Genomic DNA, 121896 nt, shown 5'->3' on the forward strand with positions numbered 1-121896 from the left:
AGCGATGTTGTCTGGACCAGTTGCTCTGTAATGTTTTGCTTTATTTATGGCTCCTTGAATTTCTAATTTTAGAATGCTAGGTCCTTCAAGATTCTTCTTTATAGTTATATTAGGTGATTTTAATTTTCCACATATTGACTGGGAATCTCAAACTGTAAAAGGACTAGATGGAATAGAGTTTTGTCACGGGTGTTCAGGGAAGTTTCCTTAATATGTACGTAGAAGTCCCAATGAGAAAGTGTGCAATACTTCATCTGCTGTTAGGGAATGAGACAGGGCTGGTGGCAGAAGTTTGTGTAGGTGAACATTTGCATCTAGTGATCAAAATGACATTAGTTTCAAAGTAAATATGCAAAAGGATAGGTCTAGTCCACGAGTTGAGATTCTAAATTGAAGAATGGCTAATTTTAATGGTATCAGAAAGGAACTGACAAGTGAAAGCAGGCTGCTTTCTGGCAAAGGTGCATTTGGTAAATGGGGGGCCCTCAAAAGTGAAATTTTGAGAGTACAAAGCCTGTATGGCCCTGTCAGAATAAAGGGTAAAGATAACAGGTTTAGGGAACCTTGGTTTTCAAGAGATATTGAGGTCCTGGTTATGAAAAAAAAAGGAGATGCATAGCAGGTAGGAACAGATGAGGTGCTTATGGAGTATAAGAAATGTAAGACAACACATAAGAAAGAACACAGGAAGGCTAAAAGAAGGCATGAGGTTGCCCTAGCAGACAAGGTTAAGGAGAACCCTAAGGAATTCCACAGATAGGTTAAGAGCAAAAGATTGCAAGGGACAATATTTGTCCTCAGGAAGATCAGAATGGTAATCCATGCATGGAGCCAAAAGAGATGGGGAGATCTTACACGTATTTTTTTGCCGCTGTACTTACTCGGGAGTCTATAGAAGTGAGGCAAAGCAGCATTGAATTCATGGACCATATACAGATTACAGAGGAGGAGATGCTTGCTATCCTGAGGCAAATTAGGATGGATAAGTTCTCATGGCCTGACAAGGTGTTCCCTCTGACCTTGTGGGAGGCAAGTGCAGAAATTGCAGGGGCCCTAGAAGAGATTTTTAAGTCATTCTTTGTGATTTCTTGGAGGATAACCAATTTTGTCCCACTGTTCAAGAAAGTCTCCAAACATAAACCAGGAAATTATAGACAGGTGAGCCTGACATCAGTAGTGGGAGAGTTCTTAGGAGTCATTCTAAGGGACTGGATATATTAGTATTTGGATAAACATGCATTGTTTGGGATAGTCAGCATGGCTTCAGGCGTGTAGGTCATGTCTGAACAATCTTATAAAGATTTTTGAAGAAGTTGCCAGGAAAATTGATGAAAGCAAACAGTGGATATTGTCTACATGGATTTTCGCAAGGCCTCTGTCAAGGTCCCATGCGGGAGGTTGGTTAAGAAGGTTCAGTTGCTTGGCATTCAAGATGAGGTAGTAAATTGAATTAGACATTGGCTTTGTGGGAGAAACCAGAAAGTGCAAGACGTACAAAATTACTACAAGTTACAAATAAATAAATAATAAGCAAATAAATAAATAAATAATGCAAAAGAGGAATAGCAATGTTGTGTGCATGGTTTCAAGGACCATTCAGAAATCCGATAGTGAGGGGAAAAAACTGTTCCTAAATCATTAAGTTTGGGTCTTCAGATTCCTGTACCTCCTCCCTGATAGTAGTAATGGATAGTCATTCTGACACCTCCTCTCCAGTCCTGAAGAAGGGCCCTGGGCTGAACCGTCGACTCTTTCCATTTCCACAGATGGTGCCTGACCTGCGGAGTTCCTCCAGCATTTTGAGTGTGTTGCTATGGATACTGAGAGTCCTTGATGATATATGCTGCCTTCTTGAAGTACCATCTTTAGGTGATGTCTTCAATGGTGGGGAGACTTGTGCCCATGGTGCAGCTGGTTAAGTTTACAACCCTTTGCAACTTCCTTTGATCTTCTGCTTTGGAATCTCCACAACAAGCAGTGATGTAACCAGTCAGAATGTTCTCCACCGTATACTGTAGGTGTATAAATTTGTGAGAGTCTTCGGTGACATACGAAATCTCCTCAAATTCCGAATTAAGTCAAATGGCTGGTGTGCCTTCTTCAGATTGCATCAATGTGTTGAGACCAGGATAGTTTCTCTGAGATGTAGACCCCCAACAACACGGAGCTACTCATGTCTTCCACCGCTGACCACCCGGTGTGGACTGGTATGTGTTGTTGCCGACTTCCCCTTACTGAAGGACACAATCAGTTCCTTGGTCTTACTGACATTGAACGCAAGGCCGTTGCTACAACACCTCTCAACCAGACAAGCTATCTGACTCTTGTACACCTCCTCCTCGCCATCTTAAAGGATTTAACCTCTGAGCATGCAGGTAAGACAGCTGAGGCTAGTTCTAAAAATACATTAAGAACTTTGGCCGGTGTAAGACATCAGCATTAATGGATTGCATAATCACACAGTAACAGTAAGGCAAGAATTCTGACATTAAGCCTAAATCATTTGGCATGAACAGTATTTTAGATGGGAAATGCAGCAAATAATAAGTCGAAGTTCAGAGTAAATTCATTATCAAAGTATATAATATACATCACCATATACAACACTGAGACTCATTTTCTTGCAGGCATACTCAATAAATCCATAGTAGAATAATAACCAGAATAGGATCAATGAAAGACCGCACCAACTTGGACATTCATCTGGTAGCAAAGTACAATAAACTGTACAAATACAAAATGAACAAAAGAAAGAAAGAAATAGATAGATAGATAAATAAATAATAAATAAATAAATAAACAAGCAATAAATATCAAGAACATGAGATGAAGAATGCTTCGAAGTGAGTCCATAGATTGTGCAAACATTTCAATGAAGAGGCAAGTGAATTTGAGTGAAGTTATCCCCTTTGGTTCAAGAGTCTGATAACTGAGGGATGATAACTGTTCCTGAACGTGGTGGTGTGAGTCCTGAGGCTCCTCTACCTTCTTCCTGATGGCGGCAGCAAGAAGAGAGCATGACCTGGGTGGTGGGTGTCCCTGATGATGGCTGCTGCTTTCCTGCAACAACGCTCCATGTCGATGTGCTCAAAGGTGGGAAGTGTTTTAGCCATGATGGACTGGGCAGTATCCACTACTTCAGAATCAGAATCAGAAACAGGTTTAAGTTACCAGCCTGTGCTGTGAAATTTGTTGTTAGCCCCCCGCCCCCCCCCGATCTGGGTCACATGAACCCATGGAGCAGGTGATGAATGGTTATATGAGCAGCTGGTGCATATCACAAGTCCTGGTTATGCGTACTATAATACATAACAATAAAAAACTGTAAATTACAGAAAAATATATATTATATATTTTAAAAGTTAAATTAAATAATAGTGCAAAAAGAGAAAACAAAAGTAATGAGATAGTGTTTATGGGTTCAATATCCATTCAGAAATCAGATGGCAGAGGGGAAGAAGTTATTCCTGAATCATTGAGTGTGTGACTTCAGGCTTCTGTCCCTCCTTCCTGATGGTAGCAATGAGAATAGGGCACGTCCTGTGTGGTGGGGGTCCTTAATGTTGGGTGCCACTGTCTAGAAGCATCACACCTTAACGATGTCCTGGATGTTGGGGAGTCTAGTGCCCATGATAGAGCTGACAGAGTTTACAACTCTCTGCAGCATATTTTGATCCTATGCAGTGCCCCCAACACCTTCCCCCCCATACCAGACCATGATGCAGCCAGTTAGAATGCTTGAATTCATAGCATTCATAAGAAAAACATAAATTAAACATAACTATATATATAGTACTGTGCAAAATTCTTAGGCACATATATATAGTTAGTGTGCCTAAAATTTTTTCACAGTACTGTAGTAATTTTATGTATTTCACGGCACTGCTGCTGCTAATATAAAACAAATTTCATGACATATGTGAGTGATGATAAATCTGATTCTGATATGGGTCTCTATTGTGGACTGGGAATGGGACGGGGGCAGGGAGAGGGGAGACAGCAGGAAGCACCAGAGAGACATTCTGTAATGGTCAATAAACCAATTGTTTGGAATCAAATGACTTTGCCTGGCATCTCAGGGCAGGGTGTGTCTGCACCTGTGCCAACCCCTGCCCCTGGCACTCCTTCTCTGCCACCTGCCCTATATCCCTTCCGCGGTGCTCCACCAACACCCTTTGATATTCCCAACACCGTTTGCACCCGCCAGATTTACAAACTCGCTCTCTGCTTCAAGTTGACAAAAATAATGCTGTGCAAAAGTTTTAGGCGCCCTAGCTATATATTTGTGCCGAAGACTTTTGCACAGTACTGTAATTTTTAAGAGAAAGACTCAATTACAACAGTACACATCAAAGTTGCTGGTGAACGCAGCAGGCCAGGCGGCATCTCTAGGAAGTACCTCTTCCTAGAGATGCTGCCTGGCCTGCTGCGTTCACCAGCAACTTTGATGTGCATTGCTTGAATTTCCAGTATCTGCAGAATTCCTCGTGCTTGCATCAATTACAACGGTCCTTTTTAGTGTAAAGTGATCAAAGTTGTCATAGTGTTGTTAAACTGTACTGATTACGGTTGTGCTGGTTGATTCAACAACCAAATGGCTGAAGGGAAGTGACCTGATAAAATTATGAGAGCCATAAATAGGGTAGATTGTCAAAATCTTTTTCCCGTGGGTAATGGTATAAAAAACAAGAGGGCGTAGGTTTAAGGTGAGACGAAGAAGTTCCATAGGATCTGATCGGTAAGCTTTCTACACAAAGAGTGGCCGCACCCTCATGATAAGAGGCACAGACTGAGTGGATATCCAGAGACTATTTCCCAGGGTGGAAATAGTTAATACAAAGGGCATCATTTGTGATTGGAGGTATTTAAGGTATTGGGGGGATGTCAGAGGTAAGTTCTTTAGAGGGAGACTGGTGGGATGGTGCTAAGGGCATTTAAGAAACTCTTACATAGGCAGATGGATTATAAAAACGTGAAGGGGTATGTGGCTGGGAATGGTTAAATTGATCTTGGAGTAGGGTGAAGTGTTGGCACAACATTGCAGGCCAAAAGGCCTGTACTGTGCTGAGTTGTTCTGTGTTCTAAAGGAAGTCGGGTAAACAATCACTACATTTAAGACTCATTTAGATAGACGTTTGCACAGGAAAAGTGTCCTAATGTGGGCAAATGGGGTTAGTATGGATGGACAGAAAGGTCAGAATGGACATGGTGGGATGTAAGGCCTGCTTCTGGGCTGTAAGACTCCATCACTGAAGCAGATGAATGACCCAAAGAGCAAATTTTAATCAGAACGTATGTCAAACTTCAACAGCCCAGCACGCTTTGGTGATGCTAGACAGGAGGATTTTCTGGACAATTGGATGTTACTCCCATTAATACACCAGCACATTTAATCGTGTAGATAGCCAGAGGCTTTTTCCCAGGGCTGAAATGGCTAACATGAGGAGACATAGTTTTAAGGTGCTTGGAAGTAGGTACAGAGATGTCAGGGTAAGTTTTTCACACAGAGTAGTGAGTGCATGGAATGCACTGCCAGCAACAGTGGTGGAGGCGGGTACAACAGGGTCTTTTAAGAGCCTCTTAGGTAGGAACATGGAGCTTAGAAAAATAGGGGGCTATGTGGTAGGGAAATTCTAGGCTGTTTCTAGAGTAGGTTACATGGTCGGTACAACATTATGGACCAAAGGGTCTGTAATGTGCTGTAGGTTTCTATGTTCTGTGTTCAATGTCTCTTTTTAGATGTTAAACACCTGTGTAATAAATTTCACAGTGAGCGAGACTGCGTGTGAAGGCAGAGCAGGAAACCAAACCCATGGACTTTAAAAAGACTGCAGAAAACAGAGTCCTGGTAAGTTTAAAAGGGGCACAGGAAACAGAGCATGTGAACATGATTAAGATTAAAAGTTGAGCTTTATTTGTACATAAAACATCAAAACATACAGTGAAAGGCATCATTTGCATCAAAGGCCAACACAGTCCAAGGATTGCACTGGGGACGGCCCACAAGTGCCCCCATACTTCCAGTGCCAACATAGCTTGCCCACAATTTACTAACCCTAATTGGTACATCTTTGGAATACGGGAGGAAATCAGAGCACCTGGAGGAAACCCATGCAGTCACGAGGAGAACATATAAATTCCTTACAGACAGCAGCGGGAATTCAATCCCAATTGCAATTGTTAGCACTGTAAAGGTGAAAAGGATTGCGGTGTTGATATGAGATTCCTTAGTCAGAGGAAGAGAGACAAGGTTCTACGGATGCGATAGGGACACCCGGATGGTATGTTGCCTTCTTGGTGCCAGGATCGGGGATATCTCGGATCATGTCCATGGCATTTTTAAGGGTGAGGGTGAGCAGCCAGAAATCTTGTACATATTGGCACCAATGACATAGATAGACAAGGCGAGGAGGTCCTGAAGAGAGATTTTAGGGAGTTGGGAAGAAAGCTGAGAAACAGGACTTCCAGGGTAGTAACCTCTGGATTGCTGCCATGCCACATACCAGTGAGGGTAAGAATAGGATGATTTGGCAGGTGCAAACACGAGTAAATCTGCAGATGCTGGAATTTCAAGAAACACACATCAAAGTTGCTGGTGAACGCAGCAGGCCAGGCAGCATCTCTAGGAAGAGGTACAGTCGACGTTTTGGGCCGAGACCCTTCGTCAGGACTAACTGAAAGAAGGGCTAGTAAGAGATTTGAAAGTGGGAGCTCTTCCTAGAGATGCTGCCTGGCCTGCTGCATTCACCAGCAACTTTTATGTGTGATTTGGCAGGGGAATGCTTGGCTCAGGAACTGGTGCAGGGATCAGGGGTTCAGATTTATGGATCATTGAGATCTCTTCTGAGGAAGGTATGACCTGTACTAAAGGGACAGGTTACGTCTGAACCCGAGGGCGTCCAATATCCTTGCAGAATGGCTGGCTAGAGCTGTTCGGGTGGGTTTAAAATAATTTGGTGGGTATGGGAACAGTGTAAATAGAAGCAGTGTATAGTGAGATTACTAGCAAGGAGAGGCTGATAGGGAAAAATTGCAGTCAACAGGAAGAGTTGCAATGTAAAAGCAAGACAAAATCGAAAAGGGTGAATATAGGACTGAAAGTGTTATAATTGAATGTGGCAGTATACGAAATAAGGTCGATGAACTTGTAGCACAGTTACAGATTATCATATATGATGTTTTAGGCATCACTGAATCATGGCTGAAAGAAGCTTATAGCTGGGAGCTTAATGTCCAAAGACATATGTTGTATCAAAAGGACAGGCAGGAATGCAGAGGGCGTGGCATTGCTCTGTTGGTAAAAAATGAAATCAAATCATGAGAAAGAGGTGACATAGGGTCAGAAATCTTTCTGGATAGAGCTAAGGAACTGCAAGGGAACAAGGACTCCGAATGGAGTTATATACAGACCCCCAAACAGTAGTAAGGATGTGGTCTACAAGTTACAATGGGAGATAGAAAATGCATACCAAAAGGGCAATGTTACAATAGTCATTGGGGATTTCAATATGCAGAAAGATTGGGAAAATCAGGTTGGTGCTGGATTCCCAGAGGGGGAGTTTCTAGAATGACTACAAGATGACATTTTAGAGCAGCTCGTGGTTGAGCCTGCTCAGGGATCAGATTTTTGGGATTGGTTATTGTGCAATGAACCAGAATTGATTAGAGACCTTAAGGTAAAAAAAAACCCTTAGGGGAAAAGTAATCATAATATGATCCAATTCACACTGAAATTTGAGAAGGGGAAGCTAAAGTCAGATGTATCAGTATTACAGAGGAGTAAAGGGAATTACAGGGCTATGAGAGAGAAGTTGGCCAGAGTTGATTGGAAAAGAACATTGGCAGGGATGACGGCAGAGCAGCAATGGCTGAAATTTCTAGAAGCAATTTGGAAGACACAGGATATACATATACATCTCAAAGAGGAAGAAGTATTCTAAAGACAAGATGACACAACCGTGGCTAACAAGAGAAGTCAAAGCCAACATAAAAGCCAAACAGAAAGCATATAATAGAGAAATAATTGTGGGAAGTTGGAGGATTGGGAAGCTTTCAAACACCAACGGAAGGCAACTAAAAAACTCATTAAGAAAGTAAGGATGGAATACGAAGGTAAGCTAGCCAGTAATATTAAAGAGAATACCAAACGTTTCTTCGGACACATAGAGTTTTAAAGAGAGGTGAGAGTGGATTTTGAATGGCTCTAAAATGATGCTGGAGTGGTAGTAATGGGGGACAAGGAAATGACGGATGAACTGAATAAGTATTTTGCATCGGTCTTCACTGTGGAAGACACTAGCAGTATGGCGCAAGTTCCAGGTGTCAGTGGTCATGAAGTGTGTGAAGTTGCCATTACTAGGGAGAAGGTTCTTCAGAAACAGAAAGGTCTGAATATAGATAAGTCAACTGGACCAGAGTGTGTATACACCGGCGTTCTGAAAGAGGTGGCTGAAGCGATTGTGGAGGCATTAGTAATGGTTTTTCGTGAATCACCAGATTCTGGAATGGTTCTGGATGACTGAAAAGTTGCAAGTGTCAATCCACTCCTCAAGAATGGAGAGAGGTAGAAGAAAGGAAATTATAGGCCAGTTAATATGACCTCAGTGGTTGGGAAAATGTTGGAGTCAATTGCTAATGACATAGTTTCAGGGTACTTGGAGGCACACGATAAAATAGGATATAGTCAGCATAGTTTCCTCAAGGGAAAATCTTGTCTGACAAATCTGTTAGAATTCTTTGAAGGAATAACAAGCAGGAGAGACAAAGGAGAATAGGTTGATGTTGTGTACCTGAAATTTCAGAAGGCCTTTGACGAGATGCCACATACAAGTACCTATAAAAAGTATTCAACTTCTTGGAAGTTTTCATGTTTTATTGTTTTACAACAATGAATCACAGTGGATTTAATTTGGCTTTTTGACACTGATCAACAGAAAACCTTGTATCAAAGTGAAAACAGATCTCTACAAAGTGATCTAAATTAATTACAGATATAAAACACAAAATAATTGATTGCATAAGCATTCACTCCCTTTAATATGACACACCAAATCTTCACTGGTGCAACCAACTGATTTTAGAAGTGATATAGTTAGTTAAAGTGTCCTAGCCATATATAAACCTGTGGGCAGTCAAGGTGTTTCAACTGATTGTAGAAAAAATATACCTGTATCTGAAAGGTGCAACTGCTGGTGAGTCAGTATCCTGGTAAAAACTACAACATGAAAACAAAAGAACACTCCAAGCAACTCTCTGAAGAGGTTATTGAAAAGCACAGGTCAGATGATGGAAACGAGAAAATATCCCTTGGAGTACAGTTAAGTCAATCATCTAGAAATGGAAAGAATATAGCACAGCTGTAAATCTGCCTAGAGCAGACTGTCCTCAAAAACTGAGTGACTGTGCAAGAAGGGGACTAATAAGAAGGACCACCAGGGGACCTATGATAACTCTGGAGGAGTTACAAGCTTCAGTGGCTGAGGTGGGAGAAACTGCACATACAGCAGCTGTTGCCCGGGTGCTTTACCAGTCGCAGCTTTATAGGAGAATGGCAAAGTGAAAGCCACTGTTGAGAACAACTCACAAGAAATCTCAGCTGGAGTTTGCCAGAAGGCATGCAGGAGACTCTGAAGTCAGATGGAAGTAGGTTCTATGGTCTGATCAAACCAAAATTGAGCTTTTTGGCCATCAAGCTAAATGCTATGTTTGGCATAAGCCAAAACACCACACATCATCAAAAACACACCATCCCTACCTACCGTGAAGCATAGTGGTGGCTGCATCATGCTGAGGGGATGTTTCACTGGAAGACTTGTGAAGGTAGAGAGAAAAATGAATGCAGCAAAATACAGAGAAATCGAGAAGGCAAACCTTATGCAGCCTGCAAGAGAACTGCAACTTGGGAGAAGATTTTGTTTTCCAGCAAAACAATGACCCCAAGCTTGAAGCCAAAGCTACACAGGAATGTCATGAAAACAACAAAGTTAATGTTCTGGAGTGGCTAAGTCAGAGTCAAGACCTCAATTTAATTGAGAATTTGTGGCTGGACTTGAAAAGGACTGTTCACTCACAATCTCCATGCAATCTGACAGAGCTTGAACAGTTTTGTAAAGAAGAATGGGGGAAAAATTGGAGTGTCCAGATGTGCAAAGCTGATACAGGCCTATCCACACAGACTCAAGGCTGTAATTGCTGCCAAAGGCACACCTACTAAATATTGACTTGAAAGGGGTGAATGCTTACACTATCAATTATTTTGTGTTTAATAATTGCAATAAATTTGGACTAATCTGTATTCACTTTGACACGAAAGAATCTTTTCTTTTAACCAGAGTCAAAAAAGCCAAATTAAATCCACTGTGCTTCAATGTTGCAAAGCAATAAAATATAAAAACTTCCCGGGGGGTGAATACTTTTTATAGGCACTGTATGAAGCATGCTTAACAAGCTATGAACCCATGGTATTTGAGGAAAGATTCTAGCGTGGATAAAGCGGTGGCTGATTGGCAGGAGGAAAAGAGTGGGAATAAAGGGAGCCCTTTCTGGTTGGCTACTGGTGACTAGTAGTATTCCACAGGGGTCTGTGTTGGGACAGATTCTTTTTTGTTATTTGTCAATGATTTGGATGGTGGAATTGATAGCTTTGTTGTGAAGTTTGCAGATGATATGCAGATAGGTGGAGGGGAAGGTAGTTTTCAGGAGGTAGAGAGGCTACAGAAGGACTTAAGACAGATGAGGAGAATGGGCAAAGAAGTGGCAGATGGAATACAGTGTTGGGAAGAATATGGTCATACACTTTGATAGGAAAAATGGAAGAGTTGGCTATTTTCTAAACGAAGAAAAAATACAAAAGTCTGAGGTGCAAAGGGATTTGGGAGTCCTTGTGCAGGATTCTCTAAATGTTAATTTGCAGGTTGAGTCTATGGTGAGGAAGGCAAATGTAATGTTAGCATTCATTTCAAGAGGACTAGGATGTAAAAGTAAGGATGCAATGTTGAGACTTCATAAAGCCCTGGTGAGGCCTCACTTAGAGTATTGTGAGCAGTTTTGGGCCCTTATCTCAGAAATGATGTGATGAAACTGCAGAGGGTTCAAAGGAGCTTGACAAAAATGATTCCAGGGTTGAACAGCTTGTCATATGATGTTTGATGGCTCTGGGCCTGTATTCACTGGAATTCAGAAAAATGAAGGGTGATCTAGCTGAAACCTATTGAATGGTGAAAGGCCTTGATAGAGTGGATGTGGAGAAGATGTTTCCAATGGTGGGAATGCCTAAGACCAAAGGGCATAGCCTCAGAATAAATCCTTTTAGAATGGAGATGAGGAGGAATTTCTTTAGCCAGCGAGTGGTGAATATGTGGAATTCTTTACCACAGGCAGCTGTGGGCATGTCTTTATGCATATTTAAGGAAGGGGTTGATAGATTCTTGATTGGTCAGGGCATGAAGGGGTACAGAGGGAAAGAAGGCGATTGGGGCTGAGAGGAAGAATGCTCTCTGCATTGAGTTTATAGGTTCCTCCCATGACTGTGTAGGTTTCCTCTAGGTGCCCCGGTTTCCTCCCAAATTCCGTAGACAAGGTTCAAAGTACTGTACATTTATTCTCAAAGTATGTATACAGTATACAACCTTGAGATTTGTCTCCTAACAGGCAGCCATAAAACAAAACAATAAGTGTGCAGAGGGGAAAAAAAACACAAATCAGGCAAACAATAAACACAAGCAAATAGCGTTCTGAACTGAAGTTCACAGACCCTTAGTTCTGCGCAGAGCCAAGCAGCGAGATGATCCTGCTGACCCTCACCTTAGGCCCTGACACCCCGACTATTTCAGTCTGGCCCAGCACCTAGTTCATCGAACAAACATCGGGTTCAGTTGCTTCAGTGTGCGCTGGGCCTGGACCCTGTCACCTCGATTCGGCCTGCACCCAACCTTTCCGATTCAGCCTGCCACTTAAATCAATCGAACCTCGGGTCTTCCTCGCTCTTGGCGAAGGGCCCATTGCCTCACCTCGGTTTTGCCACTTTGCGTTGTCTCCAAGTTCAAGGGAGGTTACAGACTATTGTTTGCAATGGTCGTTTGCCAGAAAAATAGTCAGTAACAAAGTATTTAGTTGTTTCCCTGTTTCGTAAGCCACCAGCCAGAAGTCGCTGAGATTCACCAGCGCCATCTTACACCAAAAGATGCTGATCATGCTGATAGAGCATGAGAAAATAGGTCACTGGGAAATAAAGTGGGTGAAGGGATTGATCTGAGATCTAGCAGAAACTCATTGAGGCAAATGGCCTCATTCAATGTCATAAGAGAATATGAAAGAAACGTTTGCTTCAAAACTCTGAAATTACAGGTTAAATGACTCACTGCCTGCTTGTACTTTATCAAGAGATGACTTCTTTAAATGTACACTCAGTGGCCACTTTATTAGGTGCACTTGTACTCCTGCTCGTTAATGCAAATATTGAATCAGCCAATCATCTGGCAGAGACTCAATGCATAAAAGCATGCAGACCTGGCCAAGAGGTTCAGTTGTTGTTCAAATCAAACATCAGAATAGGGAAGAAATGTTAGTTAAGTGACCTTGACTGTGGAATGATTGTTGGTGCCAGACAGGGAGGTTTGAGTATCTCAGAAACTGCTGATCTCCTGGGATTTTCCTGAACAACAGAGTTTATAGAGAATGGTGCGAGAAACAAAGAAACATCCAGTTCTGTGGGCGAAAACACTTTGTTAATGAGAAAGTTATGGGAGAATGGCCAGACTGCTTTAAACTAGTGTTAACTCAAATAACCACACATTACAACAGTGGTGTGCAGAAGAGCATCTCTGAATGCACAACATGTCAAACCTTGAAGTGGATGGGCTACAGCAGCAGAAGACCACAAACATATAATCAGTGGCCACTTTATTAGGTACAAGAGGTACCTGATAAGAGTGGCCACAAAGTGCAAGTCGAGCAAGGGATTGATCTTAGAACTAGTAGAAAAACATTGGGCCATCTTTGTCATAAGAGAATAGGAGATAAACATTTGCTTCAAAGTTCTGAATTTGCAGGTTATATGACTCACTGCCTACTTGTACTTTATTAAGAGATGATTGCTTCAGAAATGCAGCATGACACGGTGTAGTTCTTAGTGTTTGTAGCAAGATCACATTGTCAGCAATTGCATGCTTTTAAACTCTCCCAATTTTGTTAGTGGGTGATAAACTACAATAATAAATGAATATTTCCCTGTACCTGTGTCCAGTGGAGGAATATGAATCTCAAAGCAATAATCTCTGCACTTCACTATCATTCATTGTCCAAGACACATTTACAGGATTTTCTGACTGATAATCCATTGCCAAAGTCCAAGTGTTAAACATAAGAAAGTCTGAAAGCTAAGCACTAGGTCTAAATAGATCATCATCCCTACTTAATCTATTAGGATACTAAAAAAGCATGCACACAATCAAATCAGTGCTGATTAAATCAACATGAGTGAACAAGTGGGCATGTGAAAGTATTTTGGTCCAAAGTTTATTGTGTTTTCTAATGTGATAAACCATGAAAGGTTTGGCCAGCAAATTGCATGACATCACATTAACCGCCTGGGCGCTTAATGAGACACCCAGGTTCCAATATAAACATGTCTCAGGCTACGCGTACTCTGTCACAGACTGGCAGCACATTGATGTCAATCAATGGTGCAATTTCATGACACCGGACCATAACTGATCCATTTACCACTGGGTTAAGTTCTCTTTTCCTTTTGAATAAAGTTAGCAAGCCTCTTCTCAAACTTATCAAACCCCAGTTCCTCTAATGATGTGCAGTGAGCTAAAGGACTTCTTTGTCACAAATGTTAAGAGCATTGTCTGCCTCTTCCCTTCACCCCAGGCCATTAGGCCAACATTTTACTGTTGTTCCTCCCACCTCCCCAACACCTGTCCTGAACTCATTCAGCTCCCCTTTTCCAGGAGACCCTCCCATTCACTCAACATTATTCCCACTACATACCTTTCACTTGACTTCATTCCTGTCCAAAGTTCAAAGTTCAAAGTAAATTTATTATCAAAGTATATATATGTCACTTTATACAGCTCTGAGATTCATTTTTTGAAGGCATACTCAATAAATCCAATAACCACAATGTAAAACTGTACCAACAGGGTTGACAAAAGGTAACAAACTGTGCAAATACAAAAAGAAAGAAAATAAGTAATAATAAAAATAATAATAATAATAATAAGCAATACATATTAAGAACATGAGAGAAGAGTCCTTGAAAGTGAGTCCATAGTTTGTAGAAACATTTCAATGATGGGGCGAGTGAAGTTATCCCCTCTGGTTCAAGAGCCTGATGGTTGAGGGGTAATAACTGTTCCTGAACCTGGTGGTGTGAGTCCTGAGGCTCTTGTACCTTCCTCATTGTAGCAATAAGCAGAGAGCATGACCTGGATAATGGGGGTCTCTGACATAGATGCTCTCTTCCCACTACAGTGCTCTGTGTATTTGTGCTCACTGGTGGGGAAGGCTTTACCCATGAGGGACTGGGCTGGTATCCACTACTTTCTGTAGGATTCTCCCCTGAGTTAACTGAAATTGCTGTGTAACCTCATTGTTAAGTATTATTGTAGAACACTGTCCATTTTCCCTTAAAAAAACAGTGACTAGTTTGTACCATGTGCAGATCTTTCGTGCATATGTTGAGGCTGAGGTGAGTAAATAAGGTCACAGTCTTGTCTCCATTTTGCTGAGTAGCAGTGTGAGCTTCTGATCTCTAAATTGCCTAACTTTACAGTGACTTCCTCAGACAGTGTCCCACTCTCCTTCAAAATTATCATCATCACTGTTTGATTTGAAAATCCCCTCAGTCCTTGCAAACAATTACCTCTTCTGTTAGGGTCGACGGTCGAAGCCCTGAGTCTGCAAGTCTGTGAGGTTGGAGGCCCGGAGGTGGCCTGTCGTAGAGCTGGAGGACTGTCTGTATGTCTGAGTGGGTGGGTAGGGAGGATGTGAAGGTGTGATTACATTTTTGTAATGTGTGAATACTGAGGCAAGAATGGACTTCCTTAGTTTTAGACACGTCATTTGTTATTTTGGTAAGGGTCACTTTAGTAGTGTGGTGGGACCAAAACCTGGTTGGAGAGGATCAGACACATAGTTCCACAAAATATTTGACTAAAAATATTTAAGCCTTATTTAAGTTATGATTACCCCCAATAAAAAAACAATAAAATTCAATACTTTATTAAAATCTTACTCAAAGACAAAGTTTTTATTCCAGATACTAACTATCTGAAAAATAGGACATGAAGTATAGTTTTGACTTTAGAATTTATTTCTATTCAGTGCAGCCAGAACCAGCCAGACCCAGCCAGACCACCTGAACAAATTGGATGGCTCTTTGAAAAAGCCAATACAGCACAATAGGCCAAATGACCTCCTTCTAAGAAGCATCTATTTGAGAACAGAACAGGCAAGAAGAGACTACAGTAAATAGTTCTATATTAGTGAATTCTACAACTTGTAAAGATGAACATATCTTATTTACAGCAAATTGATTTTCGCATTTTTATGCATGTAGGATATCTAAGCAAATAACTAAGGTGGAAATACAGCATTGAACAGAATACTATATTTTCATCCAAGATAATCCTCCATCGTACTCCAGGGACTCTTCGGTTATACTCTGGCTGCATCATACGCCAAGCATTTCCATGTACTCCCGTTCCTCCTGCAAATCTACAAGAAAAGGAAAGTATTAAAATTACATGATGCAATGGTTTAATGATTTTAACATGACTTTTTTTTGATTGATGGGAAGAAAGTGCTTCCACTAGTAGAAATCAGTAACCTGAGAACTTAGGTTTAAGTTAATTGCCAAAATAAAAACCAGAGCTGAGATACTGTATGGAGATTTTTTATTTGTTATATAACATTTAGAATCATAGAGCACAACTGCACAGAAACAGGCCTTTTGGCCCATCCAGTCCATGCTGAAATATTATTGTGCCTTGTGCCATCGATCCACACCTGGACTGAAGCCCTCCATATACTTGGCATATATGTACTTATCCAAAGTTCTCTTGTGTTGCAATCAAACATGAATCCACCACTTCCACTGGCAGCTTGATCCACATTCACTCCACCCTCCAAGTGAAGAAGCTCTCCCTCAGGTTCTTCTTAAATATTTCACCATTCAGCCTTAAGACATGACCTGTGGTACTCGTCTCACCCAAACTCAGTGGGAAAATATCTGCCTGCATTTACCCTATCTATACCCCTCATAATTTTGTGTACCTCTATCAAATCTCCTATGGCTCAGGGAATAAACATTTAACTCAGGTCCTCAAGTCCAGGTAACATTGTTGTACATTTTTACTGTATTCCTTCAATCTTATTTACATTTTTCCTGAAGGTAGGAGACCAGGATTCCACACATTACTCCAAATTTGGCCTCACCAACATTTTATACAACTTCAACAAAACATGCCAACTCCTACACTTAATGGTCTGAATTATCAAGGCCAATGTGCCAAAAGCTCTCTTGTTTGGAATTCTCTCAGGAATTGGACATCAATTGAAAAGGGAAAAGATGCAGAGCTCTGTGGAAAGAGCCGGAACATGGGGTAAACTGTATCGCACTCTTAAGATGAAAGACCAAGTAGGTTTTTAGTGTGCTAGAGAAGATCACAACATTCAGCACAACCACGAGTCTACTATTCACACTTCTGAATTTAAAAGCCATTCCTCGGAATCAGGCCGGAAATTTGTTAACCTTGCAGCAGCAGTACAATGATAGTATAAAGAAAAAAAACTGTGAATCACTGTCTATATATAGAAGCTGTTCCTGAATCATTGAGTGTGTGCCTTCAGCCTTCTGTACCTCCTTTCTGAAGGTAACAACCAGAAGAGGGCTTGTCCTGGGCACTGGGGGTTTACACTGTCACAATCCTGAGATCACAACCCTAGAGGTCCCATTCCTTAACTTAGCACCTAATTCCCTGAACTCACTTTGCAGGACCTCATCATCCCTCCTACCCATGTCATTGGTACTGATGTGGGCCACGACCTCTGGCTGCTCATCCTTCCAATTTAGAACGCTGTTTTCTCGATCCGAGATGTCCCTGACCCTACTGCCTGTGAGGCAACAAAGCATGTGGGAATCTCATTCTGATCTACAGAACCTCCTTTCTGTTCCCCTAACCAATGAATCCCCTATCCCTACTGCTCGCCTCTCCACCCCCTTTCCCTTCTGAGCCACAGAGCCAGACTCAGTACCAGAAACCTGACCACTGTGGCTTTCCTCTGCTAGGTCATCCCCTCAACAGTATCCAAAGTGGCATACCTGTTGTTGAGGGGAACAGCAACAAGGGTACTCTGCACTGGATGCCTATCCCCTTTCCTCCTCCTGACGGTCACCCAGTTATCCGTGTCCTGCACCTTGGGTGTAACTACCTCCGTATAAATCCTTTCTATCAACCCCTCAGCCTCCCAAATGACCCAGAGTTCATCCAGTTCCAGCTCCAACTCCTTACCACAGTCTGCTAGAAGCTGCTGCTGGATGCACTTCTTGCAGCTGTGGTGGTCAGGGACACTGGAGGCCTCCCTACCTTCCCACATCCTGCAAGATGAGCATTCCGGTTTCCTGTCTGGCATCCCCACTGCTCTAAGCATGCAATAAGGAAGAATAAATAATGAGAAAAATCTACGTACGGCCTCCAGCTCTCCCCCATAGAAGCCTCGCCTCAGCCTCAACTCCCCATTCCAACACTGGCCCACCCACACAATGGTTACTCCCACAATGGCTTCTGCACTTAAACCTAAATAATTTTTATTGGGCCTTGCAGGTGCCTAATTATGCATGATTAAATGTCTCCACAGAAACTGTGGTGTGCAAATTGTATTGACTGTCCATGCACACTTCTTTTAAACTCCTAACATGTTAGGTATGTGCCTGCAGGCTCCTGTATCTCCTCCTTGAATGTAGCAATGAGTAGAGGACATGTCCTGGGTGATGGGCATCCTTAATGATGGATGCTGCCTTTTGAAGATGTCCTCGGCATTGGGGAAGCTGGCGCCCATGATGGAGATGGTTGAGTATACAACTTTGTACAGCTTTTTCCTGTCCTGTGCAGTGGCCCATCCATACCAGACAGTGGTGCAACCACTCTGCATGGTACATATGTAGAAATTTACAAGAGTCATTCATGACATACTGAGTCTCCTCAAGCTCCTAATGAAATATAGCCACAATACTTTGGGTCCGAGATAGATTTTCAGAGATGTTGACACCCAAAATTTTCCACTGCTGGTCCCTCAATGTGTGTTCCCTCAAATCCCCTTCCCGAAGTCCACAATCAATTCCTTAGAATTACTGGCATTGAATGCAAAAGGTTGTTTTTGTAATGCCACTCAACCAGCCAATCAACCTCACTCCTGTCCTTTGAATGTTTTTACAAATGGCAAATACATTTCAGGACTGGCTGTACAGGAAGCAAGGTGTGAGGATGTAGAAGGTTCAGTTAATGATAAACTCAGTAAATTCTTTGAGTTTTATTTCTTCCTTTGCTGGGTTTTATTTCCTAGAATGAAATTGAAATAAGAGCTTTGTTCAGGAAAGTTTAACGCTAATGCATTTAAGATGAAAATCACACCCATTGCCTTTGACTGGGAATCTAATAAAGTGTCCAGTGAACACAAGCGAAATGCTGGAGGAAATCAGCAGGCCAGGCAGCATCTATGGAAAAGAGTAAACAGTCGACAATTCAGGCCTAGACCCTTGTCCAACGAAGTTAATTTGCTGCTTTGTGATTGGGGGTTGTTGAAAAAACATCTAAAGAACAGGAAGATTCATTAAGGAGCAATTCAGTAAGACAAAAGAATTGATTCTGGACTTCAGAAAGAGTAAAACGAGGGAAAACACACCAGTCTTCATCGAGATAGCAGAAGTGGAAAGGGTGACTAATTTCAAGTTCCTGAGTGCAAACACCTCTGAGGATATAAGCCCAACATATTGATACAGTTACAAAAAAGGCACAACAGTGGCTATATTTCATCTGGACTTTGAGGAGATTTGGTATGTCACAAAAGACACTCAAGTTTCTGCAGATGTACCATGGAATGCATGCTAACTGTCTGGTATGGGGGTGGGGGGGGCGGCGCTGCACAGGATTAAAATAAGCCGCGGAAAGTTGTAAGCTCAGTCAGCTCCATCATGGGCACTAGTCTCCCCAGCATGCAGGACATCATTAAGAAACCCCATCACTCAAGACATGCCCTCTTCTCGTTGCTACCATCGGGTAGGAGATACAGGAGCCAGAAGGCACATACTAAATGATTCAGGAATAGTTCTTTCCCCTCTGCCATCAGATTTCCACTAGCCATTGAACTCATGAACACTCCCTTACTTTTTTTCTGTTTTTACACTACTTATTTAACATTTTTCATATATTTTACTGCAATTTACAGTTTTTATTATTATGTATTGCTATCTACCGCTGCCGCGTAATGACGAATTTCACGATATATGCCAGTGATATTAAACCTGATTCTGATTCTGCATGGCCTGTTTGCATTTCACCACATCCATTAGGATCCTTACTGAACACAAGGATCGCTCCTGTGAAATGTTCTTTTTTCTCAATGCTTTCTTCCAGCAATGACGTGTTCTGCTGCTGTTAGAGAATATACTTCTGCTCGCTGTCACTTATTGAGAGTTGGCAGTCAAAATCAAAGTAAGATTTATTATCTATTCACATACTGTATATATTACCATACACTACCTTGAGATTCATTTTCTTGCAGACTTTTGCAGGAAAATAAAGACAATAGAATTCAAGAAAAACTATACATTACTAAAGACTGACAACAACCCATGAGCAAAGAAGACAAATTGTGCAAATAAAAAAGGGAATATAAGTTGTAAAGAGTTGTTGAAAGTGAGTCAGTTCAGGGTTGTGGTAAGTGAAGTTACCTACACTGGTTTAGGAGCTGGTTTTGATGTTTGCAGGGTAATTACTGTTCCTGAAACTGGTATAGTTTGTTGTAAAACGTAGATATCATTGTGTAAGTGAAGATTCCACTATCATTTTCTGGATGTGCCATCCAGGGAGACCAGAAACAAAACCACTGCCCCGTTCATTTCTAAGTCACCCTCTATCGTGTCTCACAATATTGAAAACTGTGTTGAAGAAGGCTTTTGGTACACTGCAACATACACAAACTGCTGGAGGAACTCAGCAGGTCAGGCAGGATCTTTGGAAATGAACAAACAGTCGACATTTTGGGCCGAGCCCCTTCTTCGAGACTGGAAAGGAAGGGGAAATTGCCATGATAAGGTAGGAGGAGGGGAAGGAAGATAGCTAGAAGGTGGATAGGAAAGGCCTGGAGAGGAAGGAATCTGACAGGAGAGGAAAGTGTACTATACGAGAAAGGGAGGGAGGAGGGGCACCAGGGGAGATGATAGGCAAACAAAAAGAGGTAAGGGGCCAGAGTTGGGAAACAAAGGGGGGAGGGGGACTTTTTTTTAACCATAAGGAGAAATCGATATTCATGCCATTAGGTTGAAGGCTACCCAGACAGAATATAAGGTGTTGCTCCTCTGCCCTGAGGATGGCCTCATTGTGCACAAAAGGAGGCCATGTCAGCATGGAAATGGCAATCAGAATTAAAATGTTTTGGCCACCAGGAAGTTTTGCTTTTAGTAGGTGAAACGGGTGCGCTCAGAGAGGCGGTCCCCAATTTACCAATGTAGAGAAGGCCGCACCTGGTGCACCGGACACAATTATCATCCTCACCAGATTCACTGGTGAAGTGTTGCCTCACCTAGAAAGACTGTTTGGGTCCCTGAGTGGCAGTGAAGGAAGAGATGAATGTGCAGTTGGAGCACTTTGGCCGGCCTTCATCAGTCAGGGCATCAAGTTCAGGAGTTGCGACAGTATATTGAATTGTACAAGATGTTGGTGAGAACGCATTTGGGAGTTTTGTATGCAGTTTGTCCAGCCTGTTGTAGAAAAGAGTCGTTTAGCTGGAAAGAATGCAAAACAGATTTAGGACTTAAGGGCCTGAGTCGTAGGGAGAAGTTGAGCAGGTGGAGACTTAATATATAAAATCATGAGATTTTATGCATACAGTATTTTTCAGGGAAAGGGTACTATAAACTAGAAGGCATAGGCTTAAAGTGAGAGGATACAGTACTGCTGTACTACTCTGGGACAATATTCTATCTTAGTTGCTGGAATCTTGTAACAAGATCATACCGAGGAAATACTTCCACAAATAATTACCAGCAGTTCGAAAAGCAGCTGTCACCACCTCTACAGTACTATTAAGGATGAGCAGTTAATACTGGACTCAGTAATGATGCTTATCTCTGTTGAAGGAACTTTCAGACAAGCTGTGAGCCACTTTTGCCCAATTGCCTCTTTGTCTGACCTGCTGTGCATTTTCAGGTTTTTTTTCTGCAAGGAATATTATCCTTTCTTTTAAGAGGCAATATTGGAAAAACATTATATGTATAAAAGGTGGTTAGAAGCTGGAAATAACACTTGGATCACAGCATTACTGGGAGCTCCCATACTGATACAATTCATTATAACAATGAATATTGACATGCTTTGTGCACTAAGGCAGACACAGTCAAGGTGAGGAAATTGAAGTCAACTACTATTGTAGCTCTATTGTTCTTACAGCTGCCTGTGATCTCCCTATATATTTGCTCCTGTAATTCCTGTAAACTATTGGGGAGGGGTGGGGGGGGCGTAAAATACAATTCCATCAGAGTGATCACCCCTTTCTTATTTCTGAATTCCACAAATGTAGCTCCAGCGGACGATTCCCCAAGTACGTCAAAGTTCAAAGTAAATGTATTATCCAAATACATATATGTCACCATATACTACCCTGAGATTTTTTTTCAGGCATTCACAGTAGACAAAGAAATATAATAGAATCAATGAAAGACACACATAAATAAAGACAGACAAACAACCAATGTACTAAAGAAAACAATCTGTGCAAATACAAAAATAAAGAAAGAAAGAAAACAAGAAGGAAAGAAAGAATGAGGATATGAGATGAAGAGTCCTTGAAAGTGAGTCCATGGGTTGTGGAATCAGTCCAGTGTTGAGATGAGTGAAGTTATCCATACTCAATAAGGAGCCTGATCACTGAGGGTAATAACTGTTTCTGAACCTGGTGGTGTGGAACCTAAGGCTTCTGTACCTCCTTCTCAATGATAGCAGTGAGAAGAGAACATGGTCTGGATGGTGGGAGATCCCTGATGATGGACGCTGCTTTCTTGTGGCAGAGGTCCCTGTAGATGTGCTCAAAGGCGGGGAGGGTTTTGCCTCTGATGAACTGAGCTGCATCCATCACTTTTTGTAGCCTTTCCCATTCCTGGGCACTGGTGTCTCCATACCAGGTTGTGATGCAACCACTCAGGATACTCTCCACTGTGCATCTATAGAAAGTTTTAAATGACATGCCAAATTTGTGCAAACTTCTAAGAACGTTAGAGGTGCTGCTGCGCCTTCTGTGTAATGGCACTTACTAGGCTTCTCCCTAACTTTGCCTAATCAAAAACACAACTCTCCTTCTCTCTAAGCCCATCTCTATCATGCCTGTACTCAGTACTGATTCCCTATTAGTTTACTAAAAAAGCGAGATTTAAAAATTCTTAGCTTTGTTTTTGGAGCCCTTCTGAATTGGCCCTCCTTATCTCTATAATATCTTCCAACCCATAATGCTTCGATAATGCTCGTGATCAACTCTGAACTTGTAAGAAGCAATATTGGAAAAACTACATGTAGAAAGAGGGTTGGAAGATGTTAGTAACTCAGCTACCAGCTCTCCATTGCTGGGAGTTCTCATACTGATACAATTCATAATAAAACATAAAAATCGATGATTGAAAAATTAAATTTATTGGCCCAACACTGGCTGGTGTGCAGTGTAGGCATCCTAACAAAAACAAATTAAATATAATCTGATTGATCCTCTGAACAAAAACATGAAATTTGTAAGTTATCGGGCAATTACAAACAGAAAAACAAGGCAAGCAAGCAACAAAGTGCCTTGATATGTGAACTTAAAATTGAGGCCCAATTGAATTTATTTTATTTATTTTTAGGAGCCAGGGCTTGAATCTTGGAGTAATAAAGACAACAGCTTCTGGGCTAAATTAATCAGATGTGTTAGTAACTGATGATCAGGTTTAAGGAATAAACTGAAGGACTTTTTTCTGGATGAGCCCAATCAATCAGAGAATCAGTCCATGCACCAAAGGCACATGGATTTCTGAATGATCTCAAGGAGCATTTGCACATTATAGAAGGGAAAGTACTCGCAGGTAGAATCAATTTAATCAAAGAAATTTGTGAATTGAAAATGTTTAGTTCATTCATAGAACCTGTTTTCTCTGTTTATTTATTTATTTATCTATTTAGAAATACAGCACGGTTACAGGTCTCTCTAGCCCAATGAGCCAATGCCTCCCTTTTACACCCATGTCATCAAATGACTTTTGGAATATGGGAGGAAACCAGAGCATCTGGAGGAGAATGGGGAGAATGTACAAACTCCTTAGAGACAGCGGCAACAATTGAACTCAGGTCACTTTTGGTGAATTGGAGAACTTCCATCACTTTTTTGGAAAGCTATAGTGTTGAATCCCATGCCAGGGGTTTAAGCTCATTATCACATGTAGTGTCAGAAACTTTCCGATAGAATCTGGTAAAGAGATAATGGCACAGAATTTCCACGTATTCTGGCCCATGTTCCTCCCATCCAACATAGATAATCTGCCCATGCATCTTCTTTCCAAATTTTGTAAACAAAATTATGAGGGGTTTAGATAGGGTTAATGCAAGCAGGGTTACAGGATTTTTCCACTGAGGTTGGGTGAGACGAGAGCTAGAGGTTATAGGTTAAGGCTGAAAGGTGAAACATTTAAGGGAAACCTGAGGGAGAACTTCTTCACTTAGAGGGTGGTGACAGTGTGGAACAAGCTGCCAGCAGAAGTAGTGGGTGCGGGTCGATTGCAACGTTTAAGTGAAGGTTGGATAAGTACGTGGATGGGACGGATATGGAGGGCAATGATCCAGGGCTATGAGTAGACAGAATAATAGTTCGGCATGGACTTGATGGGCTGAAGGGCCTGTTTTTGTACTGTAGTGCCCTGTGAATCTATGAATCTATGACTCTACTTGCATACTCCCCAAAGGTCACCTGCTGGATAACCAGTTACTCTGTTCTCAACGTAGCCAGGTTTCAATATAACATGACTAGGACCAAAACCTGATGATGCCAAATTGTTCACTGCAGTAAAATACAAATAAAATGTTTACGGCATCTAGTAGACAGGTGGAATTTCGTTTCAGAAAGGATAGTAAAGTTAGAAAATTGGACATCAGAGAATGAGTCTGAAAATTGAGAAATTTGGATAAGGAGGGAAAGGATTGAGAGGAATGGTGAGAACAAAACAGTTAATCAAAAAGAGGAAAACCCCAAACACTTTGATGCTCGGGTCTGCACTCTATCAAACAGTCCAATAAAAGCCATTAACTAAGATGTACATTTATTTCAACAATCAAATGCAACATTATATATTGTTTATTTGGCTCTTAGAAAATAGAACAGCACAACACAGTATAGGCAATTCAGCCCACTTTGTTATGCTGATCTTTACACCTTCTCTAAGATCAATCCAACTCTTCCTCTATATAGCCCTCCATTTTACTATTGTCTATGTGCTTATCTAAGAGCTACTTAAATGTCCCTAATTATCTGTCTCTACCACCACCACTGGCAGCACATTCCACACATCTTACCTCTGATCTCCCTGCTAAGCTTTCCTCTAATCACCTTTAAATTATGCCCCCTCATATTAGTCATTTCTGCCCTGGAAAAAAGTCTCTGGCAGTCCACTCGATCTATGCCTCTTATCATCTTGTACACCTCTATCAAGTCACATCCCTCTCATCCTCTTTTGCTCCAAAGAGAAAAGTCCCATCTCGCTCAACCTACCTTCATAGGATATGCTTTCTAATTCAGGCAGATTCCTGGTAAAACTTCTCTGCCCCTTCCACATCCTTCCTATAATGAGGTGACCAAAATTGAACACAATACTTCAAGTGTGATCTAACCATGGTTTTATAGAGCTGCAACATTACCTCGAGGCTGGTGAACTCAATCCTCTAACTAGTGAAGACAACTTTGAAGGCTGACTTACAAATACGATGCCAAAACTGAGAAAGTATCTTCGTTGCTTTGGAGGGGCAAGTGAAAGGGGTATAATTTATACACAAACACATAAATTGTTAACGTGATTAATTAATTTCTAATTATATTGGCCCAGGATATTCAGCCTATCAGGTCATTTACAGCGCCGGGCAAGCAATCCCATTAGTCCCATTCCTTCTTTGTATTTCCTTGCTGGACTGCAATTTATTCCTTCCCACAAATATCCACCAACTCTCCTTTCATTCTCTTATTGCCATTAGTTTACATGAGAGCTATCTTACAATCAACCTAACAACTGGTTTCTGAGATGCCGTGGGGAACTGGAGCACCTGGAGGAAGACCTCCATAGTCACAGAGAGACTGTACCCGAGATCAGGATCAAATCCAGGACCTGGAGCTGATTGGAGGGAGAGGGGACTGTATTCCTTTGTACTTAAGGAAGAAAGGAATAGGAATGAGTGAGGTACTGATGGTGAAAGTGGGTGAGAAGCATTAGACACTAGCACAGGCCAGCAAGCAGAATGTCTGGGTCAGTGTTAGACATTCCATGTGATCCTCTACCACAAGGATCATACAACTTCCTTCATGGAAAACTGTCCCTTATGTCCGTTCGCTGTTTGTGATTGAGAGAAAGCAACAAGAGAAAAAAAAGGAAGATTACCTTATGTTATGAACATTTAAATCAGAATCAGGTGTAATATTACTGACATATTTTGTGAAATTTGCTGCTTACATAGAAAACATAGAAAATAGGTGCAAGAGTAGGCCATTCGGCCCTTCGAGACTGCACCTCCATTCAGTATGATAATGGCTGATCATCCAACTCAGAACCCTGTACCTGCCTTCTCTCTATACCACCTGATCCCTTTAGCCACAAGGGCCATATCTAACTCCCTCTTAAATATAGCCAATGAACTGGCCTCAACTGTTTCCTGTGGCAGAGAATTCCACAGATTCACCACTCTCTGTGTGAAGAAGTTTTTCCTCATCTCGGTCCTAAAAGGCTTCCCCTTTATCCTCAAACCGTGACCCCTCATTCTGGACTTCCCCAACATCAGGAACAATCTTCCTACATCTAGCCTGTCCAATCCCTTTAGAATTTTATACGTTTCAATACGATCCTCCCTCAGTCTTCTAAATTCCAGAGAGTATAAGCCTAGTCGATCCAGTCTTTCATCATATGAAAGTCCTGCCATCCCAGGAATCAATCTGGTGAATCTTCTTTGTACTCCCTCTATGGCAAGAATGTCTTTCTTCAGATTAGGGAACCAAAACTGCACAAAATACTCCAGGTGTGGCCTCACAACTGCAGTAGTACCTCCCTGCTCCTGTACTCAAATCCTCTTGCTATGAATGCCAGCATACCATTCGCCTTTTTCACCGCCTGCTGTACCTGCATGCCCACTTTCAATGACTGGTGTATAATGACACCCAGGTCTCGTTGCACTCCCCTTTTCCTAATCGGCCACCATTCAGATAATAATCTGTTTTCCTGTTCTTGCCACCAAAGTGGATAATCTCACATTTATCCACATTAATCCACATTTTTATAGCAGCAGTACAATGCAAAACATAAAAATACTATCCATTACATAAGAAATATATATTTAAGCAATTAAATTAATTAAAAGTGCAAAAAGAGAGCAAAAATAATGAGGTCATCATGTTCATGGGTTGGTTCATTGTTTACTCAGAAATCTGATAGCAGAGGAGAAGAAATGGCTTCGAAAACATTGAGTGCGTGTCTTCAGGCTCCCGTACCTCCTCTCTGAGAGCATGTTCTGGTGTTGGGATCATTAGTGATGGAAGTCACCTTTCAGAGTCATCACGTTTTGATGACGTCCTCGATGGAGGCAATGCTAGTGCCCATGATGGCGTTGGCTGAGTTTGCAACCGTCTGCCGCTTTTTTCCAATCCGGTACAGTGACCCCACCATACCAGAACGGTGATGCAACCTGTGAGAATGTTCTCTATGGCACATCTGCAGAAATTTGTTGGAGACATCAAATCTCCTCAAACTCCTGATGAAATATAGCCACTGATGTGCCTTCTTTGTAATTGCATCAATATTAAAGTACAATCTGCCACAAAATCCTTTATATTTATGTGAGAGGGCAGTTTCGACGTCAATTAAACAGTTCTTCCCAAAATCAGCACATCCATCACTGAGTGGGTGCAGATTTATGTACTCGAGTTTTTGGAGTGGTTCCCAGCTAAATCTACTGGCTTTGGAAGCCGAAGCAACATGATGCATGAAGGTGGGAAAGGGAACAAGCGTCTTACTGGAAATTTTAATAGTGTTGTTTCTACAAGGCTACTGTTTTTATTTCAGATGATGAGATAAGGTGAATGCACACAGATTATCTTGGTGGTTACACAGCATACGTCAATTCACTTGTATTATTCTTAGAATGAGGGAGTAATACTATGAAGGGAGATTGGTTCAGACGGGCCTACACTTACTGATGTTTCCAAAGATTCAAAGTACACTTATTATCAAAGTACATATGCAGTATACAATGCCAAGATTCATCTTCCCAAAGACAGCCACAAAACAAAGAAACTCCATGGAACCTGTTCAAAGAAAAACATCATACACCCGTCACATTATGAAAAGAACAAACAGCAAAACGTGTGCGAGAAACACAGAATATAAAGCATCAAACCACAGAGTCATTGAAACAGCACAGGAATGTCACTTTAGCTCAGTTCAATTTGGTGCAATGTCCTTCATTGACTGCAGGCTGCAGAGCTAGTCTGCCTCAATCAAAATTACAATTAAAAACAAGAAGTAACCAGATGCTGGAAACACGTCACAGCATAAACTGCAGAGGCCAATCCACAAACCGTGATGAATAAAATTTGCCCAAGACCCAAGACTCTGGAACCATCCTTCGGCAGTATCAAGTGAAAAGGGGAGAAAGAGAGCAGTGATATGCAAGCAAGGTAGGGTTAATACCTGATTTTCAAGAGCACTTGTGAGTTATGTTCCGGCTGGACTTAGTCCTTAAGCTGCTAGAGAACAGTGCGGAAAGAACAGGTGTGGTTTTCTCCCGGTAGGGATTAGTTTTTAGTTCCAGGTGCTCCTGCCATGTTTTGTCACCCTGCAACTTTATCCTTCAATCTCTTTGAATTATGGAGGACAGCATGCGTATAAATGTCTCTCTCCAGCAGACTTCATTATGATCATCATGACTCCAGTATTTCTACTATTTTTTACTTGTACATATGATTTTTTTATGTCCCATCGCTGAGCAGCAGCGAACCATCTGATTGGCCTATCAGAGTTCTCTTTGGGAACTAGTTGACTTGATCAGCATTTCTGATCTGGCTATTGTTCACGATTGCATTTAATAAAAAAAAGCACCTTCCACTGGCAGCAGTGAACAAGAAGGAGGGAGACCTGTTTTATAAGAATGAGAGGCTGTGTTATTGAAACATAAACCTTATTAGGAAGATTATCAGAAAAAACAAAGAGAGGGTGGTTCCCTCAGAGTGAAGAATCTCTAGATCACCTTGTAATCTCAGATAACCCTCTTAACTGTCCACTACACCTCTAATTTTGGTATCCACCATAATTTTTTGAATCATGTTAACAACACTGTAACACAGACAATCCCATAGTATGATAAGAATAGACTCTTGACTTCACAATCTGGAGATTTCCTGGTGGTGGCTGATGGAGTAACAGTAATCTGCTGTTGCTCCAACTTTTAATTATCTTACTATTTCCAACCTGTCTTGAAACTTCTTTTATAAGTGTGATATTCTTTCATTATGGCTGGAAGGAGTGCCAGAGGTACCAAAAAGGATGATTTTCCTGCCTCTTTGGATTCTATTATGGAATTGCTGCAAAGTCATACACGAGAAGCTTCTGAGAAGTTTCAACAATTCAGCACTGAATTTAAACAAATAGATGGTAAATCGGACTCTGTTCAACAATCTCTTAATGAACACGATAAACGTATTAAAAATAATGAGGAAAATTTGTTGGCTCTGGAAACAGAAGTGGATGAATTGCAGAAGCTTTGTGAAAAGCAATCGAAGTCCAATGAAAAGTTAAGGCAGAAGATTATCAACCTAGGAAATAGAAGTAAAAGGAACAACCTACAGGTTCTGAGTCTCAAAGAATTAATCGAAGGTAACCATCCTATGGAGTTTTTCGCAAACTTTTTGCAAGAATTATTTCAGGAGATTTTGACGTCTGTGCCTATGATCGATCGAGTTCACAGATCTCCTGTGTTTAGACCTCCTAACACTCAGAGACCAAAATCAGTAATAATCTGTTTTCAGGAATTTAAAACAAAGGAACTCTTAATTCACGAATCTCGTCGAAGAGGCACGATTGACTATAATGGTCGCAAGATTAGAATTGTTGAAGATTATTCGCCTGTGGTTATGCAGGAACATGTTAAGTTCAAAGAAGTTATGTCCAAGCTTTTTTATATGGGTTTCAATCCTACCCAGTCCAACTCAGAATCACACTTAAAAACGATTCTTTCGAATGGCTCAACTGTTGAAGCACAAAAGTTTTTAAAATCCGAATGTTAATTCCGAAGGCTAACTGTTTAATTTCTCCTTACATGAAGACACAAGATTAAATGAGAAACTTTTAATTCGCAAATCCCATCGAAGGGGCATGATTGGTTATAGGGTGGAATATTAAGATTCTCGAAGATTATTCGCTTGAGGTTATTCAGGAATGTGCTAAGTTTAAACAAGCTCTGTTGGAATTTTTTTAACAAGGGTTTTAACCCATCCCTTGGCTACCGAGTTTGACTGAGAATCTCATTAAAGATGGATCCTTCAGATGGTTTCGTTTGAATGCTGAAGCACAAAGATTTTTTAAATTTGAAGGCTAATTGCGTAGTCTGTTTTTCCATGAAGATATGAGATTAATGTTCAACATCTATCTGTATGAATAATTGTATCTTTTACTTTTGGTAAACCTTTGTAAGCAATTTCCTTTTGTATTTTTGATACTGTATTTTTGATATACGAGAATTGTTTGGGTATTGTTTAGTCTAGATTGGAATATAAATAACCTTGAAACTAATTGGAGTGATCAACAGGTTTTTTGGGGGGCTGTCCATAGTTTGTAGATGCCGACTTTCTACTGGGCGGTTTTTTTTCTTTGGGAGGTGGGCGGGGTTATGATTTTTTCTCCCCCAGAAGCTCTTTTCGAACCTTTAGCCAACTTGTTGCTTGGTTACCATTTCTCAAGGTTTATGGCTTAGTTTTTAACTTACATTTTAACCCTTCCTTTAAATAATATTAAAAATGGACGAAACTATTAATTTACTCAGTTTTAACGTGAAAGGATTAAATCACCCTGTTAAACGTAATAAGATTTTTGCTTATATTAAGAAATTTAAGGTCCCTATTTTTTTTACAAGAAATTCACATATACAAATGTAATAATCTACATTTTTTTAGCCGTTGGATGGACTTTCTTTTCACTCTTCTTTTCAGGCCAAATCTGGAGGAGTATCGATTCTTATAGATAATACTTTCCTTTGTCCAACATAAACATAGAAACATAGAAAATAGGTGCAGGAGTAGGCCATTCGGCCCTTCCAGCCTGCACCGCCATTTATTATGATTATGGCTGATCATCCAACTCAGAACCCCGCCCCAGCCTTCCCTCCATACCCCCTGACCCCCGTAGCCACAAGGGCCGTATCTAACTCCCTCTTAAATATAGCCAATGAACTGGCCTCAACTGTTTCCTGTGGCAGAGAATTCCACAGATTCACCACTCTCTGTGTGAAGAAGTTTTTCCTCATCTCGGTCCTAAAAGGCTTCCCCTCTATCCTCAAACTGTGGCCCCTCGTTCTGGACTTCCCCAACATCGGGAACAATCTTCCTGCATCTAGCCTGTCCAATCCCTTTAGGATTTTATATGTTTCAATCAGATCCCCCCTCAATCTTCTAAATTCCAGAGAGTATAAGCCTAGTCGATCCAGTCTTTCATCATATGGAAGTCCTGCCATCCCAGGAATCAATCTGGTGAACCTTCTTCGTACTCCCTCTATGGCAAGGATGTCTTTCCTCAGATTAGGGGACCAAAACTGCACACAATACTCCAGGTGTGGTCTCACCAAGGCCTTGTACAACTGCAGTAGTACCTCCCTGCTCCTATGCTCGAATCCTTTCGCTATAAATGCCAGCATACCATTCGCCTTTTTCACCGCCTGCTGTACCTGCATGCCCACTTTCAATGACTGGTGTATAATGACACCCAGGTCTCATTGCATCTCCCCTTTTCCTAATCGGCCACCATTCAGATAATAATCTGTTTTCCTATTTTTGCCACCAAAGTGGATAACTTCACATTTATCCACATTAAATTGCATCTGCCATGAATTTGCCCACTCACCCAACCTATCCAAGTCACCCTGCATCCTCTTAGCATCCTCCCGCCCAGCTTCGTGTCATCTGCAAACTTGGAGATGCTGCATTTAATTCCCTCATCCAAGTCATTAATATATATTGAAAACAACTGGGGTCCCAGCACTGAGCCTTGCGGTACCCCACTAGTCACTGCCTGCCATTCTGAAAAGGTCCCGTTTATTCCCACTCTTTGCTTCCTGTCTGCTAACCAATTCTCTATCCACATCAATACCTTACCCCCAATACCGTGTGCTTTAAGTTTGCACACTAATCTCCTGTGTGGGACCTTGTCAAAAAGCCTTTTGAAAATCCAAATATACCACATCCACTGGTTCTCCCCTATCCCCTATAAAGTAGTGTTTGATACTAATAGACATTTTGTTATAGTTTCAGGAAAACTAGATAATAAATTAATAGTATTTGCCAATGTGTATGCCCCAAATGTAGATGACCCAGGATTCCTTGAACGCTTTTTTTCATTTTTACCAAATCTGAATCTTTATTCTTTGGTGATGGGAGGAGATTTTAACTGTTGGCTAGACCCAATTTTTAACCGATCATCTTCTAAACCAGTGTCTCTTAATGAATCAGCTTTGTTTATTCAATCCTCTTTACTGGAGTGTGGTATAATTGATATTTGACATTTTTTACATCCTTTAGATAGAAAGTATTCATTTTTTTCCCCATGTTCATCACACATATTCCAGGATTGATTTTTTTTATTGATAGGCAAATGATTTTATTAGTTCATTTGTGAATATAAAGTGATTGCTGTTTCAGATCATGCCCCTATATTTTTATCTTTAAAACTCCCTGGTCTTCTTCAAACCAACAGATTTTGGCGTTTTAATACAACTTTAAGACATGTTGAAGTTAAAACTAAATATGATCTTCTGTTAACATATCCAATTGAAACTCAGCATCTCAAAGATAAAACTCAATTTTACACTTACAGGGATAAATCAGGCAAAGTATTGGCCAACCAATTAAAAACTTCTGTAGTTAAATGACAAATTAAAGAAATCTGCAAAACTAATGGTGATAGGACAACTGACTACTCTAAAATAAATAATACCTCTAGGGAATTCTATTCTAAACTTGATAGTTCTGATTCCCCCAAAGATAATACTGTAATGAATAATTTTCTAGATCAACTAAATATCCCTGCACTTTCTGCAGATAATTGCAAACAGATGGATCAACCCCTTTCTTATGAGGAAATCGCCAAGGCTATACGTTCATTACACTTGAGGAAGGCTCCGGGTCCAGATGGATTTTCTGGAGAATTTTATAAGGCTTTTTCTTCATTATTTATACCGCAGTTACACTTAGTCTTTTTGGATTCTTTCAAATTGGGTAGTTTGCCTCAAACTTTTTATGAAGCTTCTATTTTGCCTATCCTAAAAAAAAACAAGGATCCAACTGAATGCTCTTCATATAGGCCAATTTCATTATTTAATGTAGATACTAAAATTCTCTCTACAGTTTTGGCTTGTAGGATTGAAAATAGTTTACCTTCTATTATTTCTGATGATCAGACTGGATTTATTAAAAACCGACATTCCCATTTTAATATACGCCATGTATTAAATGTTATTTACTCTCCTTCTCAGGAGATATCAGAATGTGTGATATCCTTAGATGCTGAGAAGGCCTTCAATCGGGTTGAATGGAATTATTTATTTAAAACCTCAGAAAAATTTAATCTTGGACCAGATTTTATTCAATGGATTAAATTACTTTATTTATCTCCTTCTGCTCGGGTTCTTACTAATTGTCAAAATTCCAAACCATTTAAACTTCACCACGGAACTAGACAAGGCTGTCCGTTGAGTCCTTTGCTCTTTGATTTAGCTTTAGAACCTCTTGCCATTGTTTTTCGAGAATCTAATGATATCTGTGGTATTTTAAGGAGAGGTATCACCCACAAAATCTCGCTTTATGCTGATGATATATTGCTTTTTATCTCTAATTTTGAGACCTCGTTACCTTGCGTACTTTCTTTACTCTCCTATTCTAGCCAGTTTTCAGGATATAAATTGAACCTACATAAGAGTGAATTACTTCCTTTAAATAATTTGGTATCAGTTAATACTAATCTCCCTTTTAAAATTGTAAGGAATCAATTTACTTGTTTGGGTGTAACAATCACTAAGAATTACAAACACATGTTTAAAGAAAATTTTCTTACTTTATTGAACCATATAAAAAAGATATTATTAAATTGGTCAGCTCTTTCAATATCGTTGATTGGACAAATTAATTCTATTAAAATGAATATTCTACCTAAATTTATATATCTTTTTCAGGCTTTACCTGTTTTTATTCCTAATTCCTTTTTTGACTCTCTTGAATCTATCTTATCCTCCTATATATGGAAAAATAAACGTCCTTGTTTAAATAAAGTTCATCTTCAAAAACCTAAAAAGTCTGGAAGTTTAGCCTTACATAATTTTAGGTTGTATTACTGGGCAGTTAATATACGATATCTTACGTTTTGGCTATATTATATTAATCGTGTAGGGTGTCCGGTATGGGTTTCTTTAGAAGCTAATTCTGTTAATAAATTTTCTATTATTTCTCTTCTTAGATCCTCACTTCCTTTATTTGTAAGTAAACTAACTGACAATTTAATAGTTAAACATACTCTGAGGGCCTGGATACAAGTTAGAAAACATATTGGTTATTGAGATTTTCCCTTTCTAGTCCCATTTATTCTAATTTTTTAAAACCCTCCATGACTGATTTAGTTTTTACAAAAGGGAACAGGTTGGGTATTAAATGTTTTTGGGATCTGTTTGTTGGAGGATATCTTTTTTCATCTGAGCAATTGTCAGCTAAATATAGCCTACCCAAAACTCACCTTTTTAGATATCTACAATCAGACACTTTTTAAGATCTCAATTATGCACATTTCCTATAAGCTCAGATAAGAAATTACTAGTTGAATTTTTAATTTGACAGTTTTTTATAGTGGTTCAATATCTAATATTTATGGTATGTTACTGGAGACGAGGTATGTCCCTTTAGACAAAATTAAGAGTCTCTGGGAACAAGATTTACAGACATCAATATCTGAGGAAACTTGGAATTAAATTTTTAAACTGGTTAATACTTCATCACTATGTGCTCGCCATTCCTTCATACAATTTAAGGTGGTACATAGAGTCCATATGACTAAAGATAAGCTATCTCGTTTTTATTCGGATATAGCTCCCTACTGTGACAGATGCAATAATGGGGAAGCTTCATTAATTCATATGTTTTGGACTTGTCCAGGTCTTGAAAAATATTGGAAGGGTTTTTCAAACTTTTTCTTTACTTTTCAAAGTCAATTTTAAGCCTAATCCTCTGACGGCCCTATTCGGTATTGTTGCAGGGCAAGATATCAAGTTGAAGACATCTGATTTACATAGTCTTTAGCTCTCTTATAGCTAGGAGGGCGCTTTTGTTTAAATGGAAAGATGTTTCTCCTCCTACTCATGCACAATGGTTATGCAATGTTATGTCATGCTTAGATTTAGAGAAGCTTCATTGTTCAATTTCAGAATCTCGTCAAGACTTTCAAACATTGTGGGGACCCTTTCTGAATTATTTTCAAAACTTTCAAACCCCTCAATTCGTTGTTTAAATTTAGATGTTGGCTATTATTAATTTTTATTATACAAGAAGGTATTTTATCTTTTTTTCTCCTTAATAAACAGCTTCGGTCTTGGTAGGGGTTAGACTTTTTTGTAATAAATTAGTATATTTCAATATAACTTTGACTAACCTACATGAATAGATAGATAGACAGATAGATATACTTTATTGATCCCGAGGGAAACTGGGTTTCATTACAGCTGCACCAACCAAGAATTGAGCATAAATATAGCAACACAGAAACCACAAACAATCAAACAACAAAATGCAAACTATGCCAGATGGAAAATAAGTCCAGGACCAGTCTATTGGCTCAGGGTGTCTGACCCTCCATGGGAGGAGCTGCAAGCTCGATGGCCACAGGCAGGAACGACCTCCCGTGCCGCCCAGTGTTGTATCTCGGTGGAATACAGGATAATGAGATTGTTATTATGAATAGATATAATGTAATTGGTAGTTTTTTTTCGACGTTTATATATACTTCCGTGTACTCTGTATTCTTCTATGTCAAAGTCAAAGTCTATCCCGAGCCTTTATGGCCCATCAGGCCGGTGCTTATGCTGGTTTCTGTGGCGTGAAGCGACTGAGAGTACAAGACTCCCCCCCCCCCCCCCACCGGATAGGACGCCAGTCTGCCGCGAGGTTAGCTCCCAGCATTTTCCGGTACCCATTTTCATTTTCAGCTGGGTGGACTGGAGCATTGTGTGGTTAAGTGCCTTGCTCAAAGACACAACACACTGCATTGGCCGAGACTCGAACCCACGACCTTCAGATCGTGAGCCCAACACCCTAACCACTTGGCCACGCACCACACCATTCTTCTATGTAGAAACCAATAAAAATATTGAAAGAGACTTCGCAATCTGCATCATTATGGTCTTGCACCTCACTACCTACACTGCACTTTCTCTGTATTTGTAATATTCTATCCAGCGTTCTGCTATTGTTTTGCCTTGTAGTAGCTCAATGCTCATGATGAAATGATTTGTAAGAATAGCATGTGAAACAAAGCCTTTTTTCACTGCACCTCAGTACATGGGACAAAAATAAACCAAATTACCAACTTACCAAATTAATAATATAGGTGACAATCAGTGAATCCAGCACTGATCCAGGAGGCACACCACTGGTCATAGGTCTCCAATCCACAAACACCGACTGCTCTCTCCTACATAAGAACTTAAGAATAGGGGCAGGAGTAGGCCATCTGGCCCATCAGTCCTTAAACCTAACCCATTTAGTAAGATCGTGCCTTGGACTTACCTGCATTTTCATCTTAATCCTTCATTCTCCTGCTATACATAAATCTATCTAACTGTGCTGGCGCGTGCGCAGCCCTCCAGTGAAAAATGATATTGTATCTGTTAAATAGGGGCCGTGGATAATTCTGATTTGATGGAGAATGGACATGAAAGCACAGAGGAACATCTGGAAAATTTCTGAAACGCCCGTTCGCTGCTGTCGTTACTGTGCGGTCGGGAATCTTTCGGAGGGTAGGCCTCAAAATCCCCGGCCTTGCCTGCTTTTGGCGACCAAGAAGGAGGTCAAATCGTTCAGACAGAGATGGCGCTCAGTACTCAGTGTTGGAGAGCTGATCAGAGCTCGAAGTTTTTGGGTGACTCAGAGTCGGATTGTGGTTGGACATGGCAGGGAGAGTTTTTCTTCCTTCTTCCATCTGCGTGAGATGTGGGACATTTGAGGAACTTTGAACTTTACTGTGCTCATGGACTTCTTCATCAAGTTATGGTATTGTGCACTGTTGTAACTATATGTTATAATTATGCGGTTTTGTCAGTTTTTTCAGTCTTGGTCTGTCCCGTGTTTTGTGATATCACACCGGAGGAAATAATGTATCATTTCTTAATACATGCATTACTAAACGACAATAAAAGAGGACTATGTGTCTTCATAATCCAAATATATTTATTAATACTGTATACCTATCAGATCAATTCTGTATCCAGTTGCCTAGCTCACTCTGTATTCCACGTAACCTAACTTTGCAGACTAGCCTATCAGCTGGGCTTTTGTCAAAAACTTTACTAAAGTCCCTGTAGGCCACATCCACCGCTCTGCCAAGGTTGTGAGTTTTTCATGTTCTCTACTGCCATGTGTTATAGATGCTTAGCCTCTATACTAAGGCCTGAAAGTAATACATGTTTGACACAAGGCGATGAGGGGTCACTGTTATATGAATACTGAATGGCAGAGCTACACCTAGGAGCCAGATAGATTAATCCAAGTTCTGATTTATGTCCTTGCATATCAAAGGAATAAGAATGGTTTTCTAACAAAATAATTGGTGATAACTGTTGGCAAGTGGATTGCAAAAAAAAATACCTTCTAAAATTAAATAAAAGTTGGTTTCTTTCAAACAAGCTATTGCATGGAGCATTGAGCAATGAATTTTTTAAAAGCTTATAAATTAAGAGTAACTGCAAGTGCAAAAGCATAGGGTTAGCCTAGAAGCTTCACACAGGCAAGGAATTGCATTTCACCCTGATGTATATGATAACAAACTAATTTGATCTAAATTAACCTAAGGAAAACTATGGAAACTACAAAGGTGATTTAACAGGACATATTCAGTCCTCAGGGCATTGCAAACATGCAGGAATGCTAAGAATTGAACCAATAAAGTGACGAAGAATAGCAATACACAAAACAAGCAAAGCTACTGTAAGCTGAATGGCCATGCTGAAAACACCATTGTAGCAGTGACCCCAGATAATGAACCTCAACAAAGAAAGTACCAATCTCAGGTAGAACAGAGGCAATATAGGAAGCGTAATAGCAACCAACCAATTCCACAGAAGATACTATAAGCCTCAAGGGGGATACTTCCTGTCTCAAAAAGATACTTCCTGTTGAGGAGAATGGGGATGTTTTTGTTGTTGTAGTAGTTCCTTTCCGTGTCGTGTAGCGCATCGGGCAGCAACCTTGCCATTTCTTCTGTGTTTTATCTGTTTTTTTTTATGAGGCTGAGATGCCAGCTCAATGCTCAACCCAGCACATAAAGGAACCGGCCGGATTTGAACCTGGGACCACTCGCCTCGAAGTCTGGTGCAGATGCCACTACAACATCGGCCTGCTAGAATTTGGTGAATGGGGATAAAAGAAATCATGCTGGAATGGCAGAGCAGACTTGATGGACCAAATGGCCTAAATGTGCTCCTTTGTCTCATGTCTGAGTATGAGTATGACCAAACTGCAGATGAAGATTGCTAGTCAAATGCTGTAACCAATTTGGTTTCATTTCAGAGCAGGATGCTTTGGGGTTTTTCGCATGCAGTAACTTCAAGCCATTCTTCTCTCTGGTCTGTAGCTGTTTTGATCTCCACTTCTGCACATGGTTGATCAATGAAACAGACAACCCCTTTTAAGTCTTTGTTAACATCAAAAGGTACTCCTTGCAGGTGGTATCTAAAAGCACGTAGACCGCACATGACTGATATAAAGATGCACCCATAATCTTTGCAATAAACATCTCCTCAGGGGGTTTATCACTGCATCATTGTTGAATCAACAAGACTGTGAGTGTGCCCTCAAAGAATAAACTGCAGAGGATAGGAACGTGCACTGCCACGGTCCTCCCAAGGGCTTTGATTAATGCCCAAACCCTTAGTATTTGCTACCAAGCAGTTCCACATATGTAAATGTTCCTTCTTGGCACTCCAAGGTTCCACTAGAAGGTACAGAAGAAAGTGAAAAAAATAAACAGAAACACACAAAAAAAAATGCTGGTGAACGCAGCAGGAAAGGCAGCATCTATAGGAAGAGGTACAGTCGAAGTTTTGGGCCAGGCCCTTCATCAGGACTAACTGAAAGAAGAGGTAGTAAGAGATTTGAAAGTGAAAGTGGGAGAAGGAGGTCCAAAATGATAGGAGAAGACAGGAGGGGGAGGGATGGAGCTAAGAGCTGGAAAGTTGATTGGCAAAAGGGATATGAGGCTGGAGAAGAGAGATGAATGGGCAAGGAGATATAGTGAGAGGGACAGAGGAAGAAAGAAAGAGAGAGAGAAAAAGGACGTTTTTTAATAATAAATAAATAAATAAGGGATGGGGTACGAAGGGGAAGTGGGGCATTAACAGAAGTTAGAGAAGTCAATGTTCATGCCTTGTCCATCCTCTGGGCTCCCCCCCCCTTTCTTTCTCCATAGGCCTCCCGTCCCATGATCTTTTCCCTTCTCCAGCCTTATATCCCTTTTGCCAATCAACTTTCCAGCTCTCAGCTCCATCCCTCCCCCTCCTGTCTTCTCCTATCATTTCAGATCTCCCCCTCCCCCTCCCACTTTCAAATCTCTTACTATCTCTTCTTTCAGTTAGTCCTGACGAAGGGACTAGGCCCGAAATGTCGACTGTACCTCTTCCTACAGATGCTGCCTGGCCTGCTGCATTCACCAACACATTTTTGCGCATGTTGCTTGAAATTCCAGCAACTGCAGATTTCCTCGTGTTTACGAAAATAAACAGCATACCACTAATAAACTACAAGTGTCAATCAAGGCTGAATTCATAGCATTAATTCATCAGTTTGTGAATTTTCATCCTACACCTTGAAATCTAATATCAAGGCTGGCATTATAGTGCATAACCAAAGAGCATAAGTGCCATCTTTTGGATTAAGCTGATGTTTTGTTTGCTTCCTCAGCTGGGTAAACATCCCACAACACTATTTCAAGGAAGAACAGGAGGACTTAATCCATGATGGTCAGGATTTCTTCATAAAAACATGATAGGCAACAGATGATTTTGTTTGTTAGAGTTTAGAGTGTACGTATTTGCTGCCTTCAGTCCATGATGTTATGCTCAACTAACTAAACTAGCCCTTAGCTCATCCTTTCCCACCACTGAAAATATCAACAGGATGCCTCTATAATGGATATTCACTGTTCAGGACTATAATTATAATATACTACCACTATAAATTGCTCCTAGAATACTGCTGAGTTTCAGAATTTGAAGGGAGCTGGGGGAATGCAGAGGAAAATATAATGAGATTAGAGATTGTGATCTTTTTGATTAATTGGAGAACCTTTATACTCCCTCAGGAGAATGTTAACAAAAAAATACTATAACACTACTCAAGGAAGAACCTGTAATTCAGGAGACTGTGGGTTGTTCAAATCCCAATCCAGAGACTTGAAGAAAAAGATCCATGCCGGCCTTTCGAAAGGACAAGATGCTAAACTGTGGCCCAGTGTTTCCTTCCACATAAAAACATTCCACTTCATCATTTCCGATAAGCAATGTAAATTTGTTCCCACACTTCCTGCCTGGTTTTGATAATCATCATCAAAATAGGTCATCTGGTCATCATTCCTAGGCCATTTGAAAGAGCTCACTATATTTGAAGTACCATCTACTGTGTTTCCATCGCACAGCAGTGACAGACTCCATTGGCTGCGAAGTCTAGAATATTTTGAAAGGTCCTATTTCTATCCTATAGGAACTGTTGAAGTACAGAAGGATAACTAAATCAAGGTAATCTTCTAGTACAATCTCATCAATCTACTCTCCTGCTCCAAAAATCCTGCAAATTATTTTCCCTCAAGAGTCTGTCCAATTGCCTTTTGGAAGCCTTGAATGATTCTGCTCTCACCACCCTTACAGAGTGTGAGTACCAGACTGTAACCACATTCTGCATAAAGATAAGTCTGTTTTAACCAGTTGATTGCCAGCATCCACTATATTGAGATCCAAACACTTAAGACCAAGAAATAGCCTTGATTACTTCTCATTTCACTTTCTAACCAGATTATTCGATATTTAATGCATCCCCATCATAATTAAAGACTTTTTTCCCCTTGTTTCCTTCCAATGTAGCAGCCACAGTAACACACAGTCTGAAGGTAATGGATGTATGAGCAAGTCTTTTGTTTGTCAGTCTTTGTTTACATTTAGCTTTTTAAAAATTATATTGTATAGCGTTATTTTCCTGTAAATGCCTGCAAGAAAATGAATCTTAAAGTAGCATTTGGGCATTTGGTAACATATGCATACTTTGATAATAAATTGACTTTGACTGTAACATTCAGTGGCCACTTTATTAGGTACACCCGTCTACCTGCTCATTAGTGCAAAAATCTGATCATCCAATCATGTGGTAGCAATTCAATGCTGAAATGTCTGCTGACATGATCAAAAGGTTCAGATGTTGTTCAGACTAAATGTCAGAATGGGGAACAAATGTGATCTAAGTGTCTTTGACCATTGAATGATTGGGTGGTTTGAGTATCTCAGAAACTGCTGATTCCTGGGATTTTCACTCAAAACAGTCTCTAGAGCTTGCAGAGAATGGTGCAAGAAATGAAAAACAAATCTAGTTCTGTGGGGGAAAATGCCGTGCTAATAAGAGAAGTCACAGATGAATGGCCAGACTTGTTGAAGCTGACAGGAACTACAACAGTGATTGGTATGCAAAAGAGCATCTCTGAATGCACAACTTGTTGAAGCTTGAAGTGGATGGGCTACAGGTGCTGAAGACCACATACGTACACTCAGAGACCACTTTATTAGATACAGGAAGTACCTAATAAAGTGGCTACTGAATGTATTGTCCAGCTCTGCACATGTTTGTTTGGCTTTGATGCTTGAGGGATTTTGGTATCTCTGGAAAACAGTCCTTACTTAGTTTGAACAATCATGATGACACTGGTGTCACAAAACATAAACCCACTTGATAGTGTGAGAGATAAGCTGGTGGAGACAGTGTGCAGACATAGCGCTGTCACCCAGGCTGAACGTGGTCCTTGAAAGTCTAACTTATGTACAGACACTGTTCAAGCTTGTGAACCAAGGTCATCGAGCAAACCAAGACAAGATTAAGCTGCAAACAAAGGATTGGACAATTATTTTACTACTTTCCAAGTGTTACTGGCCTTTAACAAGTATGTTTGTAAATTTAATTGGTTAATAACACCTGAAATATGTACTATGATTGGTACATAACTATGCAAATGGTGGGATTCAGAAGTACATCAACTTTCTATTTGGGAATAATATTTGTAGACAACTAGTCATTTCTTTGTATATAAATATCATTTCTTTATTCAGACTTCAGAGCAGTGTGGTGACAGGAGCCATGCTGTGCTCCTTGTGCACAGGTAAGTAAAGTGTGATTGACGAACGACTGCAAGTTGTCAGAGTCAGTTGTTCAGCAACAACACTACCACCGCATCACACACACTTCCGGGCCCTGCCAAAACCACCAAGTCAGTAAATTTAGACTGATTTTTACAACAGGCGATCCATATAAGATGAATATGCACAAGCAAATCAGTTGACAATGGGACGTGACTCCCACCATACGGCCACAAAGTGTATCATCCTTTTCAATAACTATCGCTTGCAGGGCTTCTGACTCTTTCACTTCTCCACTCAAATAGATTTATCAGAAACTAGCAACTTCGTTAAGGGAATAACTCTAAATATTAGAAGCCGCTTCCCCAGGGAGAGTGTATCGCAAAGAATTACAATTGATTTACAGGAACCAGCCAGTCAGCATTTCTACTCTGTGTTGATGTTTAATGCTCCACAAGAGCTGCTAGCCTTCACCCCACTGGCATTTCCCTTTCATTAAATTCTTGCTGTTCTACGTGGCCAGTTCCTTTTTCAATGTAAACCTAATCCACCTCAGTAAATCCTTGCAGTAGAGAACTACATTAAAAGAAAGAGAAGTAAGGCGCATTTTTCTCCTTAGCAGCAAACTGCTGGAAGAGTGCATCAGGTTGAGCAATATCTGCGGGAGGAAAGGAATTGTGGATGCTTTGGGACGAAATCCTGTATCAGGACATCTTTTCACTCTTGCAGTGTGGTTATATACAGGTGGGAATCCGGAGCCAGTTACATTACAAACATAAGACCATAAGATATCAATGCAGAATTAGGCTATTCAGCCCATGAAATCTGCTGCACCATTCAATCATGGCTGATTTTCTTTTTCTCAATCCCATTCACTCACCTTTCTACTGTAAACCATAACCTCCATTACCAATCAAAATTTGGACAGTGTTGTGATATTTGCATATTATCTCCAGCAAATCGTTAGGTTGTGTTAGTTGTAATGCAAATGACGTAAGACGCTGTACATATTGATATTGATGTATATGTGATAAATCAATTAATCTGAATCTGAATCGAAATCAATATCAGAACCTTAATCAGAATCTGAATCAATCTTTGCCTTGAGTACCCCCAGTGGCTTGGCCTCCAACTACTGCAAGAACAAATTCCACAAATTCCCCACCTTCTGGCAGAAGAAATTTCTCTTTATCACAGTTTTAATAGGATATCACTTTATTCTGAATCTGTGTGTTTGGATGCTAGACTCGCCTACTAATGGAAACACCTCTCCAAGTCCACTCTATCCAGGTCTTTCAATATTCAATGGTTCCAATCAGATCTCCCCACATTGCCTTATAAACTCCATCCAGTACAGACCCAGAGACTTCAAATGCTCCTCATAAGTTAAGTCTGTTGCTCCTGGGGTCATTTTTGTAAACATACTGAGACTTTCAGGATTCAAAGTTTAAAGTTCAAAGTAATATATGTCACCATGTACAACACTGACATTTGTTTTCTTGCTGGGATACTCAATAAATCCAAGAACCATAATAGAATCGATAAAAGACTGCAACCAACACAGCAAACAACAAACTGTGCAAATCCAAAAGAGGAAAAATAAATAACCACTAATAATAAATAGATAAGCAACAACATGAGACGAAGAGTCCTTAGAAGTGAATCCATAGGTTGAGGGATCCTTTCAGTGATGGGGCGAGTGAAGGCCTGCCATTGCCCGTAAGGAGTTTGTATGTTCTCCCCATGACCACATGGGCATCCTCCCAGTGCTCCAGTTTCCTCCCACAGTCCAAAGTTGTACCAGTTGGTAGAGTAATTTATCATTGTAATTTTCCCATGATTAAGCTAGGGTTAAGTTGGGGGAGATTGCTGGGTGGCATGACTTGAAGGGCCAGAAAGGTCTACTCCATGCTGCATTTCAATCAATCAATCAATCAATCAATAAATAAATAAAGTAGGGTGTAGTTATCCCCACTGATTCAAGAGCCTGATGGTTGAGGGGTACTATGGTAGTTCAATGGACCTTCAACGGATACTCCTCAGTTCTGAAGTTAGGCGAGTGAAATGTCCTCAGATCACAGTAGAGGATTTCTGTGCCGTGATTTGGAATGCTCTCAGGACATATGGAGAACCATTAAAATGAGACTGCACAGCAGACTAACCCACCCCCCTCAGAATTTGAGTGGAAAGATGATTTTTTACACAAGTAGTGAGTAATAACTGGAACTTGCTGCCAGAGGAGGTGAAGGAATCTGATAATGATCAAAAGGACTTCATAAACAGAATGACGAGCTCTGAAGATCTTTACCACCTTATCTACCTCATTGTGGCCCCTGCCCTTTTCTACTTGCACTGCTCATTCTCTGTAACTGCAATACTATATTCTGCACTCTATTTTTTTTCTGGTACATTCACATAATTATTATGTCCAGATGGCACACAAACAAAAGCTTTTCACTGTATCTTTTAACAGAACCAATGCCAAAATGTTTGAGACATTTAGACTGTCACATAAATAGGCAAAGTACGGACAGATATGGACTTAAAGCAGGCAAAAAGGAATTAGTTGTGATGAGGAGAAATGGTCAGCATGGAGGTGTGGGCCGAAGGGCCCATTTCTGTGACACTGTTACTCTACTAAATTATGTATTTTTATTGTTGGATGGTAGCAATCTCACATTAATATGCTGGCGTGTCTGCTTAAGTATGTGACATTGGAATGCACAATCAAATTTCTACTAACATGCACCGTGAGATGCAAATCCACAATAATACTGCGGACAGAGAAGACATAAAAGACCGCAGACGTTGGAACGTAAGACAAGAACAGAATATCAGAAGCACTCTGTAGGTCAACCAGCATCTGTGGAGCCAAAAGATATAAGTCAACATCTCAGATTGAGACTCTGCTTCAGAGCTGAGGGGGAAAAGGAAAGACTGCCAGGGTCTAGCAGTATGTAGAGGGATGCGATAAAGGCTGGTAGGTGAGGAGATGATGGGCAGATAGAACCTGTGGGAAAGGGAATGATATTTGCTGCTTGTGTTGTGAATGGTGTTGGAATGCTCTCAAGAGATATAAAGAACTATTCAAACAACCAGCCTCCAGCCCTCAGAATTTCTGTGTTATGTGCTAATGTTGTTATGTGTTGAACCTTGCGGGCATGGTTTGTTGGCGCTGGAATGTATGACGATATTTGCAGGCTGCCTACAGCACACCCTTGGGTGTGTTGGTTATAAACACAAATGATGCATTTTACTGTATGTTTTGATGTACAAATTTATTTCAATAAATAAAATTAAATTGAAATCCTTAGACACAAAAGAAATTGAATAGGCTTGAACCAGAGACTGAAACTACCCACCCTTTCAATTGCCACAATGTGAGGAAGGATAAAATGATCCCTAGTTCATCATAAGATGGCAATATTTCCCCAATTACTTCACTCACTAATGTGAAGTACAAAACACTTCACTATACATACCATTTTATTTATAACCAATATAGGTGTCCAATACATCTGTCAATGAGCCAGAGATGGGCTGTGGTTTACAAATTAAACGAAACGGACTGCAGTGAGCATCAGGAAAAGTTTGACCAACTGGGCTAAAGACCTCCAGAAGTTTCTTTTAAGATTATCATAGGATTTGATAGGTTTTATATGCAAGGAAGATGCTTCCACTTGGAGATAAGACTGAAACCAAGTGTCCGTAACTGTGTCTACTCTAACTAATGAAAGAAGTTGTAAATTCATGAGAAGCTTTTTTACCCAGAGAGAAATAAAATCATAAAAATTAACTAGCATTCAGCCCCAAGATCTGCTCCCCCATTCAGTGCAGATTAGTCTCAGTTCTGGTTGTCCCATTATGGAAAGGATGTGAAGGATTTGGAGAGGGTGCAGAAGAGGTTTACCAGGAATGCTGCCTAGATTAGAGGGTATGAACTATAAGGAGACATTGGACAAACTTGGTTTGTTTTCTCTGAAACAGCAAGGCTGAGGAAAGATCTGATAGGCATAGACCTTAAGACCAGAAGACCATAAGGCATAGGAGCAAAATTAGACCATTCAGCCAATCAAGTCTGCTCCTTTGATCGTGTCTGATTTATTATTCCTTTCAACCCCATTCTCCTACCACCTCACCATATCCTTTGACGCTCTTACTAATGAAGAGCCTGTCAACCTCCACTTTAAATATACCCAGTGACTTGACCTCCACAGTCATCTGTGGTAATGAATTCCACAGATTCACAATGTTCTTTTTAAAGAGGTTCCTCCATCTCAGTTCTAAAGATCTCTCATGTATTCTGTAGCTGTTGCCTTTAGTCCTAGACTCCCCTACTATAGGAAACATTCTCCTCATGCCCATCTATCAAGAGCTTTAGCTAGACAGCCAGTATCTTTTTCCTAGGGTTGAAATGGATCATACAAGATTTTTTTAACCAGGGTTGAAATATGTAATACAAAATTTTCTTTGTTATTTATTCTTTATTGTTGCTCATTTAGAGCAGTGGACATGCCAAGCAGGATTCTTTAATGCTCCTCTTGCACAATGTAGGAAGGTAGAGAGACCTCCAGTGTCCCTGATAATTAACCTGCAAGGACTGCATCCAGTTGCAGCTTCTAACAGACCGTGTTAAAGAGTTGGAGCTGGAACTGGATGAACTCCAGATCATTCAGGAGGCTGAGGGGTTGATGGACAGGACATACCAACAAGTGAATGGGTGACTGTCAGGAAGGGTAAATGGATAGGCACCCAGTGCAAAGTGCCCCTGTGGCTGTCCCCATCAACAATAGGCATACTGCTTTGGATTCTGTTAGGGGGTTAACCTAGCAAAGGAAAGCCACAGTGGTCGGATCTCTGGCACTGAGTCTAGCTCTGTGGCTCACAAGGGAAAGGAGGAGGAGAAGCAAGCTACAGCAACAGGAGATACATTGTTTAAGGGAACAGAAAGGAGATTTTGTGGGTCAGAACCATATTCCCAAATGTTTTGAAGCCTCCCGGGTGCCAGGGTCGGAGACATCTTGGATTGAGTCCGGAGCAAGGGTGAGCGGCTGGTCAGTACCAATTACATGGGTAGGAGGGGTAACAAGGTCCTGCAAAGAGAACGCAGGGAGTTAGTTAAAGGGCGGGACCTCCAGAATTGTGATCTCAAGATTGTTCCTCGTGCCCTGTACAAGTGAGGCCAGAAGTAGAAAGATCATACAGTTTAACACATGGCTGAGGAGATGGTGCAAGAGGGAGGTCTTCAGATCTTTGGATCATTGGGCTCTCTTCCAGGGAAGGTGGGCCCTGTGCAGAAGGAACAGTTTGCACCTGAACCTGAATATCCTAGTAGTAAGGTTTGCTAGTACTGCACGGGGTGGGGTTAAACTAGAATTTTAGGGATGGGAACCAGAGCACCAGACCAGGTAGTGGAGTGGCTGTGCAGAAAGATGATGTTAAGCCTACATACGAAGTCAGGACTCAAAAGGTTCAACATGGTAGGACTAATGTTCTGAGCTGCATATATTTCAATGCAAGGAGTAATGTAGAAAAGGCAGATGAGCTTAGGACTGATCAATATCATCAGGAATTATAGCATTATAGCTATATTTTCCTGCAGGAGGAGCAGGACTAGCAGCTCAATATTCCAAAATTCCCTTGCTTTAGAAGTGATAGAGCAGGAATTGAATTGAATTGACTTTATTCCTTACATCCTTGATATACATGAGAAGTAAAAATCTTTATGTTACATCTCTGTCTAAATGTGCAATGTGCAATTTCTGGTAATTTTTAATAAATATTATGTACAACAGGACAGTCAATATAACATAGAAATACAATTGTATTAGCATGAATTAATCAGTCTGTTGCCTGGTGGAAGAAGCTATCCCAGAGCCTGTTGGTCCTGGCTTTTATGCTGCAGTACCGTTTTCCAATGGTGGCAGCTGGAACAGTTTGTGTAGTGCTGGAACAGTTCAGTGTAGTCTCGTCAGCAAATTTAATTAGCAGATTGGAGCTGTGGGTGGTGACAGTCATGAGTATACAGAGAGTAAAGGAGGGGGTTTAGGACACAGCCCTGAGGGGTTAAAGGGAAGGAGTGGGATTACTGGTCAGGGAAAATGGCACGGCGGTGCTCAGACAGGACAGTCTGGAGACCTCATCTATTGAGACTTTATGGGTAAAACTGAGGAATAAGAGAGGTACGACCACATTAATGAGATTATATTATAGACCACCGAACAGTTCATGGGATTTAGAGGAGCAAATTTATAGAGAGATTGCAGACTGTTGCAAGAAATATAAGGTTGTGATAGTAGGTGATCTTAACTTTCCACATATTGGCTGGGACTCTCATATTGTAAAAATGTTTGATGGGGAAGAGTTTGTCAAATGTGTTCAGGAAAATTTCCTTAATCAGTACATAGAATTCCCAACTACAGAGAATATGATACTATATCTCCAATTAGAGAATGAGACAGGACAGGTGACCCAAGTTTGTGTATGGGAACACTTTGTATCCAGTGATGGTAATGCCATTAGCTTCGAGGCAATTATGGAAAAGGATAGGTCTGGTTGCCAGGTTGAGATTCTAAATTGGAGAAAGGCCAATTTTGATGGTACCAGAAAGGATCTGGCCAAGTGCGGACTGGGACAGGTTATTTTCTGGCAAATCTGTACCTGGTAAGTGGGAGGCCTTCAAAAGTGATATGTTGAGAGTATAGAGTTGTAAGTTCCTGTCAGAATAAAAGGCAAGGATAACAAGTTTAGGGAACTTCGGTTTTTGACAGATATTGAAGACCTAGTTCAGAAAAAGAAGAAGGTACATAGTTGTTATAGGCAGATAGGAACAAATGAGGTATTGAGGAGTATAAGAAATGCAAGAGGCCATAAGACCATTAGACATAGGAGCAGAATTAGGCCATTCAGCCCATCAAGAATGCTCCACCATTCCATTATGGCTGATTCCAGATCCCATTCAACCCCATACATCTGCCTTCTCGCCATAGCCTTTGATGCCCTGACCAATCAAGAAACTATCAACTTCCTCCTTAAATATACCCATAGATTTGGCAGAGAATTGCACAGATTCCTTCTTACCTTTGTTCTAAAGGGTTGATCTTAATTTTGAGGCTGTGCCCTCCAGTTCTGGATTACCTTCACCATAAGAAACATCCTTTCCACATCCACCCCATCTAGTCCTTTCAACATTTGGTAGGTTTCAATGAGATACCCCTGCATTCGTCTAAATTCAAAGCTGCAAAACGCTCCTCATATGTTAACCCCTTCATTCCCAGAATCATCCTTGTGAATCTGCTCTGGACTTTCTCAAGTGTCAACACATCCTTTCTGAGATAAGGGCCCAAAACTATTGGCAATACTCCAAGTGTGGCCTGACTAGTTAGGCATACTAGATGCACCAAAGCACCTGTTTCTGTGCTGTAGTATCCTATGACTCAAAAATGGACTGCATTTTATGTTAGAGGGGGTAAGTTCAAACAAGACATGGGGGCAAGTGTTTTACACAGAGAAGGCACTGCCTGGGGTGGTGATGGATGTAAATCGGTTGAGGACATTTAAGAGTTTTTTGGATAGGCACATGGATATGGAAAAAACGAAAAGACATGGACTTTGTGTAGGCAGAATGCAATCATTTAGTTGGGCTTTTGAGTAATTCAAGATAATAGTCTGCACAGCCTGTATTATACTCTTTTACATTCTATCTATAGCCGTCTGGTGGTGTAGTGGCACTTGCATAGGACTTTGAGGTGAGTGGCTTCTTGCATGCTTCCCATCCATGCTGGGTTAAGCATCAAGCTAGCAACTCAGCCTCAAAAGAAAGCAGACAAACAATGCTAAAGGAACGGCAAGGTTCCGCCTGATGTGCTACAAGGCGTGGAAAGGAACGTCAACAACAATATTCTATCTATAATCTTTTACTGCAACGTCACTTTCCTGCATTAACCACATGTCCCTTGATTCCCTTGATGTGTATAAGTTAATCAGTTTCTATCTCAAACAACTATTGTAGATTGTCAACAGTTAGCACAGATCCCTGTGCACCCCACTGGTCACAGCTTCTTGACTGTCAAATCATACAGCATGGAAACATGCCCCTCAGTCCAACTTGTCCATGCTATCCAATTTGCCTAACTGAGCTGGTCCCATTTGCCTGCATTTGGCCCATATCTCTCTGAACTTTTCTGTCTTTTAAATGTCAGAATTGTATTTGCCTCTACCACTTCCTCTGGCAGCTTGTTCCATATACTGTAAGTATCTACCTACATGTGAAAAAGTTGTCCCTCAGGTCCCTTTTAAATCTTTCCCCTCTCACTTTAAATCTGTACTCTCTAGTTTTGGTCTCTCCTCCCTTGGGAAAAAGCCTGTGTCTATTCACCTTATCTAGGCACCTCATAGATTTTATAAATTTCTGCAATGTCACCCCTAAGCCTCCTATGCTCCAGAGAAACAAGTCCCAGTCGCTCTAGCTCTCCCTCTTACTCAACCCTTCAAAGCTGGTAGAATCCTAGTATATCGCTTTTTGCACTCATTCTTATCTTAATCTTCTCTCCATCATCTCATTGTAAGTCCAACCAATACACATGCTCTAGTTTTCTTTATTAACCTCTTGCTAGTTTTGTTGAATAATCTCTTGCATGTGATACCTAATCAAAGGTCTTCTGAAGGTTTAAATGCACCATATCAATTCATTTGCCATTTTCTACTCTGCTGGTAACAACCTCAGAAAATTTCAAAGGACTTCTCAAGCCTGATTTTCCTTTTATAGATTTATGTTGACTGCCCGGTCCTACTTTAAAATTTTATTTTGAACTTCAAAATGCCTGGTTAATAATCTTGGAGTTGGTTAAATGGCCGGAACAACATAATGGGCCGAAGGGCTTGTAATGTTCTATATTCCATTTTCTATGTTCTAATAATAGAATCCAGCATTTTGCTTCCACCTCTGTCAGGATTAGCTGGTTCTTAGTTCCTTTTTTCCCCCCTCTCCTTCTCCCTTAAAGACTGGGGTTACATTTACATTGTACATTAAGAACTTGCTCACACAAGAAATAGCAGGGGCACATAGCACAGATACCTTTAAGAGGAAGTTAAAGGCGTGAAAGAGAAGAAACAAAAGGATGGGAGATACAGTCAGAAAATTCGGATGGGGATGGAGAGGGAGGCTTCTCCCTGTACTGTAGAGCTGATGGCCTGGGTCTATTGGAAACAGCTGTGGGAAAAGGATCACAGACACTTACAGCCCAACAGTATCCAGGCACATTCAACCAGTAGACATTCCCTCTTCTCATTGCTGCCATCAGAGAAGAGGTACAGGAGCCTATAGAGACACAATCAACTTTTTCAGAACAGCTTCAACCACCACCATCAGATTTCTGAATGGACAATGAAACAACCCATGAACACTAATTCACTATTCTTGCTTTCACTTTGCACTACTTACTTAATTTAATATACAATTACATATAATTACTTAATTATATATAATTATATATTATAATATCTTTATGTACTGCACTGTAGTGGTGTTGTAAAATAACAAATTTCACAATATATGTCAGTGATAACAAACCTGATTCTGATTCTGGAATTACCCAATCATCCTGTTTCTGCCCTAGAATAAGGCCTTTCTATTTATCAAATTTATTATCATCTGCAGAAAGTAATGCAAACACTCTTTCACTTGCACCACCCTGTCTTACCCTAGTTACTGCAGACACACGCTGTTGTCACCAAACAGACATATGTCAGTACATTTATCTTTCATCTATTTCATGTGGGCACCATTGCAGACATACAATGGAACCTAAGACTTCAATCACCATGCACTTTAACCGCCTGATGTTAAGCAGTGAACAGCCTTCCTTCTAGTTCCAAATGAGTAGGGTGAACTTGGAAATTACAAACAAAGGATCTCATGTAAACTTTATAGCCTTTCAAACCCGTTCTGACATTCAAAAAGGGCTATGAATCTTCTCTCTTTATTCAGTACACCTTTAACAGCAGGGGGTACAAGAGATGGCCCATTAAAAAGAAGAACAGCCAAAAGGCTGGCAAATACTTTCCTAACTCCAAGCAATAAACAGACTGGATAAGTCAGAGATGATCTGCACAGCACTGTTGTAATGCATGGTTATTTGGGTTACTGTCACCTTCCTGTCAGCTTGAACCAGTTTGGCCATTCCCCTCTTCTCATTAACAAGGTGTGTTTGCCCACAGAACACCCACTCTTCAGATTTTTAAAAAATTTTTTACACAATTGTCACATAAACTTTAGAGACTGTATATTGTGAAAATTCTACGAGATCACCAGAATACTCCAACCATCCTGTCTGGTATCAACAGTCATTCCATGGTCAAAGTCGCTTAGATCTCATTTATTCTGATGTTTGGTCTGGACAACAACTGGACCTCTTGACCATGTCTGCATGCTTTCATGCATTGAGTTGCCGCCACATGATTGGCCAACTAGATATTTTCATTAATGAGCAGATGTAAGGATGTACCTAATAAAGTGGCCACTGACTCTGTGTGTGTGTGTGTGTGTGTGTGTGTGTGTGTGTGTGTGTGTAAAACCATATACAACCTTGAAATGTACTTTCTTGTAGGCATTCACAGTAGTACAAAGAAATAAAATAGAATCAGTGAAAAACTACACACAAAGTCTGACAAGCAACCAATATGCAAAAGAAGACAAACAGCATATTCAATATAATAATAATAATAAATAAATTAGTTAATAAATAATACTGATAACATGAGTTGTAGCATCCTTGAAAGGTAGTCCCTAGGTTGTGGAAGCACGTTTTTGATTTCAGTTATGCTTTTCAGATTCAGCAGGCACTCCAAATGAAAATAATTTGCAACATTATTCATCAAAAATTTCCCTACTGATGTGGATTTTCACAATAATCAACAGCCAAAAAAACAAAGAAACAACTGAGAGCAATAATAGCAATGATATTATCTCAATATATCACCATCAATTGAAGAAATGTGCAGGACAGCTCTTCAGAGACTGAGAACAAAACTTGAACAATATTAGAAATACTCAAATTAAATGCACATTTCCAGCTTCCACTGAGCACTTCAAACTCCTGTGCAGCACATGGGTAAGTATGTCCCTAATGTTCAATCCTGTGCATAGCAACATCGAAACTAGAAATGACCTGTTGATGGAGTCATCTACTGTATCAGGTGTTCCCAGTGCATCTACATCATTGATATCCAATGAAGATTAGGGGACCACTTTGTTGAACAGCTTCCCTCTATCTGCTGCAAAAGAAAGGATCTCCTGATGGCCACCCATTTCAATGTGATTCCCATTCACAATCTCACGTCAGCCTATGGCAGGGGTTCCCAAACTTTTTTATGCCATGGACCCTTCCCATTAACTGAGGGGTCTGTGGATCCCAGTTTGGGAACCCCTGGTCTATGGCCTCCTCTACCACCGTGATGAGGCCAAACTCGGGGTGGAGAAGCAACACCTCCTGTTCTGTTTGGCTAGTCTCCTGACTGATGGACTGAGCACTGATTCCTCCAACTTCTGGCAATTTCTCATTCCCCTTCATCTCTCTTTTTCTATTCCCCCTTCTCTTCTCCACACATGCGCTTCACCTCCCCCTGGTTCCCTTCCTCCTTCGCTTACTTACGTGGACCATTGTCTGCTCCTATCAGACTCATTCTCCTACATCCCTTTATCTCTTCCACCTATCATCTCTCAGCTTCTTACTTCACCCTTCTGTCCCCCACCCACCCATCTTTCCAGTCATCTGGTTTTACTTATCACCTGCCAGCTAGTATTCCGTCCCCTCCTCCCACCTTCTTGTTCTGGCTTCTGTCCCCTTCCTTTCCAGACCTGATGGAAGGTCTTGGTGGAGAGTGTACTTTGCATCCAGCCTCTCAGCTTTATATCAGGGATTAGATTCCAATGTTTAATGCAGCTCCATTCTTTCGATTGGGTCGCCAAATTGGGCTAATCTTTTTTTTCTTTATTTACTTAATCTTTCTGTTTTTAAGTGATTCCCAGCACTTTTTCATGTTTTGAAGTCCATTGTGTTCACTCGTTATATGTTGTGTTGTATGATATGGGCAATCAGGGTCTTTCCATGACCATGATTGTTCTTGACAAATTTTTCTACAGAAGTGGTTTGCCTTTGCCTTCTGGGCACTGTCTTTACAGGATGGGTGACCACATTAACAAAACTCTACAGAGACTGTCTGCCTGATGTAAGTGATCGCACAACCAGGACTTGTGATGTGCACCAGCTGCTCATACGACCATCCACCACCTGCTTCCATGGTTTCACATGACCTTGATTGGGGGGCGGGGGGTGGTCCTAAGTAGGTACTACCTCTTGCTCAAGGGTGACCTGCAGGCTAGCAGAGGGAAGGAGCGCCTTACACCTCCTTAGGTAGAGATGTATCTCCACCCTGTCAGCCAGTAAGTCCATTTTTTATGTTGTTATTTTTTGATGATGTTTTATTATTTAAGTTGATTATTAAACAGGCTATAATTTAATCGTCTCTGACTAAAGGCATTTGACAGCAGTGAGTTTCAGAAGGCCTTTAGGGTGGTGTGGTGAGGGTAGGGGGTGTTTGGAGGTGAGCTTCACTGTCGCCCACCTGAGACTTAGTCACCGTTCCACTGCATCAGCCAGATCTGAAACTCACAGGACGAAAACAGCAACTGCGGGCAATGGAATAGGAATGGAATTAAATGCGGCTAAGTATTCTAGGTGAGAAAGCACAGTCCATCAAGATCAAGGACATCTTCTATCCCACTGCTATATGAAACAGTTCCCAAGTACAACAAGATGGACTCTTGGCATCACAGTCTACCTCAATGTTGTCTTGCACTTTGTTGCCCGCACTGCATTTTCTCTGTACATTTAACACTTCGTTCTGCATTCAATTTTTGCTTTTCCTTTTGCTACCTCAATGCACTGGTGAAATGCAATTATCTGTATGGATGGCAGGCAAAACAAAGTTTTCAATGTACAGATGACAATAATAAATCATTTACCAAAAATTTTCCAATGCCTAGTATAGCTTCCTTCATTTTTTGCTCAACTACTTTATTTATTAATCTTAGGATTTATTTACCAAATTGAAGTAGGAGACTTGAGGCTTTGGTTGCCTGATACATGGTAGCATAGTGGTTCTCACAATGCTTTACAGTACAGGTGACCTGGGGTTCAATTCCTGACACTGTCTGTAAGGAGTTTGTACATTTTCCTCATGACCACGAGGGTTTCCTCCAGGTGCTCCGGTTTCCTCCCACAGTCCAAAGACCTACCAGTTGGAAGCTTAATTGGTTATTGTAAGTTGTCTTGTGATTAGGCTTGGGTTAAATTGGGGGTTGCTGGGTGACATGGTTTGAAGAGCTGGAAGGGCCTATTCAATGCTATATCTTAATGCATAAAATGAATAAATGAATACTTGAATTAAGTCAGGATTCAAGGTATAGATGTTGATTGAAAACCAATATTGCCCATTAAGGGGTTAAGTCAGTTTCAGCAGGGAAATGGAGAAAGCTACACCTAAGATTGGGATTCTTCTTCGACTCAATAATCCTGCAAACCAATAACATACAGGATTCTGTATACAGCTTTTTCTACTTCTCTGATCTGTTCCATGATTTATGCATGTGAATATTGAGGGCTTTCTGCATCCCTTTGTGATTTTACTCTGGTCAAAAGTCACCAAACTAAACTGTACAATTATATTAATGAGCATGTGGCAAAGAGAGTGAGCGACTGCCAACCACCCTATCACAACATTACCGACTCATTTATATCCTAAAGGCATATATCAAATGAAAGGGAAATACAATGTGTCCTTACACAGTCTGACATTTGATTTCTTTGGCGGCCATTATTTTGCTTTTGCTACCTTTTGAACGTTTTATTCTTGTGTTCATCAAAGTGAAAAAAGTAGCAATGATCAGAGTAAACTTCTTATCTCCTTTCAATAGCTAACCTCAGAATCAAGAGCAATTAAACCAAACATCACCAGGATATAAAAAAAAAGTGAAGAGGCAAAGAGATAAATCAAGGATGACTTCAAACAAACTTAACTTTTAGCTCCCTATGAATTTTGGAAAATTAAATCAGATAAGTTACGTGATACCCCGATCCCTCATCTGACCAATATCAAAGAGAGGGGCCAGTGTTTTATAACAGAATGGCGGGTGCCTGGAATATGCTGCTTGGGGTGGTGGTAGAGGCAGATACATTAGAGAAATTTAAGAGAATATTAGAATGTGAGGAAAATGGAGGGATATGGACATTGTGTAGACAGAGGGGACTGGTTTATTTGCCTATCCCATTTGATTACATTGTGGACCGAAAGGCCTGTACATGTGCTGTTCTGTTCTATGTTCTATCCCGTATGTGCAGTCAAAGCATTTTACCTTGCTTTAGAGTTCCTTGGATTGTAAGAGCGTCCTTAGAGAGGATCAAGACCAAATTACATGCATATTTGTGGCTAACAGTGGAAGATGGCTTCACTATATTTCAGAGATCAGTTACCATGGGCACAGCTCCTGTACCTTTATACCTGGATTAATCAGCTGGCAATACAAAGCCTGATGTGCCTCACCAAACTCTTGCAGCTAGTACACTAGGATGGCATCTCTAATTTCTTTTAAATTTAGACATACAGCATGCTAACAGGCCTTTCTGACCCAGTGAGCTCCCATGCCAGCCATTTACATCAGTGTGACCAATTAACTTACTAACCTGTACCCAGATATGTCAGCCCAGATCCCGAGGTGAGGCGAGGGTCAATTCTGCTCGCTCTTCCGCAATGTCTACTCCTCTCTCCATGGCACTGAGGCTGTGCAACCACTCCAGCTGCTCCAGGCTGTGTGTCTGCACGCTTCGTGGTGATTTGCCTCACTGTGTGATGAACTGAGACTATCGCTATGGGCCTTTTCAGCTCCAGGTCTATGGACTCAGTTCCGCTCTGAATGCTGTCTCTTGCTTTTATTGTTTGCATGGTTTGTGGTTTGTTTTTTTTCCCTCTCTGCGCATTAGGTTTTGATCTTTTTTTAACTGGGTTCTTTCAGGTTCCTTCTTTCATGGCTGTCTGTGAGCAGACAAATCTCAAGGTTGTATAATTTATACATACTTTGAAAATGAATGTACTTTGAACTTTTAACATCTTTGGACTGTGGGAGGAAACTGGAGCACTGGGAGGAAGCCCATGCAGGCACTGGGAGAACAAACACACTCCTTACAGACAGCGGCAGGAAATGAACACAGGTCACTGACACTGTAATAGTGATACATGAACCACTATGCTTTCATGCCATCCCTTACTACCATGACGCCAACTGCCTTGATAGAGACTGATGTCCATTTGTTGAGAGAACTAAGGTCAAGAGAATGAGAACTTGTACCGAAACATCCCAAGGTGCAATGGTGCTGCTGAACCCACACACCACCCAACAATGGGCCAAATGTTGGAAACAAATTGGAGGGTAGAGGCAACATGGTGACATAACTGAAATTCAGTTTTATGGCCTTCAGAATTAGAATCCGGTTTATTATCATTGACATACTATATGTCATGAAATTTGTTATTTTGAGGCTGTGGCCAAGTGGTTAAGGCATTGGACTAGCGACCTGAAGGTTGTGAGTTCAAGCCCCAGCCGAGGCAACATGTTGTGTTCTTGAGCAAGGCGATGACACCGGTGCCAAGCTGTATGGGTCCTAATGCCCTTCCCTTGGACAACATTGGTGTCGTGGAGAGGGGAGACTTGCAGCATGGGCAACTGCTGGTCTTCCATACAACCTTGCCCAGGCCTGCGCCCTGAAGAGTGAAGACTTTCCAGGCGCAGATCCATGGTCTCGCAAGACTAACGGATGCCTTTACCTTAGAACATGAAAAATTACTAAGTTACATTAAGAAATATGTAAAAGAAATACTGCAAAAAGAGAATAAAATAATAAGGTCATGTTCATGAGTTCACGGACTGTTCAGAAATCTAATGACAGAGGAGAAGAAGCCTTTCCCAAACATTGAGTGTGCATCTTCAGGATCCTGTGCATCTTCCCTAATGGTAGTAATGAGAAGAGGGCAAGTCCTGGATGCTGAGGGTCCCCAGTGAAGATGTACTTGACAGTGCATGACAGATTCAGATTATTTATCACATGTACAGTGAAACATTCAGTGAAACTTGCTGTTTGTGTTAACAAGCAACACAGTCTCGGGATGCATCGGAGGCAGCCTGCGTAAGTGTTGTAACACATTCTGGTGCTAACACAGCATGCCGCACTGTTCAACAGAACAACACAGAACACACATAAGCCCTTTTCCTCCCACTCACAGACATTGATACCAAAGACATAACAAAAACTGCACCATGAAAGAGATTGATTAAATGTGAATCTTGCAATGGTGTGAAGAGCTGTCTGCTAGAAAGTCATATCTTTAGATAGAGGAATGGTTTGATGATAACAATTGTAGATAATTGTTATAGATTATTTACAATTAATAGATTGTAATTATAGGTAAGAGAAATTTACTATGATAATCGTTGACAGAATTTGCTATCTTTCCCACTTGTACAATTGCATGCTATCCTGAAATTGGACAATGACCATACCCCACCCCCACCCTTGCAAACTACACTGCATACTATTCCATCCTATTGCTTTCAAATTATATATATAATGCATAATTTTTGACAAAACAATAGATGATATAGTTTGTTTTGAATCATAATTCTATCGAAAACTAAACAAGTCATCGGAGCATAATGAAAGAGTTCTGATTTTACCTATGTCTATAACTTGATTTTTTCCATAAGTTACAAGATACATGGTGACCATATCTCCATACACACAGTGGCCACTTTATTAAGTACTTCATATACCTTAAAAAGTGGCCACTGAGTATATGTTCCTGCTCTTCTGCTGATGTAGCCCATCTACTTCAAGGCTCGGCATTCAAAGGCACTCTTCTGCACACCAATGTTGTATTGTGCGGTTATTTGTGCTACTGTCACCTTCCTGTCAGCTTGAAATAGTCTGGCCATTGTCCTCTGATGTCTCTGATAAACAAGGCATTGTCACTCACAGGACTGCTGCTCACCGAATGTTTTTTCTTGTTTTTCACACCATTCTCTGTAAACGTTAGAGATCGTTGTGCATGAAAATCACAACAGATCAGAAGTTTCTGAGATACTCAAGCCACTCAGACTGGCACCAATAATCATTCCACCGTCAAAGCCTCTTTTCTTCCCCATTCTGACGTTAGGTCCAACATTTTCTCTTTTGTTTCAATCACTCTGAAGAATCCTTCAACACACTTAGAAGTTGCTGGTGAACGCAGCAGGCCAGGCGGCATCTATAGGAAGAGGTACAGTCGACGTTTTGGGCCGAGACCCTTCATCAGGACTAACTGAAAGAAGAGATAGTAAGAGATTTGAAAGTGGGAGGGGGAGGGGGAGATCCAAAATGATAGAAGAAGACAGGAGGAGGATGAAGGGTCTCGACCCGAAACGTCGACTGTACCTCTTCCTAGAGATGCTGCCTGGCCTGCTGCGTTCACCAGCAACTTTTAAGTGTGTTGCTTGAAATTCCAGCATCTGCAGATTTCCTTGTGTTTGAGTGAAGATTCCTTCCTTTTGTTCCTCCCCATATGTTATTGGCTAAAGGAGTTAATCATGTTCTTCTCTTTGAAAGCATGGTAAAAGGCCCTACCTGCCCTATGAGCCCACACCGCCCAATTACACCGATGTAACTAATTAACCCACTCACTCATGTGTATTTGGAATGTAGGGGAAAACCAAAGGAAGCTCCCATGGCCAAGGGGAGACTGTACAAACTCCTTACAGTCAGCAATGGGAATTGAAGCAACACTCACAACATGCTGGAGGTACTCAGCAGGCGATGGCAGCATCCATGGAAACGATCAGTCAACGTTTCCGGCCAGAACCCTTCATCAGGACTGAAGAGGGAGGGGACAGGGGCCCTATAAAGAAGATGGGGGGAGCGTGGGAAGGAGAAGGCTGGTAGGTTCCAGGTGAAAAACCAGTAAGGGGGAAGATAAAGGGGTGGGGGAGGGGATAGGCATTCTACAATGGGTAGTAGAAGGAGGCGGAACCATGAGGGAGGTAATAGGCAGCTGGGGGAGGGGGCAGAGTGAAATAGGGATAGGGGAAGGGAGGGGGAGGGAATTCCCGGAAGTTGGAGAATTCTATGTTCATACCAAGGGGCTGGAAACTACCTAGACGGTATATGAGGTGTTGGACCCAGCTCGCTGGTACTGAAAAGCATTTGGCTAACCACTACACTACCACGTAACAGGCAACCAAAGTCTCAAGTCACCAGCAATATAATAGCATTATGCTAACCACTTCAATACTGTGCCACCCAACCGTTCATTCAGATCAAATGCTTACACAGCACATTGAGATAGAACAAGTTAAAATGATTGCCACAGAGAAAGTGCAGTTTGGGCAAACAAAAGGTTACAGAATAAACTCTTCTTGGCCTTCCAGCGAGATACAGGTATTGATTTTAACTGATGTTTCGATGACAAATTCTGCCATCTTTATCAGGGATGATGCCTGGGTATGGCTAATCCGGTGGTATTTACATCCCCGTAGTCCATCCCTCCTGGAAGCCCAAGAAGAGTTTATTCTTCAACCTTTTGTTTACCTGAACTACACTTTCTCTGTGGCAATTACATTGTCATTGTTTTAACTTTTTCTATCTCAATGCAATGTACAATCATTGTCTCTCGACTGGTTAATCCTCATCCAATCAGGTTTCCGCTGCCCCACCTTGTTTACAATCAAAGATCATAATATGGTCAATTGTGATGTCAAGAGTCCAATTTATCATACCAGGCAACTGCTTAAAAGTCTTATAACAGTGAGGTAAAAGCTCCCCTTGAGCCTGATAGGACATGCGTTCAGCCTTTTGTGCCTTCTGCCCAATACAGTACTGCAGTATCAGTGTGTTCAATAAAGCAGAACACATCCAGCGTTAGATTATCCCTCAGGATACCAGTTTTACACACCTCTTCTCAGTGCTAACATAAACTTTCAGATTTTACTTACAATCATTGAATCTCAGAACATTTATGAGACAGAAGGAGTATTTTGCAGCTCATTGTGTCAGTGTCAAATGAGAAAATACCTGGAGAGACAGGAGACCGCAGATGCTGGAATGGAGCAAATTTCTTTAACCAGGGAGTGGTGAACCTGTGGAATTCAGTGCCAATGAATGCTGTGGAGGTGAAGTCATTGGTTATATTTAAGGCAGAGGTTGATAGATTCTGGATTAGTCAGGGCATGAAGTGTTGTGAGGAGAAGGAAGGTGCTTGGGGCTGAGAGGGAAATGGATCAGCCATGATGAAATGGTGGAACAGACTCAATGGGCAAATGGCCTAATTCTGCTCCTAAATCTTATAGTCTTATAGTCAAATAACCTAACTGCTGGAGGTACTCAGCAGGTCAGTCAGCACCTGCAGAGGAAAATGGACAGTCGACATTTTAGGTCGAGAACCTTCACCTGGACTGAAAGAGTGGAAGGAAGATATTCAGTTTAAAGAGGTGACAGGTGGGTGGGGCAAGAGCTTGCTAGCAATAGATGGATCCAGGTGAGGAAGGGTGCTGGAGGGAAAAGTGGAAATAGTGACAGAGGCTGGGAGGTGATTAATGTTGGTGACAAAATCTGATGGGAAAGGAAGGTGGAGCATGGAATCAAATAGAGGGTGGAGAGGGTAGTTGGAAACAGCAGGCATCAGGGACTCAGTGGAAGGAGTGTGTGGGTGATAAGCAGAAGGAGTAGTTGGAAGAAGGGATAGAAACAAAGTGATGGGAAGCTGGGCTGGGTGTATGAGGAACTGGATAGACCAGAGGACAGAGAAAATGGACAGAGGGAGAGCAATTAGCTGATAATGGAAAATTCAATATTCATGTCATTGTGTTATTTCATTTATTTCATTAAGATATACCACGTAGAATAGATCCTTCTAGCCCAACAAGTTGTCCTGTCCAGCAACCCACTTATTTAACATTAGCCTAATCACAGGGCAATTTATAATGACCAATTAACCTACTAACCAGTATGTCTTTGGACTGTGGGAGGAAACTGGAGCACCTGGAGGAAACCCACGCAGTCATGGGGAGGATGTACAAACTCCTTACAGACTCAGCCAGAATTCAACTCTGAATTCCAACACCCTGAGCTGTAGTAGCATCACATTAACCACTACGCTACTGTGGTGACCCCAGTTCCAGTTGTAGACTACGAAGGCAGAATATGAGATCCTCCAGTTTGTGTTTGGCCTCAAGGCTGAGGATAGACAGGCTGGTGTGGGAATGTGAAGAGGAATTAAAATGGCCTGTAAACAGGAACTCCAAAGGGTCATGGTTGATGATGCACGGGTTCTCGGCAAAGTATTCTGTACTTGGTCTCACTGCCCTAAAGGAGGCCACAAGCAGAACACCAGATGCAACAGGCAAGATTGGAGGAGGTGCACTTGAATCTCCAAATCAGCTGAAAGGATTGAAGGGATTTAGGTCCCTGGATGGTAGTGAGGGAGGAAGTGATGGGACAGGTGTTACACATCTTATGGTTGCAAGGAGAGGTGCTGAGAAACGGGATGGGATGGATGAAGACGAGTGAGGGAACCAGAGTCAAGGAGAGAGTAATCCCTGTGGAAAGAAGGAAAGGTCGGGAAAGGGGCACGTGACTGGTGATGGGATCACAGTGTAGCAGGCAGAAATGTCAACAAATCTACTCTGCCCAATCCCACTGTTCCATTGAAATTAAGCCTTCTACCTCTGCTTATTATGGTGCTCAAACTCATTTCAAGGAAGATTTATCTTAAATATACAATTTAGTAATTGATCTCCTTCATGGAAAATGGTTAAAAATTTCTTAAGTGCATCAGTACCACGTAAATATGAGCTTTCCAGTGATGTTCTTATTTCCCTGTTCACCTATATATAAACAGATTCATGTTATTTTAGAATCACATGAGATCTCACCTTTGTTCTGGTCTTGGATTTTTTGTGCTTTGCATTCCACTGGATGTAACAGAGGTACAACAAGTCCTTGGCCTGGTTTCTTGTACATTACAAGGAGATTTTCTATGCTACTGAAATAACGAGGAGGAATGCCTTTCAATGTCTGTTGCAGGAAAGAACAAAATGAAAAGAAATTAGATTCCTACATCGGATGGTTCAGCTTGAGACAGAGTTCATCATGCTAGCTGGTAACCACACGAAGCCTAATGCATCCTGAACCAATCAACATTGCCAACCCCTCCCCGTCACTGAGTTGCTTCCCTCCCCCAGCCCCAAACCCATATACTTCTTTCCTTTATGATGTAAATTGAAACCTACCTTTATGAATCATAGTCCCACAAGGGCCCAAGCTGATCATTAAGCAGCAATTTACAGTACATCAGTGCTATTTTTATTCTCTTCTGATCCACACCAACTGCCCCAGATCCTGCCTCTGTCCCACACATTAAGTGCAACTTACAGTAGCCAGCACTTTCATGATCTTCAAATCTGGAAAGAAACTGGAGCGCACAGAGATAGATCGAGTGGGTAGCCAGTGATTTTTTCCCAGGGCAGAAATGGCTAATACTACGGGGTATAACTCTAAGATGATTGGAGGGAAGTACAGAAAGATGTCAGAGGTAAGTTTTTTACACTAAGAGTGGTGAGTCCGTGGAATGCACTGCCAAGTGTAGACGTAGAGGCAGATACATTAGCGACATTAAAAAGAATCTTAGATAGGCACATAGATGATCAAAAAGTGGAGGGAATGTTTAGATTGATCTTAGAATAGGTTAAAAAGTCACCACAACATTGTGTGGCAAAGGACCTGTACTGTGCTGCAATGTTTTATGTTCTTTGTCCTATGAAAATGTATCACAAGAGTGTACACACCACACAGACAGCTCCCTACATTGGGACACTGGAGGCCTCTATCAGCATGCTCCACCGTGATGCCCTTTACACTCAGCTTCAGAACACCACGACTAAACCCTTCACTTCTGGTTTGGCCAGACATTATTCAACAATCAGTGCTGTGCAAAAGTCTTGGGCAGATCTATATAGTCAGGGTGCAAAAGATTTCTGCACAGTACTGTAGTAACTCTATATATTGCACTGTACTGTTGCCGCTAAAAAAAACAAATTTCGTGACATATGTGAGTGATAATAAGCCTGGTTCTGATATGGGTCTCTATTATCAACAGAGAGTGGGAAGGAGGCAGGGAGAGAGGAATTACGGTTGGGAAAAGGGAAAGAGGAGGGAGTAGGAAGCAGAGAGACATTCTGTAGTGAACGATAATCCAATTGTTTGGAATCAAATGATTTTGGCTGATATCTCAAGGCTGGGATTATCTGCACCCACATCATCCCCCACCCCTGGCAATCCTCTGCCACCTGTCCCACACACCCCTCCTGCAGCACTCCACCATCACCGTTGCCAACGTTCTTTGCTCCTGCCAAATTTACAAGCTCACTCTCTGCTCCACCTTGACAAGTACAGTACTGTGAAAAGCCTTGGGCACCCTAGGTATATAAGAATAGGTATGTGCCTAAGACTTTTGCACTGTACTGTAACTCAAAGAGTGCTTTAGCACATTCTTCTATGTTATAGGAGTTATATAGCTATTTGAGATACAAGAGAATGCAGACACTAGAACTCTGGAGCAACAAACAAAATGCTGGAAGAACTTTTCAGCAGTTGAGGCAGTATCAATAGACATTCAACATTTGAGTCGAGACCCTTCATCAATGTTACAGAAATGTTTATTGCTTTGTTCAAAACTCCCAGTATTAATCAGTGTGTCTGAAAATGAAGCTGCAACATGCAATATTTCCAAGCAAGAAAATCATCTTCAGGAATGCTTCTTCTTTCCTGGGGTGTCATTACAGCATTAACATCCAAGGTTCAATTCTGCTGCTGTACCTGTAAGGATTCTCCCGGTGACCATGTGGATTTCCTCCAGGTTTCCTCCCACATTCCAAAGATGTACGGGTTAGTAGGTTAATTGGTAACTTGGGTGTAAGTTGGACTGTAACCATGATGTATCCCGAAATAAAAACTCAATTCAGAACCATTTCAGGTTAAGAAAGGTAGATTATTATCTGAATACTGTTGCATCTGTTATTTTCTGATCCTTAGGGTTCTTCCAAGGGTCAAGAATGGTGAGGAGTCTTCATTCTTAACGATCGTTTATTCTAAAGTTCAAACAAACAGACAAATACTAAGCAAACTAAGTGAAGAGCTGAGAAGCAAAGCAGGGATTCAATGATAAGCAACTTTGGAGAAGACAAAAATAAAAGAGAAGATGGAGACTCCGAAAAATCCATCACCTTTATAATTGAAATAAGAGAAATTCTTTAGCTAATAATAATCCTATCAATGGTTGCACAGTGCTGGCTCGAAGGGCCGAATGGCCTACGTATTGTCTATTGTCTACATCACATGGTCAATGTGCTAACACAGCCAATGAAAAATAAGAAAGGAGATAAACTATCATGTAATTGCTGCACCCCTTTCCGCCAGCAAGTGGGGATGAACCACCACATACTGGACTGTGTAAAATAGAAGACTTTGTCAAAAAGTACAAATAATTAAACTACAATTTTAGTCTTACATTAATTCATGGAAATGTCTTTTAAAAAGTATTTAAAAAAGGGAAGTTAACAACAAGATCTGGGATGTTCCTGCAAAGCCATCCCTGGAAAACGTTATAGGGCTATTAAAACAAAGAGGTTCATGCCATCTTAAACGTTTTTCCCCTCAGGCAGTTAATCTGATCAGTCATTGTAGTTAGCAATCCACCCCCCCAACTCAACTTTATCTATGGCCCCCATCACTGCATCGCACTTTCATAATGCATTATAAATATACAGTAGTATTTATGTATTTATGCACTTATTTCATATTCATGCTTTAACGTCTTAACTTTATTTAGTTTTTTACTCTTTATAATTGGTGAATGTTGTTTTTTGTTGCACATTGGGCCAACATACCACAGCAAATTCCTAATACATGTATTATATATGGCAACTTGATAAAAAAAAGGAAGTTGGTAAAGTTGTACAAGTATAACATGAGATTAGGAGATATGGAGATGTGGGTGTAGTGTGCTGAAGCATATGATCAGCCAGGATCATATTGAATGGTGAGACTGAAGGGTATTTTTCTATGTTTCTACGTATTCAAATACACTAGCAATTTTTTTTTACTTTAGTGAAGCAGATGATTCTTTCAAAACAATCCCGTACTTTCAAAGATTACCATTATTGTAAACAGTCTTGTTTAGTTTCCATTTTATAAGGCCATAGGACATAAGAGCAGAATTAGGCCATTAAACCCATTGAGCCTACTCCACTACTCCACTATCATGGCTTATCTATTTTCCCTCTCAACCTTATTCTCCTGCCTTTTTCCCATGAGGTTTGACACCCTTACTAATCCAGAACCTATCAATCTCCACTTTAAATATATCCACTGACTTGACCTCCACAACCATCTGTGGCAATGAATTCCACAGATTCACCATCCTTTGGCTCAAAAAATCCCTCCTCATCTCTGTTCTAAGGGGGCATCCTTCTATTCTGAGGCTGTGTCCTCTAGTCCTATTCTCTTCCACTATTGGAAACAAATTTCCACGTCCACTCAGTCTGGGCCTTTCAATACTTCTTTAAAAAACATATATATTTTTAATTACTATTATCACTTCTTTTTCAACTTCTTCTTAGATAGTTCTTTGGGAATAAAGAGAACTACTTCTTCTGTGTGTTTCTGAGTCACTGTTAAGGCTAATATGAGGACTACGGACTCTTCAACAGATGGGGAAAGAAGTACCAGACATGGTGGTAGCCACCATGGTGGGATCTGGACTCATGGTTCTAAAGTGCCTGTTGCTATTCCAGTAATTCAACCATTGCACCACTGCTTGTTATAAGAATGGATATGGGAGATTAGGTTTGCTGCAGCAACAGCTGTTACTCAAATCAATCACTGCAGTTTCCTTAGCATATTTATGATATCATGCTTTATGACTGTCAACTTGTCCAAACACACAGCACTCTTGTGAATTTCACCCAGTCATTTGACTGACACCCCATCCCATCAGATTGACACATAACTTGAGCAACTTTGATCAAGCAATCCAAATGGCAGCAGGAATTCATATTTCACAAGAGCAATAACAACCACCTCCTTCCGGTTCCATCAAACTTCTTTTCTGAGCCAACAAAATGTTAGACGGAGACTCAAAGACACATCAGTGTGTCTAGTGTGGGCTAAGAGTTTAGGCCAGCTATTTTTTTCTCATCCTCCATGAGGAAGACCACTCCTGGTGTTGAACAAAAGCCCTTGTCTCATTATATTTTCCTGACGTTGAAATTGAAGCAGCTGGAATTAAGCACATTAGTTGTTCATGAATATGTGCAGTTGATAAGAGGGTATATTTATAGTTCTTTTACTTCCCTACATTTTCACTTGATTTCTTTGTTCAAAGTTTTGTATTTGTCACTGTTCTTTGGCGTAGTCTTCTGTCTTTCTTTCATTAGATCCAGAGTTTCATCTGTCATCCATTTTTTCTTTTTCTTTTTTTCTCTTTTTCAGTTTTACTTCATTACTACATCCAACACTTTGAACTTCAACCAGCTTGGTGTGTACTCCACTGTCAGTGCTTCAAGTCTGTTCTTTCCTGTTAACAGTATATTTCATCTTCATGTTCACAATGGTCAACTGCGCATGACATTCATGAGTTACATCAAGGGATGGACAGGCAAAGGTTTTGAAGAGCTCATTAGAACTTCTTAGATTAAAGACCAATGGAAGACCATGATAACCCATATCATACTACATGGCACATGAGAATGATATTCATTGTATGGACGTATAAGTATATGGAGAATATATTTATTCAGCTGCAGGATACAGGCTTTGCTGGCTATCCATTTATTGCCCATCTCTGAAGAGCTTGTAGACCAGATTTTGAGGCAGATAATTGGCAATTTGTTTATTATTGTCTTGTGTATCGAGGTAGAGTGAAAAGCTTTGCTTTGGATGCCATCCATACAGATTCATTTCTTCACATCAACAGATCAAAATAGTAAAAGGGAAAAGCAATAGCAGGAAGCAGAGTGTAGTGTTATAATAACTGAGAAAGTGCAGTGCAGGCAGGCAATAAGATGCAAAGCCATTATGAGGTAGATTGCCAGGTAAAGAATGATACAAGGGGTTAATTCAATAGTCTTGTAACAGCAAGACAGCAGCTGTGCTTGAGCCTGGTGATATATGGTTTCAAACTTCTGTACCTTTTTCCCATAAGAAGAGGAAAAAGGGAGAGAATAACCAGGGTAGAAGGGGTCTTTGATCATGTAAGGCTGTTCTTCCAAGGCAATGAAAGAGTTTATGAAGGGATTTCCATGATGTGCTGATCTGTGTCCACAACTCTTTGCAGTCTCTTCTGGTCTTAGGTACAGCATCTGCCATGATGGATCCAGGCTATTCTATGGAGCATCAATGAAAATTGGTGAGGGTCATTGGAGTACATGCCAAATGTCCTTATCCTCCTCAGGAAATAGAGGTGCTAGAGGCCATGGCATCTATATGTTTGAACCAGAACAAACAGCCAACCACATTGTTGTAGGTCTGATGAACAGGTCAGACTAGAGAATGGTATTTGATCTCTGGTGCTACTGAACCAGGTGAGATTTTACTATAATTGTCACTACACTAAGACTAGCTTTTCTTTTAAGCTCCACTTTAGCTAATTAACCGAATTTAAATTTCCTCCTTGTCAATGGTGGGATTAATACTCATGTCTCTCGATCAATAGTCCAAGTCACCATTATTTGCCCAGTCACATAAACTATCAAAACTTGGAATCTGGTTTAATCAATTGATTAAAGCTTTCATTTCCTTTCCACTTGTAGGTAGCTCACTGTTTTGTACTAAATATAGACACACCGAAGCAATTAAAATTATTTCACTCCTGGGTTGCTTCTGTCTTAAATTCATCAGGCCACCATTTAGCTGACTCTGTGTAACTGTTTGCTGAAACTACAAGATGTTTAAGGTTAGTTTCTCTTGACTTAAATTCAAGGCTACACTGTGAAACAAGCCAAGACAGTCTTGTGAAAAGAGCCAAGGTAATAGAGCTAAAATAAAAAATAATTGGCATTTGTGGTCTTGAACGAATTAAATCCCTCATGGCTTCATGTTCACAAAACACTTGTGCTACAGTGAATTAACTCTGACAGTGTTCGTGAGAAGGGGCCAATAAATATCTTTGCCTGGAAATTCATCCTTGTATAGAATAGAAAATATAGTACTATCAGCTTGCTCTGTTTTGAAACACGCTTGTTTTTCACAGAAAGTGCTTTCCCATCAATTCAGTTGAGAGGAATAGTTGCAAGAGACTTTGATCGCTATGAAGATTTTGTAATGTTTTTCAGTATCTTTCAGGTCGTGAGGTTTTAAAGATCAGTTAAAACTGTTTAGAAGTCTTCAATAATTTTTAATTTTGAACAGGCTCAATCATTTTTCAAATTTTACACTTTCGCAGAACATTCTATCAAGTCTGTGATGGCTCGCAGAGCAAACCCATCAATCCCACAGCTCCACGTATCTCCCTGTAAACTTTAGAACAGAAATCAGCAAGAATTTCATTAGCCATACAGTAGTAAATCAGTGGAATTTATTGCCATGTGCGGCCATGTTATTGTTTATATTTAAAACAGAGTTTCATAGGTTCTTGATTAGTCAGGGCATCAAAAGTTACGGGGAGAAGGCAGGAGAATGGGTTTGAGAGGGATGATAAAACAGCCATGATGGAATGGCGGAGCAGAATTTTTGGGCCGAACGGTCTAATTCTGCTCCTGTGTCTTACGGTCTTATAGTAATCTATTTCCAGTTATATGCCCGTCAATTTCCACCCCTCCCCCAATCTCTTCTTTTATTCTCAGGCAATAGAGTTAATTTAAAATGATCCATTAACTTCAGATTCACAGTTTCTGTTCACCGTGGGCCAATCTCCCAATGTCCTCACATACATGCCACCACAGCCACCCAATAGAGCAGAGCCATCTTCCTCTTCTGAGGTTAGAGCTCTTCTGGTTCTAGGCTCCACCACTACAGGAAACATCCTCTCCACATCACTCCATGTAGACCTACTGTACTGCCTTTGGTTCTTCCGTCAATTAGTTTTAAACTGTTACATATTAGGAACTATAGTGAAGGGATGGAGAGAGTTCCTTACGATGATGGAAATGTATTACTGCTGGGGGAATTCATTTTTAAGCTGATGCATGACGCAGGTGCCCAGCTCAAGTACTGCTTTGTACAAAGCATTAATCACTTGCATTGCGTACCCTAAAAGTAAACACAACCATCAAAAAAGGAATACAAGCCCGTTGAGTACAGACATGGGGAAAACAAAATGCCCTCGGCACCTAGGTTTCCTGACCTCAAATGGCAGGAGGACTTAAAGAGAGCTATCTGACGGAGTATAGGGACGATGTTACGGTTGGGGCACAGGGGTGAAACTGCATCTTGTACACAGAAGCAACAGTCCCTGTGATTTTTTTTACAACCATTGCCCTGAGCTGGAAATTTTTACATGGCCTGTAAACTGCGCAGTACTTTAAGTGTTTTTTTTTTGTAATATGTATACTATGAATATTTAGAATGAAAACTGAAAAATCACATACTTTGGATTTTATGTATTAACTGAGGGGTATAATGAAATACAGTACAACAAAGAGATCCTTTCATGTTTCAAACAAGAGAAACTCTGCAGATGCTGGAATTCCAAAGCAACACACACAAGATGCTGGGGTACCTGAGCAGGCCAAGCAGCATCTACGGGAAAGATTTCAGACCGAGTCCTGATGAAGGATCTTAGCCCGAAGCATTGACTGTTTGCTCTTTTCCATAGAGGCTGCCTAGCCTGCTGAATTCCTCCAGCACTTTGTGTGTGTTGCTTTCAAGTTTCATAAACTTTTTCTCATCTGTCTTTATTACAAACCCATTGTCTATAAACGCTGTCCAGATTAATTTTGCATCCAGATGAAAGATACGTCTTGATTTTCATGAGATCATCCAAATGTTCTATTTGTAGTCCGTTTCTGGATTTGTACTTGATTAAATTCATTGAAACTGAATTTTTGCAACAAGACACATTGTCAGTGTTGCAACTTGAAACACTGACAATGTAAGTAGGTTGAGGCTCTAAAATGTTTCAAAGTAAGGGTTGCGGTATGTTTATTATTTAGAATATTTATGGCTTCTATTCATTAACACATAATTAATTACAGTGTATTTCACAATTATATTAACAGATTTCAAAATTATATTAACATTGTACAAAAGAAAATTCCAGCTGTGCAGCAACAAAGGTGAGGAGCATTTCAGTTACTGCGTGGCCGTGCACTCACGCAGCTCAGAGAGGACTATGCACAGAAGTAATCCATGATATTAATAAATCTTTGCAGATAAACCATTACTCACCATGTCACACCAGTGGTATAAACTTGTGTTATGATTTGAGAAAGTATCTGCATGGTAATGAATGCTGTCACCTATGTAATATTGCAAGTGCATATCTGATGAAAAACAGGTGCAGTCTGGTTTTTATGTGCATCAAAGAGTGATAGCTCAGTCATCTGGGTCAAAGATGCTCGATTCTCTGAAACAGATGTTTAGAATATGCACTCTATGTGGTAGAATACTGATTTCCCCCTCTCCATCTCTCCCCTTCATTGATGTACAGATGCTCAAATGCCACCCCATACTCCCAAAGGCAAGACCACTAGACCTTTGCCAATTCAACAGCTCTTGGAAAGAAGTTGGGAGAGATTGCTGGTGGAATCCAACAACAACCACTGCTGGGTTTTGTAAAGAATGGTTTAAAGCTTTCAAAGACATTAAAATCCAACTTCCAAATGTTCAAACAAATATAGACTTGCATTTCTATTGTGCCCTTTACAACATCACAGTGGCTGAAGATGTGCTTTATGGCCAATAGACACAACAAAATAGAAAGGGTATAAGCCACTTGGCCACTCAATGGGATCACAACTGATCTTTCCCAAATCTCATCTCATCTATACCAGTTCCCAACAGCCACCAATCAATCCCTCGATCTTTCAAAAATAATCTTGAATTTCTAATGATCTAGCCACAATCCTCTAGAATTCCAGAGCCTAACCACATGCTACAAAAATAAATTTCTACGTGCCCCAGTTTTAAATAAGCACATATTTTATGTAACTCGAAGTACTTTTGGAAGCGAGCTTCAGTGTAGGAAGCACAGCAGCCAAATCACATTGCAAAAGCTTCTTGCCACATTGAGGTGGGTGTACTGTACTTGTCAGCTGCTCAGCTGATGCAAACCTTTTGCAGTTGTAGTGGGATTTCATGAGAACTGCACACTCAGCACAACCAAGTGCAAATATTACCGCAAAAAGCCTGTTGTGCAATATGTTAACAATCATGGCATTTATCCGACAGTGTTCAAAACAATGAACCTGATTCTGTGTCATGAATGCAGAAACTGATAATGAATCCACAGCAGCTGGAATTTTGTTATACCTGCCTAGCTGAACACCAAATTCTACAAGTTGTCTGAACAACTCCAATAGAATCAATTTGATTGGTACAAACAAAGGATCTTCAACCAAGAATGTTCACTGCGTCTGTCTTTCCATGGATGCTGTCTGACCTGCTGGGTTTTCCAGCTGTTTATGTTTTTGATTTCAATTTCCAGTATCTGCAAGCTTTTCCAAGATTCAAGATTGTTTAATGACATTTCCTGCACATAAGTATAAAAGAGCATGAAATAATTGTTAGTCTGGATATGATGTAGGACAAGAACAACACAAGATAAAGAGCACAATAATAATAAAAACACAATAAATATAAAGTAAAGGCATCCGTTAGTCTTGCGAGACCATGGATCTGCGCCTGGAAAGTCTTCACTTTCCAGGGCGCAGGCCTGGGCAAGGTTGTATGGAAGACCAGCAGTTGCCTATGCTGCAAGTCTCCCCTCTCTACGACACCAATGTTGTCCAGGGGAAGGGCATTAGGACCCATACAGCTTGGCACCAGTGTCGTCGCAGAGCAATGTGTGATTAAGTGCCTTGCTCAAGGACAAAACACGGTGCCTCGCTAATATACATAGATTGATTGTATGTCCATAAAGTGACACTAGGCACAGGAGGGTCAGTACATAAGGTGACTGACAGGAAATGATAAAGTAGTGGTGGTGGGGTGTGTTAGAGGGTGGAGGTGTTGATCATCCTTACTGCTTGGGAAGTAACTGTTTTTGAGTCTGGTAGTCTGGTAGTCCTGGCACAGTTGTTATATAGCCCTGCCCTGATGGGAGTGGGAGAAACATTCCATGAGCAAGATGGCTGGAATCCTTCACGATGTTACTGGCCCTTTCCTGGCACCTTTCCATAAATATCTCTTTGATGGCGGGTAGGCTAATGCCAGTGGTAGGTTCGGCAGTTTTGACTACACATTGTAGACCCTCCCTGTTCGTCACAGTGCAGTTTCTGTACCATGCAGTGATGCAGCTTGATAGGATGCTCTCAACTATGCAACGGTAGAATGATATGAGTATAGATGTGCAAAGTCTCGCTCTCTTCAGCCTCCTCAGAAAGCAGAAGTGTTGGTGAGCTTTCCTGATTGCGTAGAATGTCTTCTAGGACCATGAGAGGTTGTGCGAAATATTCACTCCAGGACTTCGAAACTGCTTGTATTTTCCACTGCTGCGATGTGAAAAGAGGGGTGTAAATGCTGCAAGTTCTCCCTTTTAGCTAACAGCTTATAATCTCTCTAAAAATTTTGTTACATGAGGTCTGAATATGTTTTTAGTAATTTAGCTAGTTCTAATTGCATCAAAGAAAACTTTCTGGCCTAATAAAAACAATTTTGTACATGTATATTGTGATTCTAGATAAATGTTTTAAGATATATATTTTTAGTATGTATAAGGTTTACTTATGCTATTAAACTCCTGTACATATTGCAATCTATTTAGCCTTTAGTTATTTTTCTTAATTCTCATTACTCATTATTTTTTCAACACTACCATCAGAGAGGAGGTACAGGAGCCTGAAGACTCACATTCAAAAGTTTTAGGAACAGCTTCCACCCCTCCCCCATCTGATTTCTGAACAGTTCATGAATCTATGAAACTGCCTCACTATTCCTCATTTGCTCTACCTGTCTACCTATCTAATTATTTATTTTGTGGCTTTAAATAATTTCTGTGCCTTGTACTGCACTGCTGCCGCAAAACAACAAATTTCACAACGTATATCAGGGATAATAAACCTGATTCTGATTAGAAATTGTGTTTTATTGTTTATCATTTGCCATGACGTTTAAGAGGCTGATAGAGACATGAATATGTAGGGGTGGAGGGATCAGGTAGAAGGGAGTTATGTTACTTTGGCATCACCTTCAGCACAGACACTGTGGGCTAAAGAGCCTGTTCCTGTGCTGTGCTCTTCTATGGTCTCTGTTCTCACTGTGGGATATTTTTGCCCAGCTGATGATCTCACAGTTGACAGATGACCTGCTTTGGAGAAACCAGTATCAGAAAGCAGGGCACCCACTCATAGATCTCTCTGGGCAGCTTTCTTCAGGGTCAGCTCCAGTACTGTTGCCTCGGGTCAAACCAAGTGTATTTTTATTGGCCAAAGGTTGACAAAGTAACAACCATCGCTATCCTCTTTTAAAACTTCACTTACAGAGGGCAGGGCCTGCTGCAAGCAGGCAGAATGTGCTCATTGATCCGTCAACAGAGGCGTCAGTCAGAGATCAAGGTTCAAGATTTAAAATTGTTTATCACGTTTATCATCAAAACATACACGGAAATGCATCGTTTGCATTAACAACCAAGATGTGCTGCGGGCAAGTGTTGCTACACATTCAGGCGCCAATGTAACATTCCTACAATGCTTGGCATAACAGCACAGAATACAACAAACAACAGAATAGCAATAGCAAATCAAGCCCCGTTCCTCCCTCCCACCCACCTACCCACGTGCATACATAGTCCACCAACCCCAGGACAGGCCGTCTTTGGCCTCCAGCCAGACTCAGACTCGGAATCGCAGATAAGGCAAAGATGAAGATTAGCGAAGACTTTCTTCTTCAACTGAGGTCCCTCAACTGATTTGTTTGCTGGGCCTTTCGCCTGGTGGTCAGCATGTAAATCCTTTGCCTTCATCAGCAGCTTGGGCTGTCGAAAGTGGCTTGCCTACTTTCAGCCCAAAGCCTCTCCACCATCTGCAACACAAGGCAGACAGGCACTGGAATATTTTCAAGATGCCTTTATGTTCCAGCTGCCAGAAAAAGGCGGATCTCCCAGTAGCCGTCCATTTCAATACTACTTCCCACTCCCATTCCGACATGTCAGTCCATGGGCTCTTCTACGGATGTGATGAGGCTACACTCAGGTTGGAGGAGTAACACCTTATATTCTGTCTGGGTAGCCTCCAACCTAATGGCATGAACATCGATCTCTCAAACTTCAGATAATTGCACCCCTCTCTTTTCCCCCCATTCCCATTTCCCTTCTCACCTTATTTCCTTACCTGCCCATCACCTCCCTCTAGTGCGTTTCCCCCTTCCTTTTATTCCATGATCTTCTACCCACTCCTATCAAATTCCCCCCTCTCCAGCCCTTTACCTTTTTCAACAATCAGAATCCCAGCTCTTTACTTCACCCCTCCCCCTCTCCCGGTTTCACCTATCGCCTAGCATCTTGTATGTCTTCCTCCAGTGCCCCCCAATTTCTTGCTCTGACTTTTCATCTTTCTTCCAGTCCTGATGAAGGGTATTGGTCCAAACCATTGACTATTTCCATAGATTCTGTCTGGCCAGTATTCTGAGTGTGTTGTAGGGCGGTTAAGAAGCCATATGGTGTGTTGGCCTACAGTAGTTGGGGAACTTAATTCAAGCGCCGTGAGGTAATGTTGCTGCTCTATAAAACTCTGGTCAGACTACACTTGGAGTATTGTGTTCAGCTCTGGTTACCTCATTACAGGACGGACGTGGAAGCTTTATAGCAGGGGTTCCCAAACTTTATCATGCCATGAACCTGTACCATTAAGCAAGCGGTCCATGGACCCCAGGTTTGGAACCACTGCTAGACAGAGAGTACACAGGAGATTTGCCCAGATGTTGCCTAGATCAAAGAGCATGTCTTCTGAGGAAAGGTTGAGTGAGCTAGGGTTTTTCCTCTTTGAAGCAAAGGAGGATGAAAGGCCACTTGACAGATGTGTATAAGATTATGAGAGGCATATATAGAGTGGACAATCAGCACCTTGTTCTCAGGGTGGCAATGACTAATGGCAAAGGACATTATTTTAAAGTGATTGGGAAAAAATAGGGGAGATATCAGAGTTTTTTTTTACAGAGAGTGTAAATGTCTAGAAATCTAATGCCAGGGTGGTGCTAGAGGCTAATACATTTAAGAGACTCTCAGATGTGAACATGAATGAAAGAAAAATGGAGGGCTATGTGGGAGGGAAGGGTTAGATTGATCCTGGAATAGTTTAAAAGGTCGGCACAACATCTTGGGCCAAAGGGCCCGTACTGTGCAGTGCTGTTCGATGTTCTATCTGTTGGTCCCCTTCCAAGTTGCACACCATGCCGATCTGGATTCATCTTTGGAGTGGAAGCTACCTCAGTACATATATTTAAGATAAAGTTGATAGATTTTTGCATGGTAGGGGAATTAAGGGTTATGGGGAAAAGGCAGGTAGGTGGAGATGAGTCCATGGTCAGATCAGCCAAGATCTTATCGAATGGTGGAGCAGGCTCAATGGGCCAGATGGCCTACTCCTGCTCCTATTTCTTATGTTCTTATGTTCTTATTAATTGGTCTAAATCCTGGAACTGTGGTGTTCCATTCTGTAGGACTGCAAAAGATAAAAGAGGTGCAAAAACCAAACTGCTGGAGGAGCTTTGTGGCTCAGGCAGCAGCCGTGGAGGCCAAGATATTGTTTTCCATAGAGATCTTGCTTTAGAACAAGGAAGTAGCTCACAACCACCTTAGATAGATAAATAGATACAGTAAATAGATAGATAGTTACTTTATTGATCCCAAAGGAAATTATAGCTTTACAGTAGCATTACAAGAGCATCGATATATAAATATGAGAAGATCAGTAAGTAAAAACAAAAAATAAGTTACCTTAAAAATAGATGTACAAGATTTCCAAGTTCACACTGATAAGATGGTAGTGCAAGAATTAATGTAATATTATACAGTTATGGTGCACATTCATACCATCCAGATAGGAAGTGATGATATTGCACAGGATGTCTGTGATAGCAGAATGTGGTAAACAGAGCTAAACAGAGGTTTAACAGTCTAACAGGAGGGGGTCATCACTTCCCCAGCTATAGGTTGACTCATTATAAAGCCTAATGACCAAGGGTGAGAATGACCTCATAGAGCACTCTTTGGAGCAGCACAGTTATCTTGTACTAAAAGTGCTTCTCTGTTCAGCCTAGGTGGCATGCAGAGGGTGAGAACCGTTGTCCAGAATTGCCAGAATTTTCTGGAGGGCGTTTTGTTCTACCACAGCCTCCAGTTGTCCAGTTTGACTCCTATGATAGAGACAGTCTTTCTAGTCAGTTTATTGGGTGTGTTGATGCCATTCCCCAGCACACCACCACATCGAAGATTGTACTAGCGACAACAGACTAGTAGAGCATGTGAAGGAAAGGCCTGCATACTCCGAAGGACCTTAGTCTCCTCAGGAAGTAGAGGTGACTCTGGCCCTTCTTATACATAGCCCCATGTGTTAGTGCTCCATTTAAGTCTGCAATCCAGGTGCACCCCCAGGTACTGTAGGTCCTCACCACATTCACATCCTCACCATCAATAGTAACAGGCAGCAATGCGGGCTTGATCTTCCTAAAGTCCCTCACCATCTCCTTTGTCTTACTGATGTTGAGCTGCAGATGATTCAGCTTGCACCATTTGACAAAGTCCTCCACCTGGGCCCTGTATTCATCCTCCCATCCTCCCTTTATACATCCAGCTATTGCTGAGTTATCAGAGAATTTCTGCAGATGGCATGACTCAGTGTTATATCTAAAGTCTGAAATATACAGAGTAAACAGGAAGGGAGCCAATACAGTCCCCTGTGGAATCCCAGTGCTGCTTTGGTCATGTCTGACACACAGCTCTGAAGCCTCACAAACTGTGGTCTGCCATTCAGGTAATCCATTACCTAGGACACAATGTAAGTGCAAACCCCCATTGAACAGAGCTTTCCCACAGCAATGAGGGCTGTATGGTATTGAAGGCACTTGAGAAATCAAAAAAAACATGATCCTCACGGTACTGCTCTGCTTATCCAAATGGGAGTGGGGGCAATTAGAGATACGCAGTAAATGTTGACCTTCTCAGGGATGCCCAAATCGAGAAAATGAATAAACAAAGAAATCTGAAAGGTGTTTTACAGAGTCATGAACACCACTTGTATCCAGATTTACTCAAAGACTGGGTATCCTGTGCAAATAGACAGGATGCCAAATTTCCTTCTCTGAAAGATATTAGTGAACCAGATATTTCTCTTAAAAAGCAATTCGGTGGTTTCTTGGTCATTATTACTGATACGAACTTGAGACTCCAGATTAATCCAAGTATTTAAATTTAAATTCCTTGGTTTTGTGATGGGATTTGAGTCAATTGTTCATCACTCTGAATACCTGTCTATTAATTCAAACAGTATTCTATCCACATCATAACAACGTAGAAAACATTTAGAATGCACTATACTAATTCCCTCCATGGCAGGAGTTCCCAACCAGGGTCCACAGATCCCTGAATTAATGGTAAGTGTCCATGGCAAGATTGGTTGGGAAGCCCTGCTCTACAGCATCACCTGCCACCATGAAGGTCAAATGTAGCCATACAGAAATACCTTCAAAATCAATTATTTTTGCCATCTCAACGTGGACATAAATCACAATCCATGTTTCTTATGGGATCACATTCTAGATTCTCCAGTTGAGCACTATAGTGCAACCATCATATCAACCATGAAAGGTCTGGAAGGCATCAACAACACTGATTTGGGCCAGTCTGAAGGACATGCAGGGAGACTGTAAAAGGGGACACAAGCCACAATAATCAATAACAGTGCAGCCACAAAGTCTCTTCGACCCACTTTCTTTCTTTCTTTTTCAATCTTTTTATTAATTTCAAAATATAGAAACAAAACATAGCAATAATACAGATAATATGAGATGTATTGTTACATTTAAAAAAAGAGTAATTGCAAAACCAAATAGTGGAAATTACCAAAACTCCCATACATGTAGAACTGATCACGGATAATATAAGGCAAAAAAAAAAGAAAAAAGAAAGAAAAAGAGAAAAAAAAAACCATCCCAAAAGAAAAAAAAACAACTAAACTAAACTAAAAGACTTGGGCAAAACTAACAACTTAAAAATGGAAAAGAAGAAAACCTCAGCGTCGACGATTCTATTCCCCTCCAACAACAGTACAGAGAAATAAAACAAGTTTGGAAATGATCAAATTACATCAAATGAAAATGCTGAATAAATGGCCTCCAAATTTTTTCAAACTTAATAGAAGGGTCATAAACTGCACTTCTAATTTTCTCCAGATTCAGACACACCATTGTTTGTGAAAACCAATGAAATACTGTAGGAGGGTTGATCTCTTTCCAATTCAACAAAATGGACCTTCTAGCTATTAAAGTAAGAAATGCAATCATCCTTCGTGATGAAGAGGTTAAATTATTTGAGTCTATCATTGGTAGTCCAAAGATAGCAGTAATTGGATGAGGTTAGTCTATATTTAGGACCGTTGAAATAATATCAAAAATATCTTTCCAATATTTCTCCAACAAGGGACATGACCAAAACATGTGAGTTAGAGAAGCAATCTCAGACTGACATCTGTCACATATTGGATTAATATAAGAGTAATAACGAGATAGTTTATCTTTGGACATATGAGCCCTGTGAACTACTTTAAACTGTATCAACCTATGCTTAGCACATACAGAGGATGAATTCACTAACCATAGCGACCTTTTTATTAAAAAGTACCCCCGTAATTAACAGAAATCTGCCATTAGGATCTGAAATGATGTCTTGATGAATGAATGTAATTGAGGGATCAATAAAAATTGAAACGCCTTTAATTTTGGCTTGAGCATTTGAGTGGTATTGTTTTCTTTTCCAAAACTTAAAGAAGCATTGACTGTCCTCTTTCCTCACATGAGTCTCTTGAGCAAAGATAATATGAGCATTCAGTCTTTGGAATATTTTGAAAATCTTTTTCCGTTTAATTGGATGGTTTAAACCATTTGTATTCCAAGAGACAAAATTAATAGAATGAGCCATAACTAAAAATTAACCCTTTGGTGAGTAAGGGGTTAACCATAATGTGAGCTCATGAAATCGGAAGAGGAATACATGATTGGAGAGGAACCGGAAATCTCGACACTGAGGACATCTTTGTAGTTCTGAATCAGCCCAGTAGAAAAAATTAAAAAAGAAAAAGACAACCCCCTCCCCCAACCCCAAGTAGAAACCCGAACTGAGCCAAAGAAGGCTGAAGAAAGCGCTAACTAATACTAACTTTAACCCCATTTCTGCAGGGGGCAACTCCAAAAATATATGTTAGATAAGTGACCTCCCAAAGACTAATATGTGAAAAATAAACAGTATTGTAAATTAGTCTCCATAGTAAAAATTACTAAAATATATAAAATAAAAGAAACCAGTATCAGTACATATAATTAGTTAATTATAAACGAGTAAATAAAAAAAACGCTTCCAAAATAAGAAAAATGGATTATGGGAAGAAGAAGCATAAGAATATGGCGTCCCGAAAAAAACAAAAATTATAGAAAAAGAAAGACAAGTCGCCATTTTAATTATGCGAAAATCAAAAATAGGAAGCATATAACTACAAATGACCGTCGGATTGGATCATTAGTAATAACAAAAAAGGATAGATTAAAACAAAAGGTTAACTAAGGGAAAGTGATGTTATTCACAGAAGATAAATATTCCATATAAATTCTAGAGTAATCACTATAGTAATAACCAAAGAACAAAAATCTTAAACTTATAAAAAACCTTCATCGCACAGTAGTAGAAGGTTTATTTTGAAGAAAAAAAACCAGAGAGAAAAAAAATTGGTGCTGAAAGCACCAAACACAGACTAAGAGAGGGTGTCTGTATCAGATGGGAAAATATCATCCAAAAAGCTCCAAGCGGCTGTTGTAGAGTGGAAAACACGACGATTTCCATCGGGAAGAGAGATTCTGAGTCGTGCAGGATACAGTAGTGCCGGTTTGAGATTTTTTTGATAGCATTCCGACATTAAAGGTTTAAAAGTCAGTCGTTCCTTCATCACTTCAGGACTGTAGTCTTGAACTATCCTGAAGGAATGCTGATGATACTTTATCATCCCTTGTCGACGAGCGATCTGGGACTTTCTTCCACCAAATTGTTTATTTAATAATCTTGATGGGAATGCATGCACTTCCTAATAAATACATATTGAACTTTCCACTCCCTATAATAGTATTATAGAGGCTGTTGGCAGGGTTCAAGGACAACAGTTGAAGAGAAAGGCTAACTTAGACAGGGCTATTATCTTTGGAACAAAGGAAACTGAAGGTATTTTTAAATAAGATGTATAAAATTATGTGATAACTACAATGGTTAGTTATCTACGTTATTTGAAGAAGAATTAGTGAAAAATTGAGGGGGGAAAGTCATAAACACAAGATATTCTGCAGATGCTAGAAATCATGAGCAACACATGTAAAATTCTGGAGGAACTCAGCAAGTCAGGCAGCATATGTGGAGGTGCGAGAATCAGGAACTCACAGCCAAAAAGGATGGTAGACACAGAAACTCTTCCAACATTCAGAAAGTATCTGAAACTGTTCTTGAAACTCGATAACTTGCAGGAGTATGAACCAAGTACAGGTGTCCCTCACTTCATGAAAGTTCACTTTACGCCACTTCGCTTCTATGAAAGACCTACATTAGTACCTGTTTTCACTAACCAAAAGAAATCTGGAGGATTTTCACTTTTACGAAAAAAGGCGAAAATCGAAAATAGCGTTCAGCATTTGTTTTGCAACAAGCCATTATAGAGGCAGCATGCACCCCGAGCATCGAGAGTGGCAAAGAGCGAAGCTCCTTCCCCAGGAACTACACCCAGCATCAAGCCGCCATAGCTTTGAACTGCGTGAGATTTTCGCTACGATTGATAGTGCTGCAGTGATTGCAGAAAAGTATGACTTTAATTTTGTATGGGCATGTACGTTTAGGGCAGGTTTGCAGGATGTTTTGAGTGCTTACAAAGAACAGTATGATAGAAAAATGCATGAACTTTCCAGTGTGCTCGCTGTCTTCCCGATTCTGGTAAGTGAAACGACACTGTACATACATTTTTCTACTTTATATAGGCTGTGTATTTATCATATCATTCCTGCTTTTACTATATGTTAGTGTTATTTTAGGTTATATGTGTTATTTGGTATGATTTGGTAGGTTATTTTTTGGGTCTGGGAATGCTCAACAATTTTTCCCATGTAAATTAAAGGTAATTGCTTCTTCGCTTTACGTCATTTCAGCTTACAAAAGGTTTCATAGGAGCACTTTACTTTTGGATAGCAGGGGAAACCTGTACAGGGAAGTGGGGTGAACCATGTCTATTTTTAATCAGTTTGCACTAGGTGAGTTTAATAATTTCATTCTGTAAACTTCATACAAAAGTTCCATAAAATTTGACAATTCTAATTCCCTTTTATGTTTCTCCACATTTAGTGTTCACATCTCATGACAATTAAAAAGGGGAAATAAATCTGACCTTGCCCAAATTAAATAAGAATTTTAAATTGACTGGAATAAAACAAAGAACACCACGTAATTGAAATATCATCAAAAATATAGCAGGATAAAACACATCTCAGAAGTGCTTGAATATAATTGAGCTGCAAAGATGAAACAGAAGTCAGGAAAAGGTCATCTGTTCTTCTACAGACATTCTCAGTCTACATTCCGCTTTGAGCTCCACTGCGTTCTTCAAATCTTCTGAGGAGTAAACTGCGCCCAAGTAGATCCTGGGCCCGCTGGTGTAGTCAAGGAAAACTCCAAATTCCTCAAGAATTGGTACTGGTACTAAAGTTTCTGTTTGCCTGCCACTCGGACAGAGTCTTCCATACATAAGTACATCAAGGTAATAAAAAGGAAAACAGAATAAAGAATACAGTGTTTCAAGGATATGGTGTTTAGTGGTCATCACATCTCAGAATCAGAATCGCTGGCATACGTCATACTGTCTTTGCAGCAACTGTACAATGCAATACAGTATAATAGAGAAAAAGAACTGGGCATTACAGTAAGTATATACGTTTGTATATTTAATAGTTAAATTAAATAAGATATGCAAAAATAGAAATAAAATAGTAGTGAGGTTGTGTTCATGGGTTCAGTGTCCATTCAGAAATCAGATGACAGAGGGGAAGAAGCTGCTCCTGAATCTCTGTACCTCCTTCCTGGTGGTAGCAATGAGAACAAGGCATAATTCTTGATTGGTCAGGGCATGAAGGGGTAAGGGGGAAAGGCAAGAGATTAGGGCTGAGAGGAAAAATGGATCAGCCATGATGGAATGGTGAAGCAGACTCGATGGGCCAAACGTCCTAATTCTGCTACAATATCTTATGGTCTAATGGTTATATGACCTGGGTGATGGGGGTCCTCAGTGATGGATGCTACCTTTTTGAGACATCACTCCTTGAAGATGTCCTGGATACTACTGAGGGCAGTGGTCATGATGGAGCTGACTAAGTTTACAACTCTCTGCAGTTTATTTCGATCCTGTGCAGTAGCCCTGCCCCATACCAGTCGGCGAACCAGCTAGTTAGAATGTTCTCCATGGCACATCTGTAGAAATTTTCAAGTCTTTTCACTATTTTCCTTTAATTTAATAGCTTCCATGAGCAAATTTAGTCTCCACACCACAGGAACAATGTTGTCCTTTTTAATACATTACATACAGCCACTATACATTACGTACAGCCACTTCTACAATTATTACTTGAGTTATCTCTGTCTTTGCTGTTTGTTGGGGTTCTTGCTGGAAAGGGAGGAGACTTTCTTTCAAATTATCTTTTATTTAGAGGATTTAGCTTGAGCAATCTAGTAAGCTTGCCAGGGAGCAATGTAAAAAAAATGTGCATCATTGTAATTAAGACATTAATACAATAATACATAAGACATTAGCAGCTTTGTTCACCTCTCTTCGCCATGTAAGCAAAGCCTTTGCTTAATATTTTAAAAGCCCTTTAGCTTTAACAGGATTGTTTTTGCTTATTAGAAGGTGCATGCACTGAGAAGTAGTTAGGTCTCTGCAGATATAAATTGAAACAATATGTATAATTGAGGTGCGTCCTCCATCTATAAAATGCAAAGTTATTACTAAGACATTTGAAGACATTTTTCAAAACAAAAAAAGCAAAAATGCAAATCTGAACAAGAAATGAATGAGTGATTTTATCAGTTTCCCACCAGAAGCGATAGCTGTGCACTGAGAGCTTACATTTCTGATGTTTAGTGATTTATGATATGAATCATTGTGACTTTATGAGGTTACTGTGCACCAGGTTTTCTGCACATATAATCCGCAGTAATTATCTATTTAATCCCTTACACCAAATTACTGCGAACCAGTGATTAAATATTACATTGAGGTAGTCAATCATTGTACTAATTCAATTGAATGTAGTCATGGTAATTTTTATTTATATTTATTTCCAAAATTAGATAAGAGTGTAAATGTAATGTGTCCCTGTGTTGAACAGAGTTGAATAAAAGAGGTCACTGTGAGTTATATTTGATCTTTATTCAGTTTTTCTTTGAAAAGATTTAAAGAGTTGACAATTCTGACTAAGAGCTTTTCAAATAAACATTTGAACAAGACCAGACATGTTCAAGTTCATTGTCACAGGTATAAATTTACAGGTATTAATGCCATGAAAATTAGCTCTTTGCTAAAGCAGCACAGTACATTACAAACATGACAAGCGCAAGTTAAAATAAACTTAACATAAAATTATAAATAATTTGCGTGGCAAAATAAAGTAGGTGTGATGACATTAGTGCAAGTTGAGAGAGAGAGAAAAATAAATAAAGATACTGTTAGGGTTTTTCAGGTCAATTCAAGAACCTAATACCAGTGGGGAAGAAGATGTTGTCAAAGGGATTTACTCAGCCTTGGAATTGATGGTATAAATAGGCAGGGAGTAACAGTAGGCTGACCAGGGTTTGGGGAAAGCATCTTGAAACATCTCTGTTGACTTCTAGATACCTCTGACTTATGACCAGTTAAACAGGAAAAGGAACATTCAAGATTCAAGATTCAGGATTGTTTAATGTCATTTCCAGTACACAAGTGTAAAGGAAAATGAAATAATTGTTACTCCGGATCTGATGCAGCATAATAAAGCTCAGTAAGATAAAGAACACAGTAATAAAAACAAACAATAAATATAAAATGCATAAGATAGCTTATAGACATAGATTGATTGTATGTACATCAACTGAAACTAGGTATAGGAGCATCTGCACATAAGGTGACTCTGACAGAAAACGATAAAGTAGAGGTGATGAGGAATGTGGTGGTGTGGGTTACCGGGTGGAGGTATCCATCAGCCTTACCGCTTGGAGAAAGTAATTGTTTTTGAGTCTGGTGGTCCTGGCGTTGATGCTACGTAGCCTCCTCCTTGATGGGAGTGGGACAAACAGTCCATGAGCAGGGTGGATGGGATCCTTGATGACATTGCTGGCCTTTTTCCGGCAATTTTCTGGATCTATGTTCTTGATGGTGGGTATGTTGATGATTCCAGGTTCACAGGACAGTACTCTGAACCTGGTGTCACGATGTGCGCTGGCAATATCGGAACCAAGAGAGAAGGAAGGACAGACTCTGATGTAGGATCGGCGATGAGAGTTTATTAATAATAATTCCAAAAGAATATTGGAGGCTCAGCTGACTCACACCGCGAGAAGTAACATTCACCAAATTAGGAGTCCGCAACATGTGTTAATCGAGCATCCACTGAAATAATGCAAGTCACACAGAATCCTCAAGCTTATGAACTTAACAAGTTTAAATAGAAAGCACCAGGAAACCACATTACAAAGAGCGAGTTGCTTGAGAAAAACACAAGGAACTCTAAATGATAAACAAACAGTTAATGTTTCGGGCCGAGACCCTTCCTCAGGACTGGAGAAAAAAGATGAGAAGTCAGTGTAAGGAGGTTGGGAGGAAGAAGTACAAGGAGGAGGTGAGAGGTGAAACCAGGAGGAGGGGAGGGGTGAGATAAAGAGCCGGGAAGACGATTCATGAAGGAAATAAAGGGCTGAAGAAGAGGGAATCGAAGAGGAGAGGACAGAAGGCCATGTAAGAAAGGGAAGGGGGAGGAGCACCAGAGGGAGGTGATGGGCAGGTAAGGAGATAAGGTGAGAGAGGGAAATGAGAATGGGAAATGGTGGGGGGGGGGTGCATTACTGGAAGTTCAGGAAATCGATGTTTATGCTATCAGGTTGGAGGCTACCTAGATGGAATATGTGTTGTTCTTCCAACCTGTGGCCTCATCGTGGCAGTAGAGGAAGCCATGGACTGATATGTTGGAATATGAATGGGAAGTAGAATTGAAATGGGTAGCTACCAGGAGAACCCACTTTTTCTGGCAGACAGAGCATAGGTGCTTGGTGAAGCGATCCCTCAATCTACATCGGGTCTCACCGATATACAGAAGGCCAAACCAGGAGCACCAGATACAGTAGGTAGGTAACTCCAACAGACACACAGGTGAAGTGTCGCCTCACCTGGAAGGACCATTTGGGGCTGTGAATGGTAGTGAGGGAGGAGGTGTAGGGACAAGTGTAGCACTTGTTTGGCTTGCAAGGATAAATGCCAGGAGGGAGATCAGTGGGGAGAGACGAATGAACAAGGGAATCGCGTAGAGAGCGGTCCCTGCGGAAAGCAGAAAATGTGGGGGGGGGGGGGGGAGATGTGCTTGGTGGTGGGATCCCGTTGGAGATGGTGGAAATTACAGAGAATTATATGCTGGACGCAGAGGCTGTTGTGGTGGTAGGTGAGGACAAGAAACCCTATTCCTGGTGGGGTGGTGGGAGGATGCGGTGAGGGCAGCATTGATGGTGGAGGAAGGGAAGCGCCTTTCTTTGAAGGAGGACGACATCTCCTCAGTCTGGAATGAAACGCCTCATCCTGAAGCAGATGTGGTGGAGATGGAGGAATTGAGAGAAAGGAATGGCATTTTTACAAGCAACACAGTGGAAAGCAGTATAATCCAAGTAGGTGTGAGAATCAGTGGGTTTATAAAAGATATCAGTAGATAAGCTGTCTCCAGAGATTGAGACAGAGTGATCAAAGGGGTGGGTGGTGTTGGAAATGGACCAGGTAAATTTGAGGGCAGGGTGGAAGTTAGAGGCAAAGTTGATGAAGTCAACGAGTTCTACATGGGTGCAGGAATTTGCAGTCCGCAATTAGCGCTAATCGAGCATCCACTTAATACAGGTCACTCAGAATCCTCGAGCTTATAAACTTAACAAGTTTAAACAGAAAGCACCAGGAAAACGCATTACAAAGAAAGAGCTGCTCAATAAAAACACAAGGAACTCTAAATGATTCTACTTCCCATTCATATTCCAACATATCAGTCCATGGCCTCCTCTACTGCCAATGCAGTCATTGATGTAGCATAGGAAAAGTTCGGGAGTGGTACCAGTGTAGGTTTGGAACATAGACTGTTCCACTTAACTGACAAAAAAGCAGGCATAACCGGGACCCATGTGAGTGCCCATGGCTATACCTTTTGTTTGAACGAAGTGGGATGAGCCAAAGGAGAAATTATTGAGAGTGAGGACCAGTATGGCGAGACAGAGAGGAGCTGGTTGGGCTTGGTGTCCAGAAGGAAATGGAAATCTTTGAGGTCTTTCTGGTGGGGGATGGAGGTGTATAGAGACTGGACATCTATAGTGAAAATAAAATGATCGGGTCCAGGGAACTTGAAATTATTGAAAAGATCAAGACCATGTGATATTCACAACACCTAAGAAACTGCCCATCCACTGCAACGTCATGCACTACCTGTCCATCTGCCAATATGGTTCCCAGATTAGCCTCAATAGCCATCTCAGAACCAACAAAACCAGAGAGAGGAGGAAATTCATTTTCTTGTCTGATGGATGGCTTAAGGAGAAGATGGAGAAAGGTATCATCTAAAACACCTGACAGGTAAGCCCAAACCAACCAAGCTAATCTCTCATTGCTTCTTGGTCCGAATCCTAAAACTTCCCACACGAAGAAGTGAGGCGGTAACTTCTTAAAGGGAAAAATTAGCTTTATTTTTCACATAGACATTAAAACATCAAAACACTCAGTGAAATGTGCAGTTTTGTATCAATGACCAACATAGTCTGAGATGTGCTGGGGGCAGCCCACAACTGTCGCCATACAGTACCTCTAGCACCAACGTTGCATGCCCACAACTTGCTAAGCCTAAACCATATGTCTTTGGAATGTGGGAGGAAACTTGAGCAGCCAGAAGAAACCTACACAGTTACAGACAGAACGTACAAACTCCTTTCAGACAGTGGTGGGAATTGAACTGTTAGTCTACCGTGCCATTGTGAAGGACTTCACCAGAAAGACTGTAGCAGAACTCAAACCTTCTGGCGTTGTATAAGAAGTAGTAAGATAACAATTAGATAATCACAGTGCAACCAGGGTGATCGGCACAAAGCTCTCTCCTCCTTTAAGCACCTCTCTAAAACTTGTGTCTTTGACCAAGCCTTTGTTTTCCATTCCTAAATTATGAATAAACACAAGAGATTCTGCATATCCTGGAAATCCAGAACAGCGCACACAAAATGCTGGAGGAACTCAGCAGGTCAGGCAGCGTCAATGGAAATGAATAAATAGTCGATGTTTCGGGTAGAGACCCTTCTTCAGGACTGCAAAGGAAGGGGGAGGTCAGCAGAATAAAAAGGAGTAAGCTGGAATGTGATAAGTGCAGCCAGGTGGGTGGAAAATGTACAGGGCTGGAGAAGAAGGAACCTGATAGGACAGAAGAGTGGACTATGGGAGAAAGGGAAGAAGGAGGGGCACCAGGGGGAGGGGAGGAAAAGATATAAAAGGCCAGAGTGAGAATAGAAGAGAGAATGGGGAGGGGAAAAATTACTGGAAGGTGAAATTGATGTTCATGCCATCAGTTTGAAGCTACATTGATGGAATACGAGGTGTTGCTCCTCCCCTATGAGAGTGGCCTCATCACAGCAAAGGAGGAGGCCAGTGACTTACATGTCAGAACAGTAATGGGGATAGGAATTAAAACGGTTGGCCACCCAGAAATTCTGCTTTTGGCGGATGCAGCTGAGGTGCTCGATAGATTTTGACCCTAGTTTATGTGGGATCTCATCAGTGTAGAGAAGGCCACTTTGGGTGCACTGGATACAATAGATGAGCCCAAAAGCTTCGCAGGTGAAGTGTTGCCTCATCTGGAATGACTGTTTGGTGCACTGAGTGGAGGTAAGGAGGAGGTAAATGGGCAAGTATAATATTTCTGTCGTTCACGGGGATATGTGCCAGGATGGAGATCAGTGGGGAAGAACGAATAGTCAAGGGAAGCCAAGAGCTGCGGGGGTTGGGGGGGGTGGTAAAGATGCATTTGGCGGTAGGATCCTGTTGAAGATGGCGGAAGTTGTGGAGAATGATGTGTTGGATGTGGAGGCTCATGGGCTAATAAGTTAGGGCAGGAGGAACTCTATCCCTGCTTTCTGATTTCCACAGGAATCACTCCCTACATAACTCCCTTGTCTATTCATCACTCCCCACTGATCTCCCTCTTGGCACTTATATCTGCAAGCAGAACAAATGCTACACCTGCCCCTACACCTCCTCCCTCACTACCATTCAGGGCCCCAAACAGTCCTTCACCTGTGAGTCTATTGGGGTCATCTACTGTATCCGGTGCTCCTAGTGTGGCCTTCTGTATATCAGTGAGACCCAACGTAGACTGGGAAACCGATTCAACAAGCACCTATACTCTGTCCGCCAGAAAAAGCAGGATCTGCCAGTGGCCTCCCGTTTGAATTCCACGTTCCATTTCCATTCTGACTTATCGATTCATAGCCTCCTCTACTGTTACGATGAGGTCAATCTCAGGTTGGAGGAGCAATACCTCATATTCTGTCTGGATAACCTTCAATCTGAAGGTATTTCTTGAACTTCTATTGATGGCCACCCACCCCCCACTCCCACCCTCACCATACCCCATCCCCTTTTCCCTCTCTCACCTTATCTCCATGTTTGCACTCTCTGGTGCTCCTCCTCTTCTTCTTTCCTCTATGACCTTCTGTCCTCTCCTATTAGATTCCCCTTCTCCAGCCCTTTATCTCTTTCACCAATCAACTTCCCAATTCTTTACTTCACTCCTCCCCCTTCCCCATCTCACCTTTCACCTTGTGTTTCTTCCTCCCCTCCCCCCATCTTCTAACTCTGACTCCTCATATTTTTTTTCCTCTAGTCCTGAGGAACGGTCCAGAAACGTCAACTATACTCTTTTTCCATAGGTGCTGCCTGGCCTGCTGTGTTTCTCCAGCATTTTGTGTGTCTTAACTGTTGAATCAATAGGTTTATAAAATATGTTGGTAGACAGTTTGTCTCCAAAGATGGAGACAGACTCCCCGGATATTTTGAATGCCTCCTTTTGTTTTTGATTTGATAACAGTGTGATAAAGCATTTTGGTATGTTTTTCATATTTTCACATGGCACGTCCAAATCTGCAACATTCAAATCACGTGACCCTGTCCTTCATTAGCATCTCTATCATTAAACTCTGGATCCCAGGAGTTAATTTCTCCTTCTGCAACTGGATCCTTGATCAACAGACAGCAATTAGTATGGATAGGCAGCAACACATCCGACATGATTACTCTAAGCATTGGTGTTCCACAAGTCTGCATCCTTAGCCCACTGCTCTACTCCCTGTACATTCATAACTGTGTGGTTAAATCCTGCTCTAACCCCACCAACAAGTTTACAGATGATAGCACCGTAGTTGGCCATATTTCAAATAACAATCAGGGTACAGGAAGGAGATAAAGAGCTTAGTGATGTGGTGCCGTGAAGACAATCTTTCCCTCAATATCAACAAAAGAACTGTTGATTGACTTCAGAAAGGAATGCTCGGGTCTACATCAATGATGTTGCGGTTGAGAAAGTTGAGAGCCTCAAGTTCCTAGGTCTGAACATCACCAGTAGCCCATCCTAGTCCAAACATGTTGATGTCAGGAGCAAGAAAGCTTCTGCTTCCTCAGGAGGCTAAAGAAATTTGGCATATCTCCATTGACTCTAACCAATTTTTATTCATGCACCATAGAAAATCTTCTATCTAGATGCATAATGGTTTGGTACGGCAACTGCTCTACATATGACCGCAAGAAAATGCAGTCAGTTGTGGTCACAGCTCAGCACATCACAGGAACCAGCCTCCCCCCATCCAGTCTGTACCTCAGTAAAGCAGCCAGAATAATTAACGGTCACACTCCCACCTCAGACATTCTCTCTTTTCCCCTTTCCCATTAAGCAGAAGACACAAAAACCTCTAAGCATGTACCGCCAGGCTGAAGGACAGTTTCTGTCCCATTGTTATCAAACAGTGGTCCTCTTGTGTAATAAGATGGACTCTTGGCCTCATAGTCCACCTCGTGATGATCTTGCACATTATTGCTTACCTGCACTGCACTTTTTGCAAGCTTTTACACTTTATTCTGCGATTGTTCTTGCTTTATCTTATTCCAGCTCAATACACTTTGTAATGATTTGATTTGTATAAACAGTATGCAAAACAAGCTTTTCACTGTATCCCAGTAACTGTAAAAATTGTAAACCACAACCAAGACCAAAGTTATCATCTATTTGGTCCATTAAATCTATGCTAGTTTTCAAAGCAATCCCATCAGTCCCGGAAAGGCATAAGAGACTGTTATCTTGAGCAACAAACAAAATGTCAAGCAGCATTTATGTGAGGAAAAAGACATTTGACTTTTCGACCCTTCGTGTGGAGATGTGAAGAGTCTCAATCCGAAACACTGATCATCCATTTCCCTCCACAGAGGCTTCCTCTGTGAACCAGGTGGTGTGAACTCCAAGGTACTGAAGGAGTGCGCTGAGCAAAAGTGTGGAATTCTCAGGTGCAGTTTCAATCTGAGTCTCAGCCTGGAAAGGGTCCTGAATGAGTGGAAAATATCATGTGTGATTCCAGCACCCAAGAAGGGCCAACCGGAAATCTTGAATGACTACCTTTCAGTGGCCTTGACATCCTATATCATGAAGACCCCATAGAGGCTGGTCCTGGCTCACCTCCGAACCATGGTCAGATCAGTCCTCGATCAACTGCAGTTTGCCCACCAGTTTGCACTTTGGAGTCGACCACGCTGTCGTCTGCCTGCTGATTGGCACTTCCATTGAATCCTGCATAATGAACTACCAGACAGGCAGACCACAGTTTGTGTGGCTTCAGAACTGTGTGTCAGACATGGCTAGAAGCAGCACTGGGGCTCCTCAGGGGGCTGTATTGGCTCTGTTCCTCTTTACCCTGGATACTTCAGACTTTAGATAGAACACTGAGTCATGTCATCTGCAGAAATTCTCTGATGACTCAGCAATAATTGGGCGTATAAAGGGAGGATGGGAGGATGAATACAGGGTCCTAGTGGAGGACTTTGTCATATAGTGCAAGGTGAATCATCCGCAGCTCCACATCAGTAAGACAAAGGACATAGAGGTGGACTTTAGGAAAACCAAGCTTGTATTGCTCCCTGTTACTAGTGATGGTGGGATGCATCAGCAAGGGAGATGAGGCTGAGTACAGGGCTATGATAGGAAACTTTGTCACATGGTGTGATCAGAATTATCTGCAGCTTAATGTGAAAAGACTAAGGAGCTGGTGGTAGATCTGAGGAGAGCTAAGGTACCGGCGACGCCTGTTTCCATCCAGGGGGTCAGTGTGGACATGGTGGATACGAATTGACAATAAACTGGACTGGTCAAAGAACACTGAGGCTGTCTACAAGAAGGGTCAGAGCCGCCTCTATTTCCTGAGGAGACTGAGGTCCTTTAGCATCTGCCGGACGATGCTGAGGATGTTCTACGAGTCTATGGTGGCCAGTGTGATCATGTTTGCTGTTGTGTGCTGGGGCAGCAGGCTGAGAGTAGCAGACACCAACAGAATCAACAAACTCATTCGTAAGGCCAGTGATGTTGTGGGGATGGAACTGGACTCTCTGACGGTGGTGTCTGAAAAGAGGATGCTGTCCAAGTTGCATGCCATCTTGGACAATGTCTCCCATCCACTACATAATGTACTGGTTGGGCACAGGAGTACATTCAGCCAGAGACTCATTCCACCAAGATTCAGCACAGAGCGTCATAGGAAGTCATTCCTGCCTGTGGCCATCAAACTTTACAACTCCTCCCTTGGAGGGTCAGACACCCTGAGCCATTAGGCTGGTCCTGGACTTATTTCCTAGCGTAATTTACATATTACTATTTAACTATTTATGGTTTTATTACTATTTAATTATTTATGGTGCAACTGTAACGAAAACCAATTTCCCCCAGGATCAATACAGTATGACTATGACTATGACTATGTTCCCTCTAATTTTTAGTAGTCACTGTGCGCAAAAATCTTATGTTGTGCAAATGTTTTTCCTGTAACAAAAGTATGTGCGCACTGAATATACGCATGGCACAGTTTATGTAGGTTTACAAAATATTTGACATAAAACTGCACAGAATAACAACAAAATAACATACATATTTAAGTCACTCAGTTATTTTTTCTCTCTCCTGTCTTTGGCATTTACCCATTCTTTGTAAACTCGATTTAGACCAATAGAACTTCCATCCAATTGATAGCTTCTGATTCTCATTAACATATCCAAATGGCATTCACCTAAACGGTTTCTCAGCTTGTTTTTGATTTGATTCATCAGGCTAAAACCTCACTCACAGTCCGCACTAGATGCAAGAAAGGTTCCCCCAACTGTGCAAGGTCGCAAAACTGTTCATTTTGAAGTACAAATGCCACCATTTGAGCAAAGTTTGAAATCAGTTTGGACTTAATTTTTTCTGGCACAGAAAATTTGAAATCATTAAACTGTCTAACTATTACAGCATTTTCAGCTAGAAAGTCATGATATTTTAGACATAAGGCATTAACTTGTTCATCGCCAAATGTGAAGTCACAATCTGCAACTGCGGAGAAATCAAAAGCTGACCATTCTTGTACCTCATCTTCAGGAAACCTTTCTTCTAAATGAACACAAAGGCTATTAAAGTCAACAGCGAACTTGTATCTATTGTAACGTTTTCTTCATGTTGTTGGCTTAGCAAAACTTTAACTATGTCACTCCACGAAACATTATCTCCCAGATACCGCTTTCTTATCTTGTTAATTTTGCCTCGCACAAAATGAAGTGAATCAATCGGTGTCAGGCCATTCTTTTGCAGAATCTTGCACAGTGCAGCCGGATCAAAAACATCACTAAGAACCTGTAAAGCCACTTTGCATGTGATGTTTATCAATTTCTTGTGACAGTATTTAGCCACAGGGTCATTTGACTGATCTTTTTCAATAAAAACTTAGTAAGCTATCTACAGGATTTGAAACAGATCTTTGTAAACTTTACGATATGAACCCTGTCCGCCAAAGATGGCTGCCGCCATGATGCAGCTGTACAAACCAAAACAACTGACTAACTAGTCAACAGAAACATTTAGCTAAAAGATGTTCAATAAGTATAATTATTAATTACTACATTATTTTAGGTAACTAACCTTTTGTGTGCACATGAATTTCCTTTGTGTGTTGGTTGAAAAACGTGCGCATGCGCCCACGCGCACAGCTTAGAGGAAACATAGATGTGGTGAAGACCCACAATACCTGGGGGTGCACCTGGATGACAGACTTGAGTGGAGCACCAACACAGAGGCTGTGTACAAGTAGGGCCAGAGTCGCCTCTACTTCCTGAGGAGACTGAGGTCCTTTGGAGTATGCAGGCCTCTCCTTCACATGTTCTACCAGTCTGTTATCGCCAGTTCAATCTTCCATGCAGTGGTGTGCTGGGACAATGGCATCAACATGGGTGATGCAAACAGGCCCAATAAAATGTTTAGAAAGGATTAGAGTGGAGTCAAGCTGGACACACTGGAGGCTGTGGTAGAACTAAGGATCCTACGGGAAATCCTGGCAATTCCAGACAATCAACACACATCGAAGTTGCTGGTGAACGCAGCAGGCCAGGCAGCACCTGTAGGAAGAGGTGCAGTCGACGTTTCAGGCCGAGACCCTTCATCAGGACTGACAATGTTTCTCACCCTCTGCATACCACCTTGGCTAAATAGAGGAGCACTTTCAGTAATAGACTAAGACAAATGCACTGCTCCGAAGAGCACTATGAGGTCATTCTTACCCTCAGCCATTAGGCTTTATAATGAGTCAACCTATAGCCAGGCAAGTGATGACCTCCTCCTGTTACACTGTTTGTGGTAACTTATTTTTTATTCTTTATACTTCGATTCTAAAATTTATATTTGTGCACTTGTAATGCTATTGTGACACTGTAATTTCCTTTGGGGTGACTAAAGTATCTAACTCTCTATCTACCTAACCCATTGAATTCTTCCAGACATTTGCATGTAGCCACATCGATCCCATGCTCATTGAACGTACACTAGGGTGATACACATAAAATGCTGAAGAAACCCAGCAGGTCGGGCAGCATCTATAGAGAGGGATAAATAGTCAATGCTGAACCCTTCATCAGGACTAGAAATGAAGGAAGAAGAGGCCAGAATAAGTAGGTAGGGAGAGAGGAAGGAGTACAAGCTGTCAGGTGATAGGTGAAATGAATGAATCGCATATATCATCACACCATCACATGATACAAGTGCACCTTGCTTAAAGTAAAAAACACAAAGTTAGACTCACATTTCAAACTCCTGTGTCTTCCTTTTAATTATTTTAATACTTTGATGTTACAAAGCATAATAGCAGCAATGAGATATTTTTTTTAAAACAAACCACAGACAACAACCTACCAGTTGAAGTGCAGTAAGATGTATGAGTTTTTAAAAAGCAGCACAGCATGTGTTCCTCAGAAGGGAAGACACGATCGAGTTTTAAAACAAGACAGAAAATGGAAGAACTCATGGGTTCATAAACAGTGAGTACCAGGTGATAATAATCATTAAAATTTCTGGTTGCATCAGAAAGATTGATGCATTTGATTACACAACAGATTTTATATACTGAACAGTACTTTAAAGACAAATGAATAGCCAATGAGAAACAAGTACCAATTTTGCTGAGTGTATTAGATTTAAAGGCATACAGATTGCTTCAGAGTTTGACTGCCACAAGCAAACCAGCTGCAATGAGTTTTGCTGACATCATAAAAGTAATGCAGGAATATTTAGAACTGAAACTAATGTTGATTGCAGAACGCTTTAGGTTTCATAAGCGGAGTCAAAAGTAAGAGGAGTCCATTTCAACATACATAGCTGATTTGAAGAAGTTGTCTGAGCATTGTCAATTCAGTAATGGGCTTAATGATGCACTGAGAGACTGTTTAGTATGCAGAATCTTACAAGAAAACATTCAAAAACAGCTCCTAACTGATGCACAGCTTACACTTAAAAGAGCAGTTGAAATTGCTGTATCAATGGAAACAGCAGACAGAGATGCAATTAAGTTGCAGTCAGGAATGAAAGTGAGTATGAACAAAATTGCAATGTCTAAACAGAAGCACGCCTGACCCAACAAATCGTGTTACCATTGTCACAGCGCTCACGTACACCAGACCAATGCAGTTTTACAGGTGAAACTTGTAGAAAATTCAACAACGAAGGACACATACAAAGAGCATGCCAGGCAGACAAAAATAAATAGACTATACAGGGAATATAAAAAGATAAAAAGTCAAGTTGCAGTTTCAAAAAGAGCACTAATCTGCATGCTGTTGATGAAAATCTGATAATGATGAGCATGATACAGGACTAAGTAGCCTTGAGATTTATAATGTGAAAACTAACAAGAGACAAGTAATTTGGCTTACACCAGAAGTGAACAGCAAATTAATTAAAATGGAATTGGACACTGGCTCAGCTGTTTCAGTCATTCCACAAAGTGAGTTTCAGTGGTATTTTGAAGATACTGAACTGAAGCCTGCAGCTATTCAACTAAGAACTTATACTGGAGAAAAGATAACTCATGTGGGAATGACATTTGTAACAGTGAAATATAACAACCAACAAGTCTCATTGGCTTCTTGTATGCAGTAAAAACAGGAGGGCCAGTTGTGGGGATGTGATTGGCTGAGAAAGCTATAACTTGATTGGAGATCCACCCGCCATCTGTATGCCACAGCCCCTGCAATGAAGCCAACTGAAAGCAACTTAAGAAAGATATTGGATGATGCCACAGCAGTGTTCAAGGATGGTATTGGAAAAACTCAAATACATCAAGGGTAAAATAGTGTTAAATGAACATGCCACACCCAAGTTTTGCAAAGCCCATCCAGTTCCTTATGATACCTGTGGTAAAGCAGCCAGTGAGCTAGATCGCATGGAGGCTGAAAAAATTCCTTTGAAGGTTGAGTGGAGCCCGTGGGCAATGATGGTGGCCCAAGTAGCCATGAAGAAGGATTTGTGGTGATTTTAAGGTTACCATCAACCCACTTCTGAAAGTATATCAATACCCTTTGCCCAGGATAGAGGATATCTTTGCAAACCTTTCTAGACGAAAACACTTCAGCAAAGTGGACTTAGCTGAGGCCTACCTACAGATGGAAATGAAATAAGAGTCCAAAGTCACAAAGCACTTTAGCTCTATAATGGGGTTATTTTTGGAGTAACGTCTGTACTTTCACTCTGGCAGAAAGTTATAACATATAACAATTACAGTACAGAAACAGGCCATCTCAGCCCTTCTAGTCCATGCCAGACTCTTACTCTCACCTGGTCCCACCGACCTGTACTCAGCCCATAACCCTCCATTCCTTTCCTGTCCATATATCTATCCAATATAACTTTAAATGACAACATCGAACCTGCCTCTACCACTTCTGCTGGAAGCTCGTTCCACACAGCTACCACTCTGAGAAAAGAAGTTCCCCCTCATGTTACCCCTAAACTTTTGCCCTTTGACTCTCAACTCATGTCCTCTTGTTTGAATCTCCCCCACTCTCAATGGAAAAAGCCTATCCACATCAACTCTATCTATCCCCCTCATAATTTTAAATACCTCTATCAAGTCCCCCCTCAACCTTCTACGCTCCAAAGAATAAAGACCTAACTTGTTCTACCTTTCTCTGTAACTAAGGAGATGAAACCCAGGCAACATTTCAGTAAATCTCCTCTGTACTCTCTCAATTTTATTGACATCTTTCCTATAATTCGATGACCAGATTTGAGGGTGATAAGAGAGAAATTATATTAAAAAGTATATAAATGCTTTCAAACCATTGAAAGTTATGGACAAGGTGCTGCAAGGCTCTCAGTGTTACCAGTAAGGATGACAAGTAAAACTTCCAAAAGCTCAAGACAGTATTAAAAAGATTAGAAGATTAAGGGCACAGAGCTCAACACAACTAGTGTGAATTCTTTAAACTAAGTATCACCTATTGTAGTCACACTATTAATGCACAAGGATTACACAAGTGTGCTGAGAAAATTCAAGCAGCAGTGGGATCCCCAAGGCCACATTTCAGACTCCAGTGTCTTCCGTTTAATTAGTTTTGTGTTTTGGAGTTACAAAACATAACAAAGGGTAAGGTGGGTATGTGTGGGGGAGGAGGAATGATAAAAGAAACGGGGGGTGATAAGTGGAAGAGCTAAAGGCCTAAAGAAGTAAGAGTCTAATAGAAGAGGACAGTGGACCCTGGGAGAAAGGGAAGGAGGAGGGGGGAGAAATTACCAGAAGAGAAATCGATGTTCATGCTGTCAAGTTGGAGGCTACCCAGATAGAGTATGAGGTGTTGCTCCTCCAATCTGAATGTGCCCTAATCATGGCATTAGAATGCCATGGACAGACATGTCAGAACGGGAGCAGTTTATTAAGTTATCACACAAAATGTCATTGGGATGGGAGAGGAAACTAGAGCACCCGGAGGAAATCAACACAGTCACAGGGAGAACAAGCAAACTCCACAAAGACAGTATCTGAAGTCAAAATCAAATGCAGGATGCTAGAGCTGTGAGGGAGAAGGTCTATCTGCTCTGCCACTATTCCCCCTTGAAAGACAAATATAGTAAATGCATGACATTGCCAAGTCAAAGTTAATATCTAAACATAAGGGGTTGTTGTCATGAGCAAGTGTTAATGTGTAGGGAAGAATAGAGAGAATAGCTTTCACACTTCATTGGCAGAGTGAGACTCCACTAGAACGCTTACCTTAATATAACCAGTTTTATTTAAGCCTGACTGAAGCTTCTCTTCCAAGTACTTTTCTTTGCTATATTTTACAAAGATGGGCAATTTAATCCTTTAAGGGTGATGTCATTCTGCTAAAATTGAATGGTGTATACCTTGACTATTGGGAATTGAATAAGGCTCCCTTCAAGGATTATCAAAAGTATACACTATTCCATGGTTTCTGCTGAGAACCATTATAATTAAACTTAAGGAACAGTTCCAAATTTGAGGGTGATAAGAGAGAAATTAGATTAAAAAGTGTATAAATGTTTTCAAGCCATTGAAAACAAAGTAAAAACAAAGAGGTAGCACAACATCAGAAGCTAAAATGTCTTCTTCAGCACTAAATTTTGATAGTTTCTGGTTTAAAATGTAATAAATGTATCCCCTAGGACTAAGTTTTACAAGGCTGCTGATCCAAGGTCATTTATCACAGAATGCAAAGGTTGTTGACCAATTGTATGGCCTCAGTGCAGTTCACACCTCAGCTGTAAACAGTGAACTTTTCTCATTCACACAATGACCTTCGGACAATTTGAATATTTTGATTGCTCATCTAACAGCAGCCCTCCAAACATTAAATTTAAAGTTTTAATAGGTGGTCCTGAATATTCCAAACCATTTAGAGGTACAGCTTTTCCAGTGATGAATACGATAATGATTTTGGTTTAGAAGCATTACACAAGGATTGAAAAGGATTAGAGTTCGTATTAGACTGGTGTTCCTATATGATTCTAGCTGTCCATTTATCACATCGGCATGGGATCTTTCTATGCCACCTTGACTTGCATAATGAGGATTGAACTCCAGAAGTAAAAAGCACTGAAGTCTATTGCATGGTTGACTGGATGCCAAAGGCTTCACACAAGTCCAAGCATTTTGCCTTCTTACCAGTCAACCATGAGCTAATATCAGAAATCAAAGCGAACATCCCATGACAGAGTCCAGGTTCTGCTAGGTTTTTAAAAAACTGCCGGTGCTAGAAATCTAAAATAGGAACAGAAAATACTGGAAACACTCAGCAGGTCAGGACAGATAAACAGCGTTATCGTGCCAGGTTGCTGACATCCGGTTATGTCACGGAACTAAGAACATTTAGGAATCAAACATCTTTTAAGCTGCAGAGAAGGGAGTAGGGTGGAGAGAGCAAATGGAATGAGTGGAGATGTGTTTCTTCTTCTTCTTATATATTCCTTTGGGTTTGAGATTGCTTTTTCTAATCTATTTCTATCCATTGGAGTGACTAATGAGGCTAATATGAGAACCGCAAGTGGGCCAGGAGATACGTGATTGGAAGGATAAGTGGGTGGGTTGTTTGTGAGGTAGGACTCTCCTTCTGCTGTTTTGTATCAACTAATATTGATCACCCACAAAAAGATTTCTGTTTCCATTCTTGTTTTTGTTAAGACCTTGACTGAAATTTACTTATTTCAATCACTCTTGGTTTCCATTTTATCACACATATTTCCTTTGGTCTCTTCACTCTTTCCCCTTCTCAATAACTTGAAACATATTTTGTTACTGACTTTGGAGACATTATCATTATGTGCCGTGTCGTATGACATGGGCGATTATGGTCTATGACCATGATTGCTCTTGCAGACTTTTCTATGTAAGTGGTTTGCCATTGCCTTCTTCTGGGCTGTGTCTTTACAAAACGGGTGACCCCAGCCATTACCAGTACTCTTCAAAGATTGTCTCCCTGGTGTCAGTAATCACATTACCAGGACTTGTGATATACATCAGCTGCTCATACAACCATCCACTATCTGCTCACATGGCTTCATGTGACTCTGATCAGGTGCTCAATGAGTGCTACACCTTGCCCAAGAGTGACCTACAGATTAGCGGAGGGAAGGAGCGTCTTATACGTCCTTTGGTAGAGATGTATCTCCACCCCACCACCAAAACTTTGGGGTAATACACACAAAATTTTGGAGAAACTCAGCAGGCCAGGCAGCAGCATTTATGGAAATAAATAAATAGTCGACGTTTAGACCATTCACCAGTCCTGATGAAGGGTCTTGGCCCAAAACATTGACTGTTTATTCCTCTCCATGGATGCTGCCTGACTTGCATAGTTCCTCCAGCATTTTGTATGTGTTACTCTGCATTTCCAGCATCTGCAGAATCTCTTGTGTTTATGGTTACTAACTTTTCCTAGTTCTAATGAGATGTCATCATAACCCTCCAAAATGCTGTCTGACCTGCTGAGTATTTCCAGCATTTTCTGTTTTTATTACTAGCAATAATTTTATTTTATCTGTGTTAAAGTTGCTTGTTAATTCAGTCTGTGTACGTAAGAAACTCCCTGGAACAATACACCCACAGCACATAGAGAGAGAGAAATTTCTTTCCAGAACTCTTTGATCTGGACAATCTCACAAGATAAATTTGTCATCCATGATTAGGCAGAAAGAAAACATACAGTGCAGAATACGTTTTCCAAGAGTTGATAAGCACGTTTTCCCTTATATTTCTATATGGACCACATGCTGTGAAACACTTACAGCTGTTATGAAATACGGTATTACAAGTCTATAATGCAAGTAGTAACAGAACATAAAAAGCATATGCCTTGTGCCTTAGTTCATTTATTTTAACATTGCACCAAATGTGAGCAATATATTAAGTCAGAATTAACTGTCAGACTCAATTTATCATTCTTGTAAATAAATGACCAAAGGTGGCTAGCTGTGCCCAGCAGGTTTGCAACAGGCAACTCCTTCCCCTTGGGCTACTTTTCTCAAATAAATTTGGGTTCACATTGCAAAGCAGGAGTCAGAGACAAGTGAGGCATCAGATGCCAATAAAACGCACCATTTGACTTTGTGTGAGTAGTTATCCTTAATTCATCTGAGGTCACGTACCTCAAAGAAAACTTGATGCTTTGTTCAGTTTTCTTTATTTTATTTACCATTACGTGTTTCGCTAATTTCTAATTTAAGATATTTTAAGTAACTTCATTATTTTTATTTTAATCGTTTAAATCAATTCTAACAGGTTTTCACTTGTCTCAGAGATGCTAACAGCAGTTAAAAAGTGTCAGAAGGCTATCCAAGGCTTTCCAGGGGCACCTGGGGTTGAGCTCCTATTCACCAGCCTGATCCATTTCACAGAGCAGGCTTGCAACCCGGACCTCCAGGACCATTAGGCTCACTGAACCATGAAAGGCGAGTTTCCCATCAGTAAAAGCATTAGAAGAGTTGAGGAGAAGAATGAATGGTAGTGAGAGAGGAGGGGTGGGTTTATGGTATGAGCAGATAACATGCCCCAATGAACACTATCCAGTCCATTTTTTGACTCTTTGTTTTTCTTCAGGCTTTCCTCAGAAAATATCACTCCCTTTTATTGAAAGGCATTTCCACTTTACTTTCAAAAATATTTGGTAATGAGCTCTTTTTTTTTTAAACATAGAGTGTCATTACATCCTGTTGTTATTAGATAAAAACCTTCAGTTGTGTTGTCAGGAGTTACCACTTATCATTACACATTTTGATATTTCTACACCAAAAGCTCACAAGTTATCCTCTTTCCCTGCCCACATGTAATGTTTTCTGTGCAAGTACCATGATATTTTATATAAGTATGGCAGTGGAATTAACAACTCCCCCTAAAGTTAGGAGTCAATGTAATGAAAATGGAATAAGCAAGTATCCTTACCTGAACTGACCATTTCCCAGATGTTTCAGAAATCCGGTAGGTATGAACAAATGTTTTATTCCTAGAGAGAAAGAAGACACATTTGTAAATAGTGATCTAAATAGATTTTAAAGCTGGGGTAAAAATAACTTCATTCACCACCTCTTCACCACTACTCTGAACTGATTCTATAACCTACAGAGTCGCTTTCAGGGACTTTACAATTTATGTTCTCTGAATTACTTTTACTTGCACAACTTGGTTTCTGTTGCACATTGGTTGCATGTCAGTTTTTGTCTGTGTACAGTTTTCTATAAAATTCTACTGCATTTCTTTTCACCTGTAAATGCCTGCAAGAAAATGAATCCCAAGGTAGTATGTGGTCGCATATACAGTACGTACTTAGATAATAAATTTACTTTGAACTTTGACATTGGAAATCATAGATTGTGCTGGAACTGGTGACTAAATTAAAGGCATGTAAGGATCTTGGAGTTCCATGAGAGAAATGCACATGTCCAACTCATTGCAGATTAATGAAGTATCTGCTGACTGAGAACCATTGCAATAATATAGCCAAAACAAACAAAAGATTTTTTCTTGTGCACTTGAGCAAAGTTAAATGCTTTTACATGCTGTCAGTCCTCTAAGGAGTGAAAGTGAAAACTGCAAAGTTATTCCTTATCCTTCTCTTTCAACTATTTGTGAATAAAGGGAAAGGCTTGCATTTCTATGACATCTTTCACATCTCTCAGAATGTCCCTAAGACATCTTCGGCCTATCATGTACGTTTGAATGTAGTCATTGTTGCCATCTCCCCAGTGGCTCTTGGAAATCTCTTGCCCATGACCTCTCAAGGAGGGATAGAGTATACAGGAGAGGATTAAGAACCCTGAGGCTATGCACCCAGACCACACAAAGAGCCTTCATAAGTACTAGAAAGGACACATCATCTCACAAATGATGCATTCAGATAAATACAAGTTGGTGTATTTTGATAAGACAAGTCAGGATAGAACTCGCACAAAATCTGGCAAGGGCCCTGGGGAGTGTTGTAGAACAGAGAAACCGAGAGGTACAGATACATAGTTCCCTGAAATTGGCAGGGTGGTGAACACGATTTTTGGCACACTAGCATTTATTATTTAGGATATTGACTTGAGGAGCTGGGATGTCTGTCCACAGGAAGCTTCTGCAAACATAACATCAAAATAATCTAATAACCTGTTTATGAAATTATATTACAAGATAAAACTGTTGGCCAGATCACTGCAGACATACATTTCCCACCCCTCCTCCTACCTATTTTCAAAATGACACCATACAGGATTGACAGGACCTACATTTAACACTGACAAAGAACACCTCCAACACTACAGTACATAGTACTGGAGTCTCATCTTGGATCTGTGTGCTTAAGTGGAATTAAGCTTTGGAATGGAATTTACCCAAATAAAACTTTGATCCTGGGTGAGAATGTTGGCCTTCATTAGTCGGGGGATTAAGTTCAAGAGCCATGAGGTAATGTTGCAGCTCCAAAGCTCTGGTTAGACCACACTTGGAGTATTGTGCTGAGCGCTGGTTGCTTCATTATAGGAAAATGTAGAAGTTTTAGGGAAGGTGCAGTGGAGATTTATCAGGATATTGCCTGGACTGGAGAGCATGTCTTATGAAGGTAGGTTGAGCGAGCGCGGGCTTTTCTCTTTGAATTGAAGGAGGATGAGAGGTGTATAAGATGATAGGAGGCATAAATATTGTGGACACCTACAGGCATTTTCCGAGGATGGCAATAGCTAATACCAAGAGGCTTAACTTTAAGGTGTTTGGATAAAAGTATAGGGAGGATGTCTGAGATGAGTTCTTCACACAGAGTGGTAAGTGCATGGAATACACTGCCAGCGATAGTGGTGATCGGAACAGATATATTAGGAGCATTCAAGTAACTCTTAGATAATCAAATAGATGAAAGAAAAATGCTATGTAGGAGGGAAGGGTTAGATTGACTTTAGAGTAGGCTAAAAGCTCGGCACTTCATTATGGACCAAAGGGCTGTACTGTGCTGCAGTGTTCTATACTCTATGTTCTACGAATGGAAATTTTAAAAAATGCTAGAAATCAAAAATCAAAACAGAAAATGTTGGAAACATTCAGCAAAGTCAGGCTGCATCAGAACTAAGATTTCAGGTAGTAGTGGGAGAGATTATAAACAAAAGAAAATCAGCAGATGCTGGAAATCCAAGCAACACACACAAAATGCTGGAGAAACTCCACAGGAAAGGTCACTGAAAGGACTCGGCCCAAACGTCAACTGCACACTTTCCAGTAGATGCTGCCTAGCCTGCTGAGTTCCTTCAGCATTTTGTGTGCGCTGGCTGGAGAGATTGTAAAGGTAGTTTTGAGTTGCTGAGAGGGTGGCAGGTGTCATGGATGGGAAAAAGGGAATATGTGTGATAAGGTGAGATCAGGGTTGCCACAGGATTTGGTTGATGGAATTATCTGGGTTAATTGGGAAAGTAATAGGGTAATAACATAAACAAGGGACTATAATACATTGCTAGTGCCATGAATGTGGAATGTGCCCAGCAGTGCCTACAGTTCTGTTATAACAACACATTACAAATCTTTTCCTCTGGTATTACTTCTAGGCACCCACATTAACCTACGTGACCAACTGATACCACTTCCATCATGGATCTGAGGAATTCATTTATCTCTACTTTGCATCTATAACTGGTCTAGAAGCTGAAATTATTATGTTTTCTTTCTCTTTGCAAAATCTTTCTCTCCTTCCCACTGATAGCATCAATGCCTATCTCCTCATATAATACAACCCTTACATAATCTGATTAGGAACAGTCAGCATGGCTTTGTGAGGGGCAGGTCATGCCTTACAAGCTTGATCAATTTTTTCAAGGGATTGAAAAATCAAATAATGAAGGTAAAGCAGTGGATGTGGATTTTTTGTAAGGCGTTCGACAATGTTCCCATGGTAGGCTCATTCAGAAAGTCAAGAGGCATGGGATGCAGGGAAATTTAGCTGTGTGGATACATAACTGGCTTTCCCACAGAAGGCAAAGGGTGGTAGTAGATAGAGCAAATTCTGCCTGCAAGTCTGTGACTAGTGGTGCTCTGCAGAGATCTATTCTGGGACTCCTGCTCTTCGCGATTTTTATAAATGACTTGGATGAGGATGTGGAAGGGTGGGTGAGTAAGTTTTCAAATGGCACGAAGGTTGGTGGAATTGTGGATAGTGTAGAAGGATGTTGTAGGTTACATGGAGACATAGGCAGGATGAGGAACTGGACTGACAAGTGGCAGATGGAGTTCAATCTAAAAAAGTGTGATACACTTTGGAGTTTGAACTTGATGGCAGAATTCTTAGCAGTGAGGAGAACAGATAGATCTTGGGGTCTTTCAAATCTGCCATGTAAGTTGATAGTGTGGTTAAGAAGGCGTATGGTGTGTTGGCCTTCATTAGTAGGGGTCTGAGTTCAAGAGCCATGAGATAATGTTGCAGCTCAGTAAAACTCTGGTTAGTCCACACTTGGCATGTTGTTCAGTTATGGTAGCCTCATTATAGGAAGAATGTGGAAGCTTTAGAGGGGGTGCAGAGAAGACTTACCAAGATGCTGCCTGGATTAGAGAGCATGTCTTTTGAGCGAGATAGGTTTCTTCCTCTGGAGTGAAAAAAGATGAGTAGAGGATTGGTAGAGGTATATAAGCTGATAGGAGGCATTGATAGAGTTGACAGCCAGTGTCTTTTTTCCAGGGTGGTAATGGCTAATATAAGAGGATATACCTTTAAGGTGATTGGAAGAAAGTATGGAGGTCAGAGGTAGTTTTTCCACACAGAGATGGTAAGTGTAAGTAATGCACTGCCAGGATTAGTGGTAGAGGCAGATGTGTTAAGGACATTTAACAGTCTCTTAGATTGGCATTTGGACAAAAGAAAAATGGAGAACTATGAGGAGGGAAAGATTAATCTTGGTTTTATATCGATCTTGGAGAAGGTTAAAAGGTTGCCACAACATCATTGTTTGAAGGGTCTATGCTGTGCTGTACTGCTCTATGTTATATTTTCTGCATGCATAGAAGCTGCCACACAGCTTTCAATCTCTTTCATAAAACATACAATAGAAGCAATAGACCACTTTATCAGGAACATTTCTACACTTGTTCATTAATGCAAAAATCTAATTAGACAATCATGTGGCAGCAACTCAATGCATTAAAGCATGCAGACATGGTCAAGAGGTTCAGTTGTTGTTCAGACCAAACATCAGAATGGGGAAGAAATGTGATCCAAGTGACTTTGATCATGGAATGGTTATTGGTTCCAGATGGGTGATTTGAGTATCTCAGAAAGTGCTGATCTCCTGGGATTTTCACACACAACAGTCTCTAGAGCAGAGGTTCCCAACCTGGGATCCATGGACCCCTTGCTTAATGCTATTGGTCCATGACATAGAAAGGTTGGGAACACCTGCTCTAGAGGTTACAGAGAATTGAGCAAAACTGAGCATCTCTGAAAACAGAGCATGTGGAAGTTCGAAGCGGACAACCTACAGATACAGAAGACTATGAACATAAGCTCAGTGGCCACTTTATAAGACCATAAGACATAGAAGCAGAATTAGGCATTTGGACTATTGAGAATGCTCCCCCATTCCATCATGGTTGATTTATTATCACTCTCAACCCCATTCTCCTTTATTAGGTACAGGAGGTGCCTAGCAAAGTGGCCACAGAATGTAGAAACCTCCAACAGGACCACAACCTTGTCGTGGTTTGGAGGCTGTGTGGCTCACCGACCCAGACAGCTATGCTGGCTGGAGTCAGGGCTTCATGTTTTGGCTCTTGATAGGGTCACCCATGCCAAACAGGTCAAAGGGTAGAGGACAAACTCAGAGTGGTTCACCAGTCCTTCAGGTTCAGGGGTTCAGCTTAGGGTTAACAACCCTTACTGGTAAAAACAGAATTGTTGCAGAAACAGCAGTGAAGAATCCTTCTACATCTGAGTGTGATGGTATTCCTGAGTGTTCATCAGGGACCTGCATGACTGATAGTAGTAAAAACTGAGAGGAAGCTACTGACATGTTGAAGGAAGTGCTGAACATTGCCAGAAATAAAGGACCTTCATTGCTGTCCTAAAAGCCAGTGGCATAACGGGCTAAAAGTAAGTGAGTATAGAATATAGAACTGATTCCTTTATCTCCATGCCCTGCATATTCCTGTGTCTATTCATAGCCTTTCAAACACCACTATATTATTGTCATGGTCCGGTCCGTGAAGTCTGCATTCTGGTTCACAGTCTGGTCCATGGACTCTGGACTCCGGGTCTTCCAGCTGTCCCTTGTTTCAGTTATAGACAATAGACAATAGGTGCAGGAGTAGGCCATTCGGCCCTTTGAGCCAGCACCACCATTTACTGTGATCATGGCTGATCATCCACAATCAGTACCCCATTCCTGCCTTCTCCCCATTTCCCTTTACTCCACTATCTTTACCAGCTCTATCTAAATCTTTCTTGAAAGTATCCAGAGAATTGGCCTCCACTGCCTTCTGAGGCAGAGCATTCCACAGATCCACAACTCTCTGGGTGAAAAAGTTTTTCCTCAACTCTGTTCTAAATGGCCTACCCCTTATTCTAAAACTGTGGCCTCTGGTTCTGGACTCCCCTAACATTGGGAATGTGTTTCCTGCCTCTAACATTTCTAATCCCTTAATAACCTTATATGTTTCAATCAGATCCCCTATCCCAGTTGGGCTTAATCATAGGCACCTGATGCTCGTCTTGGAGCTGGGAATATAAGTGGCCCTGGGATCGCGTGTGGGTGCTGGTTTGTCTTGTCAGTATCCCCTTGGAGCAACCCGCCAGTGGAAGGCTAGAGCAACCATTCGTGATCTCTAGGCCTGGTTGGCGGACCACTGCTTCATGGAGCCTTGCTGTCTGTAGTCTGAGCAGTCATTGTGGTATGGATTCTGCCGTTTCCTGGGCTAGCTGAGTGGCCATATGCCACTCTGAGCTGGATATGGATTCGGCTGCTTCCGTAGCCAGCCAAGATTGCTGGCCACTCCAAGACTTGGAGTCACCCCGGATTGAGGTCCCTTCCTGTCCTTGCCTCCTTGGGGTAAGTCAGGCCATATTTGCCGTTACCCTGCAGCTGGATCTGTCCCTTCCTGTCCTTGCCTCCGCTGGGTAAGCCAGGCCACAGGTCATCTTTGCCGGTACCCTAAGGCTAGACTGTTCCCTTCCCCTCTCCATTTGAATCCCTGACAGTTTCCTCAGCGGTTTACCTTGGCAGTCATCCCAGTCCCGCATCCTAGTAAGCATCCCGGCCCGGCGTCCAAGGAAGGGGCCCAGCCCTGCAAAAGCATCCTGGCCCTCTGTCCTAGAAAGGCTCCCAGCCCTGCGTTCCAAGAAGGAGTACCTCGTCCTGCCCAAGAAAGCCTTGAAGAATCCAAGCCTCATCCAGTCCTTTGCCACGTCATGTCTTCACCTATTTCCAGAGTCCAAGCCCGAGTCAAGACCCAGGTTCTGGGTACTTTCCCAGTCTCTGGTTCGGAGTCCATATCCAAGCCTCAAAGAACCCAAGCCTCGCCTAGTCCTGCAGCCAAGCCTCGAAGAACCCAAGCCACGTCATGTCCTCGCCTAGTTCCGGGGTCCGAGCCCGAGTCAAGACCCAGGTTCTGGGTCCTTGTCCAGTCTCTGGTTCGGAGCCCAAACCCAGGCTGCTAGTTCCCAATTCCTTGTCCTGGTCCCGTTTTCTCAGCCAAAGTCCTAGCCCAAGTCTGTGTTCGTATCCTAGCTCCTAATCTATGCCCAGTCCCGTCTCTCACTCTAGTCCAGTCCAGTTCCCAGCATTTCAGTGTCTGTGTCTTGCATTTGGGTCCGCCTTCAATGCCCACCGTATGACAATTATCTGTTTCCACCACCACCACTGGCATCCTGTTCCAGCACCTACCTCTCACTGTGTAAAATAACTTGGCATAAACATCTTTAAACTTTCCCCTTCTGTCATATGGTGGGTGCTGGGAGCGGACCCAAATGCAAGACAAATGCACTGAAGTATTAAGAACAACAGGACTAGACACTAGAATTAGGGACGTGACTGGATGCAGACTAGGAGCTGGGACAAGAACACAGACTTGGGCTAGGACATTTGCTAGGCAAGCGGGACCAGGCCTAGGAAGTGGGAACTAGGATCCTGGGCTTGGGCTCCGAGCCAGAGACTGGACAAGGACCCAGAACCTGCGTCTTGACTCGGGCTCCGACCCCAGAACTAGGCGAGGACATGACATGACTACAGGACTGGACATGGCTTGGGTTCTTCGAGGCAAGGACAAGACGAGGCTTGGGTTCTTCGAGGCGAGGACATGACGAGGCTTGGGTTCTTCGAGGCGAGGACATGACGAGGCTTGGGTTCGGACTCTGAGCTAGAGACTGGACAAGGACCCAGAATCTGGGTCTTGACTCGGGCTCAGACTCCGGAACTAGGCGAGGACATGACATGACTACAGGACTGGACATGGCTTGGGTTCTTCAAGGCGAGGACATGATGAGGCTTGGGTTCTTTGAGGTGAGGACATGACGAGGCTTGGGTTCGGACTCCGAGCTAGAGACTGGACAATGACCCAGAATCTGGGTCTTGATTCAGGCTCAGACCCCGGAACTAGGCGAAGACATGACGTGGTCTTGGGAGACAGGACTAGGTGAGGCTACAGGACAGAACGAGAGACTCCTGGGCAAGACGAGGGAACTCCAGCACAGGACAAAGCACATGGACAGGACAAGAACATGAAGCCTTGACTTGGACAGGACGAAGTTCTTGGACGTGGCTTGGACAGGACGAGGTTCCTGGACGTGGCTTGGACAGGACGAGGTTCTTGGACGTGGCTTGGACAGGACAAGGGAACCCCAGCACCGGGCTGGGCAAGGCACATGGACAGGACGAGAACACTAAGCCTTGACTTGGTCGAGGGAGACAGGAATGCAGAGCCTTGGTCAAGGGAGAACAGGAACATGGAACACAGAGCCGGGACCCCTCCTTGAGAACAGGACATAGGGCCAGGACTCATACACAGAATGCTGAACACGATGAGACAGTTCCCAACACTAGGTAGTGGCAAATGGCTGGACCTACCTAGCGAAGGCGTGGATACAGGGACAGTTCCCAACACAAGGTAGCGGCAAATGGCCAGACATACTGAGCAAAGGCATGGACACAGAGACAGTTCCAAACAACGAAAGACAGTTCCTTATCTAGGCACAGCAAGTCCAGTCTAGCTCCAGCGATAGAATTTGACAGCGATACAGGCGAGGACGCAGGTGAGGACGCAGGTGAGGTTGCAGGCAAGGCTTCAGGAGGAAGGCAAGGTGAAGGGAAGGGAAGGGAAGGGAACAGTCCAGCAGCTGAAGCTGAACCAAGGAGTTATTTATGTAGCCAGCCCAAAATGTGAATCAGCTGCCTCAATTAGAGCACCCAACAGAAAAAGGGAAAACCAGAAAACCAGATAAGGAACGATGAATCGGATAGTGAATTGGAATCCAGACTTTATGGACCGGAGCATGACAACTTCTCACTTTAAACGCCTGTCTTCTAGTGTGTGACATTTCATCCCTGGGAAATAGATTCTGTCTATCTTATCTGTGCCTCTCATAAGTTTATTAACTTCTATTAGATCCCCTCAGCCTCTGCAGCTCCAGAGAAAACAACCCAAGTTTGCCCAAACTTTCCTTATAGTAGATGCCATCTAATGCAGACAGCATCCTGGTAAACCTCTTCTGTGCCCTCTCCATGACCTCCCAATCCTTTCTTGCTCTTCCTTTTCCAGAATTGCACTCCCACTTTCTTTTTGCATGTTGGCTGCTGCCATTTTTGGCTGCTTATCTTAAATTGTGTCTTACTTGCCATTTTTGAATGCTTGCTTGCTATTTTGAATACTTTGCACCTTGAATCCAGAGGAACACTGTCTCGTTCAGGTGTATCTAAGTGTGGCTTGAGTGATGATTAAACTTGATTTGATTGATTTGAAAATTCCTCTTCCATTTGGAGGACGTCAGAGACTGCAGATGCTGGAACCTGGAGCCAAAGCAAACTGCTGAAGGAGCTCAGCAAGTCAGTCAATAGAGGATCTCCAACCAAAAGGTCAACCATCCATTTCCCTCCAAATCTGCTGCTTGACTCTGGTTCATATCGGATTCCTTCATCAGCCCTTTACCTTTTCCCCCTATCAGCTCTCAGCTCTCCACTTCATTACCCCCATCTCCCTTTCCCTTCATTTCCAAAATCTGCAGATTTTCTCGTGTTTGTGATTTACCTGCCCCTCGCCTGGTTTCACCTATCACCTTCTAGTTTGTACCCCGTCCCCTCTCCCCCCCCCCCTTAATCTGGCTTCTTCCGCCTTTATTTTCAGTCCTGATGAAGGGTCTTGGCCCGAAACGTCGACTGTTTATTCCCCTCCATAGATGCTGACTGACCTGCTGAGTTCCTCCAGCAATTTGTGTGTGTTGCTCTGGATTTTCAGCATCTGCAAAATCTCGTAGTTTTTTTTTTTGCTCATCTTTTGTTTTCGTGGGAGCTTTGCGGTCGACCTGAATTTGAAACTCTTTGCAACGGATTATGTTTACATGCTGCAAAACGCGAGCCTCTTTGCTGAAGATGTTACAGTTCGCACTTGTCCGCGCCCTCGCCCTTGTCTGTGTTTTTTTTTACAATTTAACTCTCCCGAGAGCATCGCTCTCAGTAAATACGCCTGAATTTCAGATTAACATCCAGTGCACAAAAGCAGTTTAATTACACACACTCTCGGTAAATTTTAGGTTCAGATCATTGAGCGGAATTGATAAGAAACTGGAAACTGGAAAATTATCAACTGTGAAAGGTGATAAATTTAAACATCGGGGCGACTTTCTCAATCTGAAACATTCAAATTTCAGTATTTTGTTATCTGTGTAATCACGTTTCCACCATTGTTATAACGTCAATGAACGAAATATGTTAAAGTGTATTATAAATCGGATGTGTACACTTGACGATTTCTTCAATCTTTGGCCTTTACCCGTGGTAATCCCCTGTTGTATAATAATGACTGCATTGGGAAAGTGCTCGTTTGTTACAAGATTTGCATTTCTTTAGTGTTTTGGGGCGTCTTCTATGGCGAAAGATATTAAAGGAATGCGCGTATTTTTCATCTTCTGAATTGTCTGTTATTTGTATGAAACATGCCGTTGTACAGTAACCATTTAAAATGCTAACTCCTTCGCTTTACGGACTTAATTCAGGCGCAAAAACCTACCACCCTGCTCGGATTGATCGATTCGATAGGGGAGATGTTCAACGAATCTGTATTCATCGGCCTTGAGATTATGCCCAAGGGCCGTGACAGATCATCGACGCCCAGGGAGTAAATCCAGGTATTGTGCCAAGGCAGTGTGCCCAGGTAGCGTGTCCAGAGAGTGGGTTAGGAGACTGTATTGCCAGAGATTTGTGTCCATGGAAAATGTTGCCCATGGGAGTGTAATCAAGAGTAGTGGCTATGAATATAATCTCTAGTGACAGTGGTACTTAGAGAGTATAATCATAGTCACAGAGAGAGAGAGATACAGTACACAGGCCCTTCAGCCCACCATCAGTGCCAACCACCAGTCTACATTAATCTTTTTTTATATATCCACCCCATTCGCCACACACTAGGGACAATTTACAGTGGACAATTAACATACCAAGCCACAGATATTTAGGATATGGCAGGAGATTGGAGCACCCGGAGGGCACCAACAGGTGCAAAATGTGGAAACTTCACACAACACTGGAGGTCAGGGTCTCTGGCACCAACAGACTTTAATGCAAAACCCATCCACCTGGACATTCCCTCTTCTGCCCTCTCCCACCAGGCAAAAGATACAAAAGCCTGAAAGCACATACAATCAGGCTCAAGGACATCTTATATCCCACAGTTATCAGCCTCTTGACCAGACCTCTTGTGTGATACAATGGATTCCCGACCTCATAATTTACCTTGTTATGATCTTGCACTTATTGTTTCCTACAACCGCACTTTCTCTATGGCGTTTACCCTTCATTCCGCATTGCTATTGCTTTACTTTATTCTATCTCAATGTACCATGCAATGATTTGATCTGTATGAGCAGTATGCAAGACAAGCTTTTCATTGTACTTTGGTACATGATAATGAACAACAATAAACCAATACCAGTCAGGAGCAGAAACATGCAAGCAGAAAGCGTCTAGGGCAGAATGGTGCTGCTCGAACGTGATACCTAGGGAATATGGTGTCCAGGGGAGTGAAGCCCGAGGGGTTGGCATGCCCAGAGAGTGATACCCAACGAAAATGCTTTAAAGAGGGAGAGCGGTGCGCAGGGAGAGTGGTGTAAAGGGAGCGTGGTGCGCAGGTAGAGTGGTGTAAAGCGGGAGTGGTGTAAAGGGAGGGTAAAACACAAAGAGAATGGTACACAGAAAGAGTGCTGCACAGGGAGGGTGGTGCACGGGTGAGAGTGGTGACAGGCGAGAGTGGTGCACGGGTGAGAGTAGTGACAGGCGAGAGCGGTGCACAGGGAGTAGTGACAGGAGAGAGCGGTGCACAGGGAGAGTGGTGCACAGGCGAGAGTGGTGCACAGGGAGAGGGGTGCACAGGAAGAGTGGTGACAGGTGAGAGTGGCGCACAGGGCGGGTGGTGCACAGGGAGACGGGTGCACAGGCGAGAGTGGTGCACAGGTGAGAGTGGTGGCAGGCAAGTGCTGTGCTCAGGGAGTAGTGACAGGCGAGAGTGGTGCACAGGTGAGAGTGGTGACAAGCGAGAGTGGCGCACAGGGAGGGTGGTGCACAGGGCGAGTGTTGCACAGGCGAAAGTGGCGCACAGGCGAAAGTGGTACTCAGAAAATGGCGCGCAGGGAGAGTGGTGCACAGGCGAGAGTGGTGCACAGGGAGAGTGGTGCACAGGCGAGAGTGGTGCACAGGGAGAGTGGCACTCAGAGAAAATGGCGCGCAGGGAGAGTGGTGCGCAGGGAGAGTGGTGCACAGGGAGAGTGGCACTCAGAGAAAATGGCGCGCAGGGAGAGTGGTGCACAGGCGAGAGTAGCGGCAGGCGAGAGTGGTGCACAGGGAAGGTAATACACAGAGAGGGTGGTGAACAAGGAGAGTTGTGGACAGTGATTTCTGTACAGGGAATACGGTGTACAGGTACGTGGTTCTCGGGGAAGGTGCTAACCGTCCACAGAGCTGCTCTCAAGAGTGTGGTCAATTGAAATCAATAAGCTACAAGAGCGATTATGCTCCTTATTCGCACCTACACCTCCAGTCCGTCGCCAACCTCAATACCCCAAATAAAATGTTTAATAATAAGACCGTGTTTTACCGCTTGTGAACTACTGCTCCGACAAGTTCTGCGGTCCAGGTCTCAGCTCCCGCAAAGATGCAAAAGCATGAAGATCCCTTCCTGTATTAGATTTTTGTTTAGCAGATGAACTAGGTTCTCGCATACACCTTTAGTATCTCAAAGGGTAAAATGTTCCACCTAAAGAAATCGCCGTTTTACTATTGCTCTAGTTCTCCCTCTCCGACAGAGAAAACAAAATTCAGATACCTGGAACCTTCCTTGACATCCCAACTGCCTCCAATTCTTGGCGTAGTGCATTAGATGAAATGATAACTCAACAGTAAATCTGATGGTGGAGTGTGTGACGGGGGTAGTGCAAGAAAGAACTTGCTGAGATACACAACTTTTGGCACTAACATAGAGAATTAAATTGCGGTGCCTGAGATGGGAGAGAAAGGCCGTAGTCAATTCAGTTTGTCAACCTGTATCCTTGGAGCCATCTAATACTGTTATTAACTTCTTAAAGGGTTCTTGTGTTTTTTTATTAAGATTTTCCAGTTACATATATAGATTTGCGAATAAGTGCCTAGACTAGCGGCTGAATCGCCAAGGCACGAAGCAGACTCGATGGGCCGAAGGGACAAATTCTGCTCCTATGTCTTAGGGAAGACTGTGGGTCAGGTGTCGGAAGCTGGATTAGTACGAATGGGTGCCCATTGGTTTGTGTAGTGTCTTCCTGTTGTATGAATTCATTGCTAGAATCGTAAAACATTCACCACACAAGATGCTATTCACCCATCGTTTCTGTGCCAGTTCAAAATCAAAGTTATGCAGCCGAATACTACCTATGGGTCATGGCTCTTCGAGTGCACGTTAAATAAAGCATTATTTAATGTGTTGAACTCTTTCTACCTCCGCTAACATGCCAAGCCAGTAAATCCCGACACATCCCCCCCCCCCGCCAACCCCACACACTCAAAACGTTTTCATCTCTCCTTTAATCCTTCGATATGAAACATTAACTCCGCTTCTTCTTCTTCCACTACCTGATCTGAGTATTCCCCTTCTTCTTTTGTTTTATTTCCACCAATTTTGTTTTGTTTGATCTTATACATTGTGAAAATTGGAATCTACTCCAAACCTCCTCTAAGCACAGAAGCACACATGCACACGGATGCAAATTTAAATATATGTGCGTTTCCAAATTTTTAGATCAAAATCTTCCAGCAAACCCCAAAGAATGGGAGCCAGACTATGAAAGGACAAGCCGAAGAGAATTTCATTGGCAGGCGGTAATATAACTGGTGGAATATTTTAGTGGAATCCTACTACTTCCCAACTGGGAAAGAAGGGAAAAAACTGGATATACAGTATTTAGCAAGCTGCATAAACATTTTTAGACGCCGTCTGTAGTTGTGTTTTCATTACCTCGAAAGATGACAGCGGGATTAGTTTTAAATTACATCACCCATCTCCATTTGTTAAACTAGGATGCGAGTGATGAAGATGTAATTTTCTTATTTTCATTCCGTATTTTATTTTCTTTGGGTTCTCTATTCTTACTGGCCACTGTGTGTCCCGAAGGCGAGAAGTTAAATATCGCAAGTATCACACTCAAAATGCTGGAGGAACTCAGCAGGTCCGTCAGAGGAATAAAGAGTCGTCGTTTCGAGCCGAGAGTCCTCATCACTAAATATCGGTTATTGTTGGTAGCGCGTTTATTTTGAGCCGTAGATTGTAATTAGTGCAGTCAGAGCCCCGACAACGAGACATAAAGCTGTTTGAGCGTGGGTTACAACCTCACGATGAACGCAAAGTTAACGCTTTGAATCGTTTACGCTAAAAAAATAAACGTGTTGAATATTTGCGATAGAAATTATATGTCAAAACAGTGTTTCAGAAAACATTCGTAATACCTTTATTCAATTTCGTTAATGTTTCAAAAACTTAGGTTTCGACTTTGCCATCACTATGGTATTTACGTTTTGTTTAAACTATTAGGCTTTTGTAAATGCGTAAAATTATAGTGAAGAAACATACTTAGGCTGTTTTATTCCTTGGGTCTGTGGCTTGCCTTTGTCCCAGGTACAGACTTGCTTAGCGATAGTCGGTAGGTATTAGGTACCGTAAAATCTCCATCAGTCCAGAGAACTGAGCAACACACACAAAATGCTGGAGGAAATCAGCAGGTCGGTCAGCATCCATAGAAAGGAACAAAGAGTCGATAAAGAGGCAGAACTGATTAAGATCTCGGACCGAAACGTCGACTCTTCATTCTTTTTCCACAAATGCTGAGTTCCACTGGTATTTGCGGCATTTCCTGTAGTTACAGAGAACCGAGCAGCAGATTTGAGCAATTATGTAAATAGGTGAATTCAAGTTTATGTTAATTTACGTTTGTAATGATTCCTGTTTGTTGCTGCAAAAGGCTAATTCTCATGGTACTTGTACATTAGTTATGCATGACCATGAAATAAACTTGAACTTGAACCTGAGCTCTCCCGAGTGGCTAAAGGTGCGCTCCAGAAATTTTGTCTTATTTAGTATAATCGGCGCATTACTCCGGCTTTTTACTGGACCTGGACAAAACAATTCCTCCTCTTTAATGGTTGAGTTGTCCTTCGATTGAACTTTGATTTTCAAACATCTGCAATGCAGCAGAACTATGCTACTTAGATGATAAAAGGTATTAATTGGATCTCTGCTACCCACACAGCGTAATACCAGGGAATTAATGCCTGGCATATGGCGGCGATCGTTGTTCCTCTTGAGCTGTGTACCTCAGGGCGTAAAGCAACCAGGAACAACCGTTCACCGCACTCCTTTACTACCAAATATAGTTTATGATTCGCCCGTTTTATTATATCTGGAATGAAGTTCTCTGCTCAAAGATCCGTGCATTCCCCCCGGCGCGAGCACGGTCAAAACTCAATACAATGAAATTGCACGTTTCTACTCATGTGATTCGCTCTAATTTCTGACTTCTACTGCTTTAATTTATAATCTTTATTCAACCTCTCTGTAAACCCCATTTTTCCGTACTTACAACACACACAGACAATAGACTCCCGGTATGGTCTCGCTATCTCGGATCAGGTAACTGCCGTCTTTCCCCATCGATGCCAGCAGATCTTCGGTCTCTGTGAGGCTGATGCCCCCGTGGTAGACGGACAATCGCATGGTTCCAGGGAGGAGACTGAATAATAAGGGGATCTCTCTTCCTCTCTCTTGGTCGCGTCTCTGGTAGACAGTGAGTGTAGGGCGGTCTGGGTTGGTGTGTTCAATGCGACTCGCTGACTTCCTGAATGATAAAATTGTTAGGTTCAAAGCAGTTTTAGAGAAACTTTCTTCGCGCCATTGAGCGCAGGTCAGGAGTCGTTTCACGTGTTTTATCTTCTCACGATCGAGTTGAAACGCTAGTCCCTTCCTCAATGTTACAGGAAACATACCAAATGCTGATAGCGTCTACTTTGCTTTGTCCTTATTCGCTAGCAGCAGCTATTGAAACATATTGCTGGGTGTTTGAAAGAGATGTGTGATGTAAAGGTTACATGACGTGGAGGTGTTTGTACAAGTGCAGGAGAACCTCGAAAGAGGGGACGTTGTTACAAAGGTAAAGGGGGTAAGTCATTCGTGGGAACTTCTTGCAGAGGGTGTTGCATCTCTGAACCTCTCTGATTGAAGGTCATGGGGGCTTCCTGGAGGGCATGATATAAAGAGGATGTAGATATACTTTTGATGGGTTGGAGGCTTGAGGGCCATATAGAGAATTGGCACAGAAGAGGAGATACCTGGGGCAAATGGATCATGATATTGAATGGTGGCACAGGTTTGAGGGGTTGAGAGGCCTACCACTAGGTTCATTTCTTATGTTCTAATGAGATGGGATAATAGCAACGAGAGAACCTATCTGGCTCATGGGGCTTGTGTTGGTTCTTGGAGAGAGCTTTGATTTGTCCCATTCATCACCCAGTCCATCCTTGCAAACCTCCCTCTCTTAAAATAACATGACCAAATTATTGTGGTGATTTAATGCACAGAGAAATTGTTAGGTCTGTACAGATTAACTGATGGTATCTGTGGAGATAAAACAAAAGGGGGAAAGAATTATGTAGACGAATGTCCTTACACTGGAATTGGGGAAAGCTTAGAGGGAAAGTATATGGTGGGATGGACAAAAGTAATGACACATGGGATGGTGATGCAAAACCAAAGGTGGTGAGCCATGGATGAGTAAAGAAGGGAGCAAAGAAAAGTAAGAAATTATCTGATATAGGTTAAAAGTGAAAATAGAAACATCTTCCAAGATCAGGGATCTCAGCATAGAGTCCCAAGGATATCAATGCATCAACATCAAAAAGTCAAGGCAAGTTTATTGTCAGATGCATGCATGTACAGGTGCAATGAAAACTTTGCTTGCAGCAGCATCGCATGCACATGGCATCAGTGTCGTACCATTCAGAAGAAACTCACATCTGGCCAAAGGGGACTCACAATTACAGAAAAAAATCTGACACAAGCAGAGGACATTCTGTTGATCATGCTCTTGCCTTCCAAAAAATGGTCTCCCCAACCTAATTCCGCCTTCTATCACATGTTCTTCAGTCTTACGGGAATTGGCCCTCAGCACTTCCAGGAACTTCTAAATATTTTTTCCTCAACTCCCCTCTAACTTTTCTACCAATTCTTCAAACTCAATTAAAATTAATTATCAAAGTACATATACACTTCCATATGCTACATTGAGATTCATTTTCTTGCAGACATTTACAGGAAAATAAAGAAAGACGACAGAATTTGGCAGTAGAAATAAATGTGCAGACTATTTTCTAAACTGGGAAAAAATCCAAGAATCTGAGATGCAGAGGGACTTAGCAGTCCTTGCGTAGAACATCCTGAAGGTTAACTTCCAGGTTGAATCCGTGGTGAAGAAGGCAAATGCCATGTTTGCATTCATTTCAAGAGGTCTAGAATACAAGAGCAAGGATGTGATGCTGAGGCTTTATAAGGCACTGGCGAGGCCTCACTTTCAGTATTGTGAACAGTTTTGGGCCCCTCATCTTAGAAAAGATGTGCTGGCATTGGAGATGGTCCAGAGGAGGTTCACAAGGATGATTCCAGGAATGAAAGGGTTATCATACGAGGAATGTTTGATGGCTCTGGGTCTGTACTCACTGGAATTCAGAAGGATGAAGGGGGATCTCATTGAAACCTTTCAAATGTTGAAAGGCCTGGACAGAGTAGATGTGGAAAGGATGTTTCGCATGGTGGGAGAGTCTAGGACAAGAGGGCGCAGCCTCAGGATAGAGGGGTGCCCTTTCAAAACAGAGATGCGAAGAAATTTCTTTAGCCAAAGGGTGGTGAATTTGTGGAATTTTTTGCCACATGCAGCTGTGGAGGCCAGGTCGTTGGGTGTATTTAAGGCAGAGATTCTTGATTGGACATGGCATCAAAGGTTACAGGGAGAAGGCTGGGAAATGTGGTTGAGGAGGAGAGAAAAAAATGAATAAGCCATGATTGAATGTTGGAGCAGACTCGATGGGCCAGATGGCCTAATTCTGCTCCTATGTCTTTTGGTCTTATGGTCTAATTTATGAAAAATAATGCATAAAGCAAAGACCGACAAACAACCAATGTACAAAAGAAGACAAATCGTGCAAATAAAAGATATAACACTGAGAAAATGTGTTGTAAAAGTCTTTGAAAGTGAGTCTGTAGGTTGACTTGAGGTTTGTGACGTTATCCATTTCAGTTCAGGTGCCTGATGACTACAGAGTAATAACTATTCCTGAACCTGAAGATGAGGGGCCTAAGGCTTCTGTTCCTCCTGCCAACAGTAGTAAAAGAATAGAGCGTGGCCTAGATAGCGGGGGTCATCAATGACGGATGCTAGTTTCTTGTGGCAGTACTCCATGTAAATGTGCTCATCTGCGGGGAGGGCTTTGCCTGTGACGGACTG

The 121896-nt window shown here is 41.5% G+C and overlaps 1 protein-coding gene across 1 annotated transcript; it reads right to left on the bottom strand.

The window, feature by feature from the left end:
• Nucleotides 1-10265: 10265 nt before the first annotated feature.
• On the bottom strand, nucleotides 10266-119362 carry LOC140200036 (SH2 domain-containing protein 1A-like). The gene is made up of 4 exons (XM_072262687.1): nucleotides 118984-119362; nucleotides 103620-103680; nucleotides 63355-63496; nucleotides 10266-15723 (listed from the first exon to the last, which is right to left on the bottom strand). Exons 1-4 carry the CDS (start codon nucleotides 119115-119117, stop codon nucleotides 15680-15682), a joined length of 381 nt encoding a protein of 126 aa, XP_072118788.1. The 5' UTR covers nucleotides 119118-119362; the 3' UTR covers nucleotides 10266-15679.
• Between the last annotated feature and the right edge of the window lie 2534 nt (nucleotides 119363-121896).

Source organism: Mobula birostris, chromosome 7 (genome assembly GCF_030028105.1).
Source record: "Mobula birostris isolate sMobBir1 chromosome 7, sMobBir1.hap1, whole genome shotgun sequence".
NCBI lineage: Eukaryota > Metazoa > Chordata > Chondrichthyes > Myliobatiformes > Myliobatidae > Mobula > Mobula birostris.

Excerpts from the sequence above, each read along its gene's own strand:
- LOC140200036 (XM_072262687.1), bottom strand. The coding sequence starts at position 119,117 with ATGCGATTGTCCGTCTACCACGGGGGCATCAGCCTCACAGAGACCGAA. Across the intron at positions 103,681-118,983 it reads GTCTATTGTCTGTGTGTGTT|GAATAAAACATTTGTTCATA; the intron begins GTAAGTACGGAA and ends CTTTCTCTCTAG. Across the intron at positions 63,497-103,619 it reads CTGGGAAATGGTCAGTTCAG|ACATTGAAAGGCATTCCTCC; the intron begins GTAAGGATACTT and ends TTCCTGCAACAG.